General features: G+C 44.4%; 5 protein-coding genes across 8 annotated transcripts; all 5 read right to left on the minus strand.

The window, feature by feature from the left end:
• Positions 1–2,057: 2,057 nt before the first annotated feature.
• LOC125745763 (ras association domain-containing protein 2-like) lies at positions 2,058–13,113 on the minus strand. Of its 2 annotated transcripts, XM_049018939.1 has the most exons (10): positions 12,849–13,113; positions 8,465–8,546; positions 8,245–8,320; positions 7,515–7,666; positions 6,986–7,119; positions 6,724–6,890; positions 6,207–6,360; positions 5,560–5,681; positions 4,873–4,970; positions 2,058–4,643 (listed from the first exon to the last, which is right to left on the minus strand). In XM_049018939.1, exons 2-10 carry the CDS (start codon positions 8,515–8,517, stop codon positions 4,574–4,576), a joined length of 1,026 nt encoding a protein of 341 aa, XP_048874896.1. In that variant the 5' UTR covers positions 8,518–8,546; positions 12,849–13,113; the 3' UTR covers positions 2,058–4,573. The 2 variants fall into 2 exon arrangements, with proteins under 2 accessions (XP_048874896.1, XP_048874897.1); XM_049018940.1 differs by lacking the exon at positions 8,465–8,546.
• Positions 13,114–13,214: 101 nt separating this feature from the next.
• LOC125745762 (solute carrier family 23 member 2-like) lies at positions 13,215–35,134 on the minus strand. Its single transcript, XM_049018938.1, has 15 exons — positions 34,863–35,134; positions 29,865–30,066; positions 28,631–28,729; positions 25,825–25,941; positions 25,440–25,597; positions 23,446–23,534; positions 23,092–23,159; positions 22,742–22,923; positions 22,440–22,560; positions 21,616–21,772; positions 21,050–21,197; positions 20,857–20,962; positions 18,395–18,662; positions 16,137–16,232; positions 13,215–15,687 (listed from the first exon to the last, which is right to left on the minus strand). Exons 2-15 carry the CDS (start codon positions 29,967–29,969, stop codon positions 15,425–15,427), a joined length of 1,977 nt encoding a protein of 658 aa, XP_048874895.1. The 5' UTR covers positions 29,970–30,066; positions 34,863–35,134; the 3' UTR covers positions 13,215–15,424.
• Positions 35,135–40,119: 4,985 nt separating this feature from the next.
• On the minus strand, positions 40,120–70,810 carry LOC125746780 (calsenilin-like). Of its 3 annotated transcripts, XM_049021233.1 has the most exons (9): positions 70,692–70,810; positions 60,551–60,737; positions 45,781–45,905; positions 45,388–45,457; positions 45,087–45,157; positions 42,129–42,236; positions 41,787–41,891; positions 41,273–41,335; positions 40,120–41,084 (listed from the first exon to the last, which is right to left on the minus strand). In XM_049021233.1, exons 1-9 carry the CDS (start codon positions 70,695–70,697, stop codon positions 41,037–41,039), a joined length of 783 nt encoding a protein of 260 aa, XP_048877190.1. In that variant the 5' UTR covers positions 70,698–70,810; the 3' UTR covers positions 40,120–41,036. The 3 variants fall into 3 exon arrangements, with proteins under 3 accessions (XP_048877190.1, XP_048877187.1, XP_048877188.1); XM_049021230.1 differs by lacking the exons at positions 60,551–60,737; positions 70,692–70,810 and adding an exon at positions 51,829–52,558; XM_049021231.1 differs by lacking the exons at positions 40,120–41,084; positions 60,551–60,737; positions 70,692–70,810 and adding an exon at positions 51,829–52,558 and having other exon boundaries at positions 41,171–41,335.
• LOC125746779 (BRD4-interacting chromatin-remodeling complex-associated protein-like) lies at positions 46,366–51,835 on the minus strand. Its single transcript, XM_049021229.1, has 2 exons — positions 50,507–51,835; positions 46,366–49,810 (listed from the first exon to the last, which is right to left on the minus strand). The coding sequence occupies exons 1-2, from the start codon at positions 51,145–51,147 to the stop codon at positions 48,037–48,039; spliced, it is 2,415 nt and encodes an 804-aa protein (XP_048877186.1). The 5' UTR covers positions 51,148–51,835; the 3' UTR covers positions 46,366–48,036.
• A 5,784-nt stretch (positions 70,811–76,594) lies between the features above and the next one.
• On the minus strand, positions 76,595–79,936 carry LOC125746598 (proliferating cell nuclear antigen-like). The gene is made up of 6 exons (XM_049020763.1): positions 79,509–79,936; positions 78,577–78,674; positions 78,363–78,430; positions 77,956–78,150; positions 77,454–77,577; positions 76,595–77,069 (listed from the first exon to the last, which is right to left on the minus strand). The coding sequence occupies exons 1-6, from the start codon at positions 79,727–79,729 to the stop codon at positions 76,993–76,995; spliced, it is 783 nt and encodes a 260-aa protein (XP_048876720.1). The 5' UTR covers positions 79,730–79,936; the 3' UTR covers positions 76,595–76,992.
• Positions 79,937–144,179: the final 64,243 nt, after the last annotated feature.

A 144,179-nucleotide genomic window follows, 5' to 3' on the forward strand; every position in this document is an offset into this window, starting at 1 on the left:
ACACATATAGAATGTCTATATATGTCTATATATCTTCTGTATAATGTACATACAAAAACAATAGATATGATGAACTTTACTGATTCCACTGGGAAATTCTTATACATGCAGCAGGAAGGTGCATAAAATGCAGACAAGCAAACGTATAGAATGCAAGAGCAACACCCGCAGTGCAGAGAAGTAAAGATCTATGTTATATATGTGCTTAATAGGCAAATATAGTGTATGTATTAAATGTGATGAGTAATCATATTTTAGTTAAAACCATTAATAAAGCACTGAAACCATTTAAAACTAGTCGGTGTGAAACATGTCTGAACGCTGAGTGCGGACTTTACCTGACGAGGACTACAGAAGGATACAGAGCGTCTCTGTGCAGATGAAGACCAAGACTGCTTCTCTCTCCTGAGCTTTTCTGCTTACTGATGACCGCAGACAGCCTCACATCACTCACATCACAGCGGACAATCGCTGGCCACCTTCTGCTTTGAGACCCGCCCCGGAGGAAACAGATTTCCAATTGGTTTTGAATCGATAGCAAATGACATGCACTTTCATAAGACAGTTAGCCTTCTTGCAAATTTAAGGATAAGTTACTATGATGGGAAGTACTCTTCATATACTATATGTTCTGTCCACTTCCTCAACAAGCAGAATAGAAGTAAAATGTGTTTTAACGTTGATCTATTATGCTGCAAAATAACCAAGCAAAATCTAGACCTACAATTAAGTTTTGCAGTTATATTCCAAATATTTAATAATAATATTTAATATTATATTAATATTATAATATAAATATATTTACCTTTTTTCTGAAAGGTTCCTTATAATAAGGTTACCAGACCAAGCAGCAGAAATCATTTGATTTTAATAGTACTAGTAAGAGTCATTTTGAAATGGCCACATTGTATGTCGTTCAGAATAAATTTCACACAGCAGCAGGAGGCCAGCTGACAAAGGTAGTGCGTTATTGGCAGATCTACCATTTGTGTAAAAAAGGTCCATGTCACCTGTCTGGAAAATTAATTACACATAGCAGTTTGTGCTGAAGTCTCCTGCTTAATGTGACGTTAACCTCTGCCAGGTGCTCCTTTGCTTATCCATAAATCGAGATGAAGGGCTTGCAGTGTTTGTCTCAAATACCCCTGCATGGTGTCACGTCCCGATTGTTCTGATCCTCTTGTGTGCCGCACCCCCTCGCTTGCCTCGTGTGGAATCCTCGTGTCCCCAGCTGTGTCCTGTGATTACTATGGTGTATTTAAGTCTCTGTCCGAGTCTTCTTTCCCCAATCCAGTCATTAACGTCAGTAACGTCGTTTTACGTTTCCGATTCTGCTTATCCCACCCGACATTCCTGACTCCCATGCCTGTATCTCCGCTCCAGGCTTCGTGCAATGAGACACATGGTATCACCCAGCCAGAGCAGACTGGTGATAGACCACGAATGTTAGCTAAGAAGTCTACCAGAGAAGTGCGGCAGATCACTTGAGACCTGAACCTCACTAGCTGAACATCACCTACCTACCTCCTGACATCTAGTTTAATTTAGTTAATAGTTAGAGGGTGTTTAAACTTGGACTCCCAGAGGCTTTCGTCCCTGTCCTTTTATAAAAACAAAGATTTGAAATGTGGCGTGGCTGTAGGGACATGCAGACCACTGAGGGAGCTCCTCAGGAGCCCTGTTGAATGTTTATAGATTCTGGCAGCTCTCCTCCTCACCAAAATAATTAAAAGAGAGTAAAAAAAAAAAAGAAAAATTGCAGGTGATGGTATTTTTGGGTGAATGGTCGACTTGCTGTGATTTTCCGTACTGTAGTCTTTAGCCCAGTGGTTTCCCAACCCGGTCCTTAAGGACCCACAGAGAGTCCATGTTTATTCTCCCTTCCAGCTCCATGCCAGATAATCCACAATTTTCCTCCCACGTTTTGCAGAAAACCGTGGACTGTCTGCGGATCCCTGAGGGCCGGATGGGGAAACGCTGCTTTAGACACATACAAGGTCATGCTAGCTATGTATGTGCTTTGCATGTGGATGGGACAGAGATTACTGCGCTGTTCATTCGCATTCATATAAATCCTGCTGATTTTATTGGTTCACAGTACATATTGCTTTTTCGAGACCTGATTTCATTAGACATATACAGAAAAGCACATAACTCACCCAGCAACACATGACAAATAATTGCTTTTTTCCCTCTGAAATTCAGAGTTAAGGGAATATTTACAACGAAGCTTCCTTGTCATCAAACGTATCCGGGATTCACAACCTTTATGCAGAATCACACTGTGAGATTGACTCAGAAAGAGATACAACGAAGTATATTTCTTAAAAATATGTGGTAAAGTGTCACTGTATGTGGAGAGCAAAGGGAGACACAAAGAACTCCTCAGAAATGCTTGAATACTGGTGAAGATGGAGGCAAACGAGCAAAAAAAGCAACCAAAGTGTGCAGCCTTGTGATAGTGAGACACTGGGAGAGTGTGGATGTTTTGGGGCTGCAAAGGTTTTGGGGCAAACCTGTAATCCATTGGCAAGCATGTGAAGTTTGAGCTTAGAGAAGGAAACCAGGGGCAAATGCTCCAGCTCTCTGGGGTTTTGCCATTTCTGAGCAACGGCACCATGGGGATAATCTTCAGCCCCCTGAACAGCATGAATGATCCCAAAAGCACAGAAACCAGGAGTCCCATAAGCTATTACAGGAGCTTTTCCTCTCGGCCGGGAACTCTTGTAGTTCCTGGCTACTTCCGTGTGTCCCTTTCCTACCGCACAACAGGAACTGGGACCTTTATCCCAAACACGAAATTTCATAGGAAACTACACGGCCACCGGCAAAATAACTGAGGACGAAGAATCCGTTTTGTTCGTTACTGGGGGAATCGATTGCGCGATCTAAAAAAACAGCACAAATCACTTCGAAATGGCGAATTTCATTTATAGGGCCCAAGACGTGTTTATGATTCATTATTAAATCTGGCCAGCAGACCCACATTTCCCACAGAATAAAAAACAATGCAACATTATTCCGCTAATAAGCATTGGCAAGTTTCATCGACACCGGCGATGTTAGACAGAAGTATATGGGTTGTCAACTGAATTTTCCAATGCAGAAATATGGAGACGCAAGCAAAAGGGTGTTCATTAATGGATTTAATGTGACTGAGATACAAAAATAATTCCATCTGCTCAATTTTTTGCTGTGCTACTCTCTTTTCCACCCACTAATTAATAGCCCCAGTGCTTGTGGTCAACCAATCAGCAAGGTAAATTGTTATAAGCCCTACCTAGTAGTTCCTGGTCAAGCAAAAAGTAGCTACTCTGGACTAGGGACTACAATTGGGCCGAGTTCCTGAAAAAAGTTCCTGTGGTGGGAAAGTTCCTTATATCTTTTTGCATCGACAACAAAACTAGTCGGTGGAGTGGAGAACCCCTGGGGGATAAAAGGACAGTCCTGGTTGAAGGTGCAAAGACACAAACGCTGTGCTGTCAAATGGGTTCCTACAGCTGTGTACTCCCTGTGCTGAATCTCCACCCTTTCATACACTGACACACACACACACACATGTAGGTTTGCCTGAGCAGAGCCCCCTTCCACATAGCACAGCACAGCACAGCACAGGCACGCCATCCCGTTCACTACACATCTACTCTGACATTTCCCTAGGGACACGTCTCTCATACTATTTGTAAGAAAAAAGCTTTACAAATTGTGCTTGCCTGAAAAAAAAATGCAAATTGAAAAGCAATTTAGGCACTTCATCAGGAACAGGAAAGCGAGCTGATTCAGAGATCCTAACACGCCATGGTAAAGACGGACACTGGAGAGCGTCTCTATCCTCCTACTGCAGGATTCTCTAACCTGATATAAATCTGCATCTTCTCCCCAGAACCTCCCTCTCTTCTTCCTCTCTCAATTTGGTGATGAAACTCTGCAGGACTGGCATGTCAAACGTTACGTATTACACCCTAGAGGTGAAAGTAGGTATTACATGGTCTGTACATTTAAAGCCTTTTGCCCACACAGTTTGACTGGGTTTGACCCTCCACGATTGCCGTAGCAACAAGACAGCAGAGGAGCTCATTGATCAGTAGCTCAGTGTCGGAAGCTCGGCTGGAGGAAGGTTCCATGCAGCTGTGTGTCCGAGCAACGCGTGTGAGCTGGACTGCGGTCTCATTTGTGGGAAAGCACGTGGCATTTTCGAAATCTCACAATTACATGACAAGTTTCCTTGGAGTTACAGTCATGGGTGGATATTGAAATTGTAGGTTTCCCTTCCAGTAGATATAGTACGGAAAATGCTGAAATAAGGAAGCAGGAGCCCAGCAATGAAGCAAGTAGATGAATGTAAGAAGAATAAATTAATTATGTCAACATGGAGAGACTTCCTGCCCTTCCTCCTGAAGTAAGGTGCCTTGCATCACACCATAGTCTTCCTTAGAGACTACCAACCCCCATGCTCACTTAGACACGCTGATGCCGTCTTTTTTTCGAAAATGGCCAGCGTTAACTGACTCCGATCTCCTGCAGATCCACGTGTGCTTGCGATGTACATTTCGAGTTGCTTGGCAACCCTGCATCACATGCGTGAAGGGCCGTCTGGCAGCAGCTGCAGCTGCTTCTCGATCAGGCAGCGGAGAGACGAATACCTAAAGCAGGCAGAGAGATTAGAGCTCAACATGATGGGTGTCCATGGCATCATTTAAAGTGCCTGACCAGCGCTCACCGGAGACCAAAACCAACAGTCAATGAGTGATAAACAGAAAGACTTGTGCTCTTATGCCATTAATGTGACTGAAATGTGGAAAAAGCCTGAAGCCACATTCATTTTGTTACACCAGCATGAAGAAATCCTCTCCCATCACAGACACCGAGTACCTGCTCCTGAGTTTCTGCACCTCCCTGTCTTCTTCCTCTTTCAGTTTGGTGATGAAACTCTGCAGGACTGGCATCTCGAACTTGATGTACTGAGCCACCTGGAGGTGCAGGTAGGTATTGCATAGTGCGTAAATTTACAGTCCCCAAGCAGCTGTTCTCTTTCGTTTTTGATACCTTTTATGAATCTTTTTTTAAAGTTTCCACTTAGCATTTGAGCTAAAAACATTCATTTATGCTAAAATGTTTGACAGAAACACAGTTCAAATTATTTACAGACCGTCCCCGACTTGCAATTGGGTTCTGATCGGACAGACAGATTGTATGACGAAATGGGCATATGTCAGGAATAATCAAATCATACTGGTTTTTAGGTCTAAAAATAAGACTGGGAGATGTCTGTGGAGCTGGGATGGCCGCACTGCCAAACAGTAAAGTACTTTCCCACAGAAAATATGGCACAGTTAATGCACACTAGGTATTGTAGGTACTGCTGCCTGAATTTAATTTTTACATGCATTTACTAATTTTTTTTAAAACCTCAGTTGTATGTGTGAGTTTTCATACGTTTCATCGGTTGTAAGCCGGTTGTAAGACAGTCTGCATTTGTACCAGTACTACGATGACAATAGCAAAGAGCTGGTTGGGGACCTGGTGGTCCTGGGTGTCTGATGACGTTTAATGTCTTACGTCGTAGGGGACCTCCTCTCCCAGGTCCTTCTCCATGAGGAAGATCTTGCTGACCAGCTCACACGGTCCTTGGAGCACACGCACCACCAGGGGGTGGTCGGTGTGTTTCAGCCGCACGCGCTCTGTAACGCGTGTGCACACGCGTGCGTAAACATGCACAGATGCAGCAGAGTCAAACAAGCGCGGAAAACGTTTTTGAAACTGACTGTCAATGATTAACTGCACAAGACGTTCCAGGAGGTTAGGGTGATACATACAATGGAAAAGTTGTGTTTCTATATAAGGAATGTCTATAGAAATGGCTACAATTACCCATGTTCCTGTAAGCAAGGTAAGAGAACAGACCGTAGCAAAGAAAAGCACAATGACTGGAATGTATGTGAGCGGAGCTCATAGCTCGTCTCATTGTAGAAATTAGAGCATAGAGTCTTCTTTCCATTGACACTGTCTGTGATCAGGCCTCTTGCATCACTCTGCTTCTCTTTTGCAAAAGAAATACATCCCGTCACTCTAGAACCAGGTTTCCTGTTGAAATTTCTATGACAGATCCGCATCTCCTACTGTACGTGCAGACAAGGAGCATAGATACTAATTGCGCACGACTTGTCTCTGTAAGTGTAGGCAGACGCTGAGGCGGCGGGACGCACCTCCGCTGGTGTGCACCAGGTACAGCGCGAAGTCGTCCGGGCTGTTCTCAATCTTGAACTTGTTGAGCAGCACGCGCAGAACCTGCTGCGTGGTCATGCAGCTGTTGATGCGGACGTTGGTGACGGAGCCGTAGGCGGGAGTGAAAACTGCCGTCTGCCCCGAGGGGATGGTAGAGGGGGGCGGGAGAGTGGGGGGGGTGCAGGACAAAGGAGGGAGCAGACATAGGAAGTACATCCACACAAGAAAAGGACTGTAACGACTAACTGCAAGTATCCCTGGATAATGGGCTGTTGATTTACAGGGAGGAGTGATTTTTGGGGCAAAGTCTGGTGACACCAAGAACCTAAAATATACCTTTGAATGCCTGAACCGGGCACCTGCTGAACCAACAGCCATCTGGCTGAACCTTATGCAACTTTTGTAACTGGCTTCTTTAAATTGTCACATTGTATGAATTTTGCTTATAAAACACAAAATAAAATGTGTTTATTTTTGGAATAGGATAGGGAAGCCAACCTTGTGGTTGTAGTAGTGGCCATTGATTGAGAATCGGTGGCGCCTGATTCGTCGCTGGTCGCTAGGCGACCTTCTGGCGCCCCGCCTCCAAACCCCCGCATCACTCTTTGTCCTTTGGAGCTGTGGAGAATCTTCTTCCCCCTCACCTGTATCTTTGGGAATCTGGTCTGGGTTGACATTAACAGAAAGACTGAATTAAAATGCTTTATTTTTTAATTTTTATGAAAATTAAAACTGACCTTCAGATTTCAGCATTACATACGTATTTTGTGTAATTCATCATCCTGTTCTGGAGTCTCATCTGTCTCTTTGCTGTTTGTCATAATGCCGTCTTGCGATTGGTCCTTTGGGTCTGTCACTTCCTCTGTGGGCGGGGCTTGCTGTGCGGCATCATCACTGGGGAAGGCATATCATTAAACAGACTACAAAAATGGAGACACAGAACCTTTGTTTACATGCAATTTTTATAGAACACATTAAAATTTATAATTTATTTTGCACACTTTAAAATGTTACATAATTCTATGTTACTACAAAATGACGTCAATATTACTACAAATATCAAATGATGGAAATGTTTCATGCGTTCTGCTCTTTCCTCTGAGCATCCTGGATAAGAATTCTTTGAAAATATGTTCATCAGTGGACAGATATTTTGATTATTATAATCCTTACACTAATAACTATTTTATGCTCATTGTCCCTTTCATTCCCCTAAAGGGCATTAAGAATGTCCTTATAAGCCTGTGTCATACGTCCTAAGCGGCCTCGACATTCCATTGACTTCTGACCTCTGTGTGTCAAGACTACAGCCGGAATGCCAGGAGGTGGAGGAGGGCGGCGGTCTGATTGGCTCCTTGTCATCCTGCATCTGCAGTCTGATTGGCCGCCGTAGACCCCAGAAAACATTAAGCAGACCTTCCACAATCAGCTCCCCCTCCTCCTGTGTAAAAGAGAAGATGCGATTTGTGATAAAGCAGAAATGCTGCGCAGATGCCTTCACCGCCTTGAGCGTGCAGGAATTCATTTTCAGATTTTACTCTAACACTGTTTCACAGACAGAAGGGTCAGATATAACCCCCCAGCCCTGTAGACTTGACACAATGACTAAAAAAAGATAATTTCTTTGACTTATTGATTGAACCATACTGTAAAACAGCTGCATGAGATATGAAAAGGAGTCACTGCAGGAAGAGAAAATGTTCAAACGTCTAGGTAGCTTACTGTGTTACCACACACAGACACACCAAGTAACAAATACACTCATGCGTGATACCAATTATAAGGTCCTGTGGTCACTGTTAATACCAATTATCATGCTCTGTGGTCACCATTAACAATTAAACAGAAGCTGGGAGGTGTCATGGAGCAGTGCCATAATTTCACAGACGTGGAAGGACTGGAAAGCGGAGAGGGACAGGGAGACGGAGCAAGACAGAGGCAAACGTTGCATGATGTCTTACGCTGTAATAAGGCAGAGCAGCACAATGCAAGGCCGTCACTGGTCGTGGTACTGCTTACCTCTCTGTGTCTGAGCTGTACGTTCTGCCCCTGGTTGTATAAATTGTACGTCCTGAGATGTGAGAGCAGCATCTCCCTAAAAAGCAAACAACAGTGCATCATAGAGTCTTAAAGGCTGCTATTGGCTCAGTTTGACGTTTGTTTAGATGGTCCTGACGGTGAATTAGCATAGGTGCTGTGGACACCATGACTTTGCCAGCTGACGGTTGGGTTGGCTTACTTGCTAACAAACTTGTTCTCTCCAAACTCAACACAGGCTTCTCCATCATCCATATCGGCTCAGGCAAGGCAACATGGGGGGGCTGGGGAGGGATCAGGGGCAGGTTATTGCTAAACAGCTATTACAGGCCCAGCAACCCAAAACCAGGGAAATACACAGAAACACGGAGGAGAGCATTGACACAGGACCGGTGTCCCAGGCACTGGACCAAAGCATTCAATGACCGGGCGAGATCCCAACACGCCCTATTAGCAGAGCAAAAGCAGAACATCCAGACCAAAACGGATGCTGAACAGACCGAGTCGCAAAATGACGAGCAGAAGCCACGTTACCAGGAAGAGCCAGGGAAGAAAAGCCGCAATAAGTCAGGCAGACAGTGCTGCCGTCGCAGTTCTTACTGCACAAATGGCAAATCCTGGCACTAGGCGGGGAGCAGCTTGAGACAAAAGATTATCAGGCTACTGTAAGCAAAACTGCCAAAAAAAGAAGCTGAAGAGTAGCTTTTGAAGTCAGAGCCAATATAGACCATTTCTCTCAATACACACTGTATTGGGGATGCATTTACTTGGCTTTGATGGAGAGTCCAGCACTGGTTGCACTTCACTATTCCAACCTGCTGTTCCTCTTGCAGATGCCCACATAGAAAGCAGACAGCTTCCTCCCATCAACTGCAGCTTCACCATCAGAAGCGCCTAATTTAACAGTGGTGTATAAAAACTACACACTAGTCTTTGAACCACCTAACATATCTGAGTACCATCACACTCCATCTCTTTCCAAAACCAAAAGTGCGGCGAAATAAAATGTTACCGTATACAGTATATATTTTAAAGAGCAACATACATTCAAACAGTAAAAGATTTCAGTAATACTCCGCCCCACACAACTGCTCTCAAAATCCTAAATAAGGACGTATTCGATTTTTTGTCTTGGCGACCGCCACAACTTTACTAGGAGACGACAGAAGCCACACCCACCAAAGCAGACTGAGGCCCCAGTGTGCAAATGCTATGAAATATTAAAAACTAATCGAATCACAATGCAAAGCTGCATGATTAATATTTTAGTGGTTGCGGGAAATCTAGGGCAACCAACAATCCAGACAGACCAGTGTTTGACCTTTTATGACTAGAGCAACCTACTGTTCAAGAGGACTCAATTCAGCTGTTATATAAACAATACAGATGTAATATAATTACAAACTATGCATCAGTTATAAATTCAGTGGTATATGTTTCTTTGGGTAAGCTGAAAACTGAGAAGTGCCCAGTACTCCCCTTGTTATTCATACTAGCAGATACTGAGAAGTGTCCAGTACTCCCCTTGGTATTCAGTACTAGCAGATACTGAGAAGTGCCAGTACTCCCCTTGGTATTCAGTACTATCAGATACTGAGAAGTGTCCAGTACTCCCCTTGGTATTCAGTACTAGCAGATACTGAGAAGTGTCCAGTACTCCCCTTGCTATTCAGTACTAGCAGATACTGAGAAGTGCCAGTACTCCCCTTGGTATTCAGTACTATCAGATACTGAGAAGTGTCCAGTACTCCCCTTGCTATTCAGTACTAGCAGATACTGAGAAGTGCCAGTACTCCCCTTGGTATTCATACTAGCAGATACTGAGAAGTGCCAGTACTCCCCTTGGTATTTAGTACTAGCAGATACTGAGAAGTGCCCAGTACTCCCCTTGGTATTCAGTACTAGCAGATACTGAGAAGTGCCGGTACTTTGAAGACGAAAAAAAGACGTGCTGGTACTGGCCCACTTCAAGCACTGTCCATTTATCTACCATAACCACATATACAGTACAAGGTGGCTATGAGCCCAGGGCTATCCCAGAATGCACAGGGCAGGAGACATCCTGGATAGGAGTCCATCAAGAGACGGTGGGGTTCAAGCCGTAACCAAGTACCAGTAAAAACTAAGAAGGACAAAATATAATTAGTATTTTAAGAAAAAATGGAAAGGGAATGTTTCCCTGGGTCATAAAAAAGCTACCAAAGAAGCAGGGAGCTGCTTCACCATTTGGAGAAGAGCAGGAGGCTGAGGCGATCCCGCTGGAAGCTTTTATTTGGTGCTGGCTACACGCCTGTGTGCTTCAGCTAGAGAGTCTTCATCAGGGCATCAATTAATTAGCTGCTTTTTTTGCTACTAAGCTTCCAAAAATGTCTGTAAATGGACTCATCAGCGTGGGTCAAACCTTCAGTCAACAGCCCGACTAAACCTGATTAATTCTGGGGTTGGCTGGAAGTGAGGAGGGGCTGGACACCCCCAAGACTAATGATGTGGATCAGGTCTGGCTCCATATGGAGCTCGGTAGTATGGAAAAGGCTGATACACCCCCCCCCCCATGACTGTGACAGGCCCCTGGGCTCTGTGATCTTTTATAACTGGATCTGGTGACACGGTTCCACTTCCAAAAAAAGCCTAATTAGACACGGTCTCAGTCTGCTTCTGTTCACAAAGGGAGTCTGCGGCCAGGCCTCCACACACATGTGGGGCAAATGGATCAATTCTGGGCTACAGAAATCTTGGCAAGGAGCCACTCTGTCCCACACAAACAGACATATGCCAGTGCAGGCCAGCCGCAAAGATACACCCTTTAGAACTATATCATAATATCAGGCCGCTATAAAATTCAGTGCGCGACTTAAAAAAAAAAATGTGACAAAAGCAATGAAATATTTATGAAGTGTATCTGCGTGTGTGAGTACGAGACGCGCAAATCAAACTAGCAGTAGAGCTTTTTCATTCTTTTTTTTTATTTTCATTTCAGCAGAAACTACAGGTCCTGGCAGAGTTTGCTAGGCACTGCTGCAGAAACAGACCTTCCTGCAGCTCCATCCCAGCAGCTAAATAAAGCAGCATCGTCACAGAGAGCATTGTGGACCAGGCAGACGATTAATCAAGAGGCTTCCCAAACCTCCAAGACCTACCTAATTATTATTATTGTGCTATCTCAGTCACTATTCATCAAACTACTTGCTCATGGGCTCTCTTCTTTGGCTGCTGGAAAGCGCTAAGCTCTTGGTCCAGAACTGGCCACAGAATGCGTTCCTTGTCACTCTTTCCCACATGTTCTTTGTCTCCCCACATCTTTCGCTCAAAATTCCTCCTCCTTCTTCTATCAACACTGTGGCTCCCTTTGTCGCTCTCTGTTTACTTGGTGGTCACTAGTGTACTGGACGGTTAACGTGGTTTACATTTTAATTATACAGCTGGATACTTTGCTGGGGCGATAGGAGCCGCTCGTATCCATATAAATTCCTCTTTCGCGCGCCCATACCCTGCTTCTCCTTTTGCCCTTTTCCCTTCAACCACTTCTTTATCGAGTTCACTCCCTCGTCAGGATCATTTTACAGGAAGCTGTAAATCTTCCTTTAAGTTGAATTATTCTGGCCCACTCCCCCCAACGAACTACCACCTTTTCACCCTCGAAAACGTGATAAACAGGTGGCGTGGTTAATCCGTGCACCTATTGTCGCCATCGTCAGAATGCAGGTTCTAAAAACAGGGCCAGATCAGGCACCAAATATAGCGTGCAGTGCTAGGAATAAGGCAGTAGGTCCCCTCATGCTGTGTAACACAGCAGCCTCTCAGCATCACGCTCAGAAGCGCTGCAGAAAAGGGCCCCCGCGCGCGTTTGCCAGCCCCAACCGCGAGCCGGTGATAGCAAGTTAACAACCAGACGTCTCAGATGCACAGGCAGAAATTAACAACTTAACATAAAATTATAAGTCGCTTCCTCGTCAGTCAAAATCGCCTTAATTACTTGTCACAAACATATCTTCATTTATTTGTGCAAATCAGAGCTGGCTGCACGTGGAATCTGGAAATATAACAGAAAACTACCAAATACATGTATGCGAATAAGGTCTTAAGACAGTCCAAGGTGTGTAGCCTACATACATGCTCTGTATCAAACATACAATTTGCATTTAGTCTTTTTTCCCCCACTGCAATTGTGGGTTTTACTAATCCTGGCGTTTAACTCGTGTGTGTGATTTTTGGAATTATTTTATCTTTTGTGTTTTTAATCACTGCTATTCCCAACGGTCGTGCCCGCATGTCATTGACGTGGGCAAAACCCACAAAATGACGCGCAGTCACAACTACAAGGTTGTCGGATAAAAGCATCGATCGTACGGGTCCGGCAATGAATTTGGTATCCTAAAATAGCGACCCACTTAGTGTTCCTTCGGTATGAACACGCCCGTCAAGAATGTTAAAACGAAGCGGTTGCATTCGCTGCTCCTTCTTGCCCAGTACTTTACATCGTTGATAATCCCCGTTTTGCATCTGACACTTTGTTCCGTGCGTGGCTCCGTGTCGCTGAAAGAAGCGATCCGAAACGGACCAGATAAAGGGCAAATGCTTTAACTTACCCTGGATTAGGATCGGTTCTTCTCTACCGTTTCGCGTAGCGTGTTTTAATGGGTCGGATACGATCCGCTAAGTTCGGTTCGGCAGATGGGCTTTGCTGTGTGGTTAAGGAGCGCCGCTCCCCTGCTTATCGTCCTTAATACATGATCGTCCAATCGGGTGTCGCCTCACGCCCCTTCGTGCCACCACCCGTCAGGAGCGGCACGCGACGAAAGCCGCACTTCGCAGCTCCCCCCCCAGTCAAAGCGCAAAAGGTCTATTGACTTCCTGCGACGCCACTACGAGAAACTATGAGACTCTACAAGCCCCCTACTGATCTGTGAAAGAGAGACAAGTCCTCCGACAGAGGAAACCATAAAGACAAAAGGCACGAAGCAATCAGCATCCTTTATTTAAATAGATTTGAGGAAGAGATATTATTGGATTTTATTAGTGTGCAGGACGTCTATTCCAAGAATTTATATCAGTGTATTTTAATATACATTTATACTGCACGGGTATAGCCTATAAACATTTGTCTTAAAACATCTTTTCTCTCTTTTTACAATTATTAACATCAAAAGGAAAACAATGTTAGAAAAATATTCTGACAATTGTAGTTGAAAATAACAATATTCGCTCACCAGGTCTAAGAATTCGTCTTAAATAATGTAACATAATAGTGCACCTTTGGAAGATTTAAGATTGACTGCATTTTTACTTTACCAACATTGTCCGTAAGCATAAGAATAATAAAACACTAAACAAAATCAAATATTTCATTGTAATATACATATACACACCTGGCCATGTATATTACTGGACATCTTTCCCTTCAAAAAACTGAAGAGATTTTTTTTTCTTTTGCGATTTCATTATAAAAACATTTCATTGCGGTATATTGTCACTACAGGTTGAATAGCCATAAATCAGATGTAAAACAGTGCACAAGATTAATAGCGGTATTCCAGTGTCCTTCTAATCAAATAGAAACGACCAGACTGATACAAGTCCAGTTAGAGAAGCGGTCTGCGTGTGGGTTTGACAAGATTATTGCTGATTAATACCAGCAAATGAGACCGTCGTCTCGGGTCTTTGGAAAACCTTCACACACTCCTGCTGCTTCCATCGGTCTGGTTTTACTGGCCGGATCCTGTCCGCACGGCAGGATTATCCGGATCATGCAGGGATCCCTGCCGACGCCACTCCACCGTAGCGGAAAGTGAATGACCGGTTCAGCCTTGAACGATCGGGTGTCCGCTCTCGGCCCGCACGACACGGTCTGATCCTCTACTCACACATGGTAGACTAAGGTCACTTAATTGTCCCTCCCGCTCCCCGACTCCAACCGTACATCCCAGTAACATTCGCATGCTTAACATACTGTCTAAAGGAACTGGGGGTCCAGACATGGCCGAAACGCAACTTACAAGATTACTAAAAATAAAATGCCGAATATATCGGGACCACGCAGGCGCTGCTCTCTAACTGGGTCTTTGGAAGTCAGAGAACTCGTCCTTTTATATAGAAAAAATATAACCTGCCAATGCCTTTGCAAGCATAAAATAGCGTACAAAATATAACGGGACGAGGACTATTTTGGCACCTCAAAAGCTGGGCATGGTGCTCAAAGCAGGTTTCTAGATCTGCCTTTAATGTCAGAGCCACCGCGGAGACTGTCAGATCATTAATAACGTCCCTGCCGAATACTCAAGCAAACCATAAGCTTTTCATGTGCAATAATGACTCTTAGGTTTCAACGTTAGAAATACCCCGCAGACAGCAGCGCCACGTTAATGGTACAGTACGTTGACAGATCAGAAACTAAAAATTAATTTCAACAGCACGAGGACCAGGTTTTCCCCGTACAAGACTAATGTCGTCAGTACGATATGCAAATAACTTATTTTATCGCAGTTTTAAGTTCATGAGAATTTCTATCCATGAATAAACTATAGCCAGCAAACGGACTTTAACTCCTAATGTTGGCAGCCGGACACACTGAAAGAAATAAAACGTGAAAAATACTGCTGGCTATTAAATATCATAGCACGGAGCGTAAAAGAAAAATGGCGCTTTGTCTCAGTGTAAGGCGAGGCCGCCTCCTTATCGCCCCGCATACTTTTACGCGTTAATGCTCGCGTGTGAATTCACAAATACCGTTTCTTGATTTCACGAATGAGCCCACACCCTGATCGTGGATCAGGTAGCATAAGTCGGAATAATAGGGCAAGGCGACCTGATCCTCAACAGAGTGTCAAATGTTATCCAAGTGTTTGCCTGCTTCTCTGCATAAATTGTTTTTTGTTCATTGGCTGCACTCTCAGTGGGTCGTTTTTATCCCGACCTGGTTGTGTAAACTTAAAGTTATAACCTGTTTTCATCATCAGTTGTACTGATGATCTGTAATCGGTTCGGTCCAGAAAAACCTGCAGCAACAGTAGACTGACCCAATAGGCTCCCCGGTTCCGAATGGAACCCATCAACAGCAGCACCAAGTGCATTTTAAGTCTGCAAACTCAACACAAAAAAATGGAAGTTTAGAAATGGAATGTTCTAGTCCTCTGCATCTTGCATAACCTCTATCCATGGCCACCTGCTATACTTCGCTCTCAGCCCCTGGGTCCTCGTCTGGGCCGCCCTCAGCCCCTCTGGCCCTGGCCCGCCTCCCGCAGCCCGACCGGCTCATTCCCTGGGGGTAGCCGGCAAAGGTGGGGCTGACGGGCAGGTACTGGAAGATGCGGTGGCGTCGCAGGAAGTCCATGCCGAATGGCAGGTCGTAGGAGCGCATGCCCTCCAGCTCGGCAGCGCTGTAGTGTACGCCTCGCTTCAGCCGGCGGATGCCCCGCTCTGCCAGGGTACCTGGGTGGGGGGAGGGGGCAGGTAGAGCAGGGTTTATAAAACACAGAACCTTACTGAATACAGTATCATATCATTACAATCTGTTCATATTCTGTAATCATATCCAGTACAGTAGTGTTTCCCAACCCGATCCTTGGGGACCCAGCCCGGTCCATGTTTTTGCTCCCTCCAAGCTCCCTGCCAGACAGTCCGGTAGGGAGCTGGGAGGGAGGAAAGACGTGGACTGTCTGTGGGTCCCCAAGGACTGGATTGGGAAACACTGCCATGCAGTGAGCCTGGTTAGCTTGGATCCTACCCCAAGAAGGGAATAAGGGAGGGGACACCTTGGATAGGATGCAGACAGTCACACAACAATCAACAGCACTAGAAGCACAAACCTTTGGGATATAATTGGGATGCCACCTGCTGTCCATTCACCGCTACTACAGGCGGAGTAGAGGAGCACTTACCTGGAATAGTGTTATCCAGCACAAATGCCACAGAGCCTCCCACAAACATCGCCGTGGTCAGAAGCACATTGAGGACCTGGTCAATCTCAGCAATGCCTGTGTGGAGTGGAGGGGGGGCAGTGATTAAGGGTGTCAATGTGTATATTCAGCAACATAAGTACAGAGTATGTTATGTGTAATCATGAGAGACATCCAACATACCATATAATGGCTAAAACTAGAATTTCTTCCATGGAAGATGCATAGAATCTTAATTCTATGTCGAGGTTTCAGAAATCTTTCAATCTAGGTCATCTCATAAGTCACCAGGCCCAGATGGGTACCGAGCTGTGATTTCTAAGTTATTCTGACCTGAATTCCATACAGTACTCATGCCTGCATTGCAAGACCTGCTAAACCATGACTCAATAGCTGATACATTGAAAAGTGGCACAATATGTCTGCTTCTTATGAAGGAAAAGGACCCTCAAGACTGACTTATCAGGCTACTTAACACTGATTGCAAAATTATGGCTACGGTTCTTGCTTGCCGATTAGAGGTGGTCTTTCCTAAAATAATCAAGCCTGACCAGACAGGTCTTGTGAAGACACATTATGGGGTGGATAATACTCCTAAGCAATTAAAGACTGTCGACTTTTCTAGAAGAATGAATGAATCCCACTGTCGTTAAGCTGTCTCTGAACGCAGAGAAGTACAACAGAGCTTCCTTGTTGCTACTCTCCAAACATTTGATTTGGGCTGTAATTTTATATTATCTTGTTAACTTGCTTTATTCCAACCCTCTAGCAGTCAGCAATAATGGCCTTACGTTGTAGCCAATTCGTATAACACAGAATTAGGCAGCGTTCCGCTCTCTCGCCCCTCCTATTTGCTTTGGCGACTGAACCATTAGCAGAACTCGCCACATCCAATAATAATGTTGAACATACAGTTCCACTGTATACCACTGATGCTTTATCATGTCTCCGAAGAGGAACAATCTGCTTCCACTCTTCTTGAGCTCACTTCCCGATACAGAATTGTCTCACATTATAAAATCAGTCTATTGAAGTACAAGGCTTTACCTATCGATTTTTGCTTAATGAATCTTTGACATGAATTATGTGTCTCTTGTAAACAAAATTTCCACTGATCCTAGCAATTGTGGTTTCTGCTTACCTCTATTTTGTAATAAATGTATTAAAAACTAATATATTTCCAAGATTACTTTACCTTTTTCAATCATCACCATGATATTTATGTAGCACTTTCTTTAAATCATCAAAACATATTTTAGTAGGTTTATTTGGAATAATAGAAAGCCCAAACTAAATTTCCCAGCTTGACAAAGCCTAACGAAAACGGTAGTGCAGGTTTACAGAATTTCCAGTTTTATTATCAGTCCGTTTTCCACATGGTGAGCCGGCAGACCCAATTCTTTTTGCTTTAATACAGAATCATTGGCTTGCTCTCCTTCACAAATATATATTTTTGCCTAAGCAATTTAAAGACTATTGAGAACATTTCTGAACATTTTGCTGTAACTAGCACTCTTCTGGCATGGAAGAACAATGACACATTCCTCGTGATTTCTGCTTGTCCCTCTCTCTCATTGCCAAGTGTGTTTAACCCAGACCGTCCTCCTTCGACTCTCTTGTTAGGCTGGACTCAATGTGGAATTTCACAATTTTCCAGTGTTTTCCTGATCGAATTTTGCTTCAAGAACACGATAGCCGACCAAGGTCTAAGTTTTTCCAAATATCTTCAAACTACATTTTATCAAATCTATTATGGATATCATGGAATTGCTGCTGGAGATGACAGAAGTTGAAAGTTTTTCTATTAGACAACCTGATTCATACTGACTCTTTGGTATCACTGACTAATCTCAAGAGTACTGGAAAGCCTGAGCTTAAACAGGTGTTTAAATAAGAACTGCATTCTCTGTTTGGAAGAATGTGTTTCTTAAATGCACTTAGTGTACATGAGCTTAAATTCTTTTGATAAATTTGAAATTAACTCCAGCGTGCTTTTCCCAAACAGATCAGGTTTAAATGTCAGAGAGAAAATGGTATTTTTCTAATTTTTTTCTGGCTGAGTGATAAAGTTAAGATTTTTTTTTTTGAGAGAAATTCATTCAGCATTCCAGGAGGTTCTTAATGTACGTTTCATAACGTGTCCAAAGTTATACCTGCAATGCTGTATTTTAAGATCGGCTTGTAGAACTGGTACCAGTGGGAGTGTGTTTCCTGTCTGTGTGTCTCTCAGGCTTCCCTACCTGTAACCAGCGGGTTCTCTCTGAGGTAGCTAGGCAGCATCAACCCGAAGAAGATGGAGAACCCCAGCACAAAGAGGTTGCGAGAGGAGTTGAGGTCGATGAACTGCAGGTTGGAGAGGCCCACGGCGGTGATCATGCCGAAGAGCGTGCAGAAGAGGGCGCCCAGCACCGGGTCCGGCAGCGAGGCGAACAGCGCGCTGAACTTCCCCACCAGGCCCAACAACAGCATGAGGGCCGCCCCGTACTGTATCACACGCCTGCTGCCCACCTGTTGGAGGAGGAGGGGGAGGAGGAAGATGGCCCAGCTCAGAGGAGAAAGACAGGGCACTCGCCAAGGTCACTTGCCTGCTAATACTGCATCACACACATTCAGCACTGGATTGATCAAGGTTTAAGATGTGTTACTTAATGCTCACTCATTCATCAACACCCTGTATGGAGAACAATGGCATACAGATACGATAATAATAGACAATAGTGCTGTGAACACAGACATTTCAATTCATATGGAGTGCAGGTGTAAGGAATAGTGTACTTTTTCATATTGAGTAATATTGGACTGATGGCTCACTATGACAACCTTAAGCCATACCCAGTTTTTGCATTTTTAGTTTTTATTAAATTGAATTTTCCCTTATGGGGTCCAGGGAACCTAAACTGGTTCTACTCTTATCTATCAGATAGGAGTTTCTCAGTTCGTGTTTTAGATTTTACATCTACTACTGCTCCTCTGACCTGTGGTGTCCCTCAAAGCTCGATTCTCGGACAACTGCTGTTTTCTTTATACATCCTTCCGCTGTCTCAGGTTATAAACTCCTTCAAGTACATCTCATATCACCTTTATGCAGACGACCTTCAGTTGTATTTCTCATTTAAACCCAATGAAATTAATAAGTCTATTTTGGTTAACTGCCTGTCAGAGATTAAAAATTGGCTCTGCAACAATCATTTGCAGGTGAATTCTGGTAAGATGGAGGTTCTAATTGTTGCTCCCCCTAGCCTCCATCCTGAGACCAGTCTCAAGATGGCCCGTCTCCCCAGTTGCAAAACCAAGCTTACGTAACTTGGGGGTTGTTTCTGACCAGTTGTTGAGCCTAGATCCACTTATAAAGTCTGTCAGCAGCTCTTCTTTTTATCATTTGAGAAATCTTTCTAAACTGAGGTCAGTGGTTTCAAAATCAGTACTGGCCATGCTAGTCCATGCTTTTATCTCTTCACATCTAGATTATTGTAATGTTCTGTATTCACGTCTGAACAAATCTCTTTTCTCAGCTACAGTTAATACAAAACGCTGCTGCTAGGCACTGGCCACTAGGCACTGGCCACTAGGCACTGGCCACTAGCCTTGCGCTCTGCTGAGTCAGTTGACTCCTTTAAAATACATCCTAACCCTGTCTTGTTTAAGGCCTTTGAATAGAGCTGAGTTAACGCCGCTTGTGTTTTGTTCTCTAATATATTTTTCAAGTGTCTTTATTTCTCGTTTGTTTTTTATATTCTACTTGGCATTCTTATTTTTAATGTTATATTTTTATACAGCACTTTGTGACTTGTGTCTATAAAAAGTGCCTTATAAACAAACTTTACTTACATACTTAAAATTTGAAGATGCTCTACACAGAGGCTCACAACTGCGTTCGGAATTATTCTCAGAAGCGCGAGAAAAATGTTCAGCTTTAAATATCTTCCTGCCACCCATTCTAAAAAAATAAAACATCAGATGCTTCTTTAATGCTACCTACCAATATCACCTTTACCATATGGAAACAGATAGTATGGCTTACTCGCTTCTGGTCTATTTTAAAAGGAAAAATCAAATCAGAGTGTTTTGTGAGAGTACTGCATTACTTTGTAGGTTTAATTATTTTCCCCAAACCCCCCTCCCCTTTTGGAGGAACAGAAATATCAGTGCTGTGCTTGATATATTGCATAACTGCCCATGTAAACTCTGTGCCTGAGCCCTTGAACACATTCCAATCGCCACATTCAAAGCAGGCAGCAAGGTTAATGGACATCAGGCTTGCAGAACTGAAACGTGGTCAGAACGAGCATCACTGCCACATGAAAACAGCCCAGAAAAGAGAAGGAAGCTGACACACTCACACTGAAATCTCCCCAAAATACACAACCGCCAACAAGCAGTGGGATAATAAAATAAAGAACAAGGAAACCAAATTCACTGCAATAAACTGACTAAAGGATCCTGAAACACAAATTACAGCAGCTAAAAACTACACTCAGAATCTCAGGGTAACAACACACCAGGGACACACTTCACATTTCCTCACCTTCCATAAATCCTTTTCCTAAAATAAGTTGACGCCACTCAAACTATCAGCACCCGTGTCATTACTTGAGACCTGAACATGGCCTCCCGCAGCTGCCATACCTCCCCCTCTACTGGCAACCAGGAGCAAAGACTCCGTCAGGCCACTGAGGGTCAGGCGTTACCGGGGCGGTGTTACCTTGGTGATGCCCAACACTCCGATGTTGGGGCTGGAGGAGGTGGAGCCATTGCCCGTCCCGAACAGGCCATCCAGGACACAGGACAGCCCCTCTATCATGATCCCTCTGTGAGAGTGCAGGTGAATCCGTCAAACCGCATTCCTATAACAATCATTTGCATATGAACTCTATAGCAGGAGGAAGTACGGGTACCTGTTGATGGCGTGGATGGGTGGAGGCGGGGCGCATGAGAGCCGGGCGCAGGCATAGTAATCACCAATGGACTCGATGATGCTGGACACGACTGCGCTCATCATACCGATGACTCCTGCCACGGATACGGTAGGCAGGCCCCACTGCACTATGGGAAATAGGGCCGTCGAGGCTGACATCAGCGACAACCTCGCCCCCTGTGACTCCCCACGACATACAGACCTCGGTATGCGATGGAAGTTATACAATATACTCATCTATGTAAGAAATAGCCTTTTCTCCAATCCCAACTGGTTCTCTGGCAACCTCCTGCTCACAAGCACCCAGAGTCCTAATCCACTGGGGCACAGTCTACAGCAGTCATTGGTCTAGGCTAAACTAGTTAGTTATAACACACAACACCAGAGGACCAACCGTGGAGTAAACTAATACTTGATTGCCTGTTATCAATCCTGATGACCGACTCAGACCAGTTAAACCAAATTAGGTCTTGTGTCCTTGCATAACTCTGGGATTCGACCCGCATTCCTGTTACCAGGGGTCAACGCTGTGACCATGACACTCACGGGGGTAGGGGATCTTGAACCAGGGGGCAGCGGCGACGACTCCCTGGCGAGCGTCAGTGCGGGCATAGAACCCGTACTCATTCTTCCGTGGGGGGAAGATATCCGTCACGGTGAAGATGAAGCACAGGAACCAAGAAACCAGGATGGCCATGATGATCTGATGCAGCAGAAAGAGTGAGAGAGAGAGAGAGAGAGAGGGACAGAGAGAGAGAGAGAGAGAGAGAGAGAGAGAGAGAGAGAGAGAGAGAGAGAGAGCGCCTTATAATTACTGCATTCATTCTGGTTGTTTCAGTCAAATTATTCGATTCCCGTCTTTCCTTCCAATAAGCCACTAACCTTTTACTTTGTGCCCTGTACTATAGTAGCACTGCAAAACATAGAATTTAAACTTGAAATCTGAAATATATAGCCCCCAGTATTTAAAATGATGAAGTCAGGAAAAAGTTGTAAAACAAACCTGTGTGATAGTTCCTGCCTCCCTACCCCTTGGTACATTAAATTTGGACAGTGGTCGCTTAATGGTTACGGGAGCGAACTTGTAATTGATTAAAGATTGCAGATAATCTCCGACCAGCAAGGCACCACTGAGGTTCCCTGAGCAAAGTGCCGCCTGTAAGCACTGCCCCCCGGGTGCTGAATTAGCTGCCCCCTGCTATGTCACGACGTCACATATGGGTTAAATGCAGAGGACACATTTTGTTATTGTGCACTGTGTGCTGTGGTGTGTCAACAATGATCACTAAATTTGCAAACGCCCATTGGTTTTACCAAGGGTGGATGCTAAACCACAGATGGCCTGCAGGGGGTGCTAGAGAGACACTCACTGGGAACATCTTGAAGAGCTGCAGGCGGTAGGAGGTCCAGCCCTTCTTGGACTTGTAGATGGGGAGGGGCAGCTGAACGTTGCGGGCGTACTGGGAGAAGAGCAGCACCAGGAAGATTGTTCTGAAGGGGAAATACCCTAATCATGAGACACACCCTCTTTTCCATTAACCTAAAATTAAATTCACAGGCAGTGATTAGCCTTGTGACAATCCCAGAGGAGCTCTCTGGGAAGGATGTTCGAATCACACTGTATATAAACACTTTGTGCGTATAGCCAACTGTTGCAGTACCATATACTCACAGCATAGCGATGCCCCAGTGTTTGCCTGCCCGCTCTCCAGCGGCCTGGAAGCCCGACAGGCCAATGAGAGCCACTGTGGGGGTGATGGTCAGGGGGCCGATGTACTTCAGTAAAAAGCCAGGCAGGCCCAGAGCCCCGATGAACACCTCAATGAGGGAAGACACAATGATGGCGCCCTGGATCTGTGTGTGGGGGGGGGATGTGGAAGGGGGGGGGGGGGGCAGCGACAGTGAGACTCCACCCTTCACTGCCCTCTCTCTGCCCCTCCCACTCAGATTTGCACAAAGTGACACAACAGCCTCATGCCATCAATTCTGTAACAAACGGAGATCCCCCCCCCCCCCCATTACCTCTCGGATCCGTGGGTGCCAGATGTGCTCTGTGTGGAGGAGCATGGTGTCATTTATCACAGGAGCGACTAAGTGAAAGGGAAAGAAGAATAGGGAGGAGGAGATGGAGGAGGGTAAGGAGGAATGACGCTTTCACAACGATTCTCACATTTTACTCACAATCAGCAGATGTTCTAATCCTGGGTGAGATTGTGCATATGAAGCCGTGTGACTTTCAGTTCATGTAAAAAGCCTATGCATGCAGCCGGCCATGCAGCCCTTTACAGGGAGAAGGATCTCAGCTGGCCACCAAATTCCTTCCTCAGATTCGCTCTGGTGGAGGATCACGCTCAGCTACCCGTCATGTGACCTCACCTGTGCTGTTACACTTCCATTTGTCCAGGGACAGGATGGCACGGGCAGGAGCCAGAAAGGCAAAGGCACTGGCCTGGAAGAGGGGGAGGCTGAGAAACAGGACAAAGCAGGCACAAAAGAAGAATGATTTCTTTGAAGTTTATTTCCAGTGCAATATCATCACCAAACCACTAGATGTCACTACTAAGGACACTAAGGCCTTGGGAATGAAAGGTAGCAAATGATCATGAGGAATGTGGCAGGTCTCTAATAATTCTACCAGATAAAAACATATCTACTTTATTTCCATAATTAAACAATTTAATTGACTTGATCAAGACAGCATTGTTTTTTATCAGCTACACCCCCCTAATTAGTGTTTTAATTCATTAATAATTAATGATCAAAATTGCACCTGTAGAACAGGCAGGGGGGATAGGGGCTATGATCTGACTCATCATGACAGCTCATGTGACAGTCAGCCACATCCTGTGCTCTTCCTCATCTCTCCGCGAGAAAGCGGGAATCTCCTGACTCAGACACATTATTCACGAGTCCCAAGCAAACCAGCAAAAGTGTACACTCAACGAACTTTAAGAGCGACTTCCCCAAACGCGCACCAGCAGTGTGCCCCAACGAATTCAGCACAACAAAAAGGGTTCAACTAAATTCAGATTAAAAAAAACAGGTTACATTTTATCCAAAATGTGGTACCTTCGAGTATCATATTCCACATATACATTTATAAATTACATTTAAAAATTCAATTAATATGTCTATGCAGAAAAAAATGTTTAAACCATGATGTCCCAATTCCGTAAATTCCATAATGTGACATCATGACACTTTAAGATGTGAGTGAAAACACTGGTGAGTTCAGCATGTAAAACACTGTTTTGGGACCTGCTCCACAAAACCATGTTTAGAAAAGTGTGTTTGTGGTCCTGTAAATCTCACAAAAGGAAAGTGGACTTTTACAAACAACAGAGCAAGTCTGAAAGATAAACTCGCTTCTTTTTCTATCAGGATTCTCGGAAATATGGTAACGATTTCATCAGGCTGCATGGGGAAAAAACAAACAAAAACCCCTCAAAGCTTTCAGCGTCATGTGGTTGGAACAGTTTCACTTGCAGTCTATTTCCATTAAATCCATGGGGGGAGGGTGGCAGATATTTTCAGCTAGTAGCAGAAAAGCACCACCTTTTAAAAATTAGAGAGGGAAGGTTGTCCTGGGTCAGGGCCCTGCATGTGGCCTGTATGCTGGATACCAAACTCACACGCGCCGGTCTATTCACTGAAAAAGCCTTTAGCATCTCAACGTGAGCACAACCCCAGCTAAATACGGCCTTATTTATTAAGTACAGGTGCTCGAGCTCATCGTTACGCTCCAGTGGGGTTTACATTGTCCCAGCTGCTTAAAAGTGGAAAGAGGAAGGACTGGGGTGACTATTTTACTGAATGAGGTGAACAGTACGTCTTTAGAAGGGATCTGAGGAAGTGGGTATAGCGAACATCTGTGCGTCGATAGCTTGGTACCACAGGGGGTTTTCAGCCCCTAGTTGTGACACCCTGGTGAGCTTAATACGAAAAATCACACGAGTTCACAGTGCCAATGCACACTTTGTACTTCTGCATAAAAAGTGAATTATAAAAATCATAAAAAGCGAACTTAAATCGGCAGTTGCAGCAGACAGCTGGGAGGAGAGTCACCCTGACACAGCAGAAATACTGCTGATTGTGGTTGGTGTCTGCTTCCACGCAGGGACATTTCCACGATTTTTTTCTCACTTACGGAATCTGAGAGCTTCAGTGAATCCTTTCCCTGTCAGGAGGAACCTAATCATCGTTTTTAGCTGGTGAGATAAATCGAAGTACGTAAACCTGCTTTGTCGCTAATACCCCACTGTTCAGTTTTAAGCCCCTAACTCCTGCTTTTGAACAGAAAAATCGCGGCTGAGGTGGAACATAAACGGCAGAGTGCAGGGCGGACAGATGGAGGGGCCCTGCAGCGTTACCGGCAGCCCAGCGTGGTCTGCAGCAGGGTGGTGATGCCCACACAGAAGAAGATGGTGCCAATGAGCTGGCTGGTGGCCCACTGGTCGTAGCCGACACACATGGCTTCTGCCAGGAGGAAGGGCACAGCGATGGTGCCGCTGAAGCAGGTCAGGTAGTGCTGTGTGTGAAAGAGGGGAGAGAGGCGGGTGAGGAGGAGGAGGACAGTCAAAACATGCAGGTGCATATGGCTGATTTTCGAAGGGAAGTTTTGTGGGGGTTTTTTGCAGTGGAGTGTGGTGAAATCCTCAAAAAAAAATTGTGTTTTATTAGAATGACTGCAGTTTTATACCTTGCCCAAGCGTCATGGCGTCCTGTTAGCGCCCGAGAAGCCGACATTCTGCTCACCTGGAGGCCCAGAAACACACAGAGGTACCAGGGCGGCGTGTCTTCGATGGTGTAGATCATGTCCAGTCGCCTGGCATCTGCACTGTCTGTGCTCCCCACCGTCTCCGACACAAAGCTCTGCACACAGACAGAGAGACGGGAAGACGGACATCTAAACGTCATTCAAGAAAAACTGGAAAATGCTTCTCGGACTTATGACACTTGAAATAACTTTAACACATATATAGCTCCAACAAAAAATTAAGAGACCGCAGCAAAATATTTAGTTTCACTCATTTCTCAATTTATGGGCATGGACCTGTGTAATAATATACAGTTTTTCTGCCAGCTGTAGCCTGGGTTTTTCCCGCTTCTCATTGATAAAGGACGTCTTAGTGCTTAATGGGACTTTATGGGACTTCAGTCCTGCTTCTCAGAGCCTGATACGAACTGTCCCAGCAGCCGCTTCACAACACTTAATGTTTCCCGTCGTCTTTGAAGGCCACTTAAGGTCATCCTCCGATGTATGAGCCACGGTCAGATACGCTGACAGTCATCACTGGCATTAGAGAGTCGCTTCTACCCTCGACCTGGCTGGTTTCTGGTCGTTCTCAGTGTCTCCTGCTTTAACTGGTTTAGGTGCACTGCTGTCTTAAAAACTTTGAGCCTGGAAGTAGCCCAGCACTCTGTGTAGCTTTCTGCCAGCGGAACCGGGATTAAGCCAGGGTTAAACAATGCAAATTCTTTAAAAAAAAAAAAAAAAACCTTAAATGGTCTCAATTTTTTCCAGAGCTGTATATGGAATTGATGAAAGAGGGAGTGAATGGACGAACAAATGAACAAACACGAATGAATACACTGACTTTAAATATTAAATGACTTCACCGACTATCAAGGTCATTCAATTGTATTTATTATTTAAGTTATGCAATGATTCTGGGAATATAAAGGAGAGACCTGCCCTGATGAGCTTTTAATAATGCATAAAAACGTCATATGTGAGTCAGTATAACAGGACTTCACACTAGGCAATTTCATTCTCAAATATCTTCTGACTTTACAGGCTGAGTATGGCAAAAAATCATGGGTACACTAGATAATATTAATAGACGTATTATACTTTAGTAAAATAGATTCTGCAATCAAAAAACAGGAAAACTTCTAAGTTCATTAGAATTAATACCAGTGATTCATTTCTTGTTTTAAGTGTCTCACCTCTTCCTATTAATGCTTAAAACTAAATTCATGAAAAAAATATGCCTCAATAAAGCAGGGGGCAGACAGGCTGGATCAGCGCACAATCACTTGCGCAGAATGTGTGGGAGGATCGGTGGTGGTAAAAGTACAGATATCGCACTGAAATCGAGTAAAAGCAAAAATACTACTCAAGCATTTGAAATTCAAATTATTTATGTAAAAGTGCTATACAAAACTATTAATCTCACAAAAAGTAATGTACCATTTTAAATTCACTAAAACCAATCTAAATACATAGAATAGACAGATTAGATTACAATAGACTACAGACATATTAGAATACAGTACTGCAAGTTACAGTGTAACACAAGACGTACAGCTGAATCACATTATCTTTTTATTCAGAAAAAGCAGTAAAACTTGCCGAGCCTGCTGGTACAGATTAGCAAAATGACAAAATAATTCATATATTGTGTGGAAAACGAAAGATTAATTTATAGGCTGTAAACACATCGCAGGCCAGTACTTCCCTTGTCCTTCACTATGGAAAATGGCTGACTGTCCAATGCAATCTTCTACATTAGTTCAATAGCAGCTCCAGTGCTGCTAATTTAGAATACTGATGAAGATTAAGAAATGGGACGTTTTCAGTGCGTTGACTGATATACCGTGCATGTCTACATATTGTTTATTCCACCTTCATCAGGGCAATAATGATAATAATAAAGAAATATTTTGCGCAGGAATCGCATGAGAATATTGAGATTCATATTTTATCCAGGACCGTGCCGGCTGATTCAGCACACATGTATTACATATTGTGCTAATACACATGGAAATGTGCTGTATCATGGGCCTATCTGAGTTTGGCTGACATTTCCGAATCACCTTTAACGGGGGTGGGGGGGGTGGAGTCTTTCCTTCGCTCAGCTATCACTCCAGTTCAGTCAAACTGCATTCTCTTCATTCTTTATCAGCATTCCCGTACTTATCACCGTGTCTTCTTTTATTTTACTGCGTATTAATTTCCTCGTGAATGCAAACAGCTTCCTCCTACGAACAGCGGCTGTAGCTGCATCCATGCAGCACGCAGACCGCGTCAGGGGGCCCAGTTCCGGCGTGGCTAAGCCTTAGATAGGCTATAATGTACCATCTACGTGATTTTACATGCGACGTCATTGCCGGTGCCAGACGAGGAGGTTCCAGCATTTTGTGAACCATCACACTCCAGACGACAATAAAGAAAAAGCATTCAGTCAGAGGCAGGTCTCAGAGTGAAAGCACCTTGTAACTGAGCGAGGTCAGAAGGGAACGGCCAGACTTGTCACAGCTAAGAGTCAGGTCACAAAAATGCCACCGTAGTACAACAGTGTCGTGCAGAAAGGCTTCCATAAACACACGACTCACCTGCCCTTAAAACCGTCCTGGAGGCAAAAGTGGGCCATACCTGGCACTATGTACTGAATTAGCCTCTCAGTGAATTTTACAATAAAGATACTTTGCAATCCTCTCCCCAGTCTTCAGGGAGATTATACTCATTCTCTGCAGACTTTGCCACCTTTCCTGGAGTTATGGTGAATAAGAAAAGAAAAGAAAAACGCTGATGACAGACCAACAGTGGCTTCCCTACCTTGTCTTCGCCTGGACCCCCCTTGGAAAAATTGGCCATGAGCTCAGTGTCTTCTCCATCCTGGTCTGCAGGGGGCGCGCCTACTCGATTAACCACCACCTGTCAGGAACAAAGTGGGGGGGTGGTCTGGTAGCCAGTCTTTGATACACTAGTGGGACATTCTGTTTGTGAAGTATCAAAACTACGCAAACACACACAAGCAGAACACAAGCTAATGAAACAGCCAGAAAATAAGGAGATGAGGACAAAAACAATCCAAATCGGCATACAAAATAAGCCACACCCTACTCGAACCTCCAACAATGGGATTTCCTGAAGGCCACATGGGAGGAACACGGCTAGAGAAGAGCGACGAGCCTGCACAAGCTTTGAATCGGCTTTTACTTTGTTACCCTTAGAAGATCCTGAGTAAACAGTATTCAATGAGAAAAAATGCTCCCCCCCGGGGAGATCTAACATGGTACATCCGTACATAAAAAACAGCACGTCACTAAAGTGGGCAGGGGAGGCAACCAAGGACACATTTAGGGAGTATTACATCGTGTTCCTTATGCAGTGTTTTTGTCCCACATTCATCTATTATGCTGGTTAGCACGCCATCAAGGTGGGACGGGCAGGTGTAGTGAAAGGGGCGGGGCAAGTACATAGTGGAAAGAGGCGGGGCCTAGTCTGCATGACTATAATGCCAGTAAAATGCCAGGAAAAGACAGCGCTACAATATTTAATAAGTTACTGCTGGGAAAAAGAATATTAAATAAGTCGTGGCTGAAGAAGTCTTTTGTCAGGGAAGTGCTATTGGGGGGGAGAATTGAAAAATTTACCACCGTGCTTTAATTAAAAGTCCCTTTAATCAGGCCGTCCTGACAAACCGGTCTAGGCCTGCACAGGCTTGGGTTTTTGGTCGCCATGGCTGCCACAGTGCACGTGAAGCCAGCAGGGCTCCCAACTTGAAGCCCTGCAGGCAGAACCAAACACCTCTGACTCCACGGGCCCGACCGTGCCACAGCTCGTACGCAGAGCCGCCCCTCCCTGGTCCCGGTGAGAACAGCACCGGAGCAAAGTGACACACCCTCTCACACATGCCCAAAACGGGGGATGCACCTATAAGCTAAAATACAATTAGTGATTAGCACAGAGCACATGGGCGGGATCCTGGAACGAGACCAGGCACTACACACAATGCTGGGAGGAAAGAAGAGCAGGTGCTTGGAGGATACGGAAGTGAGCTACTCACGGGAATGGGGTAGAAGCCTTGGTCGTTCTTAACCTCGTCTTCACAGATGGCTCCCTCCCCGATGGAATCCGCAGCCTTCGAGGTGACGTTCTTGCCCACACCCATTCCAGACGCTCCTTCCCCGAAGCTCGTTTTAAGATGTATCCTCACTGCTCCTCCTCCGATCCAGTCACATGCTCTGAGGGCAGCCCAGTGGCGCGCCCTAGAGGAAATACCGGCACCGGTAAACTCAGAGAGCAGTCCCCCTTCTATACCACAAATTATCACTCGCGGGGAATCCTGCTCAGTCACATGCTCCGAGGGCGGCCCAGTGGCGCAGCCTAGAGGAAATACCGGCAAAGGTAAACTCAGAGAGCAGTCCCCCTTCTATACCACAAATTATCACTCGCGGGGGAATCCAGCTCAGTCACATGCTCTGAGGGCAGCCCAGTGGCGCAGCCTAGAGGAAATACCGGCACCGGTAAACTCAGAGAGCAGTTCCCCTTCTATACCACAAATTATCACTCATAGGGGAAGAAAAAATTACATGCATTAACACCTGGAAACTGTCCGTCTCTATTACAATCTCCCCTTCAGATCAGCACAGAATGGCATATGTTTGTTTTTTTTTTTTTTTTAATTCCTGGAAGGTCTGGGAAGTAGGGTCCATTTATACTGAAGACTAGCTTCATGGGGCAAATCAGATCCATTTTGTGCCGTTATTACATTTTTAAAGTTCTTTTTTTTATATACATACTGTACCCTTATGTAGCAAAAACTGGGACGTTATGAGAAGTAACTGAAATAAAGCACGATATTCAAGGTCACATCAACAATATGTTTTTCATCGACATCTACCACAACTCCACCTAAATCACCAGCATTCCTAGTTTAAGACCTGCAGCTGACTGAGGATCAGGTTTCACGTTAGTACCTTTTCCTGACACGCCTTTGCTTTAGCTACCTAACCTGCAGCAATTTGGATGCTACTTTGAACGTGTTCAGTTTTGGCGCTTAAATCTTTTCCAGAAAATGTGTTGGCGCACCTCCTGCGGGTAATACTGAAAGGAGAGGGGCAACACCACGATGAACACACACACACTGCAGAAATGGGGGATGATCTATTAATGACAGTGTGTTAAAGCATTTTTCTTGGAGAGGGGGGGGATTTAAAATATTTTTTTTTAACTCACGCAAGACATCTTTATCCAACTTCATCCAACTTCCTGCAATTTAAGAACAGGTTTTCCCTGATTTACATCTCATCAGATCCTGTTTCATGCTCGTCACCCGATGAACACAAATCCCCCAAAGTTCTAATTAAGTTTGGTTTAGCCTCTCGGGAAACAAGTAATCCTCAGAATGCTCAGTATCATATATATATACACTTTTATTTCACTTTATTTCAGACTGGGAATGTTGAGAGATTAACTACAAATAATTAATCTTGGAAACATTTTCATATATATATCTGGGTCAAAGGAATCCAGTGGTGCCTTAGCAGGCAATTTATAACCTGCATATTTCTAAATTATTGTGTTAAAACGTGTTTTTGGTGAATGAGCACAGATGGAATTACTATACGCCAATCAACAACAGATTTAACTAAAGTGAGCTGAGTTACACATAGATTGACAGAAAACAATAAGCCCCCCATAACCAATGGGCTTCAAAACCTCACTCTTTCTACAAATGAATATCTAAATCCGAAAACATTAAAACCTGTTAAAAAAAAAAAACTATTACAAAAAAAATTCACTTTATTGCTCTTAACAGCTGATAAACAGAGAAAGTGTAGTCTGACAGAACTAGAAAGTTTTTCCCTATTGGAGACATGCATCCAGTTTAAGTGCACAGATCTGAGCAGCTGAGTTTACTCTGCTGTGGTCAGGCCCCACATAACCAAACGATAGGAGATGAACAGCCCCTGTGCCACTTACCCCATTTCCACATGCAATGCGGATGTGTCACCGCTGTGGTAGTGCTAGACAGAGGGAACTGGACAACCAGCCTCGCTGAAAGTCACGACCCGAGGTAGCGCTGGGGGGGCGGGGGTACTGGTACTGCTGTCAAGCCATAAATCCCCAGCCTGGGGAAACCACATTCCTCACTGCTGCTAATTAAGAGAAGTATTTGTTCAATTAGCTCCTGCAGCAGGGGGGCGCTAGACCACCTTGTAACCGTGGATACCAGAGCTAAGGAGCATGTTCTGTTGGGCACGCAGGACAAAGAGGAAATAAAGACCCCCACCAGCTGTGTGAACAGCGTGTGGGGTCAGTTCTGCAGCTGGAACAGCATCTTACTCTTATATTGATACCCATGCAACTAGCACACTGCTGCCTGAGAATGGATATGACATCCCAGTAGTTTGGTTAACCTTATAATTAACACTTAGATCATTTATTTGGCAAATCACTTAAAACTCTACAAAGTACAGAAACCTTTTACTGCCTACAAATGAAATCACAGAACGTAGGAACTGCAGCCATCCAGCAGGCTGACATCCCAGGCCAGCAGGAGGAGCAGTCGCCATGGAGAGGTTTTAGATCATCATTTTTTTTCGTAGATGAGCGAGGGACGGGGACCCGATGAGCCAGAACACACAGCAGCCGTGGGAAGCTGATGTTGGGCCAAACTCACAAGCGGACGCAGACACACCACTGGAACGCAGCCACTCCCTAACGGAGGGTGACAGCGGTGTTATGACATCGGAGCCGAGACACTCTGCACATCCTCTCCGCCCAGGCGTCTCCATGGGGACCTTAGGGAACGGGGCCAATGTTTGGGAACTGATCAGCTGGGCATCTAGGCCCAAGTGTCACTGCCAAATTCTATTCCTGGCTTAGTGCAAGGCAGCCGTTTCTGGTCATTTAGCGAACATAATGCAGACGGGCACCCAGTGTCATCCACAGGGATTACATGCATTACTGGAGTGGGTCTACTCTCATTCAAATGTAATTAAAAATGCTTAAAGTATACTGATAACATGATATAGTATATAAAAGCGCAGGTGTGGGTGATTATCTGAAAGGATGACAAGTAGACACTTTTTTAAAGTAATTATTTGCCCGAGTGCTTGTAAGTGTATTACAGCTAATACCCACATACCAAAGGACGTGTAGCCACGGAATAGCAGAAGGCAACACGAGGTAATCATGATGAGGATGTTTAAAAGACAGACAGACAGACAGACACACACACACACACCACGGAGCAAACTGATCTTCGATTAGCTGTCATTCTGTAGTCTTTTATATTGACTTGGAATTTAAATAACTTACTCAGCTGTCAGGCTTATACAGACCATGGTCATTGTATTTATTTTTTAAAGCAACGAGGACGTGATCGCTGCGTTTGGAGGGAGAGCAGGTACAGGACTGATGAAGACAGGGTGGGGAAGTTAGATAAGGATAAGGACACAAAAACACAGCCAAGGTGAGGCGGGCAGATATGCCCGGGGTGATGCAATTCTCAATCGGCACTGCTTCGTATCGTGTGCTTTTTTTTTCCTATCATCCACAGTAAGTTTACCCGCCGCCCCGCTTCCAGCACGCGGAGCACGTCCAGCATCCAGAAGAACGTACGCGCGCGCCGCAACATCCATTAATTCCTCACGACAATTGGAAGTGATATAATGCACCTGAACTTTATGCTATCTAGCTACTCGCCGAGAAACACTAATTGCTAGGCCTACTTCTGTTAGGGTGGGGCAGTCCGTGGTCAGGAGCAGCATCCTGCTGATTTCAACACAGGGCGAGATAGGGTGTGCATACGTGATTGGATGTATCGGGAAAACGAGCAAGTTTACTCTTTCCAAAAAGTAGGATTGGAAATGGGTCGCCTGGAGTGACAATTTGTCGGAAATAATAGTAATAAAAAGACTGAGTAAAGGTTGGCGTGCGGAACTCCCCACCTCGAGCGGAATGACAGATAATGAGATATGCTTTAGCGGAGTGTCCGCAATCCACTAAGGTGACATTTAACGGTGGTCTGACACAGAAAGCCCACATCGCTGTTCGAGGATTTACAGCGGTGATGCAGGCCAAGTATCAGTAGATTGTCAGTTATTAGTTCATGTCCTAGGTAGTGCTTTTCGTTCATTTAAAACATACTGTGGATCGCGGTGACCCCGGGGCCTGTATTGTTTATGGGACGCCAGTCCATCGCAAAACATGCACGATAAGCATGACTAACGCAAAATCCGATCCGCACCAAAATTCACAAAGTATTGTCTGACCACGAAATTCATCTTGAAACCAGAATTCGTCAATCAAGCGACTTAAACCATTTACTGCGGTTTTAAAATGACACGACACGTAACGTGAATGCCCCTGCGTGAGCGGCACACGCGATGCAGGAAACTCCTTATCGGGAAGATGAAGTGTGTGAATTACAGCCAGTTACGAGCCATGTGCAAGAAAGTGCCGTAAAGTGCCATGCAAATGTCACCGCTGCCACCGATGGGCACCTACGGCGGCGCCAGAAGCGTCACGCTGTCGAGTGAGCTCGATCTTGGGGGAAATGTGCGTCATTTGTCATTTTTACCCAATTCTTATACATAAAAAGGCGTCCCAACGTCACAGAAGATCAATCTCTTGTTCGGCTTTCAGATCATGACAGATTTTAACTACCAACACAATCGACTGCCTTACCTACTCAGGACAGGATATCTGGTCATCCGCCGTGATTTTACCTCTATCTGAAGCGAAGGCTGAATGACTATCCGTTATGGGGGCCAGTCCCTTTACAGCTACGCTACCTACTGCCCGTTACCCTTCCTGCCCTCGGTTGCGATGACGCGCTGAACCGGTGCCTTTCGCCAAACAGCGCATCCATGTCGTGGTTTCATATTAGTTAACCTAATTATGGAAAGTCGGTCTCATTATACAGATACTGAAGGCGGCTCGCTAATGCAGTAGGAGCACTCTAAATGGAAGAGTAAGCGGTAAAAATAGCGAGTTAATTTCCGTCCTCGTAACGTTCATATAAACGCGAGGGCGCGCAGGTTATTGTACTTACTTGTCAGGGGAAAGTACGATTCAAGTGCCCCTCTTCGGTCAGGTGTCCTCCGCGATGTTCACTGTCGACGCGCTCCCTGGACAGATGATGGTATTCTGATTTAACCACCCTAAAACGTGTCCCTGCCTTTAGTTCTTTTTAACACATATTGAGGTTATATCTGCGTATCCGTGTTCGTGTGTGTGGGAACAGCTACTGTCGCGACGGGACTCGCGTGACTGGCCGCCGGCTCAGCCCCGCACGGACCCGCACGCGCACATAAACATGCTGAGTGGTTCTAGCGCAGGCGCGTAAAATGTGACGTCAGCGCCGAGCCCAACCTCGGCCCGCCCCCGAGAAGCGCGTTGCTTCTGATTAAACATGGAAATCGCACAGACAGCTTTTTCAGAGTTACTGTTATTATTATTATTTTATAATTTCTTAATAGATTGGACGAAAAATCAACTACCCAGTTTTTGAACCCAGTTATCGTTACGGTGCCTATGTATCTTTCCGTGTTCCCCCCCACCAATAATTTGGGAACTCTCGACACCTCCACGTCTCCCTCTAGCGATAGAAGTGGGTCATCATCTAAATGACCTATTTTGAGTAATTCTTTTGACATGGAACATCTTTGCTGATGACATTCAACCACTACCGGAAGACGCATTACCAAAAAAGCTCGTTAGAAATGTCTAAAGGTTAAAAACGCACTACCGCAAGATAACGTATAGTGATAATGGAAATATTATGTCATAAAACAGTTAATATTTGATTACATTTCCCCATACTGAGTTTATGCTCCTAGTTCAGTGAGTGTCGGAAGTTAAAGTAATGTTTATCAAAGGAATAAGTAAAGGTAAACTACTGTCTTAAAAACTGATGGCTTCTCCCCACCAGGGACGGATTATGGGTTGTGTGGGCCCCTGGGCAAAACGTTCGCGAGAGCCCCCCACCACCACCACCACAATTCAAGGGCCCTTGACAGCCAAACGCCCTCCCTATAGGGTCAGGGGCCCTTGTAGGCAGAATCAAAGAATGTAGGCCATCTAAAATAGACAAACGAAAATACATAGTTGATAAGCGTTGCAAATTGTTTTGGGTTAGGGGCCCCATGGGCCCCCTGCACCCCAAGGGCCCCTGGGCACCGGCCCCACTGGCCCGGTCCGTAATCCGTCCCTGCTCTCCACATTACAACCAGCTCTGTCCAAACCAAAGGCGGCCGACGTTTTATAATTATAATATAGGACAGTGGTATTCAAACTTTTTCTGACTAGGCTCCCTCAAACTGACCCCAAATAAATTTTAATTATAAAATGTTACTATTTCAGTTTGTTGTGATATGTGTACAGGCATATAATATGCTCTTATTATCATTTAATATTTCCAAAGGTTGCACTTTCAAAGTAGGTCTGATCCCACCTGAAACCCTAGCACAAAGTTCTCTGTCATTTCCCTCACCTGCTCTCCTCACTCCCGCGCAATTTCGTGCGCTCCACACCAGCTCACAGCGTTCATTGATATGGGGCGCTAATCTGTAGCGATTCCACCACCTTTTGATATCCGATCCAATCACTGAGAAAGTATAATCATCATCCATCTGTTCTAGTTAAAAGAAACCGCTTATGCAACCCAAGAATGTGATGAATCTGGACTAATATACACACTGGACGGAATGCCGATCCATGACAAGGAACTCAGAAATACAAGTCTACTCAATTAAAGGAAATTTAGGCACATTCACTCACCTAATTCACGTGTTTTTGTACTCTGGGAGAAATTTGGGGGTACCTGGACGAAGTCGACGTGTTTTCGGTGAAGTGCAAATTGCACGAATGCAAAATGCAATCTACTGATCCATCGAACCAGTGATTCACTTGGTCATGCAGAATAATTAATAAAATCTGGGTAATTTCAGCATATGAGTAAATCGGTAGATATGGAGGAAGAAAGGGTAAAGTCAACGAAAGCAGTGGGACACGTACTACTTCAAAAAGGAGTAACAATATTTAAAATGTCAATCAATCAAATAATTTCCCAGTGAACAGGCCGTGCAGCGCGCAGCTCCTGCTGCTTTACTCCACACTGCGCTCACACGTACGCGCAGTCCTGACACATTCACTTCGACAGTAACCAATTCCCCAAATATATTTGTATCGTAGGAGGTAACTAAAGATAAAGCAAGGACAAGGACAGCCTGAGCTCACGGACCAGGCACGTGTGTAAAAGCAAAAAATTACGTCAAAATATTTTAAATTCCGACGAAAATGTGTGGAACGTATATCAAATTAACTCGAGTTTTGCCTTCAATCTAAAATAAAACGATCGAGTTGCACATACAGTTTACGATAGATCATAATCTAGTTTTACGGGAAAATAAAATATATTAAACGAATCCTTCTCATGTCAGTACTGAGGCTAAAAGCCACATGTTGCAAATACTCTCGATTTGACAGCAAATATTGGATTTTTTTCGACAAACATAGGGCTCGTATTTGAGTATACAGTAGCACATTGTTTTTTTTCTTTTACATGGATTTTTTTCGATTATACATATGAGAAATATACACATTATACCGCCGGTAACCCAGGATGATCACTTATGCTGCAGAACATACGTGCTTCGTAAGTCCTGACGGGGCTCAGTATTTATCATATTAGTCGATAGAAACCACGCATATTTGCCATTCAACTGCAAACGTAAGTATCTTGGCCTGTCACAATTATTTATAACTGCTGTATACCGTTTTGGGCCAAATATTAGACCACTCCGCCACTTGTTCGGTAACTATATTTTCGAACAAGAAATCTCTGAGATTAAGATATAAGACGTTAACCGTAACCATGTTTTAAAAAGCAACCACGGGCAGCCGCATTACAATAAGTGTTAAACGGCAAACTTCTCAAAGTGTAGGCCTGTTTTTTTAGGGGAAGGGCAACAATAGATAATGGATACAGTATATAAAACCCACAACCCCGGAGAGCACAGAATGTCTCCCATACAGCAAACACACATAAATATCACAGGAAAAAAGTATCGTGGTGAGTTTTATAATAAGAGATGACGACCTTTTTAAAATAAAATACTCTCTATTTAAACAGATACTCCTGATTTAATATAAGCAGCAGCACGGACATGGAAGCTAACGAAGACACTCACGATTAAGATATTTACCATTAACAAAAATACAGGAATACACATATTAGTTTCATATATCAGTTTCACATATCATATATTAGTTTCATATGTATGTGCGTGTTTCATACACACATGTCAGCTTATTGTGGGTAGCGGGTGGAATCAGAACAAACACAACGCTGAAACGGTCACGACCGCTTACACGACGTCTTATTTGCAAAAACGACGTCGATTCTATCGATTACGTTTGAAGTATACTGCCGGGAATTTGATAGTTTACTCCATCTGCTGATGAATGCGTATAATGACATTTAAATTCTAGCCCTGGAATGTAAGACGGACCCAAGTTTTTGATTGTAAATTTAAATTATATTTGGGCCAATACAGAAATGAATTTGCTTCATGACTGCACCAATGATGGCGGCATGGTGGTGCAGTGGTTAGCACTGTTGCCTCACACCTCTGGGACCCGGGTTCGAGTCTCCGCCTGGGTCACATGTGTGCGGAGTTTGCATGTTCTCCCCATGTCGTCGTGGGGTTTCCTCCGGGTACTCCGGTTTCCCCCCACAGTCCAAAAACATGCTGAGGCTAATTGGAGTCGCTAAATTGCCCATAGGTGTGAATGTGTGAGTGGATGGTGTGTGAGTGTGCCCTGCGATGGGCTGGCCCCCCATCCTGGGTTGTTCCCTGCCTCGTGCCCATTGCTTCCGGGATAGGCTCCGGACCCCCCGCGACCCAATAGGATAAGCGGTTTGGAAAATGGATGGATGGATGGATGGACTGCACCAATGCCAGAAGTGGTTTCCGCCTTTCACAGTTCTGCCCAGCGCAATCGTTCCCGAAAGTTGTTCTTCATCCGACGATCAGCGGTGTGGACACAGGATTCGGCCACATGTTTGGACACAGTTCAGAAGTTTTTTTTTGTTTCTGAAATTTAAATGACGTGGATGAAAATTGTGTTAGATCTACTGATCCCCTAATCTAACCTGTTAGAGCTACGTGGGTAAATGCTGGACACAATTATCAGTGTCTGAGTTAACATGGTAAATGTCGGGTTATTGTTAGCAGGTGTAATATGTATAATAACATTGTAATACATCAGAAATCCGTGGCAGCTTGCAGTGAACCTGCAGTCTTTAGCCTCTATATTCTTCTAGTGTAATTGTCACTGCTTCCAAATATTCTACCACAGAAACCAATGGAGGATGCAATCGATATTTATACTTTAAAGGAGCATCTCCTCAAAGCAATGGCAATCAGCAGGCACTGAAGATGATGTCTCTTGGGCTGAGTTTACAGTACAGTCCAGTCTGGGATCAGAGTACCGACAAGTATGGGTAGTGAAAATCCCTTCCCAAAAAGCATAATAACTGAATGACTGGTACATTCTATTAAAGCACTAAAGATCTATACCAGAGAACATGTCTAGTGTGATCTAGGTAATCCCCACATGCCAAATGAGAGAACTGGGATTCCCCCTGCTGATTCTATACTGCTGTTTTTCAAGTAACCTGTTTTGAAAGGAGTTGAATTAAGCTTGGTTGCAATACCCGAGCTGGAAAGTGACAGGTTTGATTGATTTAGGGCACATAGTCAGGTAAAACAGACCTGTTGGCACAAGGCAGGAGACACCCTGGGTGGGATGCCAGTCAATCTCTGGCCAAATATGAACCATCAGCAATTTAGAGATGGCAGGTTATCCAGCTGTGTGTCTCTGGACTGCAGGAGGAAGCCGGAGTACTCAGCCATACCACACAGAGGGAGTACGCGAAAGACAGGATTCCAGTCTCAGATCTGCAGCCATGAAGCCACCTGCATTATTTTCAAATTTTGCATTATGACAGATATTACTGCTCTGTAAAAATTTTTGTGGACATGACTTTCCAAGAGAAAGAAACAGTTGTAGTCAACACAGGGGTCTCCATGCAGCTCCGGTCCTGGAGAGCTACTGTCCAGCAGGTTTTCTATCCCACTTGGCTTCTGATGAGCCACACCTGTTCCTGGTATTTACCTGAGAACAGGTGTGACTCATCAGAAGCCAGGTAGAACAGAAAACCTGCTGGACAGTGACTCTCCAGGACCGGAATTATTACAGTTATAATTAAAAACAAGGCACTGTATAACAGAAGAATACACCAAACTTTGTCATTTTATTTGTTTAGGAGGTTTTCTGTCTTACGTCTTCATATTATTTATAAATTTCCGTTACAGGTCATTTATTACAGATTTTAAGACTCTGGATAAAACAATATTTATCCCAACTGAGATATGTCTCAAGTTAGCTACAGAGAACAGAGATTATTATTGAACCCTATTCTGGCTCAGGTGCCCACCTGTGTTCCTTGCAAAATCATATGTGATTGATCTCTATAACTGTAGAGTAAATGCGACATTGTTATTTAAGGTATTCAGTATAATTCAGAGCAAATGCAAGGTTTGTAATATGCCTTTCTCAAAAAAAACCTTAAATAGCATACTTTAAATGAGCATACCCATTTTCTTGTTCAGTATAGTGATCGTCAGTCCTTCTTTTTTCCCTTCAAATTGTCACCTGAAGTATGACCCACCAACTTATATAGTAACCCTGTGACCCTAACTGGCTAAAGCCATGAGTATTATTATCCCAATCCAGATGATCCCCTACTGAGCTGGAATGGTCAGGAAAGTGGGAGGATGCACAGACGTGGTAGGCCCCAAGCCTGCAGCTAACCACAGACCACAGACCTGATGACACTGCGTTTTGCTGTCATATTCCACTCTTCAAAAATGAAATCGGTAGCAAAGAAAAACTGATAATTTTCTTCAGTAGTTTTCTTCTAAGCATCTACCCCTTATCTTATTTTTCCTCAAGACAGAAACTCCCATAAGGTAGCAGCTTGACACACATGTAGACCTCCTCTTGTTATGCAGAGAACATATCTGCTGCGTTTCCCAGGCTCACTTTGCGGCCTTCACAAAGCACAGGGGTGGGGAGGGGGGGGGGGGGGTGTTCTGTCGGTGTTGAGAATGCAGGAACGGTGCGGCAGATTACGGCCAAGTAGCATGGCGGGTTCCTCCTAGATAACATTTTCAAACAGTTGCATGGAATTCATGATGTTCTCATCCTAGAAGAGAAGAGAATAATGTACTGATGTGAACGATGTGAATGTGTTGTAGCTTTTTCTGTGTTGAATGACAGAGGGTTATTTATCTGAGCTTTTGGCTGGGGTGTAATGCTAGCCTTGTCCCACTTCTGTAACTAGTCAACCAGGTAAACCATTCACCGCTGGCCTTTTCTGTGTCCCGGCGATACCTTTCGGCAGGTCTCCATGAACTCCTCGATGGTGACTACGCCATCCCGGTTCCTGTCCATTTTCTGGAAAAATGAAGGAATTTACGACATTTGGTCTTTTCATAGATCATGCCGTTCATACTTATGGTTCAAGCAAAGGGCAATAGGAGTCATAAGAACCTAAAATACCCTAAAACAGTCACTGTATCCCACTCAAGGAGATTGTTTGCCACAGTTTGAATTCGAACCCACGAAGGGCTTTACTGTCATACCCTTGAGTGAAGAAATTGATATGAGGCAGACAATGAAAGCTGCTTCTTTATCTCTGCAGAAATGTCAGTATAACTTGTATAGATATAGTTTGATAAAAGGATCTGCAGATCTAAACAGTCGCTGATAGTCTAACTGCTTACAATGCGCTATGGGGCTGGAATGCTTAAGTGTGCTCGTGGTATCAGACATCATGTAAGGGGGGAGCTCTGGTGTGGAAGGCGCACTTCCAGATGGAGCACTGGACAGCGTGTGGGAGGTGCACCTGGAAGAACTTCTCCACGTGCTCCACTGGGGCGTCATCCCGCAGCCTCGGGGAAGTGTACTGACCCATCATATCGTAGATGGATTTCATGATGGCCAGCATCTCCTGCCAGACAGCAAGCGCATGAGTCAGTCAAACCAGTCTTTGGCCAGCTATCATTTATGACACAACCATAACATAAAATAAATTAGTGGTAAGTCTCGTGCTCACGGATATTCTTTAGAAACATCAGCTAATCGTAAAATATTATCTGCTAGTTCCTTAAAATAAACTCTAGTCACACATAAAGACTCTATTAGACACTGCCAAAGAAGGTAATGAATCCTTCTTGGACTCACACACCTCTTTGGTAATATATCCATCCTTGTTGATGTCGTAGAGGTTGAAAGCCCAGTGCAGCTTCTCGGTCACAGAGCCCCTGAGCAGCAAGGAGAGTCCGAGCACGAAATCCTGCAATGAGCCCCACATGACACAGTGGTTAAGGGAGAAGCAGTTGGACTCGGTCAGAGTGCCTGCCGCCCGCACGGCATGCTGGGACCCGGCACATATGATGATGTCATCACTACTGGTGCTTTTCCACTGCCACCAGGAACCGAGCGGTGCCCGAGTCGTACCGCAAACTGTCGGTTTTCCATTGTGAAGCATGCCGTACCTGAGTCGTACTAGTGCTGACGCAGCCCTGCTTACTATCAGGGCCAAAAGCGTGACCAAACCGAGTCTGCTGCATCACCCCCCTCTGATTGGCTGAAAACATGGAGACACTAGTGATCCGCATCAATAAGCATGGATTATTTGAAAGAAAAAACTGAATATTTTATATATTTTTAATTAGTAGTTTCGCACATCACGGTTTATTAATGCATTCTCCATAACTCAGATTTCCAAAATATCCTACTTGAAAAAAGTCCTGTAGAACGGTTGAATGGAATGGATTCATAATGCAAACTCACACAAGTGAATGGTAATTCCTCCAGCGTTTGATGCTAACATAAACAGCAATTCTCCCAGATGTGTTTGCGGAAATTAGCACACAGTAAAAAAACAAAAAAAAGAAAAAAATTACATAGTAAATGATGATGTTCACAATCATGACAGACAGTAAATAAGCGTCTCTTCAGTTTCACATCACTGTCGCTCTACAAACCCGGCAGCACCTTTACGGAGCCGGCCCTTCTGCAGTGGAAAACCGACGCGAGCTGGAACCACGCGGTAACTAGTCTCTCTTCACGGTACGGCTTGGTTCCTGTAAGCCAGTGGAGAAGCACCATATGAGATGTCACACCCATATTCCTCATGCTCATTCACACTTCACAGAGGTTTTTTTTTTGCTACATCCTGTTGAATGTTAAGGGCCATTTCATTTGTATGTTGTACACCGACTTGTTGGGCAAAGTACACTGTAGGCATGCATAGCAAAGGGCGATAGATACGGTCAAAGATAGCGGCAGGAAGCCCAGGAAACTGTAAGCGTTACAAAATAAACAAAGCACAGAATGTAAGATGTGGACACAGGCAAGAAGGAGGAGATGGAGTTTCTCAAAGTGACAGGGTGCAGAACGAAATACTTTCTATTACCAAAACTAAATATTAAATAACATAAAAATAATGTCTCCGCCCGCCCCTTGACTGAAGGTTAAAGTCAAGCATGTAAAAACATGCCCTTTGACCCCAACTGGTTGATGCAACTTCTAAATGTTGTGATACTACAGCTGAAAAGGACCAGCTCCATGCTGGTACATCTCCAAGGTATTCTGTTTTGGTTTGCTGTATTATCTTGTATTTAAGAATGTTTTGCATTAACTGCACCTTCATACTTCCTTAATATTGCATTCACAGAGCATTCATAAGAAGCAGGTAAATGTATATATATATATATATGCGCTCACCGGCCACTATATTAGGTACACCTTGCTAGTACCGGGTTGGACCCTCTTTTGCCTTCAAAACTTCCTTAATCCTTCGTGGCATAGATTCAAAAAGGTACTGGAAACATTCCTCAGAGATATTGGTCCATATTGACATGATAGCATCACGCAGTTGCTGCAGATTTGTCGACTGAACATCCATGATGCGAATCTCGCATTCCACCACATCCCAAAGGTGCTCTATTGGATTGAGATCTGGTGACTGTGGAGGCCATTTGAGTACAGTGAACTCATTGTCATGTTCAAGAAACCAGTCTGAGATGATTCGAGCTTTATGACATGGTGCATTATCCTGCTTGAAGTAGCCACCAGAAGATGGGTACACTGTGGTCATAAAGGGATGGACATGGTCAGCAACAGTACTCAGGTAGGCTGTGGCATTGCAACGATGATCAATTAATACTAAGGGGCCCAAAGTGTGCCAAGAAAATGTCCCCCACACCATTACACCACCACCAGCCTGAACCGTTGATACAAGGCAGGATGGATCCATGCTTTCATGTTGTTGACGCCAAATTCTGATCCTACCATCCGAATGTCGCAGCAGAAATCAAGACTCATCAGACCAGGCAACATTTTTCCAATCTTCTATTGTCCAATTTCGGTGAGCCTGTGCGAATTGTGGCCTCAGTTTCCTGTTCTTTGCTGACAGGAGTGGCACCCGGTGTGGTCTTCTGCTGTTGTAGCCCATCTGCCTCAAGGTTCGATGTGTTGTGCGTTCAGAGATGGTCTTCTGCATACCTTGGTTGTAACGAGCGGTTATTTGAGTAACTGTTGCCTTTCTATCAGCTCGACCCACTCTGGCCATTCTCCTCTGACCTCTGGCATCCACAAGGCATTTTCGCCCACAGAACTGCCGCTCACTGCATGTTTTCCCTTTTTTGGACCATTCTCTGTAAACCCTAGAGATGGTTGTGCGTGACAATCCCAGAAGATCAGCAGTTTCTGCAATACTCAGACCAGCCCATCTGGCACCAACAACCATGCCACGTTCAAAGTCATTTAAATCACCTTTCTTCCGCATTCTGAAGCTCGGTTTGAACTGCAGCGGTTCGTCAACATGCCTAAATGCATTGAGTTGCCACCATGTGATTGGCTGATCAGTAATTTGCGTCAACGAGCAGTTGGACAGGTGTGCCTAATAAAGTGGCCGGTGAGTGTATATATAAAATAATTTGATTTGAATAATATTATATTGTGTTCGAATCTGTTGTGTTGTATGATGTTCTTTTGTGTTCTGTTTCATTCCATTGGGTTTTTTCATGTTGTTGTGTTCAGTCATGTTCATATGTGTTCCTGTAATCTTCTGTTCTGCTAGTACATAGTTATCATATCATGTTCTTTCCAGGGTCATATTCTCATATCAAAGTCTCACCTCAAATCGGATAGATCCGCTCCTGTCTAAGTCAAAGGCGTTAAACAGGAAGTGTGCATACTTGGAGGAATCTGTAACGATTTAGAAAGAGTTCAGTGACTGGTGGCCAAGTTATTCAAGTTATTAATTGCCATTTAAGACAATCTACCAACTTCTTCTATGTATATCACAATCCCTGACCTCTTAACGTCTTATCATTCATCGCTATTGCCTCTCTATATATCAGAGGCAAGCTCTATTTCTATATATCAGACGGAAAGTTACATTACTTGACTGCACTGGAGTCCGAGATGCTCCTCACCTCCTTGAGGAAAAAAGTGAGAATAGATGGTCTTGAATGTCTCTTCATCCACAAGACCACTGGGACACTCCTGTTAGAGGGATAGCAAAGACTCGGGTAAATGGACAGAAAGCCTGTGCTGGGTGGGGGTTGGGGGGTGGGGGGGATAGACTAAGGCGTAAGGCATAGGTCAGGCTATAACTAAAACAGACTGGGAGGAACCAACACGAGGAACAATGGACAGAAAATAAGATGTACATCTACTTATTTCTTACTTTGTTATTCACACTGAGAACGGCTGTACAGATTAATTTCTGTCTCCAACTGCCTTACCCCCTGTCCCTCGAATCGCACCATGACCCCAAGTATGATGCCACCTGGACCGACCACGCCCTACTAGGGTCCCCTTCTTACATTCTTGAAGCCCCTGTAGAGCGACTGAAGCTCCTTCCTGCTGAACTTGGTCTGGGCTGCCAGCTTGTCCAGGCCCTGCGGTTGATAGCGTGCAGCAGACAGCTCAAAGTCAATCTCGCTACCGTCTGCGCGTGTGTGCGTGTGTGCGTGTGTGCGTGAGAGAGAGGGAGAGAGAGAGAGACATGTGAGGCGGGAGATGTAGCCATGGGAGAGATGGAGGGAGAAGAAAAGGGAGATAAAAAGAGATTAGAGAGATGCAGAGAAACACAGAAATCATTTCTGACACAGAAGGCAATAAAAAATGTTAACTTGAAACTGAAGCAGCACAACAGCTAGGCAGCCAGCTGTGAGGTGGTCAACTGACCCAAACCCCATAGAATCTCATCCCCCCTCTATCTTTCAGCATTACCACTCACCCCACTGCTTCAAGAACGGGGGAGCGGGGGGGGGGGGGGGGGGGGGGGGCTTTGTGGGAACCTCAGCAAAACACAGATAAACCAAACAAAAATGGTTTTCTATCACTGGAGCGTTAGATAGTGTAAATGTTTCCACTGCCTTACTTTCTGAACCAATAAGCTGCAGTAGTCTTGGTTTCATGGGTGACTCACTGCATGTTTACCTCCTTATACATGCACGATGAAAAAATCCACCAAGCTCGTTTAAAAAATTAGGAAGAGAAATCCTTACAGAAGGGTTGGTATGATGGCTAACGCTATCGCCTCGCACCTCCTGGGTCGCCTCCCCCACTCTCTGTATGTGCAGCTTGCATGTCCTGCATGTGTTGTGTGACTTTCCTCTGGGTATTACAGGACGTTCCTTTACCTCATAGGATTGGCTCCAGGCCCCCACGATGACCCTTTATTGGACTGGGTCCTTTAAACACATATTGTCAACAGAAGGAGGAAAATATTGGCTGGGGTAACTGCTTGTTCAGAGAAAAGATATTCATGGGGCAGCACCCCTTGGAAAAAAAAATATTAAAGCATCCCTAGTGCATAGTTCTTAGTTACTTATATGATCAAACATTAGTGGGTGGGGTCTCTAGCTCTGGTTTCTTCCCATCTGGACGTCCCTGGTGTAAGAGACGCTGAAATCCCCTGTGGTGTCGGATAACCACTTAGATGGACGGAAGTCTTGACAATAAAAAAGCACGGTAATACTTTACTAGATGCCGCTTGCATAATATAATCTGTTGCTAAATGAACCCTGTAAGAATCTGGTCTGGCTGCAAACAATAAGTCCGTATCAAAGAGAGGGAGCAGAACAACGTAAAGCATTTCAATGAGGGAAACTTGCTGAAAAGTGGCTTTAGTGCGTTTGTCTTTTTAACGACGCGCAGAAACATTCTGATACCTACATCAGATGGTGAAGAAAATGAAACATTTGGTGGCGAGCTGTGCCTCAGAAGGGAGAACAAGACAGAAACGCAGAGATGTGGGAGGAGGGACACTGAGAGGAGACGGAGTGGGCGGCCAGGAAGCAGACAGCAGAGCGGTGAAGCAGCAGAATGGCCAGAGTACATGAGAAAGAAATATCCGTCCATCTCCCATCCAGTCAACCTGAGCAGTGTCTGGGGTTTGGGGGATGGGGGTGGATTGGAAGGGGGAGAGGCTATGCCAGGAACCACAGAACACGAGGTTGTGCGACACCCTGGACTGCAGGAGGGACATATACAGATCTGAAGAAAACAGCGGTAGACAAGAACACAAGGCAGAGGTACATCGTGGTCAGTGTACAAGTCTATTAGAGAATAAACATACACAAGCAACAGGCAACTGAGACATGGCAATTCACCTCAGCACATGTGGACCGCAGGAAACCACCTGCGGCACATTGGGGGAGACCTCACACAGATACAGAGTGGAGGAAGGTCTCAAAGCCCCCAACCCTGGTGGTGTCAGCCAACCATGATACCTCAAGAATGACTCCATCCATCCATCCATCCACTTTCCAAACCGCTTATCCTACTGGGTCGCGGGAGGTCCGGAGCCTATCCCGGAAGCAATGGGCACGAGGCAGGGAAAAAGATTTATGTTACTGAAATAGGGGGGAGTTTTTAAGAAGTGGAGGGTCTAAGGCAAACGGTATAGAGCTATAAGCAAGGATATTCAAATGAAAAAGGTGGGATTAAATGAAGGGTTTTCGTACCGGCTGGAGAAATAATACTGCTTAGCCCTTGAGCAGAGCACTGACCTGACATGAACTCAGGAATTCATGCAGCTGTATAGGAAGGGTTGGGGGGGAATTCAGCATTAGCTAGGCAATGGAATGATGGAAATAATATGAAAGGAGCAAGTGATGTGGAGAAAGAGGAAAAATAAACAGTGGGAGTGTCAAGGGGTTTAGAGGATGAGCTGTGCCTGTCAGCCCAGCAGGAGAGGAGAGCAGGAGGCGAAAGGAACGGAGCCCGGGGGCCTGTGCAGGGTGGGGGAGCAGAGGAGCCACACTGATGAACCGTGGCAAGAAAACAGTATATGAAAGGCCTGCAACAATCATGGAGGGCGGGGTTGGTATCAGGCCCTTCGGGGGATAATGCAACTGGGACCAATAAAGTAATGGGAGATGTGGGTCTGGGACAATAATGGAGGGCGGGGTTAGCATCAGGCACTTCGTGATGTAATGCAACTGGGGCCAATAAGGTAACGGGGGATGTGGGTCTGGGACAATCATGGAGGGCGGGGTTAGCATCAGGCACTTCGTGATGTAATGCAACTGGGGCCAATAAGGTAACGGGGGATGTGGGTCTGGGACAATCATGGAGGGCGGGGTTAGCATCAGGCCCTTCCTGATGTAATGCAATTGGGACCAATAAGGTAATGGGAGACGTGGGTCTGGGACAATCACGGAGGGTGGGGTTAGCATCAGGCCCTTCCAGGCGTAATGCAACTGGGACCAATAAGGTAATGGGAGACGTGGGTCTGGGACAATCACGGAGGGTGGGGTTAGCATCAGGCCCTTCCTGATGTAATGCAACTGGGACCAATAAGGTAATGGGAGACGTGGGTCTGGGACAATCACGGAGGGTGGGGTTAGCATCAGGCCCTTCCTGATGTAATGCAACTGGGACCAATAAGGTAATGGGAGACGTGGGACTGGGACAATCATGGAGGGCGGGGTTAGCATCAGGCCCTTCCTGATGTAATGCAATTGGGACCAATAAGGTAATGGGAGACGTGGGATGGGACAATCACGGAGGGTGGGGTTAGCATCAGGCCCTTCCAGGCGTAATGCAACTGGGACCAATAAGGTAATGGGAGACGTGGGTCTGGGACAATCACGGAGGGTGGGGTTAGCATCAGGCCCTTCCTGATGTAATGCAACTGGGACCAATAAGGTAATGGGAGACGTGGGACTGGGACAATCATGGAGGGTGGGGTTAGCATCAGGCCCTTCCTGATGTAACACAACTGGGACCAATAAGGTAATGGGAGACGTGGGACTGGGACAATCATGGAGGGTGGGGTTAGCATCAGGCCCTTCCAGGCGTAATGCAACTGGGACCAATAAGGTAATGGGAGACGTGGGTCTAGGACAATCACGGAGGGTGGGGTTAGCATCAGGCCCTTCCTGATGTAATGCAATTGGGACCAATAAGGTAATGGGAGACGTGGGTCTGGGACAATCATGGAGGGCGGGGTTAGCATCAGGCCCTTTCGGGCATAATGCAACTGGGACCAATAAGGTAATGGGAGATGTGGGTCTGGGACAATCATGGAGGGCGGGGTTAGCATCAGGCCCTTTCGGGCATAATGCAACTGGGACCAATAAGGTAATGGGAGACGTGGGTCTGGGACAATCATGGAGGGCGGGGTTAGCATCAGGCCCTTTCGGGCATAATGCAACTGGGACCAATAAGGTAATGGGAGATGTGGGTCTGGGACAATCATGGAGGGCGGGGTTAGCATCAGGCCCTTCCAGGCGTAATGCAACTGGGACCAATAAGGTAATGGGAGATGTGGGTCTGGGACAATCATGGAGGGCGGGGTTAGCATCAGGCCCTTCTAGGCGTAATGCAACTGGGACCAATAAGGTAATGGGAGATGTGGGTCTGGGACAATCATGGAGGGTGGGGTTAGCATCAGGCCCTTTCGGGCATAATGCAACTGGGACCAATAAGGTAATGGGAGATGTGGGTCTGGGACAATCATGGAGGGCGGGGTTAGCATCAGGCCCTTTCGGGCATAATGCAACTGGGACCAATAAGGTAATGGGAGATGTGGGTCTGGGACAACCATGGAGGGCGGGGTTAGCATCAGGCCCTTTCGGGCATAATGCAACTGGGACCAATAAGGTAACGGGGGATGTGGGTCTGGGACAATCATGGAGGGTGGGGTTAGCATCAGGCCCTTTCGGGCATAATGCAACTGGGACCAATAAGGTAACGGGAGATGTGGGTCTGGGACAATCATGGAGGGTGGGGTTAGCATCAGGCCCTTTCGGGCATAATGCAACTGGGACCAATAAGGTAACGGGAGATGTGGGTCTGGGACAATCATGGAGGGTGGGGTTAGCATCAGGCCCTTTCGGGCATAATGCAACTGGGACCAATAAGGTAACGGGGGATGTGGGTCTGGGACAATCATGGAGGGCGGGGTTAGCATCAGGCCCTTTCGGGCATAATGCAACTGGGACCAATAAGGTAATGGGAGATGTGGGTCTGGGACAATCATGGAGGGTGGGGTTAGCATCAGGCCCTTCTAGGCGTAATGCAACTGGGACCAATAAGGTAATGGGAGATGTGAGTCTGGGACAACCATGGAGGGCGGGGTTAGCATCAGGCCCTTTCGGGCATAAAGCAACTGGGACCAATAAGGTAATGGGAGATGTGGGTCTGGGACAACCATGGAGGGCGGGGTTAGCATCAGGCCCTTTCGGGCATAATGCAACTGGGACCAATAAGGTAATGGGAGATGTGGGTCTGGGACAACCATGGAGGGTGGGGTTAGCATCAGGCCCTTTCGGGCATAATGCAACTGGGACCAATAAGGTAATGGGAGATGTGAGTCTGGGACAACCATGGAGGGCGGGGTTAGCATCAGGCCCTTTCGGGCATAATGCAACTGGGACCAATAAGGTAACGGGGGATGTGGGTCTGGGACAATCATGGAGGGCGGGGTTAGCATCAGGCCCTTCGGGGCGTAATGCAACCTCGACCAATAAGGTAATGGGAGATGTGGGTCTGGGACAATCATGGAGGGCGGGGTTAGCATCAGGCCGTTCCTGATGTAATGCAAATGGGACCAATAAGGTAATGGGAGATGTGGGTCTGGGACAATCATGGAGGACGGGGTTAGTATCAGGCCCTTCCTGATGTAATGCAACTGGGGCCAATAAGGTAACAGGAGATGTGGGTTTGAAAGGCCTCATTTCCTACATGACTACACCTGCACTGTTTAGACACATTTCCTTATGCATGATTGGAAAACTGTGGGGATGATATGCAGGTGAGGTGCCTGTGATCAGAAGGTTGCCGGTTTATAACCTGTCTTTTCGCCATCGTAATCCCCACTGCTCCAGTGATCGGCTGACCCTGCGCATTGAATAATACCTCACTTTGGATAAAAGCATCTGCTAACTTAGTGCAATGTAAATATTACGATATTGTGGGAAACACAGGTAACAAAACTCCATTCAGCTGTCCTTCCTCCATAGATGCTACTGAGTAACTCTCACCTAAGAGCCAGGGACAACTGCTGATCCCAAATAATGAGACAGCTTTCATCATTGGCTGTTTTCTGTAGTTATGCTTATAGGCTCCTCCCCCTCCTGTCCTTTACACATACGGAGCTGTCAGTAATTGCAAAACTAAGTGTTCCAAACTCTCTCAGCTGACCAGCATTTACACATACACAGCAGCAAGGGACAGTGTCGCGCGTCTTGGAACAAAAGTGTAAGAACATATTTCGTCATTTATTTCAACAATCTATGTTCATAGCCCCAGGTTTTCCATCCATCCATCCATCCATCCATCCATCCATCCATCCATCCATCCATCCAACTTTCGAACACTTAACAGAGACACAATTTCATTCCTTATAAAATCCTTACCTTCTATAGGCAAAGGGTCCAAGATGCACAGTTGTTTGAACACCACCACAAATAAGACAATGATCACACCAATGGTGAGGATTTCCATGCCCCAAAAGCCCCGGTGCCCGGGGGCAGCTGGCAGTGCGCAGCGCAGTGGGTGCAGGGAGGATGGGAAAGCAGACAGGTTGTGAGGCGTACACTCCGGGTGGGTGCAGCTCGCAACCTGGAGGGACTGGTGCAGCCCGAAACTAGTAAAGTGGGTCAGCATTGTGAGGATCCATCTTTGGTCCAGGCCGGATACACAGAAGGTTTTATAATAAGTGTGATCTTGCTGGAAAGGGAAGGTGAGTCACCATGAAGGTTCTGTGGTTCTTCATTTTATTATTCTCTTCCCAGCGTTCCTCTGAACCCCTACTCAGGCAAAATGGGAGAACCACTGAGATCCAGACCCAGCATGAAGACGGGAAGAAAGGAAACCTTTGATGACAAGGAGGATGGCTGGTGCGTTGCCCGTTACAGTCGCACGGCGAAGTCCTCACATAGTGCTCCACAGGAAGTCGCGGAAGCGCCGGAATCTGACTGACGTTGGTCCCTTGCCTTGAAGGGATCCCTAACGACGGTCCTCTTCTCTATGGTGTCCACAGAAGTGGCGGCTGAGGGTATGCTAAGCGGTTTTTGAGACAGAGCGAATTCCCAGCAGCGATGCTAGATGATCGTGTGCCCGTCATGAGACGCTAATTGTGACACATTGAGACCTGCGCGAATTAATTTCAAAGATATTCTTTCACGCTCTCTCTCTCACACACACCCACACAAGCACTATATAAGTGAAAAAAATAACAAGATAAATATTCAAAGTCCCTTTTTTTTATCAGAATCGCTGAGACTAGGACTCTGCAGTATATCTTATTCAGACAGTTCTTGAGGGAAATCAGAGAGCAGAAGTTTTGAGTACCAAGAACAATACTGTTGCTCTTTGAAAAGTTCTAAATATATTTACCAAAGTCAGAGTATCATCTTCCATTTCCCTGAGACCAGAAACAATTCCACATGCAGGTGAAACGAAAATATACCCCATCCTAGGCAAAAAAAAAAATAAACCTGCACTTTTCACAGATTGGATGTCTATAAACTTCCAGATTGATTTCCAGAATTCCACCAGCAGCATCTCTGGGAGGAACTTGTTCAGTGGGATTTTGGTGCATTAATATTGCCTCCATATGGTATGTATAGGACCCTGTGATTGAGAGAACAAAGACCCCCCCCCCCCCCCCCCGTCCGTCACACCATCCCATGTCTGTCAAATGGCCAGACTCTGAAGTACATGTCAGTCACTCTTGCATTTCCCGCTTTTCATCCTCATCTACCAGTGCCCCCCCCCCCCCCGGTATCTTTAGATATCTTTAGAAATACTTTCATATAAACACTGAAGGGAGATACTGGGCTTCGAAAACCCCAAGGGGGTGGGGTTCTCAGGTGTTCGCTAGCTGGAATTATATGCTGTCAGTTGTCATGTGCCGTCAATCTCTGGGGACTGTCAAACTTTCCACTGGTGGTTGTTAGAAGTTTATGACTGACAGCGCATAAGGCCTGACAGCACATAACAACTGACAGCACATAACGAGTGACAGTGCATAAGGCCTGACAGCACATAGTGACTGACAGCACCAAACAACTGACAGCATATAATTCCACCTAGCGTAACATTCAGAGCCTCATTTCAGCCCATCACAGGTCCCATCCCACCAGGCACATGGGGGGAGGTGGAGGGGGGTTGAGGGCTGGGAGTGCCTGAGGATCTGCCTCCTTCACCTGAACAAATGAAAGTGTCCCCCAAGTGTGACAATCACACACACTAAGAACCAAGGGGGACCACCTCCCTGGTTGGGGGGCCACACCCCCGTTTAGGCACCTGCCTCTGTACAGGTCAGTGCTTCTGATCAGCTACACCTTTCCTCTGTCTGTCCATCATAATTGTCCCTGTGTCTGTCCTTCGTCATGTTCCCTCCATCTCTCGCTTTTCATTTCTTTCATCCTCTTTTCTATTTTGAGAAACCCCTCTCGCCTAATGTCTTTTCTCAGCAGAGCAATATGAAAAAACCTTTTCATTCATAACCGATGGTTAAATAGAGAGTAAGGAAGGCATGACAACATCTTGCAGGCACCTATGCAGTTCCAACTTTCCTCAGGCAATACACACATGCGAGCTTATTACACACAATTCCTCAAACCTATGATGGCCTTAAAGATCTAATGCCAGGTTCTACAGTGAATGTGAGCCTTGAACTTCAGCTCCTGCAGCGTAATGGTGGAGACAGACAGGTTAACTTCAGCAAGGGCCCTGAAGCCATTAGCGAGCAGGGGGGAGAAAGTGGCAGGAAGGGAGAGCAATAGGGAGACAAGCAGGAGGCGGAGGACATGAAGGGGTCTCCACACCATCTGTGAGGCCAGAAGACATGAATCAACGGCAGCTTCCCGAGGGCTGCTTCATACTTCACGCGAAAGTGGCTGCAGTGTGCGCAACGCAGTGCTGGACCGTCTGCGATCCTCGGTGTTCCTACTTCCAGCGCCAACGCACCAGGAAGCCATGGAATTTGACGTCAGGCCACTTAAAAGTTAGGCCTACGTTTGTGAAGTGGTATGAATGTTAAAAAATAAGCAAAGAATTTTACTAAAATTGACCGTGCACTATGTACTTACGGTATGCAAGGCATGATCATCATTAACAAAAACATTTGCATAAACTGAAATAAGATAAGATGCTAAAATAAAATAAACTAAACAAGAACTATAGATATTGCTTCCGAAACCAAATCAAACAACGGTAAATACTTTCCATTATTGTTTTTAAATACTATTTAGCTAAAGTAATGATTTGTTTATTTTTAGGACTCTTGAGTAAATAACCATGGGAACATCACGATATTTTGTTGCAGGTAGCAAAATCCTACAATTTTCATCTATCTTAATAAATAAAATTACTAAAACCTGTATAAATATAAAAAAATATATTTATAAATAGACTTACATCATTAGAATAAAAACTAGCAAACCCACACCAAAAACTGAAACTAAACTAGTTCAAATGATGATAGAAAATAATTCAAAACTAAATTAAAACATTAAAACAACAGTAACACTGACTCAGGGCGGCATGGTGGTGTACTGGTTAGCATGGTGGTGCAGTGCTTAGCACTGTTGCCTCACACCTCTGGGACCCGGCTTCGAGTCTCAGCCTGGGTCACATGTGTGCAGAGTTTGCATGTTCTCCCCATGTCGACATGGGGTTTCCTCCGGGTACTCCGGTTTCCCCCCACAGCCCAAAGACATGCTGAGGCCAATTGGACTTGCTAAATTGCCCATAGGAATGCATGTGTGAGTGAATGGTGTGTGAGTGTGCCCTGTGGTGGGCTGGCCCCCCAGGGCACACTTCTTGCCTGCCTCGTGCCCATTGCTTCCGGGATAGGCGCCGAACCCCCCACAACCTAGTAGGATAAGTGGTTTGGAAAATGGATGGATGGATAACACTGACTCAAATGAAAATATGGAAAGGTATATCATGCTACAGTACAAACTTATTTAATTTTATTTTGTGGCCATCTGGGAGTCTTTATAATCCTGTAGCGAGGAATCTCATAAATGCCGGTATTTGCAGACTTTCTCAGCCATTCTTCAAACCCAGTTAGACTTGCTGTCATTATGATCACGGAGAGTAGAGAGGTAAGGTGTGTGCGCTGATTACAGTGCGCTGCCACACCCACCACACGACGAACCAGCTCAGGAATGGGAGCATGAGTGCAGCCGTGCGGCACGTAGCACCTCAGCACCGCACCAGTCCGAATGGAACACTGTGACTTTTTTTCCAGTGGCTGGAATGCCAATAGAGGGTAGAAAAGGAGTATGTGCAATATTTGGTCCAACAACTTTCTGACTGTCTGCTACATTACCCCTGGCCCATGAACAGCCCATGTGAGCAGTTATGGATGCTGAAACATCCATTGCTTTTATCACTGGGCAGAGTGTCCACAGAACCGGTATTTGCTGTTGCGTGGCCTTGCCCATGGCGCCCCTATGCCGACCCGCTGTGCTGCTGCCGTGTGTGATTTACAAATCAGCCTTTACATCCGTTGGCAGAGTTGACATAGAAATCATCATATCTCGCTAATTGGGGGCCATTAAAAAGGCTCTCCCTCACTCCACTGCCCCCCAAAATTTTACAGAGCCATTTTAATTTGTACACTGCTCCTCTTCATCAGCTTCCAATGCGTAATGCGGTGTCTCTGGTACTGACAGGATTACTGAAACTGGGTTACCGTAAAGCAGATGCAAAAGGGGCAATAGATTTGCTACCAAGAAGCCCAAAGGCAAAGCACTTTGCTCAAAGAGCGAGTGAAAATACCACAGAGAAGATGTACTGGGACAGCTGGCCCTGTGCTGGACTAAACAGATGGAAGTTCAATTCGTTTTTGTAAACTCTGGCAGCTGTAATTGTTCATCTGGACGAGGTAATGACAAAGTATTTCAGTAAATTCCAAGGGCAAAAACACAAAACTGTAAGATCGGTGCGTATAGATGTGTACACAATATAGACAGGATCATGCGAAGGTTATGTAAGAGCAAGAAGAATAAATTCAATTGGCGAAATCCCAAACATTTTAAACATAGCTTTACTGTGCCAACAGGAATCCAATACAAACAGATCATGTTTGCCGCGATAAGTGCTTTTATAAATATGAACCACTGCAGGCTCCGTGTCCGGAGATTCTGTGTTGTCTTCCTTGGTCCAAAAATATATGGTCAGGTGAATTTGTCTCCCTGAATTGCTGATGGTATGTCTGTGCCCTGTACTGGCCTGGCACCCCCACTCAGGGTGTTCCTCGGGATAGGCTCCAGACCCACTGGGATCCTGTGCAAAATCATTAGTCATGGAAAATGAAATGGATAATACTGAAATAATATCACCGGTGCTTCTGGCACCTTCTGCGTCGCCGGGGGCAGACTACGTGTCGCACATGACAGGTTTGTTGAACCCAGTCCATCCTGTTCTTGGGTTACAGGGTTGAGCCACTTTAAGTTTCTCATTTGACCTCTGGAATATTTAAATACCTGCCAGAACAACCCCTTAGAGAATTCCGCTGGTCTCCACTGCTAGAGCCACTTGGTTGTTAAACTACACCTATAACACAAAGACCTAAACTGATTTATGTGACACTAAAACACTGAGGCAGCTGACAATAAGCTTTTATTGTGGGTTTCGGTTTGATGTGGCCCGATATTGCAAGGGGAATTTATCAAGGGATCTAACTATGGTGATCTATGATCTATGATCTACCTATGTTGGCTTTCAGGTTATTTGCTCTAGTGCACATTGAGCAGAAAACCTCAACCAAGAGCCTTATCACTTCCTTATCACTTGTCAGTTGGGAAGGGGAGTTTTTACAGGGTGGGGGATAAAACAGCGTGCACAGCTGTATGAGATAAACACCGAATACCAAACCGTGCAGACTGCTGGTAAATGCTGTGCATGTTTATATATGAGCTGCTGTAACGTTATATAATATGCATATAGTATGATGCTTCTGTACATTGTGCAGGGAACATGCATTGCTATCAACCTGCTAATTATCATAATTATCTTAACAATAGGTTACTAAGTATATTCAGACGAACTCCTGCCATAAAATGAATTAAATGCTTAAATTAAGTTTGACTTAAAAATAAATTTGACCAATGAGGATTATGTGCCGTCAGTAGTTGTGACTTATGAACATTGCCATACGTCTTACCAATCAGAACAATCTGATTGACTGTCAAATACACTGATGTGTAGATGTGGCAGTACATATGGATGAGTTCAGAGTCGTGCCATGGAGATATGAAAGGATTCTGTAAACCTTGGGAGTTGGGGGGGGGGGATACTGGTTCATAACACACAAGTGCCAAGGCTAAAAATTGACAAGGTTTCCATTTCCAGCCATTCAGGCCTGGAACGGTTCTCATGCAGAGGACAGCAAAAAACACAGGGAGGTGCATCTGTTAAGATCTTGGAGATAGCATGATGCTGTTACCTTATCTGCCTCGAATATTAGCACCAAACTCTCAAACTTGATACGGGCTCCAGCTTGAAACCAGTGGAAAGAGACTGATAGGATGGAGGATGTGAGCAGTTATGGATGCTGAAACAACTCATTCAGCAGCAGTCTGATGGCACGATGCAGAAGTGTGGCTCAGTGGGAAGTGAAAGATGACGGTGGCCATGAACCAACATCTGGGTTTGCAGCTGTATGTGGGCAAAGCAGCCAAATATGTACAATGGGGAATTACGGGGGGGGACGTACAGCTGTTTCGTGTTGGGAGGAAGCGAGGTGTATCTCACAGGTCGCGTTCAGGATGGCCAGCTGGGACCCGGAACATTGTCCGAGATTATATGCACAAGGCGGAGAAGATGGTCAAGGTGGACAGGCTGCCCTATGGGAATGTGGGTGGGGAGGAGATGTAAGTGGATGATGGACTTCTGGGATGTTGCAACCACACAATAAAGGGTTTGAGGAACAAAAAAGTAATTTTCACATTTGGTTTTAAAATGTGTCTCGGGGAACCGGATGACAAGGAGACGGTGTTGAATACAAGTGTAAATGACCAGCAAGGCACGTTGTGATCCGATCACTCAAACCACTTGTTGAGGAGGTCTAGGACGCATTTCACCACACATCATTTGTAGTGTAAACACTAATGCATCCTGATGTGTCCCTGACTCGGACGTTGCAATAACTGAAAACTGTGTCTTCCTGACTAAGCCATCTGAGCTTCTAGCAGAAGTGAGGCAGGTGGTAATGAAATCTCAACACGAGTCGTCAGCTGTGTCTATCATGTGTCACCTTGGAGACACAGGTGTAAACAGCGACGTCTCTCAACTGTCTGCTTGTGATCCCATCTCCAAAGAACCAAGTGTAAATAGGGCCGGAGAGAGCTTAACAGGACACGCACATAAGATTAACCAACCTGATTGAGCAGTACTGTTGGTGACTGTCAGGCATGGTAGCAGAATCCCTCGGCTGGCAGTGTATAATACTACAGATGGATCCAGGAATATGAGGAGAGTAATGCAGGGTGAATCGGAAAAACTGTTACCAAGCTCTCCAACAGACAAACATGTTTTTCTGACTTGCAAACACTACGCGAAGTAGTGTTCTTCGTTGTCTTTGAATCGGGGATTCAACACATGTGGAGTTTGAGTTACACAGAATTATATTACAAAATAAGATAAAACAACAAGCTACTTATCTCTGCTGTATTTCGATACCCTTTACTGGAAATATTTGTATCTTTGTATCGTTTTGTCATGATTCAAATGTTCCACTAGAGGGCGCTCTAAATCTGTATCTGAGATTTGGATTTACCTTCCTCAGTGTTAATAAGGGTCATCTTGTCTGTCCTTCTGTCCAATAGAATGAAAAGAACACCAGCCTTTTATATAAAAATAGTTATTAAAAGATCCACAGTCTTTTGAAAAGCATTTAAAAATTCCATGAGGAATTTTTAAATGTTACACCGATTGATCTAGTAGCCATTAGCAGTTATTTGCTTTGTGTCCTTTAAGTATGACCATCGACCATCTGCAGGATAAGGGTTTGGAAGATGGATGGATGGATGGATGGATGGATGGATGGATGGAGTACCACTAATCCTTTTCCCACCACTAGAGGGTGGCAGCTCAATAAAATTCTCTGCACAACAATTTGTGAAACAGACCCTATACCCAAGGATACTAGGAAAACCTGCTGCCGGTATCTCAATGCAACTTAATTCATGAAGTTCAATAATTCCTCCAAAATTCATATAAAACGCATATTATATAAAGAGTGAATGTCTCAAGTCATCTCTTAAAGTTAAAAAAATACAAACAATTGCACGTCACAATATCTATTACCTTTCACGTAAGTGCAACGAAAAGTGTGACTATGTAAATTGGAATACACACTCACATGTAAACTCACCAACAGACAAAATCAATAGTATTTCTGCTCATTTAAAAGTTACTAATCTCTACAGCCCCATTTCAGCAGATCATTGTCCTTTAGGGCTGAAATTACTGTATCACTCTACTTTTTAAAAGAATGTAATTTATTTATAAGTCACCGTAATCATTCTGGGTTTTTTTTGGAATCTGTTTTATCTTGGATTTCAGGCTCATGATGACACCACCAAGGAGTCTAGAATGTTAAATGGAATAAATCAATATAAAACTGTAATCGAGAGAAAAGCCTTCAGGCGGCTGCTGTGCTAATGTCGCTGGAGGGGGTGTCAGGATTCCCATGGATTCCAGCAGGTGAAGCCACACGACGCCACAGAGGCGAAACCCCAGCGGTCACAAAAGAGAGACCGCGTGGCTGAAAGTGGGGAGAGGAAAAGTCACGACTCTGGCTGGACGGGATTAACTAAAGTCTGTGTGGGGGGGGGCACAGAGGTTGTGTGTGGAATCGTGAGTGTTTCGTGTTGGTGGAATGCTGGGTTATGCTCTCCCAGTGTATTACGCCTTGTTCACTTCAGTACTCACCTCAGTACTCACCTCAGTACTCACCTCAGTACTCGTACCCCCCCCCCCCCCCGCGCTACCCTTAACCAGTATATCGTTACCTAAACTGCGATGAAAAATGAGGTTTCAAAGCCTTTGGTTAGACATTGAGGGCTGCCAATCATCCCAGACCCTCTGCGAAATAGTCTCAGTATCGCCCCCTACCTGTCCCATCTGATGTTGTACCGGTGAGGATCCACTTGACCAGGCAGCACTTCATCAGTGCCTTGCGGGTCAGCCGCAGCCTCTGTGACTTCCCAGCAGCCTTCTGCATCCTGGGACTCGGCCTCCCGCCATTGGCGCCGGCGAGAGGGGAGCCGTCCGCCACCTTCCTGTCCACCTGGGTGATGGGCTGGACATCGGTTTTGGAGTAATTCAGGTTAATAATGTTCACACAGTTAAACACAGAGCAAAAGAGAGGAGGCCCTTTCTGGGAGAGTAAGCAGGGAAGAGTGGGTGGTACGTTTGTCACTCTGTGACCCTGTGGTCCCTGATGGCCACTGCTGAACAGGACACCCAGAATGCAATGGCATTACCAGGAAGTGGCTCTCATTTTAGACGGTGTCTGATCACAGATATTTGACTGTTTACCTACCAAATGTAACAACAATGACTTTCTGAAAGCAGGCAGAGCTGAAATCAAAGTGAAGTGATGTGGAATTTGACAATGAATCTGACTAAACATCAGAGGTGAAACGACATATTAAATCACCCAGTTGACATATTAAATAACCATTGAAAGGCTTTGATTATGACACATAGTCACAGCAGTATGTCTGTCTCAGAGGGAAACAGGCCAATCCACTCTGTGAAACTGGGTGTGAACTTATAATGGAGTATCAGAATAGGCTCCATTTACCAGAGAGGTAGGTGTGCATGTGAAGCCAGGGAGGTGGGTCAAGTCTGATTGGGGGGGCCGACAGATAAAAAAATAAATAACAGGAGGAGACAGAAGAAGTAAAGTGTATGGGAATTCAGGGAAGACTAGCTGTCTGCGTGTGCATGTGTGGGTGTGCGTGTGCATGTGTGGGTGTATGTGCTTTTTTAGTGTGCGTCAGAGTGTCCACTTGGCACACGTGCTTATGTCGCAGAACAACATGTGCATGATTGCGTGTTTCCATGTGCAGCTATAAGGATACGAGTTTGCGTGTGTGCAGGATCCTGTACATATGTACATTTTTACAATGTGTATTAGTGTGATGTGATGTTGTGTGCATGCATGCATACCTGCATACATAAGTATGTGTGTAAGATGCGAGAATGTGGGATTGTGTTTGTGTGCTTGCATGTGTGTGTACTGCCCTATATGTGTGTGTTCATACAGGCGTGTTTGCATTTGTCTGTACTGCCCTATATGTGTGTGTTCATACAGGCGTATTTGCATGTGTCTGTACTGCCCTATATGTGTGTGTTCATACAGGCGTATTTGCATGTGTCTGTATTGCCCTATATGTGTGTGTTCATACAGGCGTGTTTGCATGTGTCTGAACTGCCCTATATGTGTGTGTTCATACAGGCGTGTTTGCATGTGTCTGTACTGCCCTATATGTGTGTGTTCATACAGGCGTGTTTGCATGTGTCGGTACTGCCCTATATGTGTGTGTTCATACAGGCGTGTTTGCATGTGTCTGTACTGCCCTATATGTGTGTGTTCATACAGGCGTGTTTGCATGTGTCTGAACTGCCCTATATGTTTGTGTTCATACAGGCGTGTTTACATGTGTCTGTACTGCCCTATATGTGTGTGTTCATACAGGCGTGTTTACATGTGTCTGTACTGCCCTATATGTGTGTGTTCATACAGGCGTGTTTGTTCACCTGTACATACACACTTCCTGCCTGCGAATATGAGGCTTTGTTCTCGCTCACGTGACCCGAGGAGAGAGACACTCTGCATAATTTAGACACCTAAAAAGAGCATCAATAGGACATCAGACTGGAGAAATGTGCCTTTGGAGAGGAGAGGAGAGGAGAGGAGAGGAGAGGAGGGGCAGGACACACTGCTCTGTCCTGCATGGTAGTGTTACGCCCACACACACACACACACACACACGCACGCAGAAACAGCCAGACATGTACAGAACTTACATACTCCAGTGAGGAACATAAGCACATAAGAGGTGTTGGTGTGCTAACAGGGTTAGGGTTAGGGTTAGGGTTGGGGTTAGTGTGGTCAGTGTGGACATCAATGCCCCAGTGCAGCAGCAGCAATGGTGCTGTTCTTTGGATGAGACGCAAATCTGAGGTCCTGACTGTTTCGAGGTCACGAACGATCCTTGGGACTCTTTCCGGAGAGCAGGGGTGGAACCTCGATGTCCAGGCTAAAATAGCCCACTGTGGCCCTATCAAATCTGGCCTCCTAATCATCCCCTACTGTACATCTAACTGGTGAATTCTCTCCTGCCCCATCACCACCTTAGCTACTGTGTGGTGAGCGTACTGGTGCAGAATGGCTGCTGTCGCATCATCCAGGTGGGGGCCACACAGTGGTGGTGGTTGAAATGGCTCCCCATTAGCTCTGTAAAGTGCTTTGGATGTTTGACAAAGCGCTATATAAATGCAACATGCATTCATTCATTCACATCCAGCAGAGACAGCAAGGCTGTGATTCCCGGGGAAACGGTGATACTGCCACACAGACAGGAAGAGCAGCACTTGTCATCCTACAGAAGAGCATCGTGCCAAGGGGAAGTCAGAGCTGTTTCAGCTTCCCTTAGGACTCCCGGCTGGCATCTATAAAACCACTCTGACTCGAAATGAACACCGGTGCTTAGAGGGCGGCGTTATAAACCATCTGGAATTACCCACTTTCCTGCGTTGTTTTAACCTAATATGTCATCTGACCTTCAGTGAAATTCCATTACAAGGAAAATAAGTGAAATAAGTGCACATTGAGCCTGCATTTACTGTTACGGTTCAGGTCAAAAGAATGAAAAAGTAGATATAAAGGATTTACAAACTTTGCCCCCCTAAAATGTGCACCAGTCTTTTCTTGTGTGTAAACCAAGATTTTAGCTGTAATAATAATTCTTCCAAGTACTTCACAGTTGTGTTTTTAAGACTCCAAATCACAATATATTGCCATCAAATGTAATACAACAGGAAATGGAATAAATATGTAGATAAAAAGCATTCCTATTGGACAATCCTGGCTTCTAGCTCAAGTTAACCCAGCTAACTGAGATATCCTGCTTCATGGAACACCCTCCAGGTAGAATGGAATGAAGACTGGAGGCTTTGAAAACAAGGGTTGAAATAGGCATGTCTGGCCCATCAGAACCCAAATATATCGTCATTATGGGGCGGCAGCAATGAGGGAGGCACAGAGGAAACCATAAAGATATTTCAGGATGATACTAATATATCGACGGGCATAACTATTTCTGAGCATGTCGAGAGAGGAAACCTCAGAAGAAAAGGATGAAAAGCGAGACCCTCGGTCTGGGTGGGGGATGGCTGGGGAGGGAGCAGAGTATTTAAGGGCATTGAACCGTGATCAAACAGCTACGTGGGGGGAAAACAGACACGCGATGGAGACCAGGGGCCCTGGATCTCTGGTGCCGGTAGGACCTCCAGTTGACGGGCCACACATGACAACGGCGTGTCTCTCATCCCATCATCTGAGTTCCATGCCGGACGTGTAACTGGACCAAGAGCCTCACTGCTCTTGAAGTCCCTGAACGCGTGTTCCTCGTTGAAGACCCTGAACGCGTGTCTCTCGTTGAAGACCCTGAACGCGTGTCCCTCGTTGAAGACCCTGAACGCGTGTCTCTCGTTGAAGACCCTGAACGCGTGTCCCTCGTTGAAGACCCTGAACGCGTGTCTCTCGTTGAAGACCCTGAACGCGTGTCCCTCGTTGAGGACCCTGAACACGTGTCCCTCGTTGAAGACCCTGAACCAGTGTCCCTCGTGAGTCTCGAGTTTCTCCGGAGTTTTCCGGATCCACACGCTGGTGCCACACGCACACACATCAGGGGCTCCCGCCGATCCAGGCTGAGATGCACCTCCCCCCCCCCCCCCCCACCCATGCTTCTGCTACGCCATGGGATCCTTGGAAGGTCGCCGGGAGGTCGCAGCACTGTCTGCCAGCTGGCATCTTGGTAATGTACTGAATCTTATCTTACCGCCATAAATGACCCCCCTCCCCCAACAAAGTAGCGCAGCTCTACCTCCCTCACTGTTGATGTTCATTCTCGCCGTGTATCCTATTACCAATGCACAGCCTTCATTAAACAATCACAGTATGCCCCCACCATGGTTTACACGCCCGGTACCCCCAGAACACCAAGTCCCACTCACTCATCCTTCTTCCCTCCCTGCTTATCCTCCCCCTGTTACTGTCTGAAATTTATATTTCATGCCCGGCAGGTTAAAATAAACATTCAAAAGAAAGTCAAACCGAAGCAAAATAATTCCGAGCGTAACTGTCCCATTACATCAAGCTGGCATTAATGGCAGGACGCCCAGAGACTCACTGTGCTTTAGTGGCATGATTAACCCCCCCCCCCCCCCCCCCCATTCTGTCACAGCGTATCAGGTCAGACAGTGGCCTCTCGCCATTGATATGTCTTCCTTATTCACTTCCTTTCCAAGTTTTTCCATCAGAAGAAATGGTTTCCCTGAAAGCATTTGGATTGCTTATATATTTTTGCGATTAAAGGAATTCTGCACTTGATTTCCAAAACTACGAGGGCTTCATGGTTGGCAGATAAGAGCTGACAAGCCCACTCCTGTTTCCTAAACAGTCCCATAAGGCAGAGCTAGGTGATAAGATGAGGACTGACAAATCCCCCATGTCTGGGAACCAGCAAGATGTAGCAACTCAACCGGACAACAAAGCCACTTGATGTGGCCATCAACTGAGACACACCCTGTACTATTTATACCCTCTGTCTCATGATGCCAGAAGATGTGGTGAAGTTTTTTTTTTTATCTTGTTTGAAAAAATTAATTATAGATTCTAAAGCCTTTTTGTGGGGTGTTACTTAAGGAACAAGACATGTCACCGAAGACCTAAGGGAACGGCACTGAACACATCGACTTATGAGATTGATTTCTGTAGAATTCAAAGCTAAACACATCCCTCTGGGTAATAGCATTCGCTAATTGATTAATTACTATGATATAAATGAGGATGCAGACGTATAAATAGGGTGAGAAGAAGGTGAGAAGGTGAGAAGGTCAGTCCCGGTATCAGTCACGGCTGTGATCCCAGAGAAATTCCACTTGCCTGGAGTGTCTCCTTGCAAACACACCGGGAGCAAGATAACGCAGAGGACCAAGCTAAGCATCCTGGCCGCTGACTGGCCGAGTTCCCACACTCCTTAGTCTTCGAAGACCCACCAGGCACTGTCATCTCCAAGGTCAGCCAGGTGCTCTCAGGTTTCCCCAACGCCATGGCGGTTAGCGACCCGACCCAGACATTTCATCCGAGGAGTCGGGCTGCAGAAACGACACACTGGAGTCTTCTGACTCCCTCTCCGGAACCTCGCAAAAGCCGCCATATCAGAGAGGCACCACTGGAAACTGAAGCGGGGTCCAGGCTCAGATATCATAAATCCATCTTTTAAACTGCAAAGAAATGCAATTTCTGAACCAATTGCTGCAGAATATGGGGTCTATCCATCCTGAATGGCTTAGTGTGTCATGCTTACCTTTAATTACCTCGTACCCCCACTGTTCCCTGCCACCCTCATTCTGTTGAGAGAGCTACTTTCACTTTGACCAATACCCTGGCGAGCTACCAAACCACAACTGTGATGGGAGAAGGGGGGGGGGGGGGGGGTCCTCTCAGTTAATTTTGCCTTAGTGATCAACCAGTTGCCAACCACTGCAACAGTGACAGGTCAGTCTTCCTGCCTGGTTAAATAGCTTTTTGTCACTGGGCTATTTATTGAAATCATTGATAATCAATGTGCAAATTGGGTTTGGAGTGAAATATACAATGAATAGCTACTGCTTAATGTTTGCTAGACTGCAGCTTATGACAACGTCACCTGTGCTTGTGAAATTCATCCTCAAAAATCCATTTTGTTTTCAGGTTCCATCAAAATTCAAATTTCTGCACTTGGGGATTTATTCTGCTTTTCCCCACATTCTAGGAAGGGAGGCACCGAAAGCGTCATCCTCTGATGTGTAAAAGCCCTGCTTCACTGCACTGCATCATGCATGATTAAGGTCCACATTCTGGTGTGGCTGAAGATCTGCCTGACGTCACTGGTGGACGCGTGCATGCTAAAGCCCCCCCCCAGTCCTCCTCCCCGACACGGACCCTGCCTGCTGAGTCTCTGACCTCCCCCTCTCACCTCATCATCTCTCCCACTCCGACAGAGGAACCTGCCCCATCTCATCTTCTCGACACGGCCCATTTAATCTCTTCTCCATTTTTTCTTTCCTTTCTTTGACCTTCACAACTCCCCAAGTCTTCTTCTTCTCATCCACACTCGCTCTTCTTCCTCCTCCCTCTCTATTGTTCCAGCTTTTTTCCATCTCCCGAGCTGCAGTGCCGTCATACTAAAGGTTTAGTTTGGTTGGGCAACAGCTCAGCACATGATGGCCAAACAGAGGGTTGTGAGGTTGGTCTTGAATAATACAGAGACTAAATAATTAATAATAAAATCAATAACCTGTACACTGCACAAAGTGCAATACCGGGCCAATACACTCCCATCCCTGGAGTTTGGTAGGACACTGACTAACACATAAATGAAGAGTTTCTTTAATGCATGTCTGCATGCATATTTTTATATAATTTGCACATGGTTGGTTGTTCTTTCTGCTGGCTAACTGAGAATGTATTGCAATACACTCATTACAAATTGGCAATAAAATATCTTGAATACCAAAAACCCCCTCGTCATATCTGATGTCATCCTCCATATTTGTAACATAATCAAAGAGAATACAAAGCCTCACTCATCCCCGGCAGAAAACAATATGATCACAGCAACTATTGTTCCCAACAGAACACCCAGCTGACAGCAAATCTGGGCAAAAAGTGCTGTTTTTAAAAGAAGTAAATCAATAAAATGCCTGTTATAGTGAGAAAGTTGGGGAGAATGACGGCAGAGTGCTTTTAATGGCGAAGTGGAGGCGATGTTCCAGCTTAGCGATGCTGTGTGAGTCCATAGCTGGAGCTGAGAGGAATGAAGGACTGAGAAAATGGACCCCTAAAGGAATTTCAATAATTGGAAAAAAAGACAGAAAATAGATTCAAGGATTTCGAAATTGGAACAAGAAAGCAAATAAAGATTCTGTCAGCCAGTAAAAATGAGAAAAGGGAGAAGGGATGTTTACTATTCTACCCTTTCATACAGCATGATAGTTTACTGGAACAAGTGGAGCATAACATTTGCACTTTTTTTTTCAAAGGTGCAACAGTTGGGCTCCTCCTGGTACTTGAACTGGTGACCTTGAAGGTATGAGTTCATGACTATTCTAATCTGACAAGGAATGAAGAAAGAGAGACAGAGGCAGTCTCACCAATTCTCTCCTCTGTCAACATAAGCTTAATTCAGAATTGAGAAAAAAAAGCAAAATGTGAGGAGCCATGTAATGCACGATGTTACCAACAGAGGGCGCCATAGAGGCAAAACCTGGCCCTGCAGTCCCAGATGCATATCAGTAACAGTAAAGCCCACAACCCACAGCAGGCTTATTGCGACTGCGATATAAACACACACACGCCTGACAGATGCTCCTTCACACCAAACAGCAAAGGGAGACACGACAGTTTCTTGTTTGAGCCAGATCAGCACATCTGATCCAGACCCTACGCTTAGAGATTCTTTTTGATATTCTATAGGTTACAGAACATGAAACCAAACAGCTGTCCTGAGAGACAAACCAAAACAGGTTCAATTTTACAATTTAATTTCAGTATTTCAAAATTGTCGTGTTAGGCTAAACTTAGCTGAATACGGGGATTCTACTGTCACGCGACTGCAGGTTTGAATGGCCCCTCTGCTTTGCGTGTGTGTGGAGTCTGCATGTTCTCTCCATGTCATGTGGGCTTCCCCTGAGCACCCTGGTTGCAGCAGGGTGGGGACCCCAAGGTGCCCGTTAAGATGTCCGTAACGTGCAAATGTCTCGGTGGAACCTCACCAGCTTTGGGTTAGGGTTAGGGTTAGGGTTAGGGTGCTGCAACCAGTCCTGCACACGCTAATAAAAAGCAGCTTCTGAAGACTTCAGACATACACTCACCACTGGAACCCGCACCCACTGCCTGTGTACAGCAGCTTGATTCCTTTGATTTCTGCACACTGACTGTTTATCTCCCTGAGCGATACTGCGAGTGTCAGAGCGCATGAGCGTTGGTGGGAAACACATTGCTGCTGCTCTCCATCACTAAGACTTCACATTTCTACATGTTTCCAGTCCGCGGGCTGCTATTTCACATTCTCTGGTTGCACAGAAACTATTTCTCCCCCCATTTTTCTTATTTATCTCCCAGCTTGTGTGGCTACACTTAACTGCACAGCTGCCAAATGACATCTTCATGTATTTACCAACACGGATGAAATGCAGGATGAGATATATATTCAGAGATAATACAGAAATGCTTAGACCTACATACCACGTGTGAGGAAACCTAATAGGACAGCTGTGTACCTCCATACTAATCCTAACTCCATGGGCGTGCTGGTGATAGGGGGCCACACTGGTGCAAACCCGTCTGAGGGGTAGCAATGTTTGCTGCATCACAAGTACAGTGGGGCCAGGTAGAGGTGCTCCTGGCATTTGTAAAATGTACAACATCAGTGTCTTCATTCCCTTAGATGTTATACTGCTGAGTTCCACTCATTAAATCATTTTTACTTAAGGCTCCCTGAAGTCACTACATTTGAGGCTGTATACCGTTGGACGCTGTGTACCATTGGACACTGTGACACTGTATACCATTGGACGCTGTGTACCATTGGACACTGTGTCACTATATACTGTTGGATGCTGTGCACTGTTGGATGCTGTGTACCATTGGAGGCTGTGTACCGTTGGACACTGTGACACTGTATACCGTTGGATGCTGTGTACTGTTGGATGCTGTGTACCATTGAACACTGTGACACTGTATACCGTTGGATGCTGTGTACTGTTGGATGCTGTATACCATTGAAGGCTACGTACCGTTGGACACTGTGACACTGTGTACTGTTGGATGCTGTGTACTGTTGGACACTGTGACACTGTATACTGTTGGATGCTGTGTACCATTGGAGGCTGTGTACCATTGGACACTGTGACACTGTATACTGTTGGATGCTGTGTACTGTTGGATGCTGTGTACTGTTGGACACTGTGACACTGTATACTGTTGGATGCTGTGTACCATTGGAGGCTGTGTACCATTGGACACTGTGACACTGTATACCGTTGGATGCTGTGTACTGTTGGATGCTGTATACCATTGAAGGCTACGTACCGTTGGACACTGTGACACTGTGTACTGTTGGATGCTGTGTACTGTTGGACACTGTGACACTGTATACCTTTGGATGCTGTGTACCATTGGAGGCTGTGTACCATTGGACACTGTGACACTGTATACTGTTGGATGCTGTGTACCATTGGACGCTGCGTACCGTTGGACACTGTATACTGTTGGATGCTATGTACCACTGGACGCTGCGTACCGTTGGACACTGTGACACTGTATACTGTTGGATGCTGTGTACTGTTGAACACTGTATACAGCTCTGAAGAATCTATAATGTTGCACAATGCGCACCTCTTCCATCAAGGCTTCTCAATTCCGGTCCTGGGGAGGCAGATTCCAACACAGCTTTCAGATTTCCCACAAACCTGGTAATTAGCTGATGAAAATGTATTTAAGCAGGAAAATCTGCACACTGTGTTGGAGTCTGCCCCCCAGGACCAGAACTGGGGAACCTTGCTTAGATAACATGAATATACACAAAAACCGGGTACTTACACTATTTAAGTGCTTTAAAAAATAATTTAAGATGTTAGAAGAGGCAATGAAAAAATATTTTGAGTTAAATGAACACAACTTTCACTTGAGACACTGGGTTCAACATCTGCTGTCCTGAACATATAAAACCACACTCAGAAAAATACTGATCAACGCGAAGTATTATAATTCTTTTGAGTCTCGTATCGAAGGAGACGATTGTTTAACTTTCGTCATGAGGACATCAATGTTTCCAAATAGACCGGGTAAGAAATAATAACAGTTTAATAATAGTTTGTTATAAGCAAATAAACCTTCCGCTTGAGTCGAATCATTCATTTCGGATCTAACAGGACAAACTGGGAAAATACAAGAATCGAAAGGCATTACAATTACCTGCATTATGGGCTTCGCTGCGCCCCTGTGCGGAAAAGTGCCGTTTGCGCGTCCGGCGGCCGCTTTTCACTGTCAGTCCGGGAGAAGCGAGACGCTGCAGCCCCCGTACGACTGGAGGGAGAGTGAGAGAGTGAGCGAGAAAAGGGAACAACGGATGGATAGAGACGCGGAGGGAATCGCGGGAGGGCGTGCGGACGAGATGCCCTTCCTGCCTTCGATCCCAGCAAGATATTTATATAATGAAAACGTCTCTTCACATTATTTGGAGATTAGGTTATTGACGACCTGAACAATGCCAGTGAGCTGATGGTCAGTCATTATCTGAATTACTCCAAACCAAATTCTTGTTAACTTTTTTTCTTTACATGACTAATAAATGCATGTATTGGTTACATATTCCAAACGTAGAAACGATTTGAATTTTTTTCATCATATTTAGAATACTTTTTGTATAGCAATAATACTGCAATTAACAATGGACGGAGAGATAACAGTGAACACGTAGGGAAAATCCTCTGTTATCAGTGCAGCTGAAACAGTCCCGTGGTTTTTCCCGTGGTGTTACCGTGTCTTTAGAGTCTGCAGTTTAAGTCACAACAGCTACATAAAGCCAACAGCTGTGTCCCTTTAGAAATCGCATAAATGCCTCAAGAGGTGATCGTTTCTGTGGTTTATCATAAACCTGCTCTGCACGTGGTTCAGCTGCTGCGTGTGGTCGCATGTTGAAGATTTATTCAAAGGAGAAGTTATTAATAACCTATTTAATTCTTCAGAATCTTTTAATCTATAACATTTTGCGTGATGTAGGCAACCATGGTGAAATAACCTTTTTGACAAACCCAAAAACGAAGTTGCCATTTTAGCTCCATTGATTACTGGCTCATTAGATCAGCCAAATTATTCCTCTCTCCTGCCTTTCTTACATGTTCACTGAAGTACAAATACCTTCTTAGACTATGGTCTGGATCAGGGTCGCTTGTAACTGATGGAAACACTGGGGGCTTCGTCAAGCTTACCTGAGGCTTGACTTCTTTTTTGAAGGAAGGCATCTGGCATCTGGGCTAAAAAGCTCGGGGTTAGGGTTAGAATGGTCCAGGCTACAGCCCCGCGTGATCGGACCTAACGACGCCCTCGGTCAGGATCTGTCCTAGGGGTCTCAACCCAACAAGCTACTCTTTTAGGAGAGTGAACCCAGGACTCGTCACTCTCATATACCCATCCAGCAAATGCCGGTCACTCACCTCGACTCACACAGGAAGCTGCTGCTGTTCCTGCCTTATGCTTAGAGATGGATGTAGGACATGGACTCCTTCCGTATCAGGACAGTCGACTCTACAGGAGCCTCAGCCAAACTCTCATTCACATTCGGTAAGGATGGTGAGGTTGAACTAGAATCAGGTTTCTTTGCAGGACAACGTGAATCATAGTAGGTGCAACAAAAATCGTCACTTTCTGGCCCAGCAGGATGTTATGATGATAAATGTCTCCCATCCATTTAGTGTCTCTTCACACCGAATCGGCTCAGTTCTGAGCTAAACCAAAGTGAGAATGTTGTACACGCCATAACAACCACTATAATTATATAACAAATAAGTCTACAGTCCCGGGTATCATTCTCCAGTGAGGTGCAGTGAAATGTAGATGCCAGTTAAAGTTTCTCATGTAGTTTTACTTAAAGACCCAAGAAACACAAATTCCGGAATCACATTTCTTAGCAACCAGAAACACCCACAAATGGTGTGTGTTCAGTCAAAGGTCAAAGGCAGTAATTGTGGATTTAAGCAGTGAATAAAAATATTTGTTCGGAGAAGTTACAGCAGTGGAGATGCTTCCATCGATACGAACGGAATCCATTTACTTTAGACACAACTTAATTACTTCTCTTCTAAGTAGTACATTTCCGATGGGAATCAACCAGAGGAATGCCGGTGGTGTACCTTAAACGGGTGGAGCAGGAGGATTGGGGGGGGGGGGGGGGCTCGTCACTATGGAAACTGTTGCTAGTGCCAAGGATGCAATTAATTTGCAAGGAGGTAGATGGAGAGGAAGACAGAAGAAATGTTGGGATAACATGCAGACCTAAGAGGGACAGTAAAGAAGAGAGAGAGAGGATGTCAAACGGAGGAGAGAAGAGCAAACGACAAAGTCTGAACGGAAGCTCATGTGGAAATAACTTTTCCAGAACGATGCTGTAAGATGCAGCATCGAAGCGGGCAGCAAGCGAATCGAGTGGTCTGGGGGCAGGGAGAAGGAGCAGAGGCTGACTGAGGAGAGGTGAAGTGGGTAACAGATTCTTACAGAATCAGCATGGGCAAAGAAAAACAAACCAAAGTAATGCAGCATCATTTTTTATTTGTTTGTATGATATAACACTAGCATGGCCAGAGGGGGTTGGGCAGCCAGGTGATCTTGGACACCCATAGGTTATTATCCCCTCCATTTTTGGGAGGCTTTGGTTGGTTAGCTGGTTCGTTTATTCGTTCGTTCCTTCCTTCCTTCCTTCCTTCCTTCCTTGCAAAGCACCTCAATCCTGATCTTGCACTGCCATGTCTCTCATTCCACTGCTCTTCGCCCCATTCTCCCCCCGACCCAAGCGTCAGTCCCATTCCCTCGCAGATGTAGAACAAACATTTCACTGTGTTCCTCGGAACACATGTGACAATAAAACTGGGAACTTGGAGAAACAGTCCGGTTCAGGGTCTGTGTGGAATTGCTGGAGGGAAATCGAAAGTCCAACTTTTTTAAGGACTGGGAATGAGGAAGAGGTGGATGACGATGTGCCTCATTCGCTGACCTTGCCCTGCCCAAAAATGATCAGCACCCTTATTCTTACAAACAGAAAAGCAGACAATTCTAGGTGCTTGAACTCTGTGAGCATCTTTATAGACCTTTGTATGGAAAAATGTCTCTGTTATGATGGAACTACTGGCATCTGGTTTAAAATAATAAATCACCCAACGAGTAAACTAATTAGTTGCCTCCAATATGACCAATAAAATTACGTCCTTCATCCAATATGATCAATACAGCTACATGTTTCATCCAGAAGTTCAGTCCCTCTGTAGGTACGTACAGTAACTGCCTACAGGTCCATCTCACACTCTCGGTCTATTTTTAGCAAATCCAGCTCCAGAACAAGCCACAGCCTGTGGTCCCCTGAGGACGGAGAGGTACCACAAGAATCCATTGAATGCGTATGGGTTTGATGTGATACCATGAGTCTATGCTATGTAATTTTAAAAAGTTGCTCTTAGAATTTCGCTGTTATGTGCATTGGGTTCTCATATTACACATTCAAAACAACGAGATATGTATCTTCAAGTAAATTTTCTTTAAAAGAGTTTTTCTTTGCATATCCAGTTATGACAGGAGTGTGGTAGAGGGCCACAGACAAGCTGAGCTGTATATTGACCAGCTAAACATATATCAATTATCTGTGCCTCTGATCTGGGCTCCAAACATGAAGACTTCAACATCTAAAGGCGACTGTCAATGCTGTACCAACTACAAAGGGGAAAGATGACAGAAAAATTGTTCTAAAAAATTTAAAAGGTGAGAAGAGAGTGTCTCGTTTTTAATCAGCAAGCAATGTCACAAATAACTAAATAAATCAACTTACCGAAGAAGATTATCTCCCTGTCGTCTTCTGCAATCCTCCTATTGACGACTGTAATTAATGGGTCAGCTGGGAAGAGGAACATTAGAGGATGACAGACAGATAAAGCAGAAGCGAGCGAAGGAGGACGTGGCATGACGTTTGGCACATGTCACGTCAAACAGGTTACGTGGGGCAGCATGAAGACGTGCCGACTCTCAACCTTAGGGCAAAAAAAAAGCAGCATCCTGCTCAATCTCTGAGACCGGCTCCCATAAATCCACGTTAATCTGCCTCTCACTAATTAAATACTGAAGTAGCTAACCTGCTCAAAGGACATGATGTCACACTTTTTAATGAAGCGCTAACAAAGCTGACAGCTTAATTATGGCCCGCCTTCATTTCCTCTCAAAGTCCTGTTTGCGTTTCCCTTTCACTAATGACTGGTGAGGATGGTGGCACTGGCTACGGCACTGGCTACGGCACTGGCTACGGCACTGGCTACGGCGCTGTTAGCGATTATGACACAAGGCTGCAATACTGTTCAGTGGGTAGCAATGTAGCCTCATGCCTAATGGGTTGGGACTCCATTCCACATCTTCTGTGTTCACAAAAAAAGCATCTCTAATTTACCCGTAGACTGAGAGTGTGTGACCTGCAGTGGCCTGGCATTCCATCCAGTGTCTCTTACCTCATACACTGTGCTCCCTGGGATCAGCTACAGGCTTAACAGTGAAAGGACAGCCTGCAGTACTAATACTGCAGTGACTCAAGAAAAGATATCTCGCTGGATTAAACAATTTCACAAACCAATGGATGAACTGCCAGTGTGCGGCAGTGTCACGGACAAACATCCTGTCCAGTGTGTCACCGGCCCTGTGCTAACACTGTGACCCCATACCAGAGAAGCAGTTAGGAGGATTGATGGATGGATTCAAAACCTAAGCCAAATTTGTTGAACACAGTACATTAAGTCAAATGAAAAGCATCACCTAAAATCAAAACACCTACTTCAGTGGAAAACAGATTAGATGAGTCATCTATTTAAAAAAATTGATATGAAAAACAAGACATTATGATTAAAAGATGTGATGAACCCATCCTGGGTTGTTCCCCACTTTGCACCCGTAGCCTCCTGGATACTGTCCCCCCCCCCCCCCCCCCTACCCCTGACCCTGACCTGACAAGCAGTAACAGAAAATGAATGTATGAATGTGGTGCAATTTACCTTTGATTATACAACTAAGAGCGAAGGCTTTGCTGCTCTCTGTTCCAGATTTTTATTTATCTGCATACTGCTTAGATTCAGGCTACAGGAATGCTGACTTAACGTAATTAACCAGTGGTGTTACACATAACCATTAATTCTCTCCACCCAGCTGGACACCCTAAATTGGAAGCATAGATCCAAATTATACTTATGCTAATCATTTCCCTATTGTGTCGAAAGCATTTCTGCTTCATGGAGGGTGTCTTTGTAGCAGAAATAATCAGCATTTTAGCTATTCTCGTAATCCACACCCAGTACGGATATTGCTCAAGTTCAACGGCCCTGAATTCTAATATCCCCCAATCATGGACGGTACATCCTAAAATAGGAACCGCTTGTAGAGGAAGAAAAAAAAACTCAACTCGCGACAGGTTTCTCGATTAATGACTGAATGGTGGCACCTAGTGGTGAGAACAAAGAACAAAGCATTATTCATCTGTGTTAGACAGGGGCCTCCAACTCTGGTCCTGGATACTATCCAGTAAGTTTTGTATCCTACCTGGCTTCTAATGAGCCACACCAGTTCCTGGTATTTACCTGCGAACTAGTGTGGTTCATCAGCAGCCAGGCAGGATAGAAAACATACTGGATGGGAACTCTCCAGGACCGGAGTTGGAGACCCCTGGTCTAAGGTAAGACCTTATTAAAAGTTTTCATAAGTAAAAAAAAAAAAAAAAAAAAAAAAAAAAAAAAAAAAAAACTGGTAGTCGCTTTTCCCAGAGCAAAATAATAAAGCATGGATTCAGACAGCCCTGAGATCTGAACCCACAACCTTCTGGGTATGGGGACTCTCAGCTACACACCACCATTCCGACTACCTTATATAATCCATTGCAGTACTGCAGGCTTTTTGGCCTGATTCCTTAAGATAAGATTCTTGTCTTGATGAAGTTTTAGCACTATGGGTTGAAAACCAAGCTACTTGCTTTGAAGAGGGCAACAGCGCTGGAGACAGGAGAGACTCCTGCATCCCTGTGCAGGTGTCACAGCAAACCGGCCAGAGCACAAACAACTCAAAAAAGCTGAACTGACACAGAATTAAGCTGCATACACATTTATTTAGTTTCAATAAAAGTTATACAAAAAGGTAAAACTGGACCAAACGGTATATATTTACAGGGAAATGATATCTACAAATTGGAAGGTAACATTCTGCTGAATCATTAAGCATGAATAAAGCGTGGAAAGACAGAAAAGGGCTTCTGACCAAATGAATTCGTTTAAAAAGACCAATTACTGTTTAATGTAATACACTTATTTCATGAACTCAACCCCCCACATACACATATTTGCTGGAGTAACGTGCTTCTGCTCAGAATTGGTTCTTCCTGGTACAATATTCCTAATGCAGCAGATTTATTTAAAATGAAATTGTCACAGGAAACTGGCCCATCCCACAAACAGGCTCATTGGTCCATCGCTCCCTGGTCGACCAATCAGGAGGCCTCCTCATCAATCTTGGGTGCCAGATAATACTTGACGTGGCCCATATCTGCGATCTTGTACTCCACCACTGTCAAAGAAAGACAGACGTTTACTTGGATGATTCTCTCCAGATGGATTACTTGCATACGTAAAATGATAAAATAGCCAATATGAACAAACACAGACATTTAAAATCAATGGGAAAAGCTTAGAGGAAATGCACTGACCGGACCCTATTTCAAAAGTTTAATCGGCAGATTTATCAGTGTGTTATACCATTATTTGATACCTTGAACGAAGAGCAACGTGCTGATACTGTGGCTTAAGGCACACAGCTGTACACATTTAAGACACACTGGGGAAAAAAAATTCACTTAAAGGAACCAATTGCTCACAGCATACTGATTTTAATCACGGATTTTAATCTACTGAAGTGTGAGGGGCTGTAGCCTGACATGGCAGGGATACACACCCAGGGGAATATCTGCCGACATGCTGAGGACCACAGTCTTGGAGAGGGGAGTGGCCTTGGTGAAGAAGTTGAGATAGTTCAGGGCAAAGATGAGCTGCACAGGCTCGTTCATCTCGATCGTCACCTGGGGAGGAGATGCAGGAGTTTACGTAGGGCACCGCCTTCAACTCGCAACGTTTACATAAGCCGGCCTTGCTGCTCTCGGAAACAAACAGCACATCCTGACAACCACCATCTTAACACCTACTAAGACCACTTATTGGCAGTCATAAAGTGCTAGAAATTCAGCATTTTCGTGAAAGTAATGTGCCCACATTGCCAAATCTAGATTCCACTGAATAGTATTAGATCAATTAGACTCAAAAATTTCAAGACCCACATACCACCTACTTACAAGAAATGCTTAAGTACATGACGGCAAAAAAGGAGCGTGATCAGGGGTCTTTGTAGTGGTTAGTGGCCTTCGACTCCCAGCTTCCCTCGCCCTTAAATGGAGACTAACCGCCTCATCTTCTTTGTCCACGCTGCTGGTCTGCGAGAGCTTGATGTTGCCCGTGCCTAGCTCTCCGGAGGCAGAGAACTTGACGCCGTCCTTGGCACACGAGATCATCACTGCATCTCCGATCTGGGACAGGTCCCTGCAAATGCGGGCGAACTCGGCCGATGGCATCTTCACTACACAGCTGTACTCCTGCTCCTGGGGAGGAGAAGGAGACGCGTCACTTCACAGCTGTCAGCATCACATGGTACAGAGGGCGGGGTTTAAAGGACCAGCACGAAAACATCTGGCAATAAGATCAAACGCGCAACCATGACTCCCCATAGACAATGCAATGAAAAATATAATAAGCGCTCCACAGCTATGCGTTACCGGGAATCTTTTGGAGGGATATAAAGAGCACGACTTACGGGAATACCTAGCTGCTCAACATCCAAGTCCATCAGCTTCATCTCATAGTCAGACACCTTCTCCTGGTCTGAGAGAGAATGTGGTTGGTTTACGCCATAAAAAAATGAATCACACACGGAACAAAAAACAGCATCAAGTGAACAAATCCTTGCAGTAGGGATGCAGTGTTTCCTCGAAGCCACGGCATCATGCTTCAGGTCTAAAGTAACTTACTGGGCGTCTCGAAGACCAGGGCCAGGGTGTCTGCATTGTCCTCTGCCCGCATTGTGATGATATCTTCATTACCAGCACATTTTAGGATCTTGGACATGCTGTAAAGATCCAGAAATGCACATTCAGATTACACATACAGGGAATTCAGACATTCTTTATATAACGAAAGAATAAAGAATACTAGTCAACCGCTGGTTTTCATTTGTAAGATAACTGTTGCAGCTCTTAATACGGGTTAGTGCATTTTTATTTTATTAATTACACCAGTTAATAAACATACCGCCCGGCAACTGAACCGGAAATACCAAAAAAGCATCGTTATCTATCGTTTGACCAGTGCTGGGTTGATTACAGGGGTCCACATGGCTGCGCTACAATTTCGCGCTAAGAGTCTTAAGATTTGGCGCCTTGGTGACGTCACAACAAGTGTCTTTACAGCTCGCGGCGGCCCGAGGCCATCAAAGAGGAGAGGCACAGGATAGCCTTACATTTTGGTCATTAGCATCTAATCCACTGCTTCACTATTTCTTTATCTCATCACGAGGTCATTTCTATCCCTTTTCTCATTCACTATAATCCAATGCTTACAATGAGTTTCTTCTGAAAACCGAATCACACCAGAACATTTCAAATGTCCCCTACTATGGTAGGGGATTTACGCAGGCTGCCTTTGCACAGATTAATCGATTTAAGTAACTAGGTAAGCATTTAATTTATAAATACCCAGGGGTAACCCCTGGGGTTACTGTGCAGACATGTACAGACATGCCCAACCCTTAATACCATCACTTATGCTAAGTTCCAGAAGACATACCCTGTGCACTCAGATACAGAAATCACACTTAAAATGGTGACTAATCGTTATCTTACAAAGGTAAGGAAAGGACTAGACTATGACTACTGTACGCCATTTCCTAATTTAAGACAGTCACCTGCTCAAGTTAACTCCCATGGCGAGGTTTCGGTCACATCGGTAGGAGTCGAAGCCATCGCTCCGCAGGGTAAGTTGGACCAGAGAGACATGGGATGAGTCCATGCTTTGCAGCGAAATTCCCGACGAGCTGACATCCCAACAAGCTTCGGTGATGAGGTCCTTAAGCGCCTCCAAAACCTTTTTCAGAATTGAACCCTGGACTAGACGTGCCTCAAACATGATCAAAACTGGACTTTAAATGTCTACAACAAAAGTCACCTGGCTACGTCGCCAGCACAAAACGTACAGTATAATAACTGGAAACAAATGATGAAATTCTTAAATTCAAATAAGTGCCTCTACTGACATGCACAAACTTCTTCGTCAAAGTGCGCACTAGGCTATTGAGCTTCAGCGCGCCTCGGCGTAGATAAAATGACTCCGCATTCCTTCGGTCATTTCCGATATCGCTAGACTCCTCCCCCGGAAGTGAAAACGGAGATTGACGAGGTTCCATTTCGGATCCACTGTCAGGCCTGGATTCGACCAAATTCTATCCTGTTGCGTAGAGCCAAAATGGCGACAGACAGGCGACGGAAACAGCGAAGCGCGCGAAAAATTATTTGCCTGAGAGATTCGTACCGCAGCGTATTGCCACCATGACAAAATACAATTTGTCTGTTTTTTGTTATAACAAGATACGTGTTTACGTTATAATGTAATTCTAACTTATCTGGATAAACGGTTATCCGTAAAACATAATAGGTATGCTCTGTTGTTGTAAGGAGAAATATGTTAGTCAAACTGATAATGACTCGTTTATATGTTTTAATCAATATGTTGGGTATTAGACTGCGGTCAAGTCATTCGTACATAGTTTGAAATGGCGCAGATACTATGATTTTTACGACAGTAAGTTTATTCGCTAAAGTTTTTGAAATAAGCCCATAATTATGATTCCCATTACAATTTGAGAATGTTCCCGTATATCTGACAAGTTTGATCCAATTTTATGGTGCAATTTTAGGGTTATTGTCATTCAAACCTACATACTGCAATAGGCCTAAATTCATGATACACACATCAGTTTGGACACACCTACCCATAGAAAGGTTAATTTGTGCTATTTTCCACGTTTTAAAATAATTGTAAAGACATCAAAAATATAAAATAACATGGAGTAATGCACTGAAGTAATAATGGGCAGCTCTGTGGGTCGGGACTCAGAAGGTTGCCAGTTCAATTCCCTCACTCAGTAGAGCGATGTCACCGTTGGCCCTTGATCAAGGCCCTTAACGTCAGTGCTCGTTGGACTAGCTGACCCTACTCCTCTACATCATACCATCTGTAGGTGCCCTACAGAGATGCTTTTCCAGCTGTCCTGAAAAAGGTCCTACATATATGCTGAGCTCTCATTGGCTGCTTGTCCTTCACTCTCTGGTCAAACTCCTCCAACACCATTTTTACTATGTTTAGGTCCGACGGCCAGGTCATGTGGTGTGACACCATCACTCTCCTTTGTTGGTGGATTAGCATATCCATAATTTTTGTCTGCACTGTACATACCACTGAGCCTCCCAAAAATATTTTTCTCCTTATAATGACTAAGTATGTGGATTTTATTTTTATCATAGTGGCAGCAATACTGCCAAAGATATGTATCGTTTTCTGGGTTACCTTGTAAAGTGAGAGAAATATTTATTTTTCTGATGTATGCTGAATGAAAACTCAACTTTGATTAGTAATGAAGACACTGTTCATAACATTCTCCGAACTCAGAAAAAGTTTTTTACAAATATTGGTGCCAAATACGTTTTATTACTTCTGTTCATCTTCTAAGCATTTATCCTGGTCAGGCTGACCGGACTCTACACCAAGCATGATGCCAGCCCATAGCAGAGCAAAAGTACACAAAATCATACCCCATCAGTGTCTCCCAGTCTGGTTTCTATGCTCTTAATACGGGTTAGTAAATTTTTATTTCATTAATTACACCAGTCAATAAACATAACGCCCGGCAACTGAACCGGAAATACCAAAAAGCATCGTTATCTATCGTTTGACCAGTGCTGGGTTGATTATAGGGGTCCACATGGCTGCGCTACAATTTCGCGCTAAGAGTCTTAAGATTTGGTGCCTTGGTGACGTCACAACAAGTGTCTTTACAGCTCGCGGCGGCCCGAGGCCATCGAGGAGGAGAGGCACAGGATAGCCTTACATTTTGGTCATCAGCATCTAATCCACTGCTTCACTATTTCTTTCTCATCACGAGGTCATTTCTATCCCTTTTCTCATTCACTATAATCCAATGCTTACAATGAGTTTCTTCTGAAAACCGAATCACACCAGAACATTTCAAATGTCTCCTACTATGGTAGGGGATTTACGCAGGCTGCCTTTGCACAGATTAATCGATTTAAGTAACTAGGTAAGCATTTAATTTATAAATACCCAGGGGTAACCCCCGGGGTTACTGTGCAGACATGTACAGACATAACCGGACTCTACACCAAGCATGATGCCAGCCCATAGCAGAGCAAATGTACACAAAATCATACCCCATCAGTGTCTCCCAGTCTGGTTTCTATGGACCCCCAGACAGTCCATGTTTTTGCTTCCTCCCAGCTCCCAATAGATTCAGCTCCCGGTCTGGCTGGGAGCTGGGAGGGAGCAAAAACTTGCACTGTCTGGGGGTCACTGAGGACCAGGTAGGGAAACGCTGGTTCAGATGGACAACTAACCTAAGTGTGTGTCTCTGGAGCGCAGGAGGCAACCAGCAGAACATGGAGAGAATATGCAAATATATGACACCCCCCCCCCACTGCCACCACTACATTGTACAACAATAGTTCCTTGGAGATAAAGTGTTTTTAGGGCAGTGGGTTAGGAATCTTAATTCAGGTTCAAATCCCTTGGCCAGCAGACTAATCATATCACCAAGCCAGGTCTGACAAGAGGGTAAGTTAGCTTTGGCCCTGGTGGGTGTAACAGAGAGCTCGGGTGGGAGGGGGTGCATGTGATGGTGACCCGGTTGAAGTAATTTTGTGCCTGTGCCAGGAATTATGCACAGTGAGCCTGCAGACCACTACTGGGCCCTCAAGCGAGGTCTTTAACCAGACCTGCTGCAGCGGCCCTGGATACTGACTGCCCCTGGTCTCTGATCCTCACCTACGTGCATCTGATAAATAAATAAAAGTAAAGGTAAAGCAGGACAGTTATGTTCTTGCATGCATAAGCAAACTTCATTCTGTTTGTTTCCACAAACAGCGGAACCTCCAGGGCAGAAGAAGAACGTGAAAGGTGCCGCTTTTGCTTGTATATGACTTTGCCTGCCATTCCCAGATATAACCACAAGGTGGGGACAACAGCCTTAGCAATAAACTGGATTGTGGTCACAAAGTGGTGCATTACTATTCTCCAGGCGATCTTCTGCTTTAACCTATTCATTTTTTTGCGCATACACATTGAAAAAGAGATCTCTCCATTATATATCTGCTGGTAGTCCACTCCAAATGTGGGAATTTTACTATTCTCATTGTAAACATTTATGCAGGTGTTTCCAATTTGTCCATACGTTTATCACTTAAAATAGTTTCATAAATTTATATAAAAGAGAAGGAACATTATTGTTCAATTTCTTGTCCTTAATTAGTGCTATAAATAAGTAGAGAGACTCAGAGACTCCGAAGGTCGGATCCACGGTGACTTTTAAGTGGACCATCAGAGTGTTCTAACCGAAAATGAGATTCCACTCTGAAATAAAAATAGAAGTTCAGGTAAACTCCTTGAGTACATCATTATTCACGATATCATGATTCTGGTGCTGTGTGTTTCATTTTAATAATTCCGAACACATTGCAGGCTTGTTTTATAGACTTGCTCTTATTGTCTAAACTTACAGAGTTCAGTCTGTCAGGATTTGGATAATTGGCTTAACACCATATAAATTCTTTTAAATGCCTGACCAGTCAATTATAGTGCCTTGTCAATAAAGGTGAAACAGTGTAATAGTGTTATGGGGTGTGCAGTACATTTTACTCCTACAGCCTGAAAAAAAGTATGAAATTTTACATTTGTTTTCAGTTAATTAACCTGTTTTGGCATAAATCGGTTCTTCTGTTGTTGGATAAATGGCTCATAAAGAACATTTAGATCATCTACGCATCTCCCATAATCTATCATCTTGTGAGCCTGAAGCCCATTTTGGAATGTTTCTGTGTATATTAAAATAAATTAATAAAATTGCCCCATTCCATCCTGCAGGCTCCATGTTCTGTGGATCTGCTCTCCATCACACGAAATCGGGTTTATCACACAGCTATGAAAACCATGGCTGCAGAGTAACATGATCTCATTTCACAGCGGTCAGTAAGGTTATGTTTACTTCACCTTTGTGTTCGGGTGTCCGTCGCTGATGCTTCTGGGAATTCATCAGTTCATTTCCCACACAGCCCTTGCAGTACGTGATAAGTTTCATCAGAGAAAGGATTAGCAGAAATGCTGTTATTATTCCTATAAGCTGATCTTTCCTGTTTTCTTCTTCTTAATTTGAGTTTAGCATTCCCCCAGATTCCTTGTTCAGCTTTGGTAATCATCAAGAATGTGTTCAAATCCCATCTATGGGATTTGATCTATGTCTGTGGAGATTCTCTCCCTGTGTTGCGCGGGTTTCCTCCTGTTGTTAGGTAAATCAGTGTTTCTAGATTGTCTATAGTGAGTATGAGTATCCTGTGATCGACTGGCATCCCATCAAAGTTACACCTCTGCCTTGTGCCCTTTGTCACCTTATAGATAGAAAAGCCTTTTCTAGTGGAAATAGTTACTAGTTAGGTTTTACCTAAAATGCTACCTGTCAACACACTGCACCAATCAGAGACTCCAACAAAACTACACAGGTAACTTGTTTTCTCATAAACAAAAACAAACTCTTTCTCACAACCTTGAATGCTCCTGTTAAAGTAGTGAAGGAAGGTGGAGAAAATGTTTTTTTTTGAAAATGTCTGTTTTGGGCTTTAGGGGAATATCAAAGCCTTTCTACAGAAGAACCAAGGAAGGAAGAAAGGCTGTTTGTCTCAGCTGCTCGCCCGGGCAGAGCTGAGGGGAAGTTCAGGGCGACCCTGACAGTCCTGCTGATGGTCTTCTACTTCTTCACCTCAACACTCAGCCGGCAGTTTGCTCCTTTCATCTCCTTCCACGGCACTCGACTCGCTTGCACCAGCCAGACTCGGCACCGTATTCTGAATATAGACTTTGACAGTGTATTTCATTTTTTCAGGGAACTGGACATTTCATGGTGTAGCAAACCGAGCCGGTAAAGACCAGCATACTTCTCCAGCAAACCGTTTTGTTTTGTGATGACTGTCAGTCTAATGGCTGCTAATGACCCTAGGATGGGTTTCCATCACTGTTTGCTAAAATATATTCATGTATAGGGAACGCGATCCATAGGATTTAGTCTTTCCTGACAGATGCAAACACACCTCAGATTCAGACTGTTGAGTTTCTGTACAAGATCCTGGAGAAAGATTTTTACGTGACACTTGATGCAGAAATGGAAGCAAGACAGGGATATGAAACAAGAAAAATATGAAAAAAATGAGTGATAATGAAATATGACGCACATCTCAGCCACAGTGTGTCTAGGAGTTTCACACCGCCTGCCTGTCATTGTGCACAGCCCGGGTTATGCTGTCAGAATTCCAGACAGTTCACCACAGTATTCACAGCAAGCAAAACCCATCTGCAAATTCAATATCGCAGTGGGAGACCTTGACAGGTCTTGCAAATATTGTTTTTCGCTTTTATGGAACTTTCTAAATACAAAACTCACTTGTGTAGATACTACTGGTGAAGTAAAAATATGACGTTAAAACCCAGGGAGGGAACAGAGAACTTTATTACCGAAATGCAGTTCTGCTGAAGCTCAGGCTTTCCAAAGTAATTCCGATGAGATCGTGATGCTGGTTGTCTTAGGCTCTGCGAGGGGATTTATTGCAGAGTTTGAGCAACAGAATCCCCCCCCCACACGACCCCAATGGAAAATGAGGGCTGTCATACCGCTGGGATTTCCTGTTAGCCACTGAAAGAGTTTCATAGAAGCAGTAAATCCTTTTGACAGTGACTAGATGGTGTGAGAGATAGCTGCAGAGAAGAGCACTTGAGCTACCCACCTTCCCCCAGTCCCTGCATGTCCCATCTGCCCCCTAGGATGCATCCTGCAATATAGCAGAGAGCTGCAAGTGAAATGCACCGGCGGACCGCACTACAAATTTCCACCATTTTTCTGGATGGTATCTCATGTGTTTAGGTTAAAAAATAAACATCATAACTACCCCCTGCGCCCACACTGTAATATTTGCCAAGCAGTGGTGGATACTTATTGTGAATTTCAGTCTGTAATTAAATTGTATTTCAGTCTGTAAATGGACCTGAATGTACCTGTTTGTGTGAACCAAAAAAAAAAAAAACAATTTCATTTGGATATGTTAGCCACACCCATGAGCCCTTAGCCACACCCATTAGCCATTAGCCACACCCATTAGCCCTTAGCCACACCCATTAGCCATTAGCCACACCCACTAGCCCTTAACCACACCCCAGGTGACAAGTGCATTCATTCACATCACCTATGCCTTACTAACAGCTCTGTAAGATCAGGTTCTGTTGCAATCAGCCCAGAAAGCTCACCCAGACCCTGGACACATCCCGAACTCCTCCACTCCATCTATGTACTTCAGTGATAGCTAGAGACTATAGGTCATGTAAAAAAAAATAATAAGAACAAAGGGGCAGATACAGAGAACTCCAACAGACACACCCACCACCCGCAAATATGTCAGACCATTTAAGAGAGTCACACCCTGCTGGATCCATAGTGGGATTTGGGCTTGGATTTATAGAGTTGGGTTGTAACATTTATAGCAGGAACTGGCAGGCTCACCTGCATCTGAAACACCGTGGCAACAATAACAAAAACAACAGCAAAACATGGATTGTCTGCATTAATAAATGAACAGGCTCTTGCCGAAATCCCTCAGAATCAAGGTAAACATGGTAAACAGAGGGCTGCAGGGTATTTAAAGGCACCGATTCAGCTGCCCCATTGCCTTTGGTTTGCAGGTGGAAACAACATACAAACCCCACACACTGCAGGGTGGAGAATTAAAACCAGAACGCTGGAAATAGGAGGCCATTGTGCCAACTCCTGAAGCGTCACGCTGCCGTCTATCTGCATTCTGTAGATCTATAACAACATATGTTTATTACCCTTCAGATTTTGAGAGGATAAAGCAGGAAGTTCCACCCCACTGCTTGTCCAGCACAATAGCAAAGCATATTATATTGTATTTTTCAAAACCTGGAAGTTTTAATGCGATTATTTTTCATAAGAGAATGTAAAATGTGTTACACAACAAACAATTTGTCTCCTTGAATTATTAATGGATACTTGTCAGCCTGGAATAAACATTTTTTTGTAAGAATATTAAATGCGTTATCTGAAGAATTAATCAGGCATATTTAGAAGGTTGCCATTAATTTAGTGAATTTTTTTTTTGCTGCTCAAAAACTCAAACTTTCTAGCCCCTCCCATTTGTGAACCTCATACAGGAATCCAAAACCGTCAAGCTTGACAAAGAGACTATGACCTCATCAATACTGTCATGGCCCCATGTAACTACAGCAACTCAATATCCTTCTGCTGAATGCACTGCCTTCTAATGCACTGAAAGGCATTAATCTCATGCATCCATTTTCAAAAATCATTTGCCAAGATCGAAGTGAAATTCTGTGCACAGAGAGGGGACATGCAGCCTGTGGAGGCCCAGAGCTGTTTCAGCTCGAGACCCGCCAGGTTCCCACTCTACTTCTTGGCCCTGATTGAGCACCTGATTTAGAGGTGAAGATTGTCTTACTAGTGATCTATGCATGTTATAGAAAGTACATTGCAAGTTTGCTCGTTCCATCGCAAACAGTATTACACACGCTGCACAAAAATGGAATGAATAAAACACAAAATGTGCCACATTGTTACTCTTCTGTACTCGTTTAGACCAGCAATAAAAATCCATCTGTGAATTTTCATTAACCACGCATGCGATGCAGTGTACAATGTAGCGTACGTCCTTTATGGGATGGCATCACAGGATGTACACTACAGACAACCTGGAGGTATTGCTTCAGCATCAACCTGAACCTGTAGGACACATGGAAAAACATCCATGCTGTAAACCCCTGACATCATGAATTCACTGCACCTTCACTGAGCCGCCGTACTTATGCTACATACAAATGTGTGTATTTAGCAGTAGCTTTACAGGGCAGCGATACAATGTGCAACCTTCTTTAATGAACAGTCGTGGTACCTGTCCAGGAATTCATTTACATAAATAAACAAATTCTCATTTAATTTACTTCTACTGTACTTTCATTAGGCTAATCTGAAAATTGATTTCTAGTGTATTGACCTGTGTTTTGTAGCAGTCCATTGATCCACCCATCCGTCCATCCATCCATCCATTCATCTTCCAGTCACTAACCCTGATGAGGGTCACGGGGGCAGGAGAACCCCATGGATAGGATACCGGTCCGTTACTATGGGAAATGTAGAGGTGCCAAATTGCCAAAAGCATGTATTTGGACAGAGGGAGGAAGACCCCATACCAAGCGTCCCGCTGCAGCCCTGATGGTCAGTCATGCTGCACCAGCCATTCGGGATGGTCATACATTTTAGTCATACTACAGCCCCTTTAATGTGTTCTCTGTGCAATTAGTGTGACTGTGTACACACTAATTAGGCTAATTGGGTATTTGTAATTGCTACCTTGCTACCGTGTTTAATAATTGTACCAAAGGGAGGAAATAGTGGCAAAAATTAAACCCTGCGATCACACAGCAGCTCCTGTAGGGGGCAGTGTTTATCCATACAGCACTCCCACTACCCACATGCACCATCTGCGCTACAATCTGGGTGTGATAGACGGGATCAGTTGGAAGGACTTAGTGGCAATAAAACATTTTAGCTGATCCACAGTTGGATTGAAAAAATAACACATTAAACGTCACGCGGCAACAAGAAGACTAGAAGAGACCAAAAAATGGTCTTTGTCAGGAGTTCAGTGAAGCACAGACACAGAGATTCATATGTAAGACTGAGGAAAGATCTGGGAAAAGTGGCTCAACTGAGCCAAAAAAATAAGATATGGTTTAGCTATTGCAGTGCATTGAAAACAAGTGTTATGGCAATAGAATTATGAATTTACAATTTATAAGGAGTTTAAATGCAATAAACAAAATAATAAAAGCCAAATAAATTAATAAAACATGTTGTGGACAATTGTGTTTTTTAGAATTTCAGCTACTTTGTGTTTCTGTACTAAATAGATGGGAGAGTGGCTGGAGGGGGGGGGGTGTGGCTCTGTGCCCGTGATCAGAAGGTTGTTGGTTCATATCACTGGCTGAATGATATCATTGTTTGGGGCACTGACCCTTAACCCCAGTTGCTTCAGGGACATGGTCTCCCCTGCCCTCTGGTCCTCACTTGTATAAAAGCATCTGCTAAATGTATTTTTTCAATGGTTGAACACCGGTGGAAACTGAGTTGATGTCACACATCTCCTCCCGTTACCTTTTGCACCTTATGTTCTTCCCACTCACACACACACATACACACACACACACAGACCTGTACTCATATCTTTGCGGGGACCATCTATTAATTTCTAGGGGAAAATCCCTAATCCCTACCCAGCCCTAACCTCAACCAGAAGTAACCAAACATAATACAAAGCTTTTGGCATTTTTAATATTTTATCTCAGCCAGAGATTATTATAAAATTGAATTTCCCCTTGTGGTCCCCACAATATAATGTATACCTGGACCACACACACACACACACACAGAGACACACACAAACACACACACAGACACACACAAACACACACAGATACACAAACAAACACACACACACACACAGACACACGCACACACAGATACACAAACAAACACACAGACACACACACCTGTGTCAGCTCAGGGTGGGTAGGTGGGTGGGCAGGGGCACGGAGAGAGAAGCCAGTGATGGCAAATGGGGAGGAAGTGAGGAAAGGTCAGCGCAGAAGATGGGGGGCTGGAGCTGGCAGTGGGACAAAGAGTGCAAGTATGGGGGGGGCGAGAAAGCTACAAAAAGTGAATTCTGATGTGGCTGGGGGTCAGGCTATACTCAGACAACAACCCGTACAGATTAAGTGGCAGGTCCTGCTCCTGTCTATCCTGCATGGCTGTACATTTAAATCTGCGCCCCCCGGACACACCAGGGTCAGACGGTGCTGCTGCTCTGTGTGACACCTGTGTGACCCGCTACCCCCCCCCCCCCCCCCGCCCCCAGCATATGACACACTGCCGAAGGTTTATCCTTTCTTGCTAGATTTATTTAGTCATGAAAACAAATTATTATAACCATAAATATAACCATCCGCATAAATAGGATAATATTTTCATTGATGTATTAGAAAAACTCTGGAACTCCTTCTAGAAGTATTTCCAGTGTAGAAAATATTTCTAATTCTCTTAGTTTTACTACTTATTTTCCATAAATATATGGAAATTTACAAAATGAAAGTAAACTCCATGACAATGGAAAAACATGCATATGATGCGAAAATGAGGATCCCAGCTGTGAACTATACTGACTGCTTCATTTAATCCAATGTGTCAGGGACAGGCTGTCCGAAAGAAACGGCACCATTGTGAGCTCCTAAGCCTCACTTCTCATATAATTAGACACCAGTGTAATTACTGGGTGACTCCACCCTGTTTTAAAGGGTGCTTTTGTTTTTCTATTCAAAAATGATTATTGTATCTGTTACACAGCTGTGATAATACAATGATAACTAAGTTTAATAGCGGTACTTTTCTCGATTGACATGCCTGACAATGTGACATACAGGGATTTGCATCTGTGTCTTGAAGACTGTGGATTCAAATCTTCTTTGTGACAGAATAATACAACCAATGGGCACAACCCACAAGCCGAGCCACCCAGGGGTGCTGGATGGTCCCTGATCCGGTGCTTTTCTCACTATTAGACTTAGACAAAAGTGTCTACTAATTAGGAAGATGTTGAGGCACGGTGTTGCTTGGGTTAGACTTCAGATTCGTTACAAAGTGGACAGACAGTTTAAGAAGCATGTTATTCTGTGTTTCTAATGCAAACCGACTGGGACTCATCGTGTATGTCATTCACGACAGCTCGCCCATGCCGAGGAATGCTCTTCAAAAGGACATGTCTGTACCTGAAAATCCTCATTTACATATAATCTATTCTCCCATCAATTTTGGGACGAGTATTTGGTTGGCGCTGTGAGAAAAATTACTTCTTTTTTTCCCCACAAATCCTGATTTTTTTTCTTTTGCATTCAACACTGTATTGTAAACAAAGCCAGGGGAAGAATGGAGAAGAGGAAGGAAAAGTGTGCGTGCAATCAGAACCAGACAGAACAGCGCAGGGCTTTGTTTGTAATTACAGTAATTAATGTTATTAGAGGAAAAAGGACAGAAAATACAAAAGAGCAAAATATTTTAAAAAACATAATAAAAATAGTGATTATAGAACAGCAGTACCATCCTCAGGTTTCAGCCAGCAGGCCCCCTTTCCTGCTGACCATACCCCATTTGTAACCCCCCCCCCCCCCCTTTGCGCAAGTCTCCTACTCTTTCTCCAAGAAGGGTGTGACCGCCCTAAAACGGGCCAGAAGGACGTTGCTTCTCCACCCAAGGGGGGGGGGGGGGTGAAGACACCATTTGAGTTAATACCCCCTCCAACCCCCCCCCCCACACACACACACACCCTGGACTGGATAAGCGTATGGAGGTAAGACACAGAATTACTTTTCACCTTTTCTGACTAAATAAGGATATACTACATTAGGTTTGCCTAAATATATCTAAAGAGAGATGCCTCAGTACACAGTACTGGCTCCCTGCGTTTGGCCTACTTCCCCGGCTGTTTGAGAAAGGTGCAGCAGAATCCCAGCCAGGAGATCTGACCGTCCTGAGCACACCATGAACCACCCATCAGTCGGACTGTCAAACTGAAGTTCAGACCCCCCCCCCCCCCCCCCCCCCCCGGTTTTACTTTTTTTTTTCAATATGGAGCAAACTTCCAAATATAGATTTTTTTAACAATGCACCTGATGGGCAATTTCTCCATATTTTTCCATAGAAACAGGATCTTTTGATTACAGTCCTCATCATAAATGAACGAAATGACGAGAGCATCGATTTGGTCCTCGACAATGTATATTATACTCGACGTAATCAGCCAGACTTCGTTCCATGGACGTCATGTTAATGGAGAACCATCAGGTAACCAGCAGAAGGCAAAATAAGCAATATGTTTACTTCCTGTTCTTTGTGTGAAAATGGACTGAAAACAGGAATAACAGAGGACACACTGGGGTAAATACAGTTGGCATGTACTTTTGTTTGGGAAAGTTCGCAGATCAAGTTATTATGATGTTTCAGCATCATCCGCTTAACCACGTCATTCTGGATTTTGATCACGGTCTTGTTCTCTTTTAGCGTTTTGTGCAAAGCATACAAATATTAATCTGTTCATTTTATCTCCTACACCTCCAGTTATTTTGTCGGAGAGCTATTCCATGCTACACTTCCGATAATAAATTTAACAGAAGAGTTAATCCTCAGCTCTGATTCACGGTGATAATCTCAGACACCCATTACCTGATTATGGTTGTGTATCCCCATCAGTGCTACACGCGGGAAGAGCTCGGATGGATGCAGATAAACTCCCTGTTGATTTGAAGGGGACGGATGGTGAATGGATGCGCAAAGATTCAACCACGGCTGCAAAGAGAAAAGCCTTGGGGTAAGACTGCAGTGCCAGCCACCTTTCAGGTAACCCTAGAGCAGCGCCAACGATGATCTGATTGCTCACCACATAAGAAGGACATTCCTGCTGTCCATCTCACCACCTTCTATGATGTCAGAGGCTGGCAGGTGTAGAGGGAGGACGCCTATGACGACCCACATCCGATGTACACCCTACTCACCTGTACCTGTGCCTCTCTTGGTCTAGTGGTTATTTTTCTGTTAAATTGTTTATCAAATACAAGGGTTTGGTGAGTCTGCTGCCCATCCCAGAATGCACAGGGCATGAGGTAGGGGGCACCCTGGATGGGATGTCCATTACAATATATAACATATGAGCAGGTTAAGTACATGGATTTGAATATGTAACGTTGAGCCCTTCTCAGTTGAGGGTTCTAGATCCAGCAAATGAGTTACATAACATAACATGAATTGCCCCAGTAAAAAATAACACACACACACACACACACACACACACACACACACACATACGTATATATGTAATATGGAAAATGTTCTTTGCATAAGTGCTCACCAGCAGCTAAATGTATGTTCCGGTAATATGGCAGACCATGTGCAGAAGCAGAATTTATGTGCTTAACCTCATTCATTCTCCCAGGACCTGCTTCACCAGCTCTGTCTGCCGGTCGGCTTCATTCGGCCAGCTGCCGCCATTACCGAGCTCCTCCCCATCACTGACTTTCATACACACACACACACAAATGTCATCCACGCTGTGACATTTATTCGCCTTTTATGTTTGCCTGCGTTGTGGAATCCAGGAGCCGTAATCGATCGCCTCTCTGACTGTAATTGAGGGAACTGTTTCCTTTTTTCCTGCTCATGACGGAGAGCTTTTCGGTTCCCCATGGAAAAGACTCACTTATACATCATCTTGGGATGCCATGTTTGATAAGACCTCACTACACTTAAGGAGGGGTTCTCCATCTTCCTGATGAAGGTTAGTAAATGTACCTTTTTGGCTGGGAAGGTTCCTGTCTAAACTCCTTGATAATAGAGCATTTTCTCTGATCAGGTCAGAATCTGGAAGAACTGGTAACACTGGTAATGCTGGTAGTGTCATATAGTTCTGTTTATCATCAGACCCATAAGTACCACAGTAAGTATGATGTTCAAAGTGACCAAAGACAGTTCAACTACTGAAATCAAGTGAACAGACAAGAAATTACTAACAAATGTGTTTTAACTCAATGGGAACCAGTAAAGGAACTGCAGGGAAACCCATGTTTGATGAAACTCACTGGTTATGGGTGTGGTAGCCACCTTTCTCACAGCAGTACCACATTCAAGCTGCCAAGATGCAGGACATAATCCTGTTGCTTTAAAGGAAATGCTCATCAGGGAATAACAGCATCCCATATCCTTTCATTTACCCAGAAGTAGCACCAGGCTCGGGTGAAATTTACCACAACAATGAGCAGCACTTCCTCAGGGTGCCTCCCCCTGCCACCACACTGATATGCGTCAGCTCTTCTGCTGGGCTGTGGAGAAGGCTGCTGGTCCTGTTCCATGCCCCCTCTCTCGCATCACGAATCTTTAAGACGAGAGGCAGACAGAGCTGTCAGCTGTTGAGCGGTGCCCAGAGATCGGTGCTTTGCCTGCCCTCTGCCGGGCTCAGTGATTCTCTCCTCCACATCACATGACCTTTCTGCTAGCTCTCCGTTGGCCAGGTACTACTGGTGTCAGCTTGATGGCTCCCCCCAGCACCCAATTCCATCATCCTCCCGTTGTTGTTGATAGTCCGTCAGGAACCCGGCATTCACAAACACCGAAACGTCTCTGCAACAAATGCAGGTGATTTTCCTTTGAGATGCCGACCTATAGAGGTTTATTTCAGCAAGCGTGCAGCCACTCACCTACTCCCATCTCCAAAGGTAGAGAATTCAATCTTCCCCCCACAGAAAAATAATACAATTTTTGCTGACCATTAGTCAGCTTCTGAAACCTTTTCCCTGTGGGCCCACGCAAGAGGCTGTGGTTGTAACAGATCGAGGCTCCAACTCTCAATGCTTGAAAAACACCCACGACATTTGTGAATCGGTGTGAGACTGAATGACAAGCAGACATATTTTTATTTTCAAGAAAATCACTATTTCATGTCTGCCTTCATAGCCCATTCAAAGCAAAGAATATATTTCTATTATTGTTTCTGTCTGGCCTGTCACCACGGTGACATGACGGATTTGCAGAGTGAATGGTTACATTAACTTGGGGATCTATAACTCAGAGTTAAACACACCAACCCCATCGACTGTAATCGAAGGATCCAGGAATGAGCAGGAAGAGGGATAGCCTTAGAAAGACAAGATTAAATATCCCTGCCACTCACTGTACATGCAATGATCCAGGGAGGAGGAGTTCTTTAAATTCTTCTCTTAGCTGAGAGGAGGGAGAGGCCCTGATGGAGGTCAGGGGTCACCTCAAAGGCCAGCCTAAAAAAATGGCTGGAAGGGGCTTCACCCTCCAGGGCCACCAGGGTTCTGAGGTCATATGACTGCCTGTGGATGTGTGTCGGTTTGTTGGGTGGGGGGCATTTATTTCTGCAAACGAACTCCTGGGAGGATGATCCCCAGCACCAATGGGGGTGCTCACACAGCCAGAAGGTGATTAATGTCTGTGTTCCTCGCTCAGATGAAGTTCAGGAAACTTTCCTGGGTCAGGAAGAGCTCAGGTTCTTAAGGGAGGGGGGGAAAAAAGACCTGGCAGAGAAATTAATTTGGTCCTGTGGATGGGCCAAAAGGAGGAGCGCAAATCCGTTTGAAGATGGATCATATTTTATTCATATCATTCACCTTTTGGCTTCAAAGTGCAGCTAAATGAAATTTAGCACGTCACTCAAACTACTCGTGCTGGAACAGACAAAGAATGGGGGGGGGGGGGGGTGGAATATCCAAATTATTTTAACTTTATACTAAGGGTCTGAAATATACATGCATTGCAAGTGAATAGGTATCTCTAAGGAGGACTGGCAGTCGATCTAGGGCATCCCCTGCCTTGTGGTCTGTGTTTTTTGGGGTGTCCTCCATTCACTGCAGCTATATTCAATGTTAATGTTAGAGTTCACGATTCATTTGAACTGTGTTCTCAAGAAAGACCTGTGTGTGAGATGGGCAGGAGCTCACTGGCTCCTCAAATGCTGAGGAAAGCTCCCTGAAATGTTCGGAGATGAGCCACTGAGCCGCTTGACCAACAGAGATGTCACATTGCTTCGGACATTAGCATCTGCTAAATAAAATACATGTCAGGTCAGGGTCAGTGCTCATCTTTTATGTGTCTTGTCCCCATTTGGCCAGCAGGTGTCATTGGTCATCCTGCTCCCCCATCTCTGTCTTGTAGCCCTTCAGCCCTACTGTGTTTCCCTATTCCCCGGGCAGCCGTGTAGCTCAGTGGGTCGGGCATGTTGTTCAGAGGCCTAACCCCCCCCCCCCCCCCCCTCGGTTTCCTAAGTGTTTGTTCTTGTTTATATCTGTCTCCCCATTTAAGGATTAACCTGCTCACGCCTTGTTTAAGTTTGTTCTGCTCAGACATACGTTTTTACTCTTCCCTAATGTTGTTAACCCTTAGTGTTTGTTAAAGTTTCTTAGCTTCTGTTCTTGTTAATCGTGAGTTACTGCACCTGTTGCTTATTGTCCCGTGCCTTTGCTGATTGGTTGCTTTGGTTATGTTGCGCACCTGTTCCTTCTTAGCCCTGGTATCTGTATAGATTAAGTGCCTGCCCTCGTTCTGTTCTTTAGTCTGTCATTGAAGACGTTACTGTATGCTTGTAGTTATGCCTGCTTGTTTGATGCTGTTGTTTATCTCCCAGTCTAGCTCCAAGCTTTACTCTGTCTCCTAGTGCCTTACTTTGTGCTTTTTAGATAGTTACTATTTTTCCTGTTTTGTGTTTACGGTCCATTTATTTTGTGGTTTCCCCTTTATGTTCTGTTTTGTTCATAAAATCCTCTGTTTGCTGTAAGCCGCTCCCTAGATTGTCCCACTTTTCTCTGTCGGCACCATGCACCACCATAACAATACATGTAAATATAATGTTAACCTTTTGTTCATATTCTAATAGCTAAGGGCAGAGCAAAGCAAAGAATGCAGCTGTGAGTCACGGCAAACCTGGCCGCACGTCATTAAGTCACTGCTTCACTGCGGGTATTTTGCCGGTAGCTAAAATTTTAACTGGACTCCAGATTTGGAAAAGTGGCGAACCGAGACCGTTCTTTCTCTGCTCCGCAGAAGCCGGTAATCCTCTGGTTTGGAGTGGAGAATCTCAGCGCTTCCCTTCTCTTCTAAATCCTGCTGCAGAAAACCCACAGCACCCCCTCCCACTGTCCCAACACCACTGAGCCACCTGCGCTGACATCTCTGTGAAATCGGGTTCTTTTTTTTTTTTTTGGATGAAATGCTTGTAGCAAAATGTTGCCCAGGAGGTGAAAAGAAGGAGCTGCAGAAAGTGGGGGCAATAATATACAAGCAAAGCACTGAAACATAATCGATGGGTGAAGTGAGAGTTTTGAACAATGCTGCTTCATGCACCGTCTTGTTTTCGCTCCCTGGTTACCGAGTTTGTTTTTGCGTGGGGGGTGTGCGTCTGTATGTGTATGTGGGAGGGAGGGGCTATAACACTGGGCGAAATCCCAAGGGGGACAAAAGGTAAAGGAAATTAGTCATCGAACATAAAAAGCAGCTAATGCAATTTTCACCCCCCCCCCCCCCCCACCAAAGAGCTGAAGCACTCAAGCTCAGAGTGAAAAAACTCGTGGCTTTACCAGCTAATGCTCTGTTACTCTGGGTTCCCGGCTCCTCCTCTCTCTGCTCCGTTCTGTCACTTTGTACTCATACTTTACTCAATTCCATTACTCCAATGGATTTATAGCTGGGGGAACCCAAACGTGTGCTTTTACTGGCAGCCCACCCTGGACCATTTGTAGAAGACTTACTTTAATTACTGGCTTATTAACACCTAAACCATCTATGAATGCTTTATGTATTTATCTATGAATCATTTATTAAACAAACAATAATTAAATATCCTATAGTAACTCCAAAAGAGATCCATAAATCATTTGGATATGTGAATGTCCTGGCTGATGCCAGCCCTATTAATTGTTCATATGGCTGCTAAGGTGGGTCTACCTGAATGCCTCTGTATGACTTTGACTATATAACGCAGATTCTATACTGTGTATGTCTTCGGCAACTGGAGGTTACAGAGTAATAGGGACAATTCTGGTGAAGTTGTTTTATGGAAGATTGGTCCTCCTCGCCAAATGCATGCTTCATATTCCACATATTGTTATTCTGTTCTTTATATACAATTCTGTGACTGAAATGGGGGAATAGGGAATGAGATTGTAATAAGCAACAGTAATAAATGACCCAATATGCATTGCAGCGAGAGCGAAGCACGACAGGCCAACATCCCCGCTGCTCTTTCATTCGTTCCTAATTAAAATTCTCACAGACAAGCACAACGAGCACAGAACGCAAACAGAGCTCTGCCTGGGAATTCTTTGGGTACGTTTTGCCTCATTTTGAGTTTTATTGATGCATTTACAGAGGGGGGAGTATTTCTCAGATATTCTGACGACATGAAACATCGGAAAAGGTCTGAGCTGCCTTCCATGAGAACGCCCCTTCTCTGCCTGAATTATACATGGCTAAACCTTAATCTAATTCCATGGGGAGAGTTTTTCACCTCCCCAGGAGTGTGCATTAATAAGGCTGATTTATTGGCCTGTTGGGGATATGCAGATTAGAACCACAGGTCCACAGCTGTTCCATTTTTGACCACCACACCCGCCTGGTGAAAACAAGCGTGTTCTGTGGCTTCCTGACCGCACAAGGCCGCTACACAGAAAAAGCGTGTTGAAAGATTAACATATTCCTATCATAACATTTAAAGAAGACACCTCTCAATAGTGGACTTGGGGTCAGTTTCCAGCCCAGCGTGCGTCATTTCCTCGTGTTCATGTGTTTTCTCCTGCCGTTTCCTCCCGCAGCCCAAAAACATTCAGTCTAGGCCAGTAGGTGCCTAAGAAGTGCGACTTGTGACAGACTGGCTTCCCACCCAATAAGTCCCCTGCCTTGTGTCCTGTGATTCCAGAGATCCAGGCTTCAGCTTCTTTTTGGCATGATAAGTAGTTATGGATGTTCTGGTTGGTCCAGACTTGTTAGCTGAATAGAAAACACAGCGGTTCTATGTCATCTTCGCTTCATCTTATTTGGGTCCGTGTTGCGACGTGTCTTAACAAAGCTATTTGTTTTATATAAATCTCTACTGTTTTTAGGAAGGAATATGCTATTCTCATCAAGAAGCATGCATTTCATGTAAAAATAATTAAAATATATGTAAATCAGTACTGCTTTCACTGGAAACAGAAGCAAGAGAATTGATTTCCAGGGGGTCTTCTGACTCACATTGCAGACCTATTCCCTGACAAACGTCAAGTTACATGACCAGTCCCAATCACATGGTGGACACTGCCAAACAGACCATTACATCAAAGTTCTCTTTGTATGGTATGTAAATCGTTTGTTTTTTCCAAATTTGGAAATATCAAGAGGTTTGGCTGATACGCTTTTATGCAAGCATTTTTCCGTGGTTTGTGTGGAGGGCTTTTGGAGTGGCAGCAAACAGCAATTAGGACTTATGTAAACACAAGGAGAACCAGAGAGAACGGAGCACTGGGAGAGGAACTACAACGTAGCCCTCAGTCAACTCCTAGAGAAGGTTCACAGGGAAGGTGCTTGGTCCTTCGCGTGGAGCCAACAGACACAGGAACTTAGCAGAAGAGGAGACTTCGGAGTCCAAGAAGTGAGTGATTAGGCCACGCATGCTCGTCAGTGTCTCCATGATGAGGAGCACACCATTCAGATGCTGTTCTTTTCTTTGTCCTCTTTATGAAAGGAAGTAAAGCAGGACACAGTCAGCGAGAAGGTCCATGGGTAGGTCTGTGTGTGTCCCGACAGGGGATGGGGGTGTTTTACAATGCGCCTGGGTGCTGAAACGACCTCACGGCCTTGTGAGAGCTGCTTATTACAACGCTGGCTTACACAACAAGCTCTCGACCCCGGGCAGACTGAGGGGGCGTGGGAGGAGGTGGATAGGCTCTTTGGATGACCCCGCCAGTTAAAATAGCATGTTGTACACAAGTTCCTCATCACCTACACACACGCACATATACAATCTAACCCAAAACGGTTATGTGTTATCCCCCGTGAAGTAACAATAAAGGATTTGCTGCTCTCAGAAAGAGTTTTTAGTTTTGCATATATAGCAGAGCTGAATATGTCAATGAGTCCACTACAACAATGGACCGACCTTCTGTAGTCAAGAGCAGACTTTGAATAGTTCTCTATTTTTATGCTCATGTACCAGAAACGATTGACCGTCTAATAGTCCAGCACAATAACAAGATGTCCTCCAAGAGTTAAGACCTGATTTTGAACAGCTCCCTTAGGCTGCAACATTCTGAGCTAATTGTATTATTCCCGTGTTTCTCAAGTGAGAACATCAATCCCAACCCTCTACTCAGTTCTTAGTTCCAGACATATGTTTTGTACTTGTTTTAGTGATTTTTTTTGGTTACTTTTCTTTATGAATTTGGTCCCCTCTGTTATAATGAACTGGGCTGTGTTTGTGTAACACAGTGGCACACATGACAGGAAGTTCAGACGGTGAGACTTACATTGACTGCAGAATCACGCCCTGCAAAAAGGCCAACTCAAGGCTGGAAGGGCCTGTAAGGGTTCAGTGGGAGGCTTTTCTATCTCCCCACCCCTCATGCTTCGGAAGCGGCAGACTGACGGAAATGCTCCCATGTGAGGACCGGAAAGGCGTTTAACCGGAACATTCCCCAACACCCCGGGAAACCTTTCAAAGCTTAATTAATGGTTAAAGTGACGGAGCCAGGCATTCAGTCTTCTGGGAGGGGCTAGTAAATTCCGTGGAGGAAGCTGTCTTCCATTACATCGTCACGTATCCAAACAGCAAAGAGGAAGGACCTTCAAACGCTAATCATCTACGATGTTGACTCACAGTTGCATCATGGCCCCCTTCCTCGAAAAAACTTTTCTAATTAGACAACTCAGTTTCTTCTGCTGAAATTGCATGTTCCCACATTGACACTCGAAAGCCAAATCACTGAATGTGAAAATTATGCATTAAAAAAAGCATTTCATATATAATCATATTGTAAGTTTTATTCTGAACGATGCTTTATAAATGTATAGTTGATTAAGTTGAGAATGGGCATTGCACACAAATTAAAGAAGAAAAACTTATATCCTGTCTCCTTATTGAGGTGGAAACCACCCAGTGATGGTAATGAATGCCTTTACAACAACACAATGGGTATCAGGCCTGGATTCTGATATTAGCTTCTCCCATCTGCTATGCTGCTCGGAATGAGATTCTTAAAACTCATGTTATTTCTGCTCCATTGATACAGGTGTGTCTCTGCTAAAAATGCAATAGCTTTTGATCTATTTAAAATTCAGCTGTGTTGATCGACTGCCGGTCAGAGTGCATTGTTCTGAAGGTTTATCACGATACCCAATGAAGAAGAACTTTTTTTAAAAAAATCTTTCATTTTTAAGGAGATACTTGCAGTAAGATTGGGCCTGAAATTGGTTGCGGGCATTGACTGATGTGAATAAGTCTGCGAATAAGCCAGTTTCTGCCTGCATGTGCGTGGAGTTTGAATGGTCTCTTTGTATGGTGTATGCCCTCCTTTAGGTTCAGCCGTTGACTCCCACAGCTTTGAAAAATGCCATCTGTAAATTGCCCATACTGTGTGATTGTGTGTGTGTGTCCCAAGGTGGACCTACATCCTGCTCAGGGTGCCCCCTGTCCTCCGCTCTCTGTGATAAGTACTGGATAAGCAGTTATGGAATATGAATAAATGAACCGACGTCTAGCATATCAAATCATTCATGAATTTGCCCCAACTAGGGTTGAAAGTAGTGGCAGGCAAGCGAAATTTCTGATATTCTTGCACGAAAAAATCCACAGAAGCCTCAAAAATGTTATGCAATGATCTTGAGATTGATTCTCACGTATCGAGCAGCTGATGCAAACGTTTCATAACCATACTGATTATACTGCATGCCTCTTTGCAGAGATATAAGAGAATGGACCTCACATCGTTCAAGGTGAGCCCGGCTATTCACATTATAGGCAGTTTTCCCTGATGGGTGCCCTTATAAGCACGGCAATATAATTACAATGGCTTGGCACATTGTTCACATTCTAATCAAGATTCTGATTATGCAGTTTTATTAATGACTTTGATTAAAATTAAAGCATCTTATGTATTATGCAACCGCATTAAGCCTCATTTTGAAAATGTTTGATGTTTTTTTTCTGACACTGTTTGCAGTGAGCTGTTGACCAGTGGACTGAACAGAGCACTGGCCCAATTAGGGAAAGGTGAGCAGGGGTGGAATTTGTGGGGGGCGGATAGCCCTAGGTCCCGCACTCATGGGCGCCCCCTGCTGGTCTCAAATTTTGTGTGCTTTTTTTTTTCCAACAAAACACACAGATCAAATGCCCACTCCAAACCATTTACATGTCAGTTTTGGTTTAATATATAATATCTTAAACTTTGCCAACTGATGATACCCCCATTCCCCCCCCCTCCCCGGCAAATTTTACCGACAGCATTCCTACCCCCACCTTGATTGGTAAGTTTTACCGCTGGTACTCCGAATTTTGATTAGCATTTTTTTGCTGTTCCATCGTTTTTAATTCCCTCTCATTTCTCTTTCAGCTCCAAAGAAAAGCTGAAATGGTCCACTTAGCGGGCCCCCTACCCATGTCAGCCTAGGGGCCCCAGAGGATCTTTCCCAACGGTGGTGGTTTTGATTTGCATGTTAAACTAAACTGCTGCAGAAATACAACTTAAATCACCTCATCAACTTCAGAACAATGCTAAAGTGGTCTCCCACCCAATTAAGAGATTTATCTTGCAAAGTCAACACATCAAAGCCAGATACTTTCATATCTTTGCTCAACATAAAATAGGACTGCTTTCTTTGGGGGGGGGGTGATGTGGAGGCACTGTATGGGAGCAGTGGGAGGATTTTAAGGTGGAAAGACCACGCCACAGGAACTGAAATCCACAGATCAAAAGGGGACCCCAGTAGGAAGGAGTTCTTTGCCCCATGCCTTTTGTGAAGAACTCCAGGTTAGGCTATAATTAATGCACAAGTACAATGCTAAAGAGCTCAGCCACACATTGACAAGAGGGTACATAGTAAGTGCGGTGGGCTCGGGAATTCACACACTGCATTTCTACCCAACAGACACATCATACAGTTCCTAATCACACATACTTTCATGGTTAGGTCCTACTGGTCACTTTGGTTATGTATGTAATTCATTTCTGGGGATGATACTTAGTTAAAAGTCTAAGAAGCTGAGGCACCAAAAGGTAGATAGAAGAATCCAGAAAGCCAATTACAACTCACTGTGTTTAGTTGGCCTGTCATATGCATGGTACACACGTGTTAAAATTTGTATAATAATGGAAGGATGTTTTCCTTGAGTTAATGAGGATCAGGTGAGCAAAGAAAAAAACAGCATATGGAAAAGTCACATGACAGGAAGCAGGCACACAGCAAAGTCACATGACAGGAAGCTTGCCAGAGAACAGCGCTGTGAAGTCACATGACAGGAAGCAGGCACACAGCAAAGTCACATGACAGGAAGCTTGCCAGAGAACAGCGCTGCGAAGTCACATGACAGGAAGCCGGCACACAGCAAAGTCACATGACAGGAAGCCTGTCAGAGAACAGCGCCACAAAGTTACATGACATTTAACCTGGTATCATTCATGAAGAAATATTCAGCGTGCTGCAGAGGGGAATTTTTTTGGGAGCTTGGCGGATGCCACCAGAGCGCTGATGTCTTTAATTCTGAGGTCGGGCATGTGCCTTGTTTCAGGTTCTCCATGTGTCCCTGCTATCTGGATTTATTTGTTTGTGTTACAGTTATTCAGTAAATTGTTTATTTGGCTTCTGTTGGTCTTAGTTTCAGCATGTTTCCTCAAATATACCACAGAGTTATAACACGGGGTGCACGAAGGATTATCTTAATTGTTCTAATCGTATTCATTTAACAGACACCTGAACCCCAGTTTACGTAACTGAACATTTACTGCGTATGCTAAAATATTAGTGCCCCATTAGCAAATTGACTTGCAGCCCCTCTGACGTATACTATTTACATAATTATCTCTCGCTTCTGTGCCTCATTTGCCTCTGTGGCCTTGTGTAGGATTCAGCACAGCCTTCTTCGCCTCTTGGTGGGGAACAACCGTTCGACTCTCTCCAAGAACTCATGCTCGCACGCCTCCTGCCATAACACGGCCGGCCGGCCCGATACCCTTTTTAACTAAATCCTATTATTATGACACATTGGAGCTACATTTATCTTTCTTTCCAGAAGAATAAACACCACCCTTCCCCCGTCTTCATAGCGAAAGGAAAAGGGCTGATTCATTTAACATATATCAGAGCATGAAGGCCCACATAAGATCTGAATCTCCAGCTTAAGTCTAGTTTCTGCTCTGACACTCTCACCTAAAGTATCATGCAATTTTTACAACTGGATATTCAACCAGTGCAGCTCATGTATTTTGCTTTAGGATGTTACAACTATGTCTCTTATGGGATTTGAGCCAGCAAACCGCTGGGTAACACGTCCGTGTCCTTTACCAGAGGCTATTTATAAACCATTCTGTAGTCTCCTCCCCATGCAAGCTGTGATCTTTCTCCTTTTATCCATGAACCCCAGCTCTCCCTCCCTTTCAGTCTTGCTCTCTCCCCATTGTTCCTCCCAGCTTCGGTTTTTGATGTGACCGCTCCCTCTTCTGCATCTCATTACCGACCCCCAGCACACCCCAATTCCCCCCTGCAGAACTCACCATTTCTGTCCTTGTTTGATCTGCATCAGAGGTGCAAAAACAATGCCCCCTGGATGAGAATTTAATTAAGGGCGGAAAAGTAAGCATTAAAAAAAGTTGGGATAAGATCGTTTGAAAGTTCCAGAGGCACAATAAAAATAAGCGATTTTTAATCCCCCCAAGCGCATGTAATTTGCAATTCAGACACCCTTAAGTACTTTACCTTGAAAAATGCTACCAAATGCTGTCATCAGCCTGGCTGCAGTGGAAGCACCGTCAATCTGTAAAGCTGCGATAGGCCGCCTCTCCCATTAGGGGGCAGCGTGTCTGAATGAGAGAGAGGGCCAGCTGGAAGGATGCACCATGTGTGATGACGGAACCTCAGAGGCCGCATGACATCCATCCTTGGGGAGCAGCTGGCAGCCGCCTGCACTGGGCCGGTCGTCATCAGGTCTCTGTCTTAATTCTTTTCCTCTCGGCACTGATATATGTAGGGAAGGCAGCAAATTTGGGAGAGGTGCTGATCTTGCATTTCTTGCGTATTTCACACAGGAATGTTTATGACAGGACTGGATGATATATAGAGTATGTCTACATTAACCATCTTCCAACCACTTAGGATCAAGGGTAGTAGCATAAGGCAGACTTACAGCTTGGATAAGATGTCAGTCCATCACAGAGTACACACACACACACACACAGACACACACACACTTTGGTGATGCTGATAAGCCTACCTGAGAGAGAACATGCAAATACTACATACACAAAGTAGGAATGAGACTTGAATCCCCAGCCAAGGGGGCGTGAGGTCAGAGTAAGGTCATTACCATTAACGAAAAAGGAAAAGTAAAACTATAAGAGAACAGTTTTGCAATCTGAAATAAAATGATACAAAAAAACTACAAATAAATGAAAACAATACAATACACGCTATTGAAATGAACTGAAATAACGTCAAGTACTTTTCATTACAGATTTTACTACTATTTAGTTGGAGTAATTTGTTTATCTTTAAATACCATCAATAAGACCTGGACCATGGTTTGTCCATTTTGAGGACATTGTTATGTAATCTATACTGTGTTTTCATGTAGGATTCTCTAAAGATCAGACACATAAAATAGTTCTACACCTTTCAATATATCCCTAATTTACTGAAGCTTACACTGAAACTAAAATATATAAAAACTAAACTGTAATATATATTTAAAATGAAAACTAATAAAAGTTAATTAAACTACACTGAAAATTAATTAAAACTAAACTGAATTTCAAGTGAAAACTAACCATATTGGTTCAAAATGGGACACAGTATTTTATTTTTCAGTACGGAGTTATCGCGCATTACAGTTGCCCCTCTGACTCTGTGGACCCAACCAACCATCAAACCATCAAAAATATTTGAAAAACAAAGAAAATCAGAAAGTTCCAAAAAGCAAAACTTGAATTTGCAGTGAACTGAACACTACACTGAATACACCCAAATTAAATGTGTAGGCATCCTCTCCTATAGCCTCCCGCCATTTCACAGGTCCTCACTCTCGCTCCGGCACTTTCCGTTTGAGTATCGTGTGTCTCACATCCCATTTGTTTGTTACTTCTGTTGTCTGCACCCTTTGATTTTGAAATGGCTCTTATAAAGCAATTAAGCAGTCCAAGCAATCCCTCAAAGGCTGAGGGATCTCGCAACGAAAAAATTAAAATCTTAGATCTTTTGAAAAGTGGCACATCGCTTGCTGAAGTGGGCCGTAAGGTCGGTAATCGAGAATTCTCATAATACAGCAAAAAAAAGCAGAAATTCGTTCTGTCCCTGGTCTCTCTGGATTGTGATAAAGTGCTTGCAAAGACGGAGAAAGCATTAAGTGTGTGACTAGAAAATGTCAGGAAAGCATATCCCTGTCAATGGTAAAATTATTTGTGAAAAAGTCATTAGCCTCTAACAGTACTGTATGGGGACTGAAGAAAGCGGAAGGAAGTCTTAGGCTAGCAGGGATGGCTGGGGAGCTACGCAAAGTGCTACAAACTCGAACTTAAAGATCAAGGGAGAATCTGCATTGGCTGCACAAACAAAAATCCACACATTCGTGTTTTGTTTCAGGTTTAAGTGCAGTTTTCACGTTTGATTTGCTTTCGCTTGCAGTGATTGTCAGTATAGTTTGGTCCTTCAAAACCAGACACACATGGCAAACAGGCAAAAGTGGTTCCCATTTGTGGTCTCTCATAATGAAAACCTAACACTCGTGACTAATTACGAGACTAAGTACAACCCATTTGGATCGATCACCTGGCCCTGCGGCTATTTTTCCTCCAGCAAACTAGCAAAAGGGAGCTGCCCACACCCTGCAAAAACTTGCGTTGTGCGCTACCGGGATCTGCGAGAGAACCAAAACGCGAACATTGTGCGAGTCCCCAAGGACCCGACTGGGAAACGCTGCCGTCGATCTCCCAGGAAAAAGAGCATTTGTCTTCGACAAATCTAACGCATAATAGGTAATTAGGAATATTGGCCGTTTATTTATCTTTTCCTAGTTCGCTTGTCCCAGTCACTCGTACCATTGGTTACGGCTCGCTGGGGTATGTTTACACTCCAAAGCCGACACATGTAAATTTAACATGGGCTTCGGGCCAGCACTAGAGCGCCCTCTAGCTGCAGGAGAGTCAGCACACTAATACAGTAACCCCATAAGCAGGGGAGCTTGGCCCAGCAGAGAAGACGGACAGTTTTGGCTACATCCACACCCGGCTGATCTATTAGCGCTTTTAGCAGACGGCTGATTTTCAGTCCCCTCTTCTCTCTCGGTCTGCCACCTCACAGCAGTTACTCCTTTCCCTGCACTGGGCTGGCTGCTCCTTCAAACCGCCATTAATGGACGGTGGTGGTCAGCTGCAGTGGCTGCCAGCCGCTCCTGAACAACTGAACCAGTGCCCAAAAAAGTGATCCTAGCAGCCTTCTTAAACAGGCACATAAAAAAGCAAATTAGACCATTTCATAAATTAGAAATTAGACCAGTGTTCTAAGATTAATCGCTCTAGAAGCAGTCAGACTTGAAAGACTTCATAATATTTACGCACTCGGCTTTTGAAACTATTCCTCAGATTCGTTTTCTTAATACCATATGATGAGCGAGTACTGTAGTAATTTTTTTCAAGTGATTTATTTCTAATTTTTATAATTGCCATAGATAAATTGAAGTCTTCCAATTTAAATCCTTCTGAAATGGAGTGTAGCATTGTTCCGCTAAAAAAGAGTTCAGTACGCTTTGAAAGCTTAGCCGTGTCAGATAGCAATTCCTTGGCTGTAGTCATTCCCTCTGGGTCTTTCTGGAGATCATCTGAAGGCCCTAGGTCAGTGGTCACCAACCTTGCTCCTAGATCTACCACCCCAGAGAGTTCAGGTGCAGCCCTAATTTGACACACCTGATACAGATAATCAGGCCCTTCAGTAATATCTCTGTAGTAGACTCAGCTATGTTGATGCTATGCTGGCTATAATACTGAGATGCTACTGAGGGGACTGAGTATCTGTGTCAGGTGTGTTAGAGTACCGCTGTACTTAAGCTCTGCATAGTAACAGATCTCTAGGAGCAGGGTTGGTAGCTACTGGTCTAGGTGGAGGTTCTGTAACCCCTACTTCTATTACACCAATAGAAATGTACACAACATAAACAGGGGTCGGGTGCAGGGTCCTTTCCCTTATTTATATATATTTTCTTAGTCCAATCACTGAGGGTTTTAGAAAGAAAATATGATGTGGACACGAAATGCCTTACTTCAAAACCATCTTTTTAATATATGAATTAACATAACCAGTTAGGTTAACATAAATTCCCAGTGTATAAATCAAAACCAAATCGTATATTATTTCAATAAACAAAAATTATATAGTTCGATAACCAGAACACAAACATATATATTTATAATTTTCAATGGGTATCCAAATGTTAATTATAAAAGAAAATTTGGCCAGCTCCTCACTGTCCTGTCCAAAAAAAAAAATATGGCGACTGGCACTCTTGCTGTCTTTCGGCGGGAAAGGAGAGACGAAATGGCGACGGAGTCGTTTTCCTCAGCCACTCGTCCTGACAAGGGAGGCTGGCGAAGAAGACTGGCAAAGAAGGCTGGCAAAGAAGGCAGATTTTGGTAGCGAAATAGTAGCTTAGGCGCCACAGTTGTCGGCAGCAACGCTCAGCTAAAACCCCGCTCGCTCATGGCGGCTTATATTCGCCAACTGACGCAGATCGTAATCACACACAATTAAAAGAATCTTATTACACCATACTATCTGATGTACATATATACTTAAAACAAAGAAAACCCAATTCTGACATAACACCAGCTTACCTGGCAAAGAAGGCAGATTTTGGTAGCGAAATAGTAGCTTAGGCGCCACAGTTGTCGGCAGCAACGCTCAGCTAAAACCCCGCTCGCTCATGGCGGCTTATATTCGCCAACTGACGCAGAGCGAAATGACACAGAGCGTAATGACGTAGAGCGTACCTTACATTACTCTGAGCTACCGCAACAACACCTACAATATGCCTCCTTCACTTAAAACAAGTGCAAATTCCAGGTAAGCTTAAATATATATATATAATTACACACAAAAATTTGCTTATAGAAATTAAAGTAGACACAACCACATATACACATCCTTTTACAGACAAAACAACAAAAACAAACAAAGAAAAATAAGAAAATAAATTATTAATATACCATGTGGGTTACAGTTCCATGGAGCCAGAGTAGCACTAACTGACTAAAATCAAATGTGGACTTGAGCTGCGAAAGTAACCCCTGAAATTCACAGCATGGCTTTTAGTATAAGTTCAAATTCGGGGAGGCAGGAAAATAGGGTCATTAAATGCCAAGAGGAAAGGAGATGAACAGCTATAGCAGGAGCTATTTGGCATCTGCAAATCGGTAGCATTTTACCTGAGGGCAAAAAAAATACATTACTGTACTCTTACTTAATCATGAACTAACTTCCCACAAAATACATTTGTTCATGATTTGTACTTGGGTAGTAACTGAGTTACTATGGAACCGTATTGTAAAGTGTTACCACAGTATGTTATTTGTGTCCCCTCAAGTAAAGAATTACCTTGCAAATCCTATTAGCTGCATGCTAAATAATGTCCCGACCAAGGTGGACTTGGTATTAATAACTTTGACATCACTTCTGGTACAAAAAATGGACGTAATTTTGGGGGGGCCGCCTCCCCCTGGCTCCAGCGTCTTTTGCTCACACTCCAAACTCTCCTTCCATCACCCCCCAGAAAGACCCCCATACAGCCTCTGTTTACTTCCGTCGCTGTACAATAGCAGCTGTTCTGACCATCAGTTCATTATCTCTTCAGTTACCCAGGGTGCTGTGCGGCTCCATGGCCTTCATTTCTTCTGCATGAGCAGGAATTTTCCTTGGGATCATTAAATAAAACATCCAAGATCATTATAACAATACTAACCTTGCTGATGACTATAATGAGAAAAAGACCAATGGCACATAATTATAAGCCCGATTCCAGGCCAATAGATTTATGACTACAATTCAATCAAGAGAGTCAATATCAAGATTTCATCAGTTTGTATTTATAATACTAATTTAGAAGGATTTTCTGACAAGGTACTCTAATGTTCCTCAGAGATCAGTACAGAAAAAATATGACCCATTTAACTGCAGATGACTTGCTAATATATTAACTGAACAATATGAAAATTTTAACTCATGTATTACACATATTTTCCATCTAAGGAACTATTGTATGTACGATTTTTGTTATTAATTTCGAATTTGCTTTTTATTAAGCTGTTTTTAAAATTGTACCGAAAATATTAACTGCTGGATCAATCAATTAATCAGCAGACGATTCCTTGTAATGCAACCCAGTAGACATACTGCCTATCAGTTACTGGGTCTGACACCCAGCCAGAACAGAAAGAATCACAGCTAGCACTGAAATGCTAATTATAAAAAACTTGTTAATATCCCAAAACAGCTTTATAATATCTTAGACCAATTATGCATTTGTAAAAGCAGATTAGATTAATTAGACAAATTTAATTTTCACACATTCCTGTCACTAAAATATTTTCTGCAGCATTGTTGCATGTTGTTCCATCAACCTTTGGTGCTTGGCTGCTGGGTACCATGAGGGAACGCAAACACAAAACGCCCTAACCCACCAAGTTCCACTCATACCGCCCGCCTGAGATTCTGGACAGAAGATCACAGCAAACAGGTAACTGCCAGGGCTTTGGCCATGACGGAAGGTTCTGGAATGAAGTGTGAAGTGGAGAGGATGGCTGCTGTGGGGCTGGAAGACAAGACATGGTACTTAGACCAGAATGCAAAAGTCAACATACACCGATATGAGACAGACAGGTTTTAATTATATCCAGTTACATAATTACAGGCGCCGTGGATATATCACTGCACTCTCTCTGCATGCGAAGACTCACCAGACCAGTGTTTCCCAATCCGGTCCTCGAGGACCCTCAGTCAGTCCATGTTTCTGTTCCCTCCCAGCTCCAGGCAAAAACATGGACTATCTGTGGGTCCTCGAGGACTGGATTGGGAAACACGTCGCTAGGAGCCCAGGATTCAGGTTAGCCGCACTCCTGTTCAAATTTTCATTTCCTTTCATCTTGATTCACGTCTGACTCGGCTCACCCCGGGCGACGGGTGATCTGTTTTCACCTAAACCTGGTAGAAGCCGCCCCCACATCTCCCCAAAGTGCCCTCAACGTTCACCTTTTCTTCTACTCTGAAATCGCACCCACGGCGATTTGTCAGCGATCGGCTATCCTTCCCCTCCTCATGGCCCAATATTTCACAAGTCTCACATCACCAGGGAAAACCATGTGGAGCCCTTGTGGGGGGGGAGCAAATGGTGACATTTCTGAGTCTGAGGAAGGAATCTGCTGACAAAGGGGTTCTTTTGACTTGGAAGGTTCCCTGAGGTTACAAGCTGGCTGCCATTTCTTCACCTGTCTGTTTAAGACCACGTCTGTCCCCATTTCAGTCCCCTGTCATTTGAGGCCACGTCTGTCCCCATTTCAGTCCCCTGTCATTTGAGGCCACGTCTGTCCCCATTTCAGTCCCCTGTCATTTGAGGCCACGTCTGTCCCCATTTCAGTCCCCTGTCATTTGAGGCCACGTCTGTCCCCATTTCAGTCCCCTGTCATTTGAGGCCACGTCTGTCCCCATTTCAGTCCCCTGTCATTTGAGGCCACGTCTGTCCCCATTTCAGTCCCCTGTCATTTGAGGCCACGTCTGTCCCCATTTCAGTCCCCTGTCATTTGAGGCCACGTCTGTCCCCATTTCAGTCCCCTGTCATTTGAGGCCACGTCTGTCCCCATTTCAGTCCCCTGTCATTTGAGGCCACGTCTGTCCCCATTTCAGTCCCCTGTCATTTGAGGCCACGTTTGTACAGATTAATGCTGATAGTGATTCCGCTGTCCTTCGTCACCCCCACCCACAACATTTATCTGACCATCCACTCTATCTCTCGTTCTGTAGCTCTCTCTCTTGTGTTTTTCAGAATGCTTGAAGAGCAATGTGTCATAAAGGAGATCTGAGATCCCTTCATCTCTGTGGTGGGACAGTGTGTGCTGGAACCTCATGTGACGGAACGATGTGTTGCAGAATGGCGTGTGGTGAGATGGCGTGTGGCAGAATGGCGTGTGGTGAGATGGCGTGTGGTAAGATGGCGTGTGGCAGAATGGCGTGTGGTGAGATGGTGTGTGGCGGAATGGCGTGTGGTGAGATGGCGTGTGGCGGAATGGCGTGTGGTGAGACGGCGTGTGAAGGAATGGCGTGTGGTGAGATGGCGTGTGGCGGAATGGCGTGTGGTGAGATGGCGTGTGGCGGAATGGCGTGTGGTGAGATGGCGTGTGGCGGAATGATGTGTGGTGAGATGGCGTGTGGTGAGACGACGTGTGGCAGAATGGCGTGTGGTGAGATGGCGTGTGGTAAGATGGCGTGTGGTGAGATGGCGTGTGGCGGAATGGCGTGTGGTGAGATGGCGTGTGGCAGAATGGCGTGTGGCGGAATGGCGTGTGGTGAGATGGCGTGTGGCGGAATGATGTGTGGTGAGATGGCGTGTGGTGAGACGACGTGTGGCAGAATGGCGTGTGGTGAGACGGCGTGTGGCGGAATGGCATGTGGTGAGATGGTTTGTGGCGGAATGACGTGTGGTGAGATGGCGTGTGGTGAGATGGTGTGTGGTGAGATGGTGTGTGGTGAGATGGTGTGTGGTGAGATGGCGTGTGGTGAGATGGCGTGTGGCGGAATGACGTTTGGCGCGGTTGCAACAGTGTTCCCAGGTCAGGTGGGGGGATATGGGGCTACTGAGAGAACAATGTCATTTTCATTTTTACGTTTTAGGGTAGTGACTAGTAAAGTAAACATTCACCCATCCCTCTCCCATAACTGCTTATCCACAGCAGGCTCTCAACAAGCCTGGAGATTGTTCTCAGAAATAACGGGTAAGAGGCAGGGGGGCAAGCTGAATGGGATGCCAGCCCATCACTGGGCACACACTCACACACACTCCTCGCAAAAGGATGGCAAATTAAAAAGTCTAATGCAACAAACTGCATGAACACAGAGAGCTTTTCTTCATGCTGTGAATATGCGTTGACATGCCTTAAGCTGCCACGCATTCCCAGCCTCTATTTGCGTCCCGTCTTGGTCCTTTTCTCATCGACAAGGCGTGCCTTTCCACGGGGTTTCCATCTGCTGTCTTCAGTTTACCGTGTATCACTCTCTGAGGATACGATAATGATGTATCAGTGATGTGTCATATTGTTTCCCAGACCAGATGACAACTTCATACACAAGTGCTGTCTCTCCAATTTCAGCCACAAAGTGAGAGTCCATCTTGAAATATATATGTCATGTCATCTATCCTTCACACACACACAACTTCCTACCTTTGTACAGGTTTGCCTGTGCAGTCTTTGAAATTGATGCAGTGCAGTTTAATTACGGATGGTAAGATTCACATTTTCACTGGCAAAATGTTCACAATGATATTATACCAATTAAAACGCGTGCAACAGATACACTTTTGGATGAACTAAGGATGCGATGTTTTTAACATCTTTGCACTGCTAAATTCTGATTTATTAATATGTATTTATTAGTAGAGGCCCTATGCCTTTATTATTTATCATTTACCTGCCGTGGGACTGCAGATTACCTGTCCAGGAACTGCAAACGAAATTTAGCTTTTAGCTACCTTTGGGACAACTACGAACTATCCATTGTCGCTTATTAAATAAAACAAATAAATAAATAAAATTCAGAAAAAAATTTTCACCTATAATTTTATATTTAGATTGATTCCCCCTCTCATCTCCTGTTCTGCTGTCAGTGGCCAATTCTCTTGTTGAATTGGAAACATATCCGGCGATTCATCGCATCACATCACGTTGAATCGCTTGGCGTTGAATCAGATCATGCCGAATTGCACCGCATTGCAATAGGATTGTGTCATATCGTATTGCATTATTAGTTGCTTCATGCGCATGTTTAATGTATCAGATCGCTGGCAATGCATCGAGACGGTTATCGCGTGAGCCTCAGTGATGGAGATTAAGTTAAATTATTGAAATCAAGGCCCTTTTTCATTTATCAGCTTGTTGCTGTCCTGCACACATTTCAATACGACAGTGATGAAGGAATTTGGCCTCCACGCTTTTAGCTGCAGTGAGGTGATGGCTGTCCAGTGCGATCTGTCAAGAGATCGGTGGATAAAAGGAACCATTTGCAGCAGTGATACTGTTAAGTTTCAAGGGAATAATACTGTGGGCGGCATGGCGGTGCAGTGGTTAGCACTCTGGGGCGAGGGTCTGAGTCTCTGCCAGGGTGGAATGTGTGTGGAGTTTGCATGTTCTTCCTACATCGTCATGGTGTTTCCTTCAGATACTCTGGTTTCCCCTCACAGTCCAAGAACATGCTGAGAATAAGTGGAATTACCAAATCGCCCATCGGTGTGCGTGACTGTAGACTTAGGGACTCTAGGTTCTACTGTATCTCTCGTTCCTTTACAGCTGAGGAGGGGAAAATGAAGAAGAATGAAAAATTACTATTATCAAAAGCTGGAACCTATAACGTACCGGAAACGATGGGAAGCCTCTGTCCATAGAACAGTGTACAGTAACTCATACTGCGCAATTTATGGACCGATAATATTTTATGCTTTTACTGCAAGTCAAGGTAGATATCTCAGAACTCATTAGCTATCTATTTTATATTTATATATGCTTTAATTTTTTTGATTCCACTTGTAGTACACTTTAACAGTTACACCTAGGGATGTTTTTCTTAATTCAGTAATTCAGATTTATTGGTTTCATAATGATAGTCCAGTGACCAGCAAACATATGCACATATCATCCATACAGACATTTTCTTTTTATTACTTATTATTTACCTCTCCCGTTTAACCTGAGCTCCCTGTTTGTCCCTCCCTATGCATTCGTCTTACCTCTTGCTCCTCCCCTTGTGGAATGCACTCCAGCTGCCTTTCCTTCTGCTCCCTTATTAGCCTTCATATAAAGGCACTTCCCATTTCTGTCTTGCCCAGTCCTGACATTAATGTTGTTGCTCCTGTGTGCTCCGGTTCACAAATATTTGATGTTTTATATTATTTCAGAGGTCTTACTAGTTAAAAAAGCACCCAGTGAGATTGCTGGTCTATGAACTTTTTAAGTCTTTTAGAACTATAATTCAGGTCTCAATTTATTACTTAACTGAAATTAACGTTTTACGTAAATCTTCTGGTTCTTTGTGTGTCTAATGTGATATACGTTTTTTTCTAAACAAATGAAGTGATGCTTTTTGCTCTAAAACCAATACATTTGCAATATTTTTCCTGAATTAAGCAAGTCTTCTAAGAGCGCTGTAGCATGTAGTGAGTAGGATCTACTTTTCAGAATCAGAATATTTTTCCTCCCGAGCCACTTCAAAGTAGAAAAGCTGTATGTTCAGAGAAGCCATTCTACACCTCACTGTACAGTGTGCAGTGTATACCTCTCTGTCTGTGTTTAACAATAAAACCTTGGTGTGAAAAGTGACGCCACTAAAATGTCATACCGATTGTACAGATTAGCAGCTTTGCACAGCTGTATTTCACATTTGTGTGGCTCTTGGATGAAGGGCAGCCCTGCGGCCTGTTGCCTACAGGGTTCCAGGCTGACGATCTGCCCTAAGTTCGGCGTGTGGGATTTTCATGTCCTCTGCAGGGACTCTTCTGGATATTCTTGTGGGCCCGGCGTGTGCACTTATATTTGCAGGGATTAGACTCGAGGCACACTGTGAACCTGCTTCCAGATCTGATCCTTGGCGACCCACAGACAGTCCACGTTTCATACTTTCCAACAGCCTGTCATGTCACCCTACAGTAAGTCCCCAAATTAGGGTTAGAAGTGAGCAATAGGGTTAGAAAGATTTTGCCATTTACCTTCATCAAAGGTATTTTTATAATAGTTCTGGGCCCTGGAATAATGGAAACCAACAGTTTATCTCAATTTAATAGCATACTTCATACTTTGGAACAGCCTGTTGTGTCACCATAAATCTCCAAATCAGGGTTAGGGTAAGCCAACTGAAGCTAGGGTTGGAGATAGAAAGGTTTTGGTATTTACATGCATCAAAATATGTTGTGATTTAATAGAATATTTCCTGCTTTCCAACAGCCCATTGTGTCACCCGAAGTCCCCATAAGGGGGGGGGGGAGGCTAATCACTCCATGAACATTCTGTTTAGGTTTAATTTGCGTATTGAAAGGTCCCAGAATTGAGATGCACCTAGCATGCAACAGACTAACCTGCCTTCACATCAAAGGGCCTCCCTTATTACTTACTGGCATTAAGAAATGAATCAATCCCTTTTAAGTGGAAGCCAGGGACTTATCATCCATTGGTGATTAATGCTGACATAATCATAAGTATTTGCGGTTTCCCTGGAACAAGGCAGCTAACCTCTGCTCTCATCGTAAATGCTCGATATTACACTTGCCCTGGCCACTTGTGGAGTTGATTTTAACTAAACCACATATTTGTCCACGGTCAGTACCATCAACTTTGCATACAGCAGGTTCAGTACTAAACGAACTAGGCTTATTACTTCTAAAATATAAAACTAGATTTGGTGCTTTTTTTGCATTGTATTCCCCAGACAGCCCTGTCATTTGGTCCAGCTATCTAAGCTACTAGTCCCACACTTACCAATGTGTACAATTTCTAGAAGTACTGGATGGATCACCTGGAAGAATGAAAGTTAATAAATGTGTTTTTACCTGAATTCTGGGATTCCTTGTCATAATATGTAGGTCTGAAAGTATATTTATTAATTTATTGCAACTTATTATATATAAAATTAATAAAACCACACCGAACATTAACTGAATTTCCATTAAACACTGAAAATAAAATAAAAACTAAAAAAAAAATCTAGGAAGGGAGCCTGTTGGAACAGACAAACCAATCACCCACTCTGCCTTTCTTATCCTCACTCCTCCCACACTGCCCAACCTCTACAATTTCTAGAAGTACTGGATGAATCAAATGAAAATATAAAAGCCAATAAATGTATTTCTACCTGAGTGCTAGTTGCGACTCTGAAATTACACCAATTCATTTATTGCACATTCCACTTGCATGGTAATTTGCAGAGTCTTTCCCCAACAATTAGGTGGTCACTAATAGTCCTTTGTGTATGTCTCAATGTCCATGTTTTAAAACGTCATTTATATTTCTATATGCTATATGTTTAAATATTCATATTCTATTTGTCTTTTGCCTTTTGTAATATGACCACAATTTTCCGTAACATAAAAGTAAGAACTTTAAGAAATAAATTAATAGCAGACTACAGTATATGCCAGTGGTGTTATAAACTTCAGTTTCTAGGCACTTGTTTATTTTGAAGGACCAGAAGACCTTTTTCAGTAAAAAATAAAAGGCAGCTGAAATGTCAGAATGTCTCCGTGCTTCAGGGTTTACATACATATATATATATATATTAAAAAAACAGGAAAAATAGATTACAATAAAGGAAAAGGACATCTTCCATGCAGCATATTGGTGCAGTGCTTGGTACCGTTGTTCATACCTCTGGTGCCAGGGTTCGAATCTCTGTCAGGGGTCTGGGTATGTTGTTGTAGCGCTCTCTGTATTCCCCCAAAACATTCTGATTAATTACAGTTTCCGTTTCCTGTGACGGTTTTCTGCCGCATGCTTAGTTGTTCTCTGCCTTGTGCCCATAGACTCTGGACCACCCCCCCGACTCTGAATAGGACAAGCGAGTACAGAAGATGGATGGAACATCCTTCACTCTAGGGGAAAATACAGGGATAACAGTCTGACCTAGTTGTGGGAGGATTGTCTGTCCCCTTGCTGTGATGAGATGCCAAGCGCAGAAGGCATACAGCTCAGATCCCGGCTTTCATTTTTAATTCACCATGACCTGCAACTGTTAGATATCCTGGATGCACTACTACACTTTAAGAGAACTTGTGGTTTTCAGTGCAACATAAACGTTTCCTTTCACGCTCCAGGAAGCTGTGAAATGGATTTTTCGCAAGTGCAGCAGAAATGTGTTTGTAAATTCCTGCTGTTGATCTCATGGATTCAGTCCTGATCGTAGACAAGTATGTAAAAAAATCCATCCATCCATCCATCCATCCATCCAGTTTCTGCCACTTATCTGGGTCCACATCACAGGGGCAGCAGTCTGAATAGAGACGCCCAGACCCCTGTCTTCCCAGTCACCTCCTCCATCTCCATAGGGGTTGGATTCCCAGGCATTCAAGGGTCAGTTTAAAGATGTAAACTCTCCAGCGTAGCCTGGGCTGTTCTGAGGAAAATGGAAAAGAATTAATAAAAAAATCAGCAATTATTTTGCACAAACTTGTCAGCACTCAAATGCGCTCGAGTGTGCTGTTGAGTGCGACTAGATTCTGTTCTTACCTAACAACAAATCCCAAATAAGAAAACATTGATGAATGTGAGAATCTTCTTGAAAATGGAGTAAGTGGATTTTAAGAAAAAATTTCTAGTATGTTTAAAATCAGTGTAAAGTTTAACATGTAAGACACTTTAATGTCTAGCTCCTGCCCATCTGACAGTTTACAGCAAACCTCAAGTTCACAAGCCGCATCGTCCACTCAGATCACAAAACGCAGGCCTCCTTGTCGTTTCACATACACATAAAGTGACAGTGGGCAGTAAAGCATTCTGCTACAGAACCCCTACATTGTGGAATGTTTTACCAGCCTATGTTCGGGATGCCGATTTGGTTTCAGTCTTTAAGTCTCAACTGAAGACCTATTACTTCAGTTTAGCTTATTACCTGCAACCTAACACACCGTAACCATGGCTGCTGGTGCTGCTGTACATGTCATTTTTAATCTACTATGTTTAATATTTCAATGCGTGTTCTGACCGTCCATGCACTCTGCCTTCCCACATGTCCGGGTGCTGCCCGGGGGGCACCATCTGAAGTGGAGTCCCGGTTCAGTCCCGTGGGGGGGTGACATCGCAAATGGGACCTACGAACTGTCAGCATGGAAACAGATGGTTTGATGGACTTTGTCTTGATCCTTAATCACAGTTTACACCTTGGTTTTGGCAAAGCTAGTCCGTTCTTTTCTGTTTTCGGTAATGTTAGTATGCCTGGGGGAGGGGGGGGGGGGGTAGCCAATTGACCTTGGACCCCCACTGGCTTTTTTTCTCCTTACTTAGGAGTTTTTGGTTCCTCTCCTCCATTGTCTTCCGTCTTTCTGTATTTAATTTCTCCTTCTTTTTCCCCGTTCTGTATAACCCTCTCTAATGCTGTTCCGAAGTATCACAACACATCGATGTAAAGCACTTTGGGACAACTCTGTCATGAAAGGCGCTATATAAAAATATATTGAATTGAACATGATGCAATTATGTGGCTCAGGGGTTACAGCAATCATTTTAAAACCAATTTTGCTAATGATTCCCTTAGTATTCCCATCAAACACATTAGGAAAGGCAAGGTAATTTAAAAAGGCATGATAATGAATGGACTGCAAGCTGAAATAGAATTTTAATTAACAGTTCTAACAAAAATGAATGCTTGTTGGATTTTAAACAAAAAATATCGTCAAAACACCAATATGTTTTTACCTTGTTTATCCACAATATCTCTGAAATATAAGCTGTTGTGGATGCTAATCCCAGGGCACAAAGGAAAGTCCATAAAGACGTGGTTGGGTGAGTTTGGTGTGGAACAACTTGACTGGCCTGCACAGAGTCCTGACCTCAACCCCATCAAACACCTTTGGGATGAACTAGAATGGAGATTGTGAGTCAGGCCTTCACGTCCAACATCAGTGTCTGACCCCCCCAATACCCTTTTGGATGAATTAGCAAAAATTCCACACTCCAAAATCTTGTGGAAAGCCTTTCCAGAATGGCCACACTTGCAAAGGGGGGGGGGGGCAAATCCATATTGATGCCTTTGGGTTTAGAATGCGATGTCATAAACGTTCCTGTGGGTGTAATGGCCAGGTGTCCCAATACTTTTTGTCCACGTAGTGTATCTTCCGTGATATTACCAAAGCAGTAGCATGTGGCCTGTATCTGCAGTGCCTATAGGTTGTCCATTCTTAAAAGACTACCTTATGATTGGCTGGAATTGCATTACAACAGTTTTCAAAAAATACAAGTTGTTAAGGAGATAATGAGACATTCAGTGATTAAAGCAGACACATGCCCTGAATGTTATTCAGATTAGATCAGCTGATTTTTTCAGAGTGCAGCACCTTCAGTAGGATAAAGGTCACTGAGAGTTCATTGCTGAAACAAAAAAAATCTGTCCAGAAGGTTGTTAAGAAATGCCGGGCATTTCTGGTTATTAACTTCTCACTTGGTTTCCCGCAGCGTCATATGCTGGTACACCAGACATGTCAAGTGGAAGTTATTATTTAATATACGCAGGACCCGTAAAATGGTGACCTGGATGAATCCAGAAAAAATACCACCTCACCCTTTAAAACATAAATTTCAGATTCCATTGTTTAGTTTTTGACCTTTCAAGCACTTCTTATTCCCCACTGGGGTTTAAAATGTCATGCCTTGAGGGGGGGGGGGGGGATCAGATCATATTTAAATTCAATGGAAGCAAATAGTGAGTTGGGCGCGTCTTTAATTAACGGGGGAATCCAGAGCATCCTCGTTGGTACCTAGGAGACATGAAGGTGAGGAACCCAAAAACCTTCATGATGATTGTGGCTGTGAAACATCACCCAGGGCTACTGCAGGCCTCTCCAGAAGCCAGTTTGCACCTTCATCTTCGGGGTGGGAGCCCTTGACAAACACTAAGACGTGCTAATGCCATGAAGTGCTTCTCTGCTAAATATTCTCCTCATAAATAAATTAGCGTCACATCCAACCAAGCTAATATGCTTGGAAAGCCGTAGTTGAAGCTCAAAGAGTGTAAAATCTTCAGCCATCTGTGCATTCAAAGGTCATTTACATGAAAAGAATCTTATAGGACAATTGGCTAGGGGCGAGACTTGTTTTTTTGGGGGGGGGGGGCAATTATAGATTTCACTTGGGCGTCTACACTTTATTACAGATTTTTCATTCATGAGAAGATAATTTTCATTTTGTAGCCAATCAAAATTGCTATAAAGGGAAAATATTTCTTTGTGATTGGCCGGACCCTTCAAAGTGGGAGCACAGGGGAAATCTGCAGAGCAAACATCCACCTGTCCGTGCTGGTGCAGTGGTGCATGTCCCTCAGAGGGTGTGGGGGGTGTCAGGTTTAGTGCATATCTTTGTTTCTTTTGGGCCACATGGGAAATGCATCTTCCTGATGCCAACTACAGCTGCGCACCTGTGGGCTTTGATCAACGCCATTCCTCCTCTCCAAGCAGCACTCTCACTGCAGCACTCTCACTGCAGCACTCTCACTGCAGAACTCTCACTGCAGCAGTGTCACTGCAGAAGTCCGGCCCCTACTTTGATCTTATCTAAGGTTGGCACTATTTTTTCCTACTCTATAAAATTCCTTAATTGAGAAATTACGATTATTTAATGAGTAAACATGGATGTCAGTGGGTATATCTGTGGCCATGTCTGTCAAACTGATGCTTATGCTGCTCTCTGTCCTCGCTAAACTCCACCCCCCCCCCCCCCCCATCTGTACCCATCCAGTGCGATACAATGCTCCCTCATTAAACTGCAAAATGTCACCTCCAGTCTCTGCCACTGTTATACATTTCTTTTGACTTTGTGGTAACATTATATTTCCGTAGCAACTGATACCGTGGATTTGAACCCATGGCCCTTCAGATAAGGAGAGTGGGGGGGGGATTCTAACCAGGGCTGCAAACTGCCTGCTTTTATCACCTTGGCCAAGAGCTTATTTCACGAGGCCCATTTTCCAGGGTCATGCATGCGCTGGGTACATGATGCATCGCAGTGCTGCGATCTTTAATGACCCACCTTAGAAATGAACAACAGTCAAAGAATAAATAAATAAATGAAGAGTTAAGGTCTGGGGGGGGGGGGGTGGTTGTGAATGCAGCGTTGTGGTGGAAAAGAATGCATGTGGACGTGAATAGTTAAAGATCGTATTGAAGCCTTAAGCCTGGGGGGTGGGGGGTGTCGCAGAGGTCTCACAAGTCTCCAGAAGAGTGCTGCAGTTTAAATAGGGGGCGATGGGGCGAGGGGGGCTTCTAGCTGTCGATGAAGAACTGACATGCCAGTGGATTCGACTGTTGGGGGTGAAGATGTGACGCCAACTCCCCAGACCTGTCCTGCATGCCCCCCCAGCCATTTCTGTCCACTCATTAATGCCCCAACACACTAAGTTTCCATTGCATGCCGGAATTTTCCATTTTTTTGTCTGGTTTCTACCTGTCTTGCAGAACACTGGGTTTAATGAGCAAACTCTTTCTGAAGGGGACGTTGCATATCCTCCAAGTGCAATAAGAGACAGTCCCAAATTTGGATGAATCGAAGCATTGAGCCCTAGTAGGAGTGTATGTTGTTGTCCGCTGTCCTCATTCGTCCCTGACGTTTTGGAGCCACCTGCCAGAAAGCACTTTATCCGTCATTAGGCGTAGAGAGCCTTTACTGAAAACTGTCCCCGAAATGCAAAGTGCTGTCGCAGAAGCAAAAACATTTTATTTAAGTTGCAAAACCCGGCAGATGGGCAAGACAACAGTGACTTTTAAAACGTGCAGCTTGGACGTGCAAATTGTGGTGGGTGACAAAGCTCAAGAGATGGAGATGTGAGACAATCAGACCCTCCAGGGGGGGCAGGTTTTACTTGGAAAAGCAAAGGGAAACTTTTTATATAAAAAAGAGGCAACCCCCCCCCCCCATAATGTTCACCTAGGGAGGTAAAAACTAAAACTGTTTGTGTGCTTCTTTCTTCCTCCTGCTGGTGTGGGCTGAAGCAGGGATGTGAAGCAGGGACGTGAAGCAGGGATGTGCCAAATACCTTCGGGTTGGGATAGTTACTGGATGCAAACTCTGTTCTGTTAACAGTGAGGAAACTATGGTCACCATTGGCCCACATAGTGCTGGTCACTCCCTGGTGGTAGCTGGTGGGCTTGGAGTCACGTGTGGCATCGCAATATTTATCGCAGCATCACACTGGGGCCCCGCAGCTCTGAGCAAGACACGCATGGATGGGAGAGTGCAAATGGGATGGAGAGAAGACCTCCTCCCCCAAGGTGGTCCAAACCAATATAACCTGGTTCTTCACTGTGAAGTTTTGAAGGACGAGGATCAAGAGGGTCACCTGGGCATTGAGAAACCCCAAGTAATGGGTCTCAGCGAGCCATGGGTGGCACTTGCCTGGGTTTGCCTTGAGTCTCGCCTGCTGGATGTAGTCCAGCACCTTGTGGTCGAGGTGAACGAGGTGTTATGCTCAGCTCTCAGTATGAATAACAACGTCGTCTAGGTAGATGATTGTAAATTCATAATGAGGGTGAAGTAAGATGTTCATGAGCCACTAGTAGGTAGCTGGTGTCCTATGGACCCCAAATTGAGAACTGGTCCTGGATGTGCTGAAGATGTGCTGTGGAGAGTGAAGCCACAGATCTTCTTGCCCTCTTCCTTCACTGCCGATTGCCATCCCTCTGGGATGCAGTAGGGTCTCTGGGAGATGACAACTCAATCTCAATGTGGTGCTGGAGGTGGGTACGACCTGGGAGGCTAGAGAACGCATCAGGGTAGCTGGCCACATGCTCCCCAGTTCCTGGCACTGGGGTGGGCTAAGGTCCTTTCCTATATGGACTCCATCAGGTGGGGCTGCAGCAACTGGTTGACATGGTAGACTAGCTCTGAAGAATAGAAACCAGGTTTTCAAATCCATTAATTTACAGGTCTTACATTTTCCTCTACTTTGCGATGCCCCAGCTAGGTGACCATGAACTTGTAGGAGGCTTTTTGGATGAGGATATGAACTCCCTGGGTTAGTAGCCCTGCTGAGTTTGCTACATGCGCTCCTTGATGATCAGCATGTCCTTGTCAATCCTCTCCCTTATCTCCTGGGCATGTGCTGGGGGGATGTCACTCCCAGACTACCTTCGCTCCATTGAGCAGGCCTCGGAGTTGGTGTCTAAAGAAGAGTTCAAATGGTATCAACCCCTTGGAGGCTGGAATGTGAAGATGATGTAGGGCAGCATTACATCTCAGTTATGGGTGTCCAGGTCTATAACACATAAGACGATTTGCTTGAGTATTTAGTGAAAACATTTGACAAGGCCATCTGTCTGGCACACAGGGGTATGTAGGTGGTGGACTTTGAGGAGATGCCCTTCATTAGCCAGGTTACTGAACACTGTGCTCGTGAGAAGTCCTTGATGTGGCATTCATTCCTGGCAAATGGAAATGGTCCAGGATCTACTCCTCTACGTTGTGGGCTTCTAGGTACCCAGCCATGGGGTAGGAGTGGCCCAGCTCAATCACCTTACCAGATGATGGAGTAGCAAAGGAGCCCTTCTTTGTCGAGGTATTAGCTGTTTGCTGGGAGGTGACCAGGCATCCTCTGCACCCATACAGTCTTCAGGAGCTGATGACCCAAGCAGCGTTTGAGGCAGTCATCCTGTCATTGATCTTTGACAAATCACCCCGTTTGCGCCACCTGCTGGAAAAGCTCAGCATCAGTGGTGGTGTGTTGCTCACCTTCTGGGTCAGATGTTCCATCCCTCACTTTTCCCAGGACAACCAATCAAACTTGCAATGTGTTCCGTGGCTGCAGGGACGACTCTCCCATCACCATGCACACACGCGAGGAGAAGGGAGGCGACCGGTGGGGACCTTACACTGGGGTGCGGTCATCCTCCAACATTCATCTACACCTCCGGTGCACCTCTTTCTTCCTCCTTCCCTTCTTGCTCCACTTCCAAGCTTAGGCTTTAAGCCTTGCAGCACAGACTTGCCACACCCCCTGGTTGGGATAATTATTAGACACCAGCCATGTCCTGTTATCATCAATTGAGGCCAGTGGAGAGGAAACCATGGTTACCTTTGGCCTGTGTGGTGCTGATCACCCCCTGGTGGTTTACAGTGAGTTTGCAGTCAGTCGTCATGTCACAAAGTAATGATCATACCTCTGAAATGGCAAAAAGAAAATCTAAAAACTTTCTATAAACTGCTGTCTTTGCTCCCCTAAAAATGTGAGTCATACTGAGGCAATAAATATCATAATCCTAGATGGTATTTAAATCAGATTACAATCAGTAAGGCTACGATGTGAGTATTGCATTCCTCAGAAACCTTGTGTTCACTAAAATATTCATGTCCAATGGGGAAAGTAAGGTTACAGGAAGGCAACTCCTAAAACTAATAACTTAGAGGAAACAAAATGAATTAAATAATAAAAATAATGATACCAGTGGCCAATAATGTAATTATATGCATTTTAAATAAGAAATAATAATAATCCTCATTGCTGGGGACCCGAGCAGCTGGACCAGGGGACACCCACGTAACACCTGGCTGCAGCAGATGGATGGCCACTTCCGAAGTGTGGGACTTAACCATGTGTCTGCCTGGGGGGTCCCTGGCCGGGATCCCCAGGAGTTTTGCCATGTGGTGGGTGCAGCAACGCGCTACATCAGCCCATGCTCCCCAACCTCACCCGAACTGATTGGTAGAGACCAAATCAGCCCAGAATCCCCCGGCCCGCTAGAGACATGTCCGTACTTTCCATTCCCACCAATCACTCTCTACGTTCCCACCGATGACAAGTCTGTAGATACAAAATATGAACATTTAATATACTCTGCCTTTCCTTTTTTTTCACAGGGGCAGATCAGGTACTGATTGAAACTATTTAGCTTTGTCTTTTTCCCATAATAATGAGCTGGAAGGACATGCGATGACTTTTATCCAACTTTGTAATTAATATAGCACAAGGAAATTGGAGGTGAAACAGAGAGACTCACTGCAGACACACAGCCTCATTATCCATCCATCCATCTTCCACTATTGTTTATCTAGTACAAGGTTGTTCTACGCCTGTAGTATATCCTAGGAAGGAAGGGTACAGAGGACGCCCTGGACAAGAAGCCAGTCCATCGCAGGGCATATTCAAGTACCTGCAGTTACACACTAAGGGCACTTAGGTAAAAAATCAGAGACAGGATTCGAACCCAGTGATACCCACTGAGAAAACCTGTCACCCGTCATTCATCTTTATAATCAATGTCAATGCCTTTTAGAAAGGATTATTAAAACTGTATTCCCTGCCCTCCTAATGTCACACACTGGTTTCTTAGCAATAACAGCCTTCTTTGTACGTTTGAGTTACCACATCTCAGGACTGTCACATGCTCTCGACCATACACAGCCAGACCGTGACACAGCAGAGGTGTGTACATGGTAACCTGAAAATGCTCAGTGCCCAAACTTGTGCTGTCACAGTTACACAGGCGTTTTCCTTGGGATTTATTCCTAGGCAGAAGTGTCTAAATGTAGACCTGAGACATAAACGATTAAGGCCAGATGGTGCAGAAATACGGATCCATGGATAAGTGTGTGCAGTAAACAGGACAGGCACCTTGTTGTGGGGAGTTAATACTGTCATTATACAATGCTTGCAGTAATAAATGCAGTGGCATCCACATTGGCACAGTTCATCAAAAAGCTAATAACTGTCCTCCAGCACAACTTAAGCAGGGACGATTCATTTCCCTAATGATGTTTTTCTCTTTTCAGGGCGCATTTCTGTAGTCTGAGCCACATAGGCTGACAAATGTCACAGAGGGAAGTCGTAAATCCTTCTCCAAAAAGTTACCTCTAGATAAATCATCGCTGACACACAGACATTATTAACTTTCCCAAGTAAGTCTTGGTGACATCAGCTAGTTCCCATGCACTAGAAAATTCATGCACTATAAATTAAAACGCATCTATATTTCTGTGTGCGGCTTAATTTTCGATCTCCAGCATCTTCACTGGTCATTCAAGGCTGAGTAAACCTGGGAGATCAGATGTGTTGCAGTCAATATTTGCCCACCCGATATCTGTCAGTAGCACCTCCAAGACAAGTCGGCAGACCAAAGTCCGTTTAAATCAACGTCAGCGGCCGTGAGTGGGAGGCTGACTGGCCGAATGCCCTAAGGACTGAACGCAGATCATTCTAATGATGAATCAACAATGAAGTATAAGCTAAAGGAACATTGCTGCTCCTTCAACTGCAAAATGTCACATGAAAATCATGGCAGGATTTTGGAAGGGCTAATTGTCTTCATTTACTATTCATAATCCTAGTTGCTGTTATGGGGACAGTGTATTTACTACCACGTTCCATGAACTGCATGAACTGAAAGAAGATATTCATTACAAGCCCAAGGAATCTTCTTCTAGGTGTTGTTTATCATGATCATGGTTGTCATGTTCATCACCATCTTCCCTGGTGGCTCCGACGTCAAAGCGAGGTGTTTCACTGCATGTAGGGGATTTCAATCCAGTGCCCATCGTGCTTCATCAGCTGCCTGCGGGGAGGAGGCCCAGAAAACACTACATCACTGCTCTTCTGTCAGCTGGGTTGCTCGTACCCCATCCCTCTGCAGAGACACCTTTCTCTGTGAGTAGCACAGCCTTGGCGAGATGCATGAGATGTCACCAGAGGGGTGAGACTCCTGGGGCAGCATCTCCCCTCCTCTCCTCAGTTGGCGTGCGTATCATTTGCTGGGGAAGACCTACAAGAAGCGGGAAATGAAAAGCAAAGAGAACATGTGCTTTACTGCAGGAGCACTTAATGTTTAATGGATCAGTATAATTTGAAGATTGATTTTATACAATTAATCATATCAGAATCTCACAATTACTCGGCAACCCTAACCAGGATAAGTGCCCAGTACACGGGGAAATTGATCATAATCATTACCTTGATCGAGCTTCATTATGAATAATCTTGTAAAAAATTGTCATGTTGTACCTGTAAAACTGAAGTGAATGCAGGGCTGGACATCGGTGTCCTTCATGGCTCCATGGTAAATATTGCTAAGCTGGGGGGGCAGGGGGGGGCATGATAAATTTTACCTGCCCCCATACCCATCCGCCCAGGGGGGAAGTAGCCTGTCTGCCAGATGGAAAGTCCAGAACTGGGTGAACGGATCATCAAGCACAAAATACAAATATCGAAACTGAATATATTTAGTGATAAACCACACAGGTCACATAAATATACAAACGGTTGGGCATTTGGGAGTGAAACAATTACTCTCCTTTTACCAAAGATTTCAGAAATTCAGGGATTGGGTAGCTGGGAATTTATTGGTCTGTCAGATGCCTATTAATGGAAACATTCCTGGACTAGAAAAACCCTTTAAGTCGTTGTTCACCTGTCCTATTTTAGACTGCCTCTATTTCCATTTATATATATTTGCTGTGAGAATCATGATTAACTGCGAATGTTTGCTGTGACAGTTGGAGTAAAGGATGATGTCAATGATGAAGCATATGTATAGTAATAAGGAGACAGGGGAGGCTGACAAGATAAACTGGAAATAAGATGCTAAAATAGAGGGTGATAAGGAAAAGGCAGAAACCAACAATCACAACAAACTGAAATGTGAATGTAGGGCAGACAAAAATCCATAACAGATGCAAATAATACAGTTTAGGCAAAGGATGCATTTCTGACCTTCTCAGTACATAAATAAAAGCCGGTGCTCCTCTCAGACTGTAAGAACCAACTGTATGATAAATACATCTGAACCCGCTGGACCTGCACCGCGTCACAGTGAAGGATGGTCTTGAGAAAGTTAAAATGCAAAGCAGGTAAGCAGGTCAGGTCAGTATTCGACAATCCTCTCTTCTCTCAGTCCACAGCATTACTGCAGGGTCAGAGATGGGCTTTCCCTCACACAGTCCCAAACATCCGCAAACAAGCTGGTACAAAATGGTCACATGATATGCTTAAATATAAGCATGCAAGCACCTATCTAAGTATGTGAGTGAGATTTCTTTAGTCAGTAATGGAGGACACTTCTGTACCCTATAAAGAAGCATCGCTGGCATGCAGATAAAACACAGCTGTGTATTTGTGTACCCTCATCCGCTACACAGAAAAACAGGGGGAACCCCGTCCATTTCACACCTCCTATGCCGGGATTTCCCGCCATGTCAGAGATGCCCTGCAGGGAATCACTGCCAAAATACTCTGTCCAATCAAGGAAGCTCGGTTAACCCCTTGCCTTAGGCAGTGGGGGAGGGAGTACTCAGTTTACTTGAGTAAAAGTACTTGGTCTTTCTACTCAAGTAAAAGTAAGTACTTACTTGTAAATATAAGATATTAAAGTAAATGTACTTGAACTTGTACTCCCAGATGCAACTAGATAACATGCAATTAAGTGTGTCTATAGTTTATAATAAAAGCTTCAGAAATATGATATTCTGCATTGTGATTTTGAAATGTAATACAACATTAAGTAGAAATGTAGAGTATAAATGCTTGCTGCAAGATGTAGAGTAAAAGTCAAAAGTGTCTATGGCTAAATCTACTTAATTACAGTTACGTGAAAAATGTACTTAAGTACAGTAACTAAGTAATTGTACATAGTTACTTTCCACCACTGGTTTTACGTTCATCACTGCCTTCCACTGTAGAACGTGCTTCCTCCCAGCTGTGGGTCATTTTATTACTCACTTCATGCATGATTTCAGTTTCACAAGTATCACAAGATATTTTTGGGTTTCAGAGGGTTTGAGCGTTTTCTTCCTGTGTGACTTTCTCCGCCTTTCTGGCTTTTCTGATCCTGCTTTGTCCCTAGAATGAGAGATCGCCTTCTCTCTTGATTAGTCTGTTCGCCCCTTGCCTGACCTTCCCCTGCTTACCAACCTCCTTTCTGCCTGACGCTTTGGACTCAAAGCCCACTGTGGTTCAGACTTGGATTGCTGACAGATTTTACCCGGCCGATTAAAGTTCCCGATCTTTAGTTTCGATCCGCTCCTGAGTCCTTTTTCCTGCACCTCGTCATAATTGGGCCAAGTTGATCTTCATCCAGAGCATTTTCAGGGCCCAAAAAACATTTATTTATCAATTTCCATGGTTTTTGGCTTAGGACTCAGACGCTTGTTATCAGAAAGTGACGGGTTCTAATCGCCGTCTTGGCAGTTTCACTGACAGGCCCTTGAGCAAGGCCCCTACTCCCAGGTGTCCCAGGCATTACCCGTCTTTACTCTGTGATCCTCACTTGTACATCACTTTGGACAAAAAAGGGTCTGTTAAATAAATGAAATGACATTAAATATAAATTCAACATAAAAGCAGTTATGTGACTACAGAGAAACTAGTCAAGTATTTAAAAAAAAAAATTTGCATTGAAAATAACTGTTTCTGTGTGTGTAGTACATCTGTTATGATACTGAACAGTTTGCAGTTAATGATGAGCCGAGTACTTGCAGAAACAAACATCTATTAGCAGGTTAATGCAAGGTTGAGAATGGCCAGCAGTGAGTGCTTGATGTGCAGCCCCTCAGAAACATTACTGGTACGATTCAGATTCTGAGGTCGTGGAATATTAGATTTTTTTATGGAAGAGAAATGGAGGGTGATTATTCTGTAAAAGAGTCCACTCAGAACCTACCTCAGGATAAGAACCCGCAGTGGATTACAGTGGCGCAGATTTAATGGCTGTCAGGACAAATCTTCTGACATGCATATGACCATGCGGTTTATATGTAAATAACCAGAAGGGAAATCATCCTAGATCCATAAAAAAAAATGTATATTTGTATATTCTATATTTGTTATCTATGTCTAACTTCATATTTCTGAGTGAATAATGCCTGTAGTATTCACTCGTGGGACGTTTACCTGCACAAAAATATTCTAAGGGCCAAACTAAAAATGATTGATTCACAGAGAAAACCTATCAAATTGTAGAGAAGGTGAGTGTCACGATCACAGCGGGCAGCAGTGCGATCGTGCGGGTAGGCAGGTCAGGAACAGGCAAGGCTAGCGGAAATCGGGGCAAATGACGGGTTTATTGAGGGCTAGGGAGCAGGAGACACTTAACCACACCATAACCACAATGACGGACAGGGGGAACAGGTAAGACCAGGACTTAAATAGGACGTGACTAATCAAAATAAGCAGACACAGATGGGTACCATCGGGGAAGCACATGTGGATAAGCAGGGGGCGTGGCACACACGAGGAGCGGACGAGCCGGGCATGACAGTGAGTCCAAACAATTAGAGGAGGGGGGACCGAGACACCTGATTGGTTGGTCCCACCCCATCTCTCCAAACCAATCATTTTTCATTCTGCCCTCAGAACATTTTTGCGTAAGTAAAACGCCAATGAGCAACTGTAGATATATTTGTCATAAAACAATAAAATTTCTGTTTCAACATTTCATATGTCGTCTTTGTTCTATTTTCAGTTGAGTAGGGTTTTATATTATTTGTAAATTATTGCATTCTGTTTTTATTAATATTGTACACAGCACCCCAACTTGGAAGCGGGGTTGTAGGGAACATCCAGTACTTGCCAGGAAATCTTACACCTCCATCAACAGTTTTCCTCTTGTCTTCTCCACTTGTTGACGATTGTCTTCATTCTGCTAAATAGGATGTTAAATGCTTCGGATATTTCTGACTGACGCCATTCAATGATGAGATTCCGTTCATGTTTTAAAAGCTCTACACACAGCCTGAGGACATCGGAATAGTCATACAGGAACAGACAAACTTTACCTGAGGCCAAGCAGAGTCACTTTAATTGATGTGTGAGATGAGACTGAATGTGATTGGTTGATTCTGTTGTGCACAATTATGCAGCAAGGTTTTTCACTCTAAACAGTTTCTGATTTATTTTTACCGTCTTTGTATAGATTGTGATTTTGCAATAAAGGTACAATAAGTTCTGACATGATATATTTTGTATTCATTTTTTATTTTATTTTATCACACAAAAACCTGCCATCTTAGCAGACTTTTTACATCCGCAGTTATTTCCCCCTTGAAACATTCCAGCCCTGGAAGGCCGATGGCTGAAATGTTCCTTCTCTCGTGATTTATGGACTCCAGGCCCTCAGGAGATCGCTTTCTGCTTGATTTCCATCCGTCAGCCCCCACACGTCCACCTGACATTAAATATCACAGTAAAGTGATGAGCCCATCTATTCCCCCTCACAGTACCGTCCAGGCTTCTGTTCCCTGTAGCAGGATGCAGAATTTGCCCATAAGCACCAGTGTTGAGTAGTAAGGGGTAAATGGAACAATCAGCTGATTACTTGCTGCTTATCATTCTCTGCACTAGTTCTGGGTTGGAACGGTGGCACTTTGGTTGGTGCTATTGCCAGATACAAACCAGGGTTTCCTGACCCGGCTCCACGTGAGTCTGCACGTTCTCCCGTGTCCTTGTGGGGTTTCCTCTGGAGTCTCTGGCCTCCGCTGCAATCCAAAAACATGCTAATTGGCATTACCAGATTCTCCGGTGTGACGACCTTATGCGCCCTGCGATGGGTTGGTGCCCCACCGTGGTTTATTCCCTTCCTCGTGCCTGTAGCTTCTAGAATATGAATGAATAGCCCACTACGTTAAAGCAGAACAGCAGAGATCAATCCCAACAGGACAATATGTCAGACAATTACAGGAAGAGTGCGTGTGTAGTTATTATATTCCCCGGATGGGGAATTCATACCGTCCCTGTGATCATGATGGAAAGCGTTCATGTCCACTTTCTGACAATCGTGACTTTTCATCACCCTGTAGATGGGACACACCCCTTCTCCTCTGGCTACTGATGCAGGCAGACTGACCAATGAGAAGATGCGCTATGAAGTTATCTGTTCAACTACATTTGGCGCTGCCGACAGCATCGTATTCTCCAGACAGCCCTGTCATTTGGCCTGGCTTTCTTTGCCGAACTCGTCCCACACCCACCAACTTCTACGGTTTCTATAAGTACTGGATGGATCACCTGAAAATCTAAATGTTAATAAATGTGTTTTTACCTGAACGCTGTCACTTGTTGTCATGCAGGCCTGAATGTATACTTATTCATTGCACATTCCACTTATATGACATATTTGCAAAATCCGTCCCCATCAATTAGGTGGTAACTTGTATTCTATTGTGTGTCTTAATGTCCATGTTTGGAAATATCATTTATATCATTGATATGTTTAAATGTGTATATTCCCTTTATTTCTCTTTATCACTGACCAAAATTTTATGAGACATGAAGGAACCGTAACAGATACACTAATGGTATATACACAGGGTGACGTACAATAAAATCGCAGCACAGAGGGCAGTACAGAGTGAAAACGGAGGCTGCAGCCTCCATCTTAGGGACCCAACCATCTGCCATCGAAATGATTTCCGGGGATCCTTTTGCAGACTTGCCAGGAACACTGTACAGGTCAGTGACTCTTGAATCTCTAAATATTCTGTAAGTATAATATACATATTTTCATTGCCAGTCTCTCTGCTCAGCAAAATGTTATTGGTACTGTAGTAGTCCGGTAGCCGGTCAGCAAAATTTATCATGGGGAGTTCAGCAAAATTTATTGCGGGGGGAATGAATTTGTGTCACTTTTTTGGAGAGTATGCAAGGTAAGCTTGTAATAATTGTATTTTCATTATACAGTAGCATGCAAAAGTCTCAGGCAGTCAAAAGAAATGTTTAAAGCTATTTGTCTGGGTAATAAGAGCATATGTGCTCAGAACAAAAAGACAGAATTTAACATCTGTAAATTAAGAGTAACAGAATAAAAACTAGTCAAATTTTCTTCAGTTCTCCAAAATTACTCATATCTAGTTGGACGGCTAGATGAACATCACTTCAGTTCCCAAACTTCTCCTCATGGGCGTCCCAGCCATTCCATGTATTTGTAAAATTTCACCACCAGCTCACTTAATTAATTCATTTAATTAGTTGAAAAAGCCAATGAGATTGATTAGCTATATGAGGTAAGCTAGTGGCGGAGTCAAAAATATTGTGTGTTGTATGTCTGCTGGAAATTACGGGGTGATTTTAGCAGAGGTTTTGAAATGGCTAAGCTAACACACTTCGACAGGCATAACAGCAGAGTTTTACACCAACATGAAGATCATAAAGAGAAGGGCTGGTGTAATACCCCGCAGTCCTTTACCGTAGTTTTCTCCGTTATATGACTTTAACGATCCCCACCTGTTCCTCATTTAACCCTGCCTCTCGTTTCAGCCCCCGCGTGGACAATCCCAGGTGCCTCTCGTTTACTCCTTCATCTGTGATGTATTTAAGTGCCTCTTTGTCCTGAGCTCCCCAGTCCGGTCATTGTATTGTAGTGAAGCGATACTGTGTGGCTGACTGCTTGTTTGCAGCCTGTGTACCCTGCAGCCTGTGTACCCTGCAGCCTGTGTACCCTGCAACCTGTGTACCCTGCAACCTGTGTACCCTGCAACCTGTGTTTCTGTCCAGTTCTCCCTGCCTATTTTTAACCCCTCGTGGTCTGTTTCCTTTTGCCTTACGTGTTGTGTTATGTTTGAATGAAGCCCCTTTACTTTTCCCTGACACCTGCCTTCGCCTCCGTTCTTCCCGCAGCACGACGGCAGGTCCTTCATGAACATTCCATGTTCGTTTCTGATTGGACACGGGGTACCACAGAAGGGTTGCACTTACCTCCTGTCGCCATCTTGATGCATTTGTTATTCATAGTAATGGACTACTCTGTATACATTAGCGAGCTACTGCCCGAAGCAAGCGAAAGACATAAAGAGAGAACTGATATTACTGGATGTGACCCGCAGACATTGAATGCAAAAGACTTTGAAGACTGTGAGCTGCTTGCTGTAAGTCATGAGGATATTGTGAAGGGGGAAGGGTGTCGCTCCACCAGAGGCTTTGAGACAACAAGGGTTTATTGAGTATAACTAAAAAAACACGCTGGCGAAACACACCAAAGCAAACGGAGGGTGAGAAAACAAGCAGGGAAAAATATGAAATTTGTTATAACATATCTGGTTTGATCTGATGTAACTTAATGTGAAATTGCATAGCTTCTTGTGCCAAATAATATATGAGCAGTAAGCTGATGACATAAAATTGTTGGGTTTTTACATATATGAAGTGGACACACCTTAAATGCCATTCTTATCCTCTCAGGTAAACCCGTAGCTATATATGGCAGGGAGGTAAAATTGCCTGGACACCAGCAGTGAACATGGGACAGAGCAGTGTCAGCATCACAGACCTCAAGAGAGGGACGCAAGAAGGAAAGGAGACTCACACAGCCGCGCCCCGTCCCATTTAGGGTTGATGTCATTGTGTTTGCTGTCGTGTTTCTCTTTTTGCTGTTGAGTTTTGTTAACGTTGTTGTGTTTTCATGTTTGCTGTTATATTTCGCACTTATGAGTTGCCGTACAGGAACATCTTTTGTCAGCATTTCGGTCGGCTTCATTTTAAACACAACTGACTGATACAAGAAAATGGCTGCTGTTCCCATTTCATCATTTCAACCTTAAAACATAAAATGAGATTACGGACCCCCCTGTAATCTACTACTTCCTGCTGAACTGCACCTTCAGTTCCTGCTCCAGCACTCCACCAAGCACCTCATGTCCGTCAACACCTAGCTAGCCTTAAATAAGCCAGAAGTAAAAACACGAAAAATAAATGTAGCAGAAAACAAAATAGTATTATTTTATTATTAGTATAGAAATCATTGGATTCTCCGCCTGGGTTACTTGTGTATGGAGTTTGCATGTTCTCCTCATCTCGTTGTGGGGTTTCCTCCGGGTACTCCGGTTTCCCCCCACAGTCCAAAAACATGCTGAGGCTAATTGGAGTTGCTAAATTGCCCATAGGTGTGCGTGTGAGAGTGAATGGTGTGTGAGTGTGCCCTGTGATGGGCTGCCCCCCCATCCTGGGTTGTTCCCTGCCTCGTGCCCATTGCTTCTGGGATAGGCTCTGGACCCCCCGCGACCCAGTAGGATAAGCGGTTTGGAAAATGGATGGATGGATGGAAATCATTGGATTTTACTGAGTAGAACAGCTGGCTCTATCATTAGCTAGCTAACATATTTAGCTATTAACATTAGCCAGCTAACATATTTAGCTATTAACATTAGCCAGCTAACATATTTAGCTACTAACATTAGCCAGCTAACATATTTAGCTACTAACATTAGCCAGCTGACATATTTAGCTACTAACATTAGCCAGCTGACATATTTAGCTATTAACATTAGCCAGCTAACATAGCTATTTGTCAGCTGGCTAATATGCCTAATAACAAATGGTGGTGACCTCAAATTTTATACATATTAAGTACAACTTAGTTAAATAACACAGTACTTACACTGTCACATGTAAAGGTACATCCCTGATATAGTTTTGTTTCCCATGGTACAAACAACGTTAAAGTATCCAATGGTACAGAGCTGTTCTTCAGTCCATTTCTCCACCACTCAATTAGACTGAAAGGTACATTTACCTACTGCTTTGGTATAGCTGGCCGGGGTTCTGCTCCACTGACCCGCAAAGGCACAAACTGGTACCTTTTTTCCGACGGTGTAGGTTAACCTGGTTATCTGTAATGTCAACAAAAGTTCTCATGTCCAAATAAGTCTTTGAAAAGCCTGGAGAAACCAAGGACGCAATCAGAGTGTGTGTGTGTGTGTGTGCGTGTGTGTGATTGTGTGCGTGTGTGTGTGAGTGTGTGTGTGTGTGCGCATGTGTGCGTGCGTGTGTGTGTGAGTATGTGCGTGCGTGTGTGTGCGTGTGTGTGTGAGTATGTGCGTGCGTGTGCGTGTGTGTGTGTGTGTGTGTGTGTGCGCGCGTGTGTGTGCATTTGGTGAGATTCAGAATGAGACATTTGAACAGCAGCCCTGCAGAGATAAGGAGGATGGAGGGGGGGGGGGGGGCAGGGAGGATCGCTGAGAATCAGATTCTAACATCCAAATGGTCAAACATGTTGAAAGTGTGTGACAGAAATGATAACCTATTACTACTCAAAAGAGAATGTAACTTACAGCCGGCAAGACAAGTTCGCAGCTATAGAACAAAATATCCGAGGCTTTAGCTGCTGGTACATAAATATGTAAATGGTAACTAAATTACCACAAAGTGTAGTTTTTGTCCATTAAATCAAAGTAAAGGAGAATAACTTTGGAATGGGAGACATATTATGCATTATTATAAAGATGTATGTATGTGTTGGTTATTACCATGTGCAGTATTAAGAAATAAATGACCATAATGTCATTTCCACCACAGAAATAGAAGCTTTGTTTGGACAAGTGCCAGGTCTAGCAAGGTCAGACTGGCAGATATATCATGCATTATTACAAAGCTTTGAGGGAATTAATTTACTACCATAAAACCCATAGTAATTACGCACTTCACTCTGACTTCTGGCATTGTGGTGATTTTCAAAGAACACAATTAATCAATACATGAAATTTATTTTCATTAAAAATTTATTTGAGAGATCGAAATAGCAAACTAAGAGCACAAAATAATTGTGTGCACATCATTTGACAGCTTGATTGAGCATTTTGTGGAAACGTTAAACTAAATAAGCAAAAATATAAAGCTGTCCATAGCCCCACTTGGGCTCCATATAGAGGGTCTGCACTGATATTACATTCCTGCCAAAACTGTCACAGAAAATGTTGGTCATAGTGCAAAAGAAAAATAAATTGAATATAAATATTTAGACATATTAATAATATAAATGACATTTTAAGACATGAACATTAAGGCATACACAAAGAAATACAGGTAATCACCTAATTGGTTAGGAAAGACTCTGCAAATTGGCAGGTCAGTGGAATGTGTAATGGATAGGTGTAATTTCAGAGTTACATGTCACAACTAGGTGTCACGTCACAGGCAAGTACAGAGGCAAGGGCAGGCGTCGGGGAAACCAAAATAAAGCACCACGGACAGGGCAACTCAAATGGACCAGGAGGGGACAAAATGGGGTGATGAGGATCAGGCAGGAGCACAAGGTGCAGGACATACTCAGGAGCACAAGCAGGTAGTAACCTCAATTACTGGACTGGGGAGCACAGGACTGGGAGGCACCACTGACGAGGGAGCAGACGAGAGGCAGCTGGAGTGAGGCACACGAGGGCTGAAACGAGAGGTAAGACACATTAGTAATGGGGTGGATCATTAGAGCCATACTGGGGAAAGGAGGTAGGAATGCAGGGCGTGAGACACGTATGGAATGTTTTCTTGGCAGACTTTGTACCGCTGCCTATCTGAGTATCGTTGCTGATCATGTGCATCCCTTCACGGACAGCACGAGGGCTGCAAAACGTCTGAGGGGGCACCAGTTTGCCAGGCAATTTTACTTTGCCTCGTACTGGGGGCGCCAATGTTGATGCTCACCTAGGGTGCCACATAGGTTATGACCAGTGCTGAATCCATCCCATGAAGAACTGAGGCTGTTTAGAGAGCTAAGAGAGGCCCTGCTCAGTATTACCACAGTGTTCCTAATAAAGTGCTCAGTGAGTGTGTGGGTGTGAGTAAGTATTTCAGATATTTTTTTATTTATCATGTCACAGTCGAATTTGTTTTCGTAAAGATTTTCGTGTTCTCGTCTTATTCTCAGACCATTTTGTCTTTTTTCATCTTCCAGTCAGACACAGACGCATCCAACGGATCCGCTGTGGTTTTCAAACCCCCCACCTGTGCCCCAAACCATATACTCCGTTGAGTTAGTATTTCAATAGAATATGAAGACTTTCATCCAAGTACTTCGACATAATCAATCTCACAATGGGCTGCCCCAGGAAATATGATTCAGGCCTCTCTGAAGCCCCCTATTGAAAATGAATCTCATTGTTCCTTCAACTTGAAGAGATGCTTTAGACACCAAAGAACTGCTGTTCAATAGACCTTCAGCACACCGGGAAAATTGGATAAACCTCTGCAGATGTGACGCATTAGTTTCCGCCGTGTAGAGAGTTTGGGTGGGGGTAGGGGGGTAATGGAAGGAGGGATTGAAAATGGGCAGCGACAGGGCACTGGAATGCAGGAGTGTGTGTCTGGCTCGCTGCCGTGAATTTGAAGACAAAAGGTTGACTCTTCACAAGCACGCAGTGAGAAAGGTAGCCTCTCGATACCGCCCACTCACACGCCTCTCATTCCAGCACCTCCCTGCTCCGCTTTCTCTCTCTATCTCCTCATGTCCCATTAGAGCAGTGAAGAAGCTGCAGGGCACATTCGGCAGAGAGAATTGAGATTAATTCATAATCATCCAAGTTATTAGTCATTTCTGCAGCAGTTTCCGGCCATAGGCTCCCATCAAAGCTGTAAAATTGAACACGCGACTTCTGTTCCATTGTATTTGAGTCTGTTTTAAAGTTTAAATAACAAAAAGTCTCTGAAAAAGTCTCCCAGAAACTTCCTCCAAGCAAGAAACATCCTTCAGGTGATACACATTGGTCTTCAGATTTTTGAAGGCGAAGACTCTGGATGGTGTACTTTAGTAAACTTCTCTACTACAGGAACAAATGATATATTAACCATGTGTCAGGTACACATGAATGGTACAAGGCGGCACTTTGTACATATATATGATTTTCATCAATTAATGCCTGGATGTTTGCCTCTGAGTTCGTCTTAGGTGGTACTCAGACTAGGCCCGGTTGTCTTGCACTGTGCCTGAGTGTGGCGGTTCCCTCTCCCCAACCCACCGCTGGTCCGTTTTCGCTTTGTGCTTAACATTCCGGGTCTAAGTGTGCTTTTGTCATCACCGTGAAACATTTTGTGTTAAAGAAAATGGACGAAATGCGCTACTGCACAGCACAATGGATTTCATGATTAAAGTTCTTATTTTGTGTGTTCTTTTCTAGTTCTTTTGCGTGCGATGACGCACAGCATTCTTATAGATTTATCGAGTACACAGCGCAAAGATTTTCATTTAATTGTGCTGCACGTATAAGAAGGTAGGCCCGTATTTTACAAAATATCTCAGAGTTTTGCTGCATTGCATCCAGTTCTTCCTGGATTCCCAAATTTCTAGCAATTTCTGCCATAGATGCTAGAGACCCCTTTGCTGCCATCTTTGTTAAATGTTTGTCGCTACCCGATCTGTACAGCCTACCCAATCCCTTCCTTTCAGGTCCAATTTATGCATAGTGTGCATGATGGTGCTACATGTCTACCCTGTCTGAGCCCAAACAAACCGTGCCCAGGTCCACTTCTTCAAGCGGAACCTTTTGCATATCCTTTTGACATGTGATGCACACAGTATACTGTGTGTGGTCTAACTGATAATATAGTCTGGGTGTAGCTCTCATAGACAGAAGTTCTTCACACATAAATATCAAAGCATCTTGCTTGTTTAGTTTCTTGCTGATTTAGGTGAGGAGCCAATGCAAGACAGCAATTTTATCTCAAATGGAAACCTGGTGTTTTTACAATTCAAATATTTACACTATTTTTAAATACTTGTTTATTCGACACGATTGATTAGTGCAGGTCTTGCCTCTGCCTTTGGGTGAATCTATTCCCTCAAGAACCGGCAAGACTGATCTGAAAAGCACATTCAGGAGTGAAAATGGAGATCCTGTGGTTTGAACCCAGGACCTTACACATGCAAAGGACATACTCTACCGCCGAACTACAACCCTTACAACCCTGACTTCCAGGCCACAGTTGTAAATAAGAAACATGTTCTTAATCTGTCTTGCCTGGTTAAATAAAGGTGAATAAAAATAAATAAAAAATAAACTTAGCTCAGCCTTTCTCTGCAGCAGCCCCTAAATGGTCCATAGGATGTGTGACTGTGAGTTTGTGAGCAAGTCTGTAGACTGCAGTGCCTGCCACCCCGCGAGGGTATCTCCTGCCTCGAGTCCAAGGCTTTCTGAGATGAGCACCAGGCTTGCTGTGATCCGTGCTTATGGAAGATGACAGGAAGTTGTAATCAGAAACCCTACAAGAGCTTCACCAGAGGTAAACAAAACTGCAATTCCATTTATTTTCAGATATAAGAAGTGATATGGGTTTTAAACAGATGAAGGTGACATAGGTTAAATAGATAACAGTATCAGTGATATCAGAATGTTAAAAATTTCATCCGCTCACTAATTTTACATTGTTCTACACCCAGCAGCAGATGAGATGTATTTTTTCTGCTGAATGTCATGCTCCGCTCCCATCAACCTGTGGATGTACTTCCCTCCACTGATTTGTTAAAATTAATCCACTTAAACAAATACATTCTACCTATCCCTTCATTCCTGTTCAGATAGATCGGTACTTTACTAAATAACTTTGCTACGAACACTTCCATGGTTCAAGCCTGACCTATGTCATATACCAACTCTGACTTCAATCAAAGCATGAAAACATCCAGCCATGGTTAGGCATACAGAATGCAGTAAATGTGTACACATGCATGTATGTATCGTTTTTTTGTCACTGAACACTGCATTAGCACCTCACAGGCGTGCTCAGAGCTCAATAATTGGTCCTAAGTAACAGGCAGCACAGCATCCCTTGCTAACAGAATATGACAAATGGCCATCGCAGTTCGGATCCTTCCTGTTAGGTAAAGCGGCCATCTTGGGTTCCCGACTGCAGTTAAGCTGTGGGAAAAGGAAGAGCACAAAGAGGAAGGCAGCCCCCTTCCTGGACAGATAGAATACTTCATTACAGGAGCTTCATCTTGAATTTCATCACAAAGCAGGCTGTTTAAAATGAGAATAGCTCTAACAGCCATAATAATCACAATAATCATATTCTGTGTGATCATCATCACCATCACCATGAATCTTCTCCCAGTGGTGCGATGATCATCGTATGATTTCTCCAAAGAAGGTCTACAACTGCAAAATGGAGCTGAACCCAGAATGCTGGCATAAGAGGACAAATGGAAACTTATTTATCATGGGGAGGGAGGGGGGGTGTTTGAATAGGGCCAAGTTTCAAAGTGATGTTCCCATCCAGAGGAGAATGCCGAGATACAAATTCACATGATTAGCTGCAGCTGAATGGGGCGCGAACCCATAATGCAATGCTTCATAGTCGGAAAGATGGAAATAGAAATGGATACTGACATAGGCGGCATTCACACAAATTAAAATGACTCAGTTATTGTTCATGTAAATCCTTTTATTAATTGATTAACACATGCATGAATAGCTTTCCTAACATCTGAAACCAATTGCAGGCATATTTTATTCTTAATACGACCCGCAGCAAACGCAATGGAATTAAGATTCTTGTCACACTTAAGTATTAAGATCTGCATCCGTATTCTTGACTGGTAGCTGGACGGCATTAATTTCACATCTGAGCGAGCCGCATTGATCTGCTCGTGCGATCTTACGGACTAAGAAGCAGTCGAATAGTTAAAAGAGTACGTTCCTGCGTTAGAATCGCACCCGATGCTCCAGTGTGACTCATCAAAGACAGATGTAATTCTCAAGAAGCAGGAGACAAACTGCGATGCTGCGCGGCTCCGTTTCACAGACTGCTTGCTTAACGTTATCGGACCCGTTCCCGGGGAGCCGAGCCCTGCCCGAAACAATCCACCTCTAGTAAAGATCAATTATTGATGGCTGAAGTCCCCAGGGCAGAGTCCAATACCAAACTGGTGGGAAGCATTATAAGAAAAAAGCAAAAGTATTCCTGCCTATACTCTCAGTTTCTAATAAAACCCCAGTGAGGTGCATTTCCGTGAGAAACGCAATAAGTGAATCAGTGCGAATGAAAAATCCAAATGGTTTTGCTTATTGAATTTAAGCCTTCATATCATATATAATTTCCACCTAACCAGTTCAGGCCAAAGGAGGGGTTTCGCCTTGAATGTTTAGACCTGCCCCCCATTAACACAGCCCCGTAACGTGAATACATGTATACCAGATTATGCATGTATCATTTAACATAATGAAAAAAAAGACCAATTATATTGTTACACTGCATATGTAAAGACAGAAATGCATGTCAAAATGCTGTCATTCTGTGACTCTCATTCTCAAAAACAGGTCATGTCAACACCATTTAATAACATGCAAAGGCAATAACTGATCATTCATTATGCAGCAGGAAATACATTGTACAAAAAGACAGAGAGATGACTGCCTTACACTGTCTCAGCATTATATAGCATTATATTGTAGCTCCTTTGCGTGAGGTAGACGGTCATTCGAGTCTCACCACAGACATTGCCTGCGGATATGTACTAGTTTAGATACATTGTTACGAGTTGTGTGCTTGCAGGAAGCAACGTCATTTTCTGCTCTGATAACACAGTGTCAGAGTGTCAGTTGTATGTGTGTCAGGCTATTTTGTCCCGATACACGGTTTACATGGCCGGGGAGGTGGGATGAAGTCATCCTTACATAAGATTAATCTTTGTCATTCTCATCCACGAAGCACACAGAGGTACCTGACCCCTGCTATTGGCCTTTTTCCTGATCAGACCACCTGTTTTGTTTTCGTGTGTTTTTGCGCTAAACTGCAAACAGCTGCCTGATGTTCTCGTTCCACCCTGGTGACTTTGTTAAACCCGCCTACACTCCTGATCCCAAACAAGGTCTGTGTTCCTGTTCCCATTACCATGTCACATGGTCCATCCATCTGATAACCCCGTAATGAGTGCGATAGTACAGCCACATGGTGGTTCAGCGGGTAACAATATGACTTCACGCCTCCGGGGTTATGGGTTTTAATCCCACCCCCAGATCTGTAAGTGTAGAGTTACATTTTATTTATTTAGCAGATGGTTTAATCCAAAGCTGTGCGCGATTGAGAAGGAAAGGTCGGGCGATCTTTGGGTGAAGGGCCTTGCTCAGGAGCCCAGAAGTGAAATCACTTTGCCAGTTTTTGGATCGGAACCTTTGACCTTCCGGTTCACGGGCACAGCATGCTAACCTGTTGACCATGATAGGCCAGGAGAATTCACAAGTTCTCCCCATATTTGTGCCGGGTTCTTCTGAGTTCACCGTCCTCTGGAATCCAGATACTTCACAATATTTCACTGGATAAATAGTTATGGAAAGTAGATGGATGGAGAGTAGAACCTCATATGATTCAAAGTAGCACAGCAGAAGGGGAGGGCAATGGTCAAATAAAAGAGATCCACGGCCAAGAGGGGAAAGATTTTCGCATATTTATCCCATCTACAAACACGCTTTTCAGCACATGGACGCAACACCTTGTACAGAAGCATGAAGTGCTGTGTGTGATGCATTAGCCCCTTGACCTGCCGCCTTTTACCACTTCTTGTCGTAATGAACAAGTGGGCTTTTTATTTTTACTGAGTGTTTACTCACATCAGCGTGGGCAGTCTTCGTGAAATCCCAGTTAAGCTGCAACCAAGCAAATCAGCTTTTTTTTTAACCCGCTTAATGCGCAGTACTAAAGGTGATGGTTCCATTAATACAATCAGTACACCTTGAAAATCATGCTGCCTTTGTA

Source organism: Brienomyrus brachyistius, chromosome 7, assembly GCF_023856365.1.
Source record: "Brienomyrus brachyistius isolate T26 chromosome 7, BBRACH_0.4, whole genome shotgun sequence".
Lineage (NCBI taxonomy): Eukaryota > Metazoa > Chordata > Actinopteri > Osteoglossiformes > Mormyridae > Brienomyrus > Brienomyrus brachyistius.

Excerpts from the sequence above, each read along its gene's own strand:
- LOC125745763 (XM_049018939.1), bottom strand. The coding sequence starts at position 8,517 with ATGGATGATGGAGAAGCCTGTGTTGAGTTTGGAGAGAACAAGTTTGTT. Across the intron at positions 6,891-6,985 it reads TGATGAATTACACAAAATAC|ACCAGATTCCCAAAGATACA; the intron begins GTATGTAATGCT and ends ATGTCAACCCAG. Across the intron at positions 4,644-4,872 it reads GTGCAGAAACTCAGGAGCAG|GTATTCGTCTCTCCGCTGCC; the intron begins GTACTCGGTGTC and ends TGCCTGCTTTAG.
- LOC125745762 (XM_049018938.1), bottom strand. The coding sequence starts at position 29,969 with ATGGGTGTGGGCAAGAACGTCACCTCGAAGGCTGCGGATTCCATCGGG. Across the intron at positions 21,773-22,439 it reads AGCTCTTCAAGATGTTCCCA|ATCATCATGGCCATCCTGGT; the intron begins GTGAGTGTCTCT and ends CTGCTGCATCAG. Across the intron at positions 16,233-18,394 it reads AGAGAACCCGCTGGTTACAG|GCATTGCTGAGATTGACCAG; the intron begins GTAGGGAAGCCT and ends CACTCCACACAG.
- LOC125746779 (XM_049021229.1), bottom strand. The coding sequence starts at position 51,147 with ATGAGGCCTTTCAAACCCACATCTCCTGTTACCTTATTGGCCCCAGTT. Across the intron at positions 49,811-50,506 it reads AGACTCACATCTCCCATTAC|CTTATTGGTCCCAGTTGCAT; the intron begins CTTATTGGTCCC and ends ATCTCCCATTAC.
- LOC125746780 (XM_049021230.1), bottom strand. The coding sequence starts at position 52,078 with ATGCTGACCCACTTTACTAGTTTCGGGCTGCACCAGTCCCTCCAGGTT. Across the intron at positions 45,158-45,387 it reads TCACTTTTTTCCTCAAGGAG|ATTCCTCCAAGTATGCACAC; the intron begins GTGAGGAGCATC and ends AAATCGTTACAG. Across the intron at positions 41,085-41,272 it reads TCATGGAGACCTGCCGAAAG|GATGAGAACATCATGAATTC; the intron begins GTATCGCCGGGA and ends CTTCTCTTCTAG.
- LOC125746598 (XM_049020763.1), bottom strand. The coding sequence starts at position 79,729 with ATGTTTGAGGCACGTCTAGTCCAGGGTTCAATTCTGAAAAAGGTTTTG. Across the intron at positions 78,431-78,576 it reads CCTGGTCTTCGAGACGCCCA|ACCAGGAGAAGGTGTCTGAC; the intron begins GTAAGTTACTTT and ends ATTCTCTCTCAG. Across the intron at positions 77,578-77,955 it reads TGGACAAAGAAGATGAGGCG|GTGACGATCGAGATGAACGA; the intron begins GTTAGTCTCCAT and ends TCTCCTCCCCAG.